The sequence below is a fragment of the Leptodactylus fuscus genome, chromosome 7 (genome assembly GCF_031893055.1).
Source record: "Leptodactylus fuscus isolate aLepFus1 chromosome 7, aLepFus1.hap2, whole genome shotgun sequence".
Lineage (NCBI taxonomy): Eukaryota > Metazoa > Chordata > Amphibia > Anura > Leptodactylidae > Leptodactylus > Leptodactylus fuscus.
This window is the reverse complement of record NC_134271.1, coordinates 96,787,427-96,931,605: the sequence shown is the minus strand read 5'-3', so window position 1 is coordinate 96,931,605 and position 144,179 is coordinate 96,787,427. Positions and strand designations below refer to the sequence as shown.

Genomic DNA, 144,179 nt, shown 5'->3' with positions numbered 1-144,179 from the left:
GTTTACAGTAGCCTTTTAACACTAGAAGTCCCAGAGAGGGGTCATTTAACATTTCTACCATTGCTTCAAATGGGAGCTCGAAATGTCTGGGACTTCTAGTTTAAAGAGGACCTTTCATGGATTTGGGCACAGGCAGTTCTATATACTACTGGAAAGCTCACACAGCACAACGCTATAGGCGCTGCTGTGAAGAAGGACGTACCTGACAGAGTGTCAGAAACGCCCTTCTGACGATGAAGAGCTACGGTACCAGGACCGCTAGCTCTTCACCCAGGGCACAGATCGGGAAAGCCGACAGTGCGCTGAACTCAGCGCACTGTCGGCTTTCCAGCAGTATATAAAACTGCCTGTGCCCAAATCCATGAAAGGTCCTCTTTAAGGACCTAACAAGGATCTATGGGTACAGGGCTGTTTTTTTTAAGAAAACGTTGTTTGAAAGTGAGATATAAATCCCATCCACACACTGCAGAAAAACCTGTAGCACAAAAGCTGAGTTCACATGGTTTTTTTTGGACTGGATTCTGAAGTGGAGGCCGCCTCAGAATCCAGTCCAAAAAGCGGTTAGCTATGACTGGATGCCGATGCAGTGCACCAGCATCCAGCCGCAGCATTCCACTCCGGATTGGGCCCAAATGAAATGACCGGCTCCCATTGATTTCAATGGAAGGCGTTTTTTTGGTCAGGATTTTGACGTGGAATCCGTGTCAAAATTCTGACCAAAAACCCCGCCTGAACTCAGCCTTACAACCCTTACGACCCAATCCACGTAGCTAATAGCAGCTGAAAAACACTAATAATGTAGTGGAAATAGCAGAGAAATACGACAAAAATATTTTCTTTTTTTTACTGCTTTTCTGCTACGATTTTAATTTTTTTCTCATCACCCCATATTAGTCTATAAGAAAAATGCTGCATTTCCATGCGGATTTTCAAAAAAAGCATGAATTTTGAAAATCCAGTTTTTACACAATATTTTTTTCAAGCAATATGTGGATTAGATGAAATTAATTCTCATTCACTTTTCTAGGACTGTACAGCACTGTGTTGTTTTCTGCTACGTACCCACAGCCAAAAATACTCGTATAGGCCGGAGCCCCATGGGACGTAAACGTCCCGATTTGCCCACAGCGGAGACGCTGCGGGAAAAATAGCAGCATTGTACAGTGCAGGCAAAATGGATGGGATTCATGCGAATCCCATCCCCACTTTGCGGAAGAAATCGCAGCGCGGACACGCTGCAATTTGCAAAGCCGTTGTGGCTTTGCAAATCGCTGCATGTCAATTATATCGACTGAAATGCCGGTGGCTTTTCCGCAGATATAATGTTAAGAGAAAGTCCACAGAGGAAAACTACGTGAACTTTCTCTTAAAAGTGCTGCGGAAAGAACTGCAATGCGCTCACACCGCAGTTCTTTCCACAGCTCTTTAGCGCTGCGATTACGGCCTAAGGCTAAGGCCCCACGGGCTAGAAATGAAGTGCTAAAGCGGGAACAGCCACGGCGTGAACGCATTGCAGTTCTTCCCGCAGTGCTTTGAACAGAAAGTTTACGGAGTTTTCCTCTGCGGACTTTCTGTTACCATTATATCTACAGGACAGCCGCTGGCGTTTCCGTAGATATAATTGACATGCTGCGATTTTCAAAACCGCAACCGTTTTCGAAAATCGCTGCATGTCCGTGTTGCGATTTTTCCGCAAAGTGGGCATGGGAGTCGTATGAATCACATCCACTTTGCAAGTACTGTAAAATGCTGCGATTTTTCCAAATTGCAGCGTTTCCGGCCTGTGGAGCATCGGCCTAAGGCTAAGGCCCCATAGCAGAAAACACTGCAGGAAAAAATGCAGCAGCAACACATTGCAGTTCTTCCTGCAGCTCTTTAGACAGAAAGTTTGCAGAGTTTTCCTCTGTGGACTTTTTGTTTCAATTATATCTATGGGGAAACCATTGTCATTTCCATAGGTATACAGTAATTGACATGCTGCAATTTCCAAAACCACGCTAGTTTTGGAAATTGGTGCTTGTCTGCACTACAGTTTTACTGCAAAGTGCGTATGGGATCCACTAGAATCCCATCCACTTTGCTCTGACTGAAAATCGCCGCAATTTTTTCCATGACATTTCCGCTGCGGGCAAATTGCAGTGTTTACACCACATGGGCCCTGCAGCATTTCACAGTACCTGCAAAGTGGATAGGATTCTGGCTAATTCCATCCACACATTGCAAAAAAGATTTGCAGCGGAAATGCTATTTCAATGCAAAACTTTTTGAAAATCGCAGCATGTCAATTGTAGTTATGGAAGTGCTGACATTTTACGCATAGATATATAGATCTATAGATAGATATAGTATTTTTACATATAATAGAAGCAGAAAGTCCTCAGATGAAAACTCTGCAGACTTTCTGTGAAAAATGCGATGTGTTTCAGCCACGGTCTTTTCAGCTCCAAACAATATCTCAATTGAATTTATAAATAATACCACCAAGTAATACTGGAAGGTTTTAGTTTTCCCCTAGAGTTCCTGTCCCTGGCCCATGGCAGCTATACACTACACATACTGTAGCTCAGTAGCCATGGGGCCTTCTTTCCACTCACTTTCTGAAGTAGATGTCCATGGTGAACTATAATTCACATGGAGTAACGACGGGCGTGTATCACAGCCGTACCTGCCAAGTGTTACGGCAGACTGCCGAACACTTCCCATTCACTTCAATGGGAGCGCTCGTAAACGCCGCTGTTACGAGCTCTCCCATTGAAGTGAATGGGAAGTGTTCGGCAGTCTGCCGTAAAGCCGGCGTGTACGGCTGTGATACACGCCCGGCGTTACTCCGTGTGAATGCCATTATGAAGTCCCATTGCTACTTGGTACACCCCTATATGGAATGGTTATTCTTATAGTTATCACTTATCACATGTGTTTTTTCCCCTTTTTTGGTGTCTTGATACTATAACACCACCCATTGATTCTTTATGGGCAATAACTATTTATAAACGGCCTTTTAAGATAGACGAGTGGATTTTTTTTTAACAACCTGACAGCTAAGGACGACTCAATGACTTCCAATATTTATTGTGGATGATAATAGCTGGTATCTACCTGTACTGGCATTGAACAGTTTAAGAGATTGATGCACCCTCCATATACTGCCTGTACGTAAGTCAGTACTGTTGCAAACTCTCTATGGAAGCCGTTACGTTTTGCTTTTATTTATGTGCTGAATATTGATTTAATTCCAGTAAAGTTTGCCACATAATAAATGTGAGGCCGATAGCGCATGGATTCCCAATTACTGCTGCACCTTTAACCCTTTATGCTCTGCAAAGCCCTGTGGGGCACACTTCTACTGCAAGGCTAATTGTGGATCCCTTTAATGTGTCTAGCTAACATCTGGACATCACATAAAAGGAGCATTTATTTAAACACACAAGCCAGCCGGCGAGTATCGAGCCCGAGAATGTAAGCTTTAATAGTTCCCTTCTGTGCTATTTAAAGTGGCTCCAGAATTACAGTAAATGGGCCGGCCTCATCAGACTGGGGGTGGGGGGGCCTCCCTGTCATTTGCTGTAAGGTAAGCTATTTCTTTGTTACCTCTAGGCAGTGCTGCCATCATATCACATGATTGATTGAAATCTTACAAATATTGTTTGGTGATGATATTTTGAATTCTTTTTATAATTTTTTAGGTAAATTTGAAATGGAATCAAAATTCTGAGTTTGGACTTGACCGGTAACAGAAGCCTTGGTATGGAGGTAGTCACTGATGTAACCAGGGTTGTTGCTATAGGTAGCATTGGTATCTGAGGTGGTGCAAAGGCCCCTCTTCCACATAAGATACCAGAGTTATAATAGTCACATGGTAAATTGGGGGTCCTGTTACAGATTTTGCATTGGGCTTCAGAAGCTATATGTTACACCTCTTGTAGTAACCACGGCCATACATCAGGTGATCAAATGGCCACGATGTGAGATTGATCAGAAGAGGATACGATAATTTACCTCAGTAGCAGCGTGTTCTTCCATCTCTCTTATGTTCTTCCCTTCTCCCCACTTCAGAACATCTTACTTTATGTCTAAGGGTAGTATAGAGACATTGCATTATGATCTATAGTCGCATTTTATGCAAGGTGGATGGGCACGAGTAAAATGGGTACAGAACCTCGATCAGTTACACAACAACCCCCCGTCCCATCCTGTCCCGTCCTTCTTTCTATTTGAATACTTGGCTGTTTGCCCAAAAACACAGCTGCCATTTCAACGGCATCATGCCCCCTGAGATCTATAGCACCGCTGGAGCTCTGTTACAGAAGTCCAACAGACCTTCCTATGTAAGAACACTAGCAATATTGGGGCTCACCAACCATTTGCCAAATCGCTTTGCCAATTAATCCTGGTCCTGACTATGTCTGCATTCTTAGTGCATTGGCAATTTACTCTTATTTTTCCGACCTGATCAGAAACTTGACCACTTGGTATCTTAGGTTTGAATTCTGGACAATTCCCAATGTATAGATCTACAGTATATATAATATAAATATTCAATAGGGAACTGTGCATGATTTTTGGAGTCAGGTGTAAGGATGAGGACCAGGGAAAACATAGACTCTACTCCCCAAGAGATTATGGTTTCCCCAAACCTTTATCACTACTATGTGTAATATGTGATCTCTCTAGCCATTAAAATGAGAATGTGACCAATGTAAAATGGGTCTCATTTCTCCAGGAGCCCTTTGGAGATACAGTCCTATGAAAAAGTTTGGGCACCCCTATTAATCTTAATCATTTTTAGTTCTAAATATTTTGGTGTTTGCAGCAGCCATTTCAGTTTGATATATCTAATACCTGATGGACACAGTAATATTTCAGGATTGAAATGAGGTTTATTGTACTAACAGAAAATGTGCAATATGCATTAAACCAAAATTTGACCGGTGCAAAAGTATGGGCACCTCAACAGAAAAGTGACATTAATATTTAGTAGATACTCCTTTTGTAAAGATAACAGCCTCTAGTCGCTTCCTGTAGCTTTTAATCAGTTCCTGGATCCTGGATAAAGGTATTTTGGACAAACAATTCAAGTTCAGTTAAGTTAGATGGTCGCCGAGCATGGACAGCCCGCTTCAAATCATCCCACAGATGTTCAATGATATTCAGGTCTGGGGACTGGGATGGCCATTCCAGAACATTGTAATTGTTCCTCTGCATGAATGCCTGAGTTGATTTGGAGCAGTGTTTTGGATCATTGTCTTGCTGAAATATCCATCCCCGGCGTAACTTCAACTTCGTCACTGATTCTTGAACATTATTCTCAAGAATCTGCTGATACTGAGTGGAATCCATGCGACCCTCAACTTTAACAAGATTCCCGGTGCCGGCATTGGCCACACAGCCCCAAAGCATGATGGAACCTCCACCAAATTTTACAGTGGGTAGCAAGTGTTTTTCTTGGAATGCTGTTTCTTTTTGGACGCCATGCATAACGCCTTTTTTTTTATAACCAAACAAATCAATCTTTGTTTCCAAAATGAAGTTGGCTTCTCCAAATGTGCTTTTGCATACCTCAGGCAACTCTATTTGTGGCGTACGTGCAGAAACGGCTTCTTTCTCATCACTCTCCCATACAGCTTCTATTTGTGCAAAGTGCGCTGTATTGCTGACTGATGCACAGTGACACCATCTGCAGCAAGATGATGCTGCAGCTCTTTGGAGGTGGTCTGTGGGTTGTCCTTGACTGTACTCACCATTCTTCTTCTCTGCCTTTCTGATATTTTTCTTGGCCTGCCACTTCTGGGCTTAACAAGAACTGTCCCTGTGGTCTTCCATTTCCTTACTATGTTCCTCACAGTGGAAACTGACAGGTTAAATCTCTGAGACAACATTTTGTATCCTTCCCCTGAACAACTATGTTGAACAATCTTTGTTTTCAGATCATTTGAGAGCGGGCTGTCCATGTTCGGCGACCATCTAACTTAACTGAACTTGAATTGTTTTGTAGAAAGAAATGGTCCAAAATACCTTCATCCAGGATCCAGGAACTGATTAAAAGCTACAGGAAGCAACTAGAGGCTGTTATCTTTGCAAAAGGAGGATGTACTAAATATTAATGTCACTTTTCTTTTGAGGTGCCCATATTTTTGCACCGGTCAAATTTTGGTTTAATGCATATTGCGCATTTTCTGTTACTACAATAAACCTCATTTCAATCCTGAAATATTACTGTGTCCATCAGTTATTAGATATATCAAACTGAAATGGCTGTTGCAAACACCAAAATATTTAGAACTAAAAATGATTAAGATTAATAGGGGTGCCCAAACTTTTTCATAGGACTGTATGTTCAAAGCATGTACTCCCCATTATAAAGATCATCAATATGGTCGATCCCTTTATTGTATATCTCTTTGTAGGGTGATGTTACGATAACAGACGCAGTTCAGAGTCAAATTGAGAACCAGCACTAGATACACTGATTTAAATGGTCAACACACGTGTTTAACACTTCCTGGGCTGCACCAAATCCAACCCCACAATGGTGTTCACCAGAGCCCCATATGGTGTGGATGGATGTGGCTGCACTGCTGGGCGAAGCAACACAAGCCGGGAAACACTAAACACACAGCACACCACAAATCACAGTAAACCAGATACTGAGATCTCTTACCAGCAGACGTTACTGATTGCTGTGTAGGTCCAAAGGTCCAGAAGTCTGAAATGGGTGGTCAGCAAGTGGCAGCAGAGAGTAAATCATAGTCGTAAGGTCTGGTTGTCAACAAGAAGGCAGAGTGGTACAGTGGGAAATCCAAAGGGAACGTCAGGCAGGCCAAATCAGTAACAGGAGCGGTAGCAAAGTACAAAATGGTGTTCAGAAAGAGTAGGTCTAGAGGCAAACTGGGGATATAAACAAGAACAGTGCACAAATCAGGAGGCAAAGTAAACGGTCAAGGCAAAGGGTCAGATACACAGGGAATTGGTGCAACACGGTGGCTCAGTGGTTAGGACTGCAACCTTGCAGCGCCAGATTCCTGGGTTCAAATCCCACCAGGAACAACATCTGCAAGGAATTTGTACGTTCTCCCCGTGTTTGTGTGGATTTCCTCCCATTCTACAAAGACATACTGAATAGTCAGCACTGGAGTGGTGCCAGAACCCAGCTTAAATAGCACATCAGACGGTGGGGTAAAACCACAGAATCCAGACATACAGAGATAAACCCATGCCACCCCTGACCAACCCAATAACAGGTAATATAAGAGGAGGTTATCTCAAGAATCTGTTCTTTACATTAACATTTTTACAGGCCTCAATTAGTAATGAAAAATATGCAAGTATCATAGGGCTGTAATATAATGCAGATGGAGCGGGAAGTAGCCTAGGGCGGCATTGAGGTGGTGAGGGAGTAATATACAGTTTTAAAAAATGAATGCTCTACTTTACATTTTTTCTCTCACTATAATGTTTATTTGTGTAAATAATAATGGTAGAAATTGATGGGAAGGGGGCAACTTTGGGAAAATAAAAGATTCTCTATATAACAACATTTAGGCTTTCAGATGGAGTTTTTTTTTGGTCAAGAACTTGAGGCGGAGGCCGCCTCAGATTCCGGACCAAAAAACCGGTAGCTGCAAGTACTGTAGATGCCGATGCAGTGCACTGGCATCCAGTAGCAGCACTCCGGTTTGGATTAGGCCCAAATGAATGTGTCTAGTCGGGAGGGAGTGTCTTCAAGCGGACGTCCAAGGCTGAACCGGCTGCGGCATCCGCCTGAAGAATGAGCATGCCGCTTCTTCTTTCTGGAATCCGGAACAAATGTTTAGTGGAAAAAAGAAATGACTGTCTCTCATTGATTTCAATGGGAGCGGGGGTTTTTGTCAGGATTTTGAGGCAGATTCCGCTTCAAAATCCTGACCAAAATACCCCGTGTGAACCCAGTCTTATGCTTGACAGGGACTAGGGGTGTTGGAGTGCATTTTGAAATCATCAAGTTGGGAACCGAGAAAACTTGTTCCCCTTGAAATACCACTGCACCCACTAAGCAACCTTTTAAAATCTCCCCCAGGCTTTGCATTTATTCCCTTATTATTTGCGAGCCACCAGGGCCATACATCAGAGTCAAGAATGATCACATTCTTACTAAATGGAAAATCTGCACGTTTTCTTTTTGCCCACTGATACTTGATGGATTGACTTGTGCCCATCTTTGTATCCAAATCTTATAGATTCTTCTTCTGGTGGCACGTTCACTTTAATACACATATCTCGTTGTCTAAAACTTTGTTGAAAAAAAAAGATATGAAGATTTACATAAAGATTTCTCTAAGAAAAACACAGAGACACCTGGGATTTTTAAGTGTTTGAGGAATGTGGTTCATTTTGAAATGATGATTCTGAGCTCTCATCATTACAACAAGCCATTGGTTTTAATTAAATATTATTGCAGCAGAATCCGCGCACGAGACCGGCAAAGAGAGAAATAATTATTATTCCTCATTTTCCTGCCGCCGTTTACCAGCGTTGGAACTAATTAAAATAAATTAAATTTGGATGACTTTAGAAAGGTAGATCAATATGTGCGGCATTACCAGAGGAAGGCACAACACGAAAGGTAATATTTGTAAAGCATCTTTATTCTTTTTTTTTTTCTTCCTTGAAAATTACCGCCATTTGTCTTCTCATCAAGCCAGACTGCTGCGTCTCGTATGTCCACATTGCATTTTTATTTTTGTTTTGGAGTTTGCCGGAGTTCTGCTTTTAGCTCAAAATTAAATTTATACCGTAAAAACAGAGGGCAATAGGTAGAAAAGTTTGGATGGAGAGTGGATTAGTTCTTCTGTCTTGTAAAATATTTACTCTGGGAATTAATGAAATTGCTGCAAAGTTTTGGCAGTTTACAAGCAGCGCGTTAGTTCTGTGGCTCATCCTGATCATGCCTATGCAGTATTCTTCAACTGTGATTGATCGTAGTTTCATGAAAACTGCAAAATGAAGATCCTGCCCATCTTGCTATGTGGGACTGATTTAGAAATGTAAGTCTTAAGGTGCATGCACACTACGTAACGCCGGGCGTGTATGAGAGCCGTACACGCCGGCATTACAGCAGACTGCCGAACACTTCCCATTCACTTCAATGGGAGCGCTCGTAACAGCGGCGTTTACGAGTGCTCCCATTGAAGTGAATGGGAAGTGTTCGGCAGCCCTGCTGTAACGCCGGCGTGTACGGCTCTCATACACGCCCGGCGTTACGTAGTGTGCATGCACCCTTATAGTGCTTCAGATCACAGATGGAAGCAGGAGCTTCAGCTGATAAAGAACTATCTTAAGCTAATTTTGTCCCAACCTTGATCATGGGATATTTACGCCTAAATAAGGCTCCGTAACTTCCCAAGCAAAGGTAGTTTACGAAGATCACAACATCCTAGTGAAAATCTAAACAAATCTCACCTGTTTACTCCCCTGCTGGAGGACTGCCAGATGTGGCACGGATGTTAAGGAGAGGTGGAGTCCTGGGTCTGAGGATACTCCAAAGTACACAAATAGCACCAAAACGTACTAGAGCTCTAAACCTCATGAATATTCGTCAACACGAATTTCATGGGATTCACTTGAAAGCATAATGTATTGTGTGGGGCCACTTTGAGCATCATATTATACTGTGTGGGACAACTGTGGAGCATTATACTGTGGGGGTCACTATGGGGAGCATATTAAACTGTGTGGAGCATTATACTGGGGAAACTCTGAACAATTATACTAGTGGTTGGGGGGCTCTGGGGAGCATTATACTGAGGGTTCTACAGACTGTAATTACATTGCACAGTCACTATAAAACATATACTATGCAATGTAAATTGTGGAGGAGTAAGAGTAGCGTAAAAGCACCAGGTTCCCTTCTAACAGCTGATCAGCAGGAGTCCTGAGTGTTGGACCACACTAATTTCACAGATCTCTAAATGATAGGACCCCCACAGATCAGTTGTTTCCCAGAGAACTCAGTTCCCATTGCTTACATGCTGGATGCTTCGCTGCTCAGTCACCAAATTTTTTTATAAAAATACAAAAGATAAATGCTACATCCAACTCCATTGTAGATCCGATATGGTTGCATCGGACAAAACCCGACTGCACGACTATGCTATGACTAAGGGATGCAACAACATGTCCCGAAACGCATAAGCTGATATATTTTCTTCTGTCTTGTTCCTGGAGCATGTAAGATGTTTCCTTTTTATTTTTTGATAAAGTAAAAGTTATATTTTATTCAATGGTTGCTGGACATACTTTTTTTGTGAATGTTTGAATATTTTTTATAACCTCAGTTGTAGGTGCTATAGTTGTTTCCCTTGGAAGTATCTGCGATATTTCTGCAGCACCTGTTATCAAGAATACTCTGTAGGGAGTGTGTGGGAGGCACTAATCAAAGTTTGAACTGGGGCCCACAAAACTTGGGTTATGGCACTGGGCAGCTGTATGTCACTAACTTTACAAATTAGAAGGGTTTTCCAGACTTTTGATAATGAATGACTAACTAAAATGGGACTATGTTTGCAGTAACTGCGCTGTCTCCTGCATAATGAATGTATAGAGCTTTGCTAGTTTTCGTATGTTGGTTGCACTACAAACAGGTAATCGTTGCTGGTTCCATGAATTGGATCCTCACAGATCTGCTATCTGTATTGATTTATCCTAAGGGTATATCATTAATAGCATATAATAGACAATTCCTTAAAGCATATCTGTTGTCAAGTTTACGCTCATTTTTATCTATTGTGTGCACATGAGGAGTATCTCTGGTCTGGTCATTACATGACTTGTATATGGCATTTTCTCCTCTGCAGACCCTTCCTGTAATTGTCTGTCCGTCCTGAGTCTGTGAGTGCCATGTTGTCTCCCATACATAGCACACAGAGAAGCCGGCATCCCGATCCTCTAATGATATCTTTCACACACAAAAAGAAGCAAGAGGAGTATGGAAGATGAATCCAGCATCGGGGAAAGACAGGAATTTACTACTGTGTTTCTGTCTCTTTATCTCTCACTATCCAGCTAAATTTTCCTCTCCTCTCCATAAACTTCTATGGGCACCATCTTACCTGACTCCTCAGTGAGCTGATAATTCCTCTGATCTCTCAAAATGGAATTAAAGGAGTTTTCCAAGCAAAAAATAAATAAATACATTTTTAAAGTCTGTTAGTGCTATCAATGGGTTAATAAGTGCACCCAAATACCTTTAGTAGTGTTTTGAGTGATTTTTGCATTTCTCTGGGAGCTCATGGCATTCTCTGCATTTGTTTACATGGTATAGCGTCCTGTGCTTTTATCGTACAACTACCATGATGCATTGCATGAGCTGACTCACACTACCTCCCTCTCACTCCCTCACACCCTCTCCCTGTCTCTCTAGCTACCCTGCCTACTCCTAGCCTTTTCCAACTAACTCAGCTTATCATATTTACTCCTCCGGGCCTCCCACTTCTGTGCAACAGAGTTGGAGTGCCGCTACAGCACAATGCTGGGACTCCAGCTCTATTATGCAAGCACCAGCAGACGTTAAAGTAGAGGAGGAGCTGTCTCCACAGAAGGAAATCATCTCCCATGCCCAGAAGATCTGGACAGGAAGACAGGTAATTATGATGGGATGAGTGGGGTAGTATTGGTGACGTTCCGTTTCCGGAAACAGGGAAACAGAACGTGACCACATGATGTCTGGGACATTACCATACGAGGCCGAAGCCTGCTAGGAGTAACTTCGGATCCCGGAGAGGTAAGTATCACTGTTTATTATCTTTCTTCACCTCCCTGGGTCTCTGATTATTATACTCCAGTGTCTGAAAAGACACCCAAGTATAACAATAGTTTAGGGGTATGCCACTATGGAGCATAATAGAGTTGGGTCGGCAACTGTGACGCATAATAGTTGGGTGGGCTTAATAGAGGTTGAAAGCCCCCTGAAACCTCTATTATGCCCCACTGCGGCCTCCTGCAACCTCTATTATGCCCCACAGTCTGTTGTGCCGCTGTGGGGCATAATAGAGGTTGCAGAGGGCCGCTATGGGGCATAATAGAGGTTGCAGGAGCCGCTGTGGGGCATAATAAATATATATATGGGATTGGGTGCGTGGAGAAGTGAGGAGTCAAAAATGTCTGTGTTGCAAACTTTACAAAGTCAAATCACAGCTGGAAGAATGGTAGTCCAAAGGGAAGAGATTGGAAATATGGGAAGACGTCTCCTGTAGGTAACAAAATATTACTGCACTGTATTCACATTGTAATGTTAACACTAGCACCTCCCCCCGATCAGAGGATGACAACCTGGCCCCCTTCCCCCCTTTATTTAGTCTGGGAGGAGGGGGCCCTTTTGATGGGCCACCTCAGGCAGCAGAGAGGCTAGGTTCACCACTTCCTGCTTATTCTCCATTGGATGACTTGAGCTCAGAATAAGCTTAGCCTTGTAAGTACTAATAAATTTTATGGACACTAATACATCATTATGTTCCCTCCAGCTCTGCTATAACACAGTGGCACTGTTTCATATATACAGGTATTATGTATAACAATAGAATATGAATTGCAGAATGGCATACAACCTTGGTGCTCTGCCTAGACATGGATAATGTACCTGGGTAAGACCAGCACTATATTCATGCCATAATAGTGTCTTATAATGTTACCTTATAATGACAATGCTATTGATTCATTATATTTAATATTTAATTTTTTATGCTGGAATCAAGGTTAAATGTTGATTTTAATTATGTTTTATTACTAAAGCATGGTATTCTTTTGCAGCTGGTCAAGTTGCAAAAATGCATTGCTTACATACATAGCTCATTCACCTTTAAATTATCATGGCACAAGTCAGAACTCATAACCATTGACCCGGCACTGTGAAAAGAGTCATTAACATCATTTCTGTCCTGCTAGAAACCCACCCACATCTCCTGTCTCAATTTCCTGAAAAAAACGTGCATTCACCATTATGTATATTGGTATGAGATTTAGGGAAATTGCACAGGAAAAACACAAAGATGCCTCAATTTCTACAGTGTGGATATGGTTGGCACTTGGCACCAACAAACAATCATTCCAAAAATAGTCCAATAACATTTCAGCACTATGAATCATAGGTTGGAAAATTAGTAAAAAAAAACCCCATGGTTTCTTTTTTCAATAAATAGTACCTGACATGCCTATGGGATGAGCTGCAATAGCACATACAACCTGAGATGAGGTGCAAGTAGCTCATATAGTACAATCTGTGCACAGGTGAAGTTTATGGAAATAAGCAGCCATATTTTCTCCCTCCATGACTTCTGAGTTAGTGGGCTTATTCTCATGCAAAGCTACAGATATATTCATCAGTCTGAGCCTCTCACTTCTGCTCCCACTCCCTTCTCGTAGAAGGAGGATGAAACGGCAGCCTCTAATACCCCTAAATCACGTGCCCACAAAGGTAAGCTCGCTCCATATCTACAAGGAGCGCAGTAGCGCCCTACAATAAAGATCTTATATATCAGGAAAGGATCAGAATTTTCAGGTTTCAAATGGAATTAGGTTTGCCTGAGAAAACAGTTTCAGGCTTAGGCCCCACATTGTAGGCTGCGACAAAAAAGTGAATTGGGAAAAATGGTGGCGGAAACACATCTCAATTTTTGCCACAGTGCTCTTCACAGAAAGTCTGTAGAGGTTTCCGCTGGCATTTCTCTTTTTTAAATGTAGATTGTGAGCCTCATATAGGGATCACAATGTACATTTTTTTCTCCTATCAGTATGTTTTTGTGGAACAATGCATATGTGCAGCCACCTCTCCACTTATAGTGGCCATAGTACCTGTCAGGATGGAAGTTAGGGGATTTCCACATGCCATACATAGGTTGGAGTCCCTTAGGTGGGACCAGAATCAATTAGACATTTGTGGCATATCCTGTGCACATGCCATAAATTTCTAAGATGAGAATGCCACTGTCTCCAAGCAACTCCCAATTAGGGTTGTGACATCTGCTGTGGCGCCTTTAAGTTAAGACTGCCGGGTTCACAGAGACAAATTCCCTTTTAAGAAATTATGCTTTAATTAGTGTTCTGGTCGTGTCTTTATAATCCCCTCCATTTCTCTCCTCTATGCCAGCTATTGGTTTCACCCTGGTTTTGGCTCCTGTCTCTGTTGCTACCTGTTCCTGTTTGTGTTTTTCTGGCTCTGTCCTTCAAGACCGAGTACTCGGACTTCTCTTTTGATTATGACTCTGCTGTACTTATGGCATTAGAATCTGGCTACATACCTCGACCTTTCCTTCTGTCACTCGCTCCTGTACTTTGCTGCTATCTCCACTGCTGACCCTGCTATGTTGTTTAGTCTTTGTCTAGAGAGTTCCTTGCGATTGTGCTCTCTGGATTCTGCTTGTGGTTAATCAATTTGTGGCACATTCCTCTGTGTTGTCAGCTTTGGTCTGGGATTCTGCCAAGTCCATCACCACCACTAGGAGTTTTGGTGAAAACATCCTGAGATTGGCTTTGGCTCACACTGGATGTGTAGCAATTTGGTTACGGGTTTTTTTTCCACTAGCAGTCGTTCAGTTCAGTTCTGTTGATTCTCTCTATTCTGACTATTCTGACCCTGAACCTACATATGAGCTCCTAACAATCCCATTATGCCACAGACAATGGTCAAGCTAGCTGCACAATCCTTACTAGAGCAAGACTGACCATTAGGACTGTAATTGAGGGCCCATGATAAGGGAGAGCTCACAGCCTCTTAGTTTTAATACTCCTTATAGTTTCCAATACTCTGTACCTTTACAGTTCAGCTGCTTGAAGTGTCAGCGGTGTTGTGGTGAGCACCTCTTCCATTTCACACGCCATTGACATCACACTCATTCACCACATTAATGCCTGCTGGCCCCTGACCCCTACATTGATCAATATGATTTTAATAGTTGGCTCACCCACTTCAAAGTGATGCTATTCCTAGTTTTCAGTTCTTGGAAATCTTTTTTAGCATAGTTCCCCAGCTTTAGAAGATAATTTCTGAATTATTTAAAATTTTTGCCTTTCTCTATTCACACAACAAATAAGACAAATATATTTAGCTAAAAAAAAAAAAGGCGCTGCGACTTTTACCATTGCTATAATTAAAATGATATTTTCATTATCTGGGAAGCGTTTGAAAGTCGGGATGGCGCTCTCCGTTAATAGATAGCAGGGAGACAGCTCTGTCTCTTCAATTAGACACTTACCGCATTTTGACAGATCACAAGTTTTCTCCTGCCATTGCGCATAAAACAATTTAGGATAATTGAAATTGTGCTTTGTAGATAGAGGCTAACTTGGGGGTTGCTGTGAATTCTGCAAGACAAAAGGAAGAGCCACTTTTATGTTGCTCATATTTAAAGTCAATGTTAATTTGGATCTTAATTTTTTTTTTTTTTAACATAATTAAAACAATGTTATTACTCTAGCCAATATGCTAATTGCTTCTATTGTAAAAGCAATAACCAGATTAACTCCCAAGTTTTAGGTTCTGCATACACACTGCGGTTAGATTGCTGCAGGCATTTGGTAAAATGGTTGTTTCTGGAACTTTGGTAACACAGCTTGGGCTCTATTCACTTTCTTGACATATAACGGTACCTCTGATAGAAGCTTCAGAGATATGGCGCTGTACAGGCATACATTGGAATACTGTGTGCAGTAGAATTTTTATAAAGCTGTGCTGATACATGCACATGCTGCAGACACTGTATGAACAGAGGTTTAAAGGAGAATTATTTTATTGTCTGTCTGGTTGGGGGCCAAAAGCCAACCCAGACAGAGATCAACAGTTGGGTGCTGTGTCCGATTCGTGCACTATGCAGTACACAGAGCCAGAAGTAGATGGCTCCGTACACTGCATAGTATTGCTTCCAGTTCCTTGTACAGTATAGTATGGGGATTGGACAAAGCCCCAAACATGTGATCCATCTGTCCCCAACCCTCCCCACTGCAGAAATATTTATTGTCTAACCTAAAGATAATCCAATAAAAAATCCAGGACACTCCCTTTATAGTAATTGGTTTGAATGAAAGAAGGCCTTTGGTGGCTTGGGAGCTACTCTTCAAGCCCATAGGTAAATGCTACAAAACAAATTACCAATATTTTTGAAGAAAAATTGGAAAGATTTAAAGTAATAGTATATCACTAAAATATGGCATCACTTTATGATTGGAGGGATCCTTAAAATGAAGGTGCACTTTGTAATTCTTTCTAGTAATTCCCTACATAGTGACACAAACAGCTGTGTGTTGTGCAGTATATAGGCCGATTTCGTCCCTTTGGTGCCATCATTGCATTCCCAGTATTTGTTGCTGTGTAGGCAATGTTGCCAGGGCCATTGTTGAATTTTTGAAGGTGGCTGGTTTCCAGCCAATTTTCCACAGTATAGAGTATCCTAAAAAGTTATCTTTTCACCTGACATCTCCTTACTATAGAAGTTTCTGAAGAGTCTGTTACAGATAGATTTTTTGGCCATCCAGACAATATGGTGGTAAGGGCCCTAGGGAATTCAAAACAGAAGTGTCGCCATCTTACTTATGTGGAGTTCTGTGAAACGTCTCCTGTAAGATCAGGTAGTGGGAAATGACTGGTCAGCACATGATTTCAGTAAGAGCTGTGGATTCTACCTCAGGGTCTCTGAATAACTTGGCTTGTAATTTTCCTTACTATTCACAAAGCTTTTCTCCTAAAGAGGTCATCGGCTTTGCTGTCACATACTACTGGTGTATACATGTTCATTTGACAGACTGATGGAGCATAAACTATTCAGAGCACAGTACACTGCAATAGATTAAAGCATTCTCTTCATCTTCCAAATTATTAAAAATGAGTTGTCTCTATATACTAAGTGATATCTCATCACTATCTGGTAGATTGATGTTCAACTGGTAGGACCACCCTGACCCCTAAGACTAAGGGGCTGAAGTCAGTTTAGCTCCAGCATTGTAGTATTTGTGCAGTCATGGGTTGGGAGAACAACTAACCCAAAGCTGCCACTGTGCTTTTTAGTGATCAAAAACATATAGCCCAAGTAAAATTTCTAACAGTGTCCATCCTATAGTACCATTTATAACACTGGTGTTTTTTTATGCAGCAGCAGGGCCTTGGGACTCACTCCCTAAAGCACCAGGGCCCATGTGTGACTGCTATTATTGCACCCCATAGGTATGCTGTGACTTATTATGGTGGAAACACTGGATCACTATGTCTGTAAACTGATCAACAGTCCTGATTTTTGAAATGGCCCCCTTTACAAATGTAACAGGGGCAGATATATAATGGGCAGACTTTATGTTATTTTGCATTACAGGGGGTAACTCCAGTTGAAATTGAGATTCTTATTGTCCATAATTGGATGAAAGTTGTCACATTCTTGGGTACATACAGCGTAATAACCGCTAGTATAATGCTCCACATGATATAAAATGCTCTATAGGGTCTCCACACAGTATAATGCTTCATAGTGGCTTCACATATTATAAAATGTTACACAGTGACCCCATACAGTATAATGCTTCAGAGTGGCCTCATATAGTATAAAATGTTACACAGTGACCCCATACAGTATAATGCTTCAGAGTGGCCTCATATAGTATAAAATGTTACACAGTGACCCCATACTGTATAATGCATCCAAGAGCCTGTTGCAGTAAAATGCTTCACAGTGCCCCTCACACTATAATACTCTACAGTAGCCCCCCACAGTATGATATGCTCTACGGTGGCCCCCCACAGAGTAATGCTCCAGAGTGGTCCACACGGTGTAATGCTCCACAGTAGCCCCATATAGTATAATGGTCCACAGTAGCCCCAAATAGTATAATGCTCCAGAGTAGCCCCACACAGTATAATGGTCCAAAGTGGCCCCACACAGTATAATGGTCCACAGGAGCCTCACACACTGTAATGGTCAGAGGGGAAGAGTGCTCTGAAATGCACACTGTGTTTCAGCCATAATGTGATTATTAGCAGCAGAAAAACTGGTAGGAAACCATGTATGAAAGCTTCTACTACACATATTTCAATTTTTCATGAAGTCGGTGACCAGGAATCCCCATTCTGGATAGGTTTGTATTGTTATCTGCATTATACTTCTGTGCACGATAGTAATAATGTTTTTCTGTATATATTGTATAGGTAGGTAATGATGACTCATTATAATGCGGCATAGTTGTGTTATGTCAATGTCACTTTAGTAGCAGTAGTCATTGCATCTCTCCTCTTTCTAGCAGGTTCTGGAGAACAGTCAATGTGATGATTCCCTTAGAAGGGGGATTCTGTTGCGCCTATACAAATTTAAGGCTCCTTTGATGTCTTCATCATGACGTCTGCTAGGAATGCAAATAACAATATAGTGTCAGCTCCATCCGATGGCAGACACCACCTTTACCCTACAGAACCCACTGCATTACAACAGGTCCACTGAGTTTTATCATTTCATGCTTTTACACCAGATATTTGTTGTAAAGATTCCTCATTACAACTACAGAGATAAATACTCACTTAGGGCCCATTCACACGGAGTAACATGCCGCATGACCTGGCACGTATACGCCGTGTGAGATTTTGCGGGCCGTATACACTCCAATTGATTTCAATGGGAGCGTGGATCATAAACGCCGCGTTATTTTGTGGCCGCAAAATCACGGCCGCAAAATAACATAGCATTTAGGATCCACGCTCCCATTGAAATCAATGGGAGCGTATACGGCCCGCAAAATCTCACACAGCGTATACGTGCCAGGTCACGCGGCACGTTACTCCGTGTGAATGGGCCCTGAGAGTAACAAAGGTGAAGTAATACAGGTCCCAGGGCAGAAAAAATGCACAATGGCCCCCTTTTTCTTTTTGGACTTCACACAGTATATGTCCCCCCTTTAGCCCCCACACAGTATTTAGCCCCCTTTTTTGGCCCCATACAATATACAGTGGGTATGGAAAGTATTCCGATCCCTTTACATTTTTCACTCTTTGTTTCATTGCAGCCATTTGCTAAAATCCAAAAAGTTAATTTTATTTCTCATTAATGTACATTTTAGTACCCCATCTTGACAGAAAAAAACCTGAAATGTAGATATTTTTCAAATTTATTAAAAAATAAAAACTGAAATAGCACATAGTCATTAGAGATGAGCGAACAGTGTTCTATCGAACACATGTTCGATCGGATATCAGGGTGTTCGCCATGTTCGAATCGAATCGAACACCACGTGGTAAAGTGCGCCAAAATTCGATTCCCCTCCCACCTTCCCTGGCGCCTTTTTTGCACCAATAACAGCGCAGGGGAGGTGGGACAGGAACTACGACACTGGGGGCATTGAAAAAAATTGGAAAAAGTCATTGGCTGCCGAAATCAGGTGACCTCCATTTTAGACGAATAGTGGATTTCAAATCCGGGTCATATGAGAATGTGAACTTTGTGACTATGAGACAGGGATAGCTGTACAGGCAGGGATAGCTAGGGATAACCTTTATTTAGGGGGGAATGTTATTAAAAATAACTTTTTGGGGCTCTATCGGGTGTGTAATTGTGATTTTTGTGAGATAAACTTTTTCCCATAGGGATGCATTGGCCAGCGCTGATTGGCCGAATTCCGTACTCTGGCCAATCAGCGCTGGCCAATGCATTCTATTAGCTTGATGAAGCAGAGTGTGCACAAGGGTTCAAGCGCACCCTCGGCTCTGATGTAGCAGAGCCGAGGCTGCACAAGGGTTCAAGCGCACCCTCGGCTCTGATGTAGGAGAGCCGAGGGTGCACTTGAACCCTTGTGCACCCTCAGCTCTGCTACATCAGAGCCGAGGGTGCGCTTGAACCCTTGTGCACACTCTGCTTCATCAAGCTAATAGAATGCATTGGCCAGCGCTGATTGGCCAATGTATTCTATTAGCCTGATGAAGTAGAGCTGAATGTGTGTGCTAAGCACACACATTCAGCTCTACTTCATCGGGCTAATAGAATGCATTGGCCAGCGCTGATTGGCCAGAGTACGGAACTCGACCAATCAGCGCTGGCTCTGCTGGAGGAGGCGGAGTCTAAGATCGCTCCACACCAGTCTCCATTCAGGTCCGACCTTAGACTCCGCCTCCTCCGGCAGAGCCAGCGCTGATTGGCCGAAGGCTGGCCAATGCATTCCTATGCGAATGCAGAGACTTAGCAGTGCTGAGTCAGTTTTGCTCAACTACACATCTGATGCACACTCGGCACTGCTACATCAGATGTAGCAATCTGATGTAGCAGAGCCGAGGGTGCACTAGAACCCCTGTGCAAACTCAGTTCACGCTAATAGAATGCATTGGCCAGCGCTGATTGGCCAATGCATTCTATTAGCCCGATGAAGTAGAGCTGAATGTGTGTGCTAAGCACACACATTCAGCACTGCTTCATCACGCCAATACAATGCATTAGCCAGTGCTGATTGGCCAGAGTACGGAATTCGGCCAATCAGCGCTGGCTCTGCTGGAGGAGGCGGAGTCTAAGGTCGGACCTGAATGGAGACTGGTGTGGAGCGATCTTAGACTCCGCCTCCTCCAGCAGAGCCAGCGCTGATTGGTCGAGTTCCGCACTCTGGCCAATCAGCGCTGGCCAATGCATTCTATTAGCCCGATGAAGTAGAGCTGAATGTGTGTGCTTAGCACACACATTCAGCTCTACTTCATCAGGCTAATAGAATACATTGGCCAATCAGCGCTGGCCAATGCATTCTATTAGCTTGATGAAGCAGAGTGTGCACAAGGGTTCAAGCGCACCCTCGGCTCTGATGTAGCAGAGCCGAGGCTGCACAAGGGTTCAAGTGCACCCTCGGCTCTCCTACATCAGAGCCGAGGGTGCGCTTGAACCCTTGTGCAGCCTCGGCTCTGCTACATCAGAGCCGAGGGTGCGCTTGAACCCTTGTGCACACTCTGCTTCATCAAGCTAATAGAATGCATTGGCCAGCACTGATTGGCCAGAGTACGGAATTCGGCCAATCAGCGCTGGCCAATGCATTCTATTAGCTTGATGAAGCAGAGTGTGCACAAGGGTTCAAGCGCACCCTCGGCTCTGATGTAGCAGAGCCGAGGCTGCACAAGGGTTCAAGTGCACCCTCGGCTCTCCTACATCAGAGCCGAGGGTGCGCTTGAACCCTTGTGCAGCCTCGGCTCTGCTACATCAGAGCCGAGGGTGCGCTTGAACCCTTGTGCACACTCTGCTTCATCAAGCTAATAGAATGCATTGGCCAGCACTGATTGGCCAGAGTACGGAATTCGGCCAATCAGCGCTGGCCAATGCATTCTATTAGCCCGATGAAGTAGAGCTGAATGTGTGTGCTAAGCACACACATTCAGCACTGCTTCATCACGCCAATACAATGCATTAGCCAGTGCTGATTGGCCAGAGTACGGAATTCGGCCAATCAGCGCTGGCTCTGCTGGAGGAGGCGGAGTCTAAGATCGCTCCACACCAGTCTCCATTCAGGTCCGACCTTAGACTCCGCCTCCTCCAGCAGAGCCAGCGCTGATTGGCCGAATTCCGTACTCTGGCCAATCAGCACTGGCTAATGCATTGTATTGGCTTGATGAAGCAGTGCTGAATGTGTGTGCTTAGCACACACATTCAGCTCTACTTCATCGGGCTAATAGAATGCATTGGCCAATCAGCGCTGGCCAATGCATTCTATTAGCGTGAACTGAGTTTGCACAGGGGTTCTAGTGCACCCTCGGCTCTGCTACATCAGATTGCTACATCTGATGTAGCAGTGCCGAGTGTGCATCAGATGTGTAGTTGAGCAAAACTGACTCAGCACTGCTAAGTCTGCATTCGCATAGGAATGCATTGGCCAGCCTTCGGCCAATCAGCGCTGGCTCTGCCGGAGGAGGCGGAGTCTAAGGTCGGACCTGAATGGAGACTGGTGTGGAGCTATCTTAGACTCCGCCTCCTCCAGCAGAGCCAGCGCTGATTGGTCGAGTTCCGTACTCTGGCCAATCAGCACTGGCTAATGCATTGTATTGGCTTGATGAAGCAGTGCTGAATGTGTGTGCTTAGCACACACATTCAGCTCTACTTCATCGGGCTAATAGAATGCATTGGCCAATCAGCGCTGGCCAATGCATTCTATTAGCGTGAACTGAGTTTGCACAGGGGTTCTAGTGCACCCTCGGCTCTGCTACATCAGATTGCTACATCTGATGTAGCAGTGCCGAGTGTGCATCAGATGTGTAGTTGAGCAAAACTGACTCAGCACTGCTAAGTCTGCATTCGCATAGGAATGCATTGGCCAGCCTTCGGCCAATCAGCGCTGGCTCTGCCGGAGGAGGCGGAGTCTAAGGTCGGACCTGAATGGAGACTGGTGTGGAGCGATCTTAGACTCCGCCTCCTCCAGCAGAGCCAGCGCTGATTGGCCGAATTCCGTACTCTGGCCAATCAGCACTGGCTAATGCATTGTATTGGCTTGATGAAGCAGTGCTGAATGTGTGTGCTTAGCACACACATTCAGCTCTACTTCATCGGGCTAATAGAATGCATTGGCCAGCGCTGATTGGCCGAATTCCGTACTCTGGCCAATCAGCACTGGCTAATGCATTGTATTGGCTTGATGAAGCAGTGCTGAATGTGTGTGCTTAGCACACACATTCAGCTCTACTTCATCGGGCTAATAGAATGCATTGGCCAATCAGCGCTGGCCAATGCATTCTATTAGCGTGAACTGAGTTTGCACAGGGGTTCTAGTGCACCCTCGGGTCTGCTACATCAGATTGCTACATCTGATGTAGCAGTGCCGAGTGTGCATCAGATGTGTAGTTGAGCAAAACTGACTCAGCACTGCTAAGTCTGCATTCGCATAGGAATGCATTGGCCAGCCTTCGGCCAATCAGCGCTGGCTCTGCCGGAGGAGGCGGAGTCTAAGGTCGGACCTGAATGGAGACTGGTGTGGAGCTATCTTAGACTCCGCCTCCTCCAGCAGAGCCAGCGCTGATTGGTCGAGTTCCGTACTCTGGCCAATCAGCACTGGCCAATGCATTTCTATGGGGAAAAGTTAGCTTGCGAAAATCGCAAACTGACAGGGATTTCCATGAAATAAAGTGACTTTTATGCCCCCAGACATGCTTCCCCTGCTGTCCCAGTGTCATTCCAGGGTGTTGGTATCATTTCCTGGGGTGTCATAGTGGACTTGGTGACCCTCCAGACACGAATTTGGGTTTCCCCCTTAACGAGTTTATGTTCCCCATAGACTATAATGGGGTTCGAAACCCATTCGAACACTCGAACAGTGAGCGGCTGTTCGAATCGAATTTCGAACCTCGAACATTTTAGTGTTCGCTCATCTCTAATAGTCATAAGTATTGAGTAGAATAGCCCCTTTGAGCTAGCATGCCATGAGTCGTCTTGGGAATGATGCAACAAGTTTTTCACATCTGGATTTGGGGATCCTCTGCCATTCTTCCTTGCAGCCTCTCATGTTCTGTCAGGTTGGATGGTGAACATTGGTGGACAGCCATTTTCAGGTCTTTCCAGAGATGTTCAATTGGGTTTAGGTCAGGGCTCTGGGCAGGCCAGTCAAGAATGGTCACAGAGTTGTTCCGATGCCACTCCTTTGTTATTTTAGCTGTGTGCTTAGGGTCATTGTCTTGTTGGAAGGTGAACCTTCGGCCCAGTCTGAGGTCCAGAGCACTCTGGAAGAGGTTTTCTTCTGAGATATCTCTGTACTTGGCCACTTTCATCTTTTCTTCAATTTCAACCTGTCGTCCTGTCCCTGCAACTGAAAAAACACCCGCATAGCATGATGCTGCCACCACCATGTTTCACTGTTGGGATTGTATTGGGCAGATGATGAGCAGTGCCTGGTTTTCTCCAAACATACTGCTTAAAATTAACGCCAAAAAATAAAATCTTCGTCTCATCAGACCAGAGAATCTTATTTCTCATAGTATGGGAGTCCTTCATGTGTTTTTTGGCAAACTCTATGCGGGATTCCATATGTCACTGAGGAGAGGCTTCCTTTGGGCCACTCTGCCATAAAGCCCCGACTGATGGAGGGCTGCAGTGATAGTTGACTTTTTTTTTTTTTTTTTTATTAATCTAGATTGTGAGCCCCATACATTGTACTTTTTTTTTTTCTTTTTTTCCTATTAGTATGTCTTTGTAGAGAGGGAGGAAATCCACACAAACACAGGGAGAACATACAAACTTCTTGCAGATGTTGTTCCTGGCAGGATTTGAACCCAGGACTCCAGCGCTGCAAGGCTGCAGTGCTAACCACTGAGCCACTGTTTTGCCCCAGTAATAGTTGACTTTGTGGAACTTTCTCCCATCTCCCTAATGCATCTCTGGAGCTCAGCCACAGTGATCTTTGGGTTCTTCCTTACCTCTCTCACCAAGGCTCTTTTCCAACAATTTTTTTTCCCCATTGTATGTTAGGCTGCAGTGGCGTAACTAGGAATGGTTGGGCCCCGTGGCAAACTTTTGACATGTCCCCCCCCCCGACCGACGCCGAAGACCTCGACCGACCATCCCCCCTCCCCCTGCATTCCTGCGCACTCTATTATGCCCCATAGTGGCCCCTGCACACAGTATTATGCCCCATAGTGGCTTCTGCACACAGTATTATGCCCCATAGTGGCCCTGCACACAGTATTATGCCTCATTGTGGCCCCTGCACACAGTATTATGCCCCATAGCGGCCCCAGTACACAGTATTATGCTCCATAGTGGCCCCTGCACATACTATTATGCCCCATAGTGGCCCCTGCACACAGTATTATGCCCCATAGTGGCCCTGCAGATACTATTATGCCCCATAGTGGCCCCTACACACACTATTATGCCCCATAATGAACACCCATGAACAATTATTATACTCTGGGGTCTTTTCAGAAAATATTGGGAAGAGACACTTTTTGAGACCTGGGTGCAACCACGTCATCTACAACCCCTAAAGTTATGCCTCAATGACAATCAACATGGCCATTGTCACAGCATTCAAGGGGATTTTCACCAACCTTTCCTAAACTCCTGAGTGACAAATCTGTCTCTTTATCCAGGGTGAAATTAGGAAATTTCATCATTCCTTCATCACTGTCAAACCAGTTCGGGAAGGCTGAATAACCCTTATGTGAAATGTAATGGCAATACTGATGACTACCCAGCTTTCTGAGAAACAGAAGATGACTCACGTTCTTATTATTACTTCTTTTTATTATTAGAAATTTTCTTTTTAGGATCTATTCTGAAGATACCTACAGCTTTACAAACACTGAGTATGAGAAACACCATTGTATTAATGCTATAGTAACAGACTGATTATATATATTGAAACGTCCTTCACCGTCTAATGGCTTGAATCAATATCATACCTCCCAGTTTTAATGAAAAAATAACAGAATGCTCATAAAGCACAGACTTTGCCCCCAGTGTGTACATCCTTGAAAGTGTTTAAATGAACATAGTGCAGAGGATGAACAAAGAGCCCATGTACATGCAGAAAATAGCTGCAACTTCTAGTGCTATTGATAAGATCTGAAGATGTACTATTGAGAAGGCTGTGATGGTCCTTTCCACTACAGGAGATGTAACCACAGTCATGTGATTCAGAGCAGATCTTTCTGCCCACATCTTGCCCTCAACATTGATGGTCAAAATGCTCCCAATAAAGTGTATAGTGCCCAAATAACACTTTTATTGCCTTTCCATGCATTCACAGATCAAGTGTGGGATTGAAGTGCAAGCTCCCTGTGTCAAGATCATCATAACCTGTCCAGGGTTATTACTACAGGGGTTGCACCTGGGCCAAAAAAGTTCCTTTGCCCCATAAATGGAGACAAGTACTGTAAATGGTAGTGTTGTGTATCCTCGTGTCCAGAAGTGCAAAAACTCTGCCAAAGTGATCCCTGTGTTTCAGTTTTGTGGACCTTGTGAATCTTACAATAGGGATATAGGTGATAAGTTTAACTTAGTCATTTCTAAACTTTTAGGTTGGTGTGGGTTGTCCTACCAATAAATATCATATTGTATTGTACAGTATAAATTGCGAAAACTGAACAATAATTGCCACTGCATGTTGTTAAAATGTATCCAGTAAAGGGTTATGACCTTTACTTACATATAATATGGAACCAGTTCAAGGTGTATAGCAATTTGCAATTCAATGTAATATGCAACCTCTACTCTCTGCACACTCTGTTCCACTGTTCACTGCAGAGAAGTAAATAGAAATAGATTCCTCCCCTGCTTACAAGGAAAGGAGCAAAACCTCTGGAGCGTCCAGTGGTGTAACTAAAGTCTTGTGGGCCGCAGTGCAATCTTTGTCTGGAACCCCTACCTCATCCCTACAGCATATTCTTAGTGATGGGTACGGGAGCTAAGGAGTTTCATCAACCTTAGTATGATTAGGGTAATCTGTGGGTCTCCTTGGTTTAAAGGGGCTCTATCATTGGGGAAAAAAAAATCATTTTTAACTAAGCACATACTTGTATAGCTTTTAGAAAGGCTATTCCACACATACCTTTTGTATGTAAATCGCCTCAGTAGTTTTTGAATGAGCCCATTTTTTTTTTCCATATGCTAATTAGCCTCCACCGTGCACTCCAGGAGTCTCATCATGCACCCTCTACTATTCTCTCCTATGTGTGTGTAGAGCACAGGCTGCTACAGCTGATGATGAATCATCTCCCTGCTCGCACACACACATAGGAGAGAATAGCAGAGAGGAGTGCTGGTGAGAACTTCTTGTGCTGGCTGGAAGCTCATTAGCATATGAATAAAAAAATATGGGCTCTTCAAAAACTACTGAGGTGATTTACATACAAAACGTATGTGTGTAATAGCCTTTCTAAAGGCTATGCAAGTATGTGCTTAGTTAAAAATTACTTTTCTCAATGATAGAGCCCCTTTAAGGGCCAGATGAAAGCTGCAATCTGAATACTGATGGCAGTGCTTATGGGCCCCCTAAGGCTCCTGGGCCCCGCTGTGACTTTAACTTATGCACCCCCTCAATTTACGCCACTGGTAGTAGCACTGCATGATGGCTGAAAAAATTCCTGTAAGCAGTGCCGCATCTCCCATGAGGCGACCTGAAGCGAGCGCTTCAGGCGGCACTATGCCAGGGCCTCAGGGAGGGTGGCATTTTTGCTAACCTAAGCCAGTCCAGGACAAGCGGTGGTTTGGGGAGGCCACTGGAGCAGCGCTGCTCCAGCAGCCTCCCCTCACGCTCAGGCAGAACGCAGGCAGTCTCCGGGCCTGCTCTCTGCCAGCGAACGGTGCTAAGCCCCGCCCACTTTCGATGCACCACGCCCCCTCCGCTAAGCCACGCCCCCACACCGCCCCCTCCTCCAGCAGGGGGGGGGGCGGCTTTCTGTACTTCGCTCGGGCGGCGAAAGGAGCAGGTTCACCCCTGCCTGTAAGTCATCAGTATGTGACCTGTGGGAATCAAATACCTGGACCATGCACAGAATATCAGCTGCGTCAGAATAGGGCCAAAATGCACCTGCCACGACTGTCGCTTCTGACAGTCACAGCTTCCTGCTCTGGAGTAGGCCCAAATGAATGGGCCTAGTCGTGAAGGTGCTGCCGTGAGGCGGACACCGGGGCTGAATCAGCTGCGGAATCCGCCTGAAGAAAGGCCAGATTGCTTCTTTTTTCCATGAGCGGCAACATGCCGTTCACGGAAAAAATTAAGGTTGCGGTCTACATAGACCACTATTGTGAGGGAGCAGATTATGACATGGATTCAGCGCCAAAATCTGCCCCCTCTTGCTCTGTGTGAACGAGCCCTAATAGGAGCAGAGCTGCATCCCTATCTACTCTATAGCAGTGGCGCTCAGGAACTGCAGCTAATCCTATTTCTCGTATAGGATCTGAGCTGTTTCCAATCTCTGCAGCAGCTTCCAGCACTTGCATGCTATTGGTGCAGCTGATCTGTGTGTGGTCTCTGTTGGACCCCCATAGATCAGATAATGATGAACTATCCTATAGGTCATCAGTTTTACACATGCATTAGGGGCCAGAAAACCCTATTAACAGCAGCACCAAAGGGGGCACAGCAGCAATTCCATGATAAGGTACATTTATTTAAATGTTAAAAGTACTATAAATTACTTAAAACGTCAATTTTTGTGGTCTTTTGGGATAACCCTTTATACTGCCCATAGGTAGAGGGCTGAGGTTATTATGTGTTATATCTGCTATTGTATCCAGCAGCTGACTAATATGATTGACCAGCTTTACCTTTTTTGTTGGTTCTCAGCTTTTTAAAGAGACACTATATCTTCAGCCTATCTTTTCGCCATTTGTATTGTAGGTGAATGTGCTCTAATCTTCTCTGTTATCAGCCACATCAGGCAATGAATCGTATGGCTGTAGGCTTTTTCAGTATGAGGACTGCTCCACGATCACTATTTTATTTCTGAGAACAAATAGAAAGCCTTACTTCTATATGTGGCTGGTAGAATATAAATCCGCACTTTTCTACTTTGGACTCTAGGTTTACTGGCTCTTTATAATGTACACATTTCTCACTGTGCGGAGTCCGGCATGTCATTAAAATTGTCTTTCATCTCACTGATGATTGATTCTTGTTGACGTTTCAGAGTTAGAACGCACGCCGGTGTTTTCGTCAGTACTAGAGGGCAAGAGCAAAAGCCACTCTGTGTCAGGTCACTTTCTGCCTTGTCACAAGGAAATGCCAACATGAAATATTTGCATTTACATAGATTCATTTACTTATTCTGCACCTTACAAAATGCATAGGAAGTACATTAGCTCAGTGTTTTGCAACCTAGGGTTCTTCAACTGTTATGGCCCTCCAGTACGTCCTTGCAGCACGGTCAGGTTTTAGAAGAGAAAGGGCCTTGGAGATTCTGTTTGTAGGATCTCCAGTTTCCTAGTCTGTGAACAGGTCCAGCCACAACAGAGCCCATCGTTACTAAATTGATGCCCGTTCTCTGGTATCTAAAGATCTTCAGTTGTTATGAAACTACAACTCCCAGCCTGGTGAAATCACATCCCCAGGAATTTGCAAAGGCGGTTCAAACACAGCCATATTTACAAATATATGTGTTTGTATACATTGTTTATAGATTGTGTTATCCTTTACCTTGATATGGTGACAATGTTGCTTTGCTACTATCTATTCTATTATGTTCTGCTGTATTATTGATGTTATGTGTAATGTTGTACATAACTATACTGAATTGCCTGCCTATATAATGAATATAAATGTATGCATACAGTGAGCTATGATGTCACAAGAGAATTATACAGTATAGGTAGAATGTGTAGTGGAATCATGTACCCTTTTCAGGATGCTGGTAGCCCAAACAGATGAGTATAACAAAAAAAAAAATGCATGGTATATATTAAATTGTGTACAGAATTAGTATACGCTATAAGCCATAATGCTGGGTTGCACCTGTAGGATTTTGGGGGGCAGCCTACCATGACTGCAAGCATACTGGACTTGGGGTGTGCCAAGTCAGAGATAAATATAGTGGACTTTGAGAGGTGCTAAAGTATAGACAGTATAGTTGTAGCGGCCTGTGACAATAAAACCTCTGTGCCTCCTTTAGTGCTGCTACTTAGGGGGAGACCTCAGTAAAGGCATTTAGGGTTTAAGGAGCAGAACCAAGAGTCTGACAAGGCATAACTGGATGGAGTAAGGATGTCTCAGATACTGAGCCTGCATATTTCATGAGTGGCACTGATTTCTTTAGTGCTCGAGTCCCAGGATCAAATCCAGCCAAGGACAACATCTGCAAGGAGTTTGTGTGGATTTCTTCCCATACTCCAAAGACATATTGATAAGGAATTTAGATTGTGAACCCTACTTAAGACAGTGTTGACTTGACTCTATGGGTCCATTCACATGGAGTAAACGCACGCTCATTTTAGCAAAATACACGTGTAAAAAATACACATGTAAAAATAAGACTCCCATTGACTTCAATTACATTCATTTACACGTGTATTCAAAATACATGTCAAAATGCACTTCAAAATACACGTGTAAAATGTCATTGAAGTCAATGAGAGTCTTATTTTTACACGTGTATTTTGCCAAAATGAGCGCATGTTTACTCCGTGTGAATGGAAATGCTAAATATGATGGTGCTAAATAAATAATATGAGTTGGCATCCACACCTGGACCTTAGTGTCTGAATGAATCTAAAGTAGCCTCTGTTGCATAAAGTACACCAGTATTATAACTGGCACATGGTTAGGCTGGGCTGACACCAGTGTTCAAACTCCGTTTAGGATTTCATTCCCCAAAATCTGCTTGAAAAATGCAAACACGACTTTTCTCTCTGCATTTTTCAGACAAAAACCAGGTGGATCCCATTATACTCTATGGGGTTAGTTGGTTTCCATGGGAAACCACTTTTTGGCCGGGGCCCCACGATCGGAAACGCAGTGTTTTACAGTAATTGCAAAGTGGATGGGATTCATGTGAATCCCATGCCTACTTTGCGGTAAAAACCACAGCGTGGACATGCTGCGATTTCCAAAACCGGCACGGTTTTGGAAATCACAGCATGTCAATTATGTCTATGGAGACGCCAGCAGCTTCTGTGTAGATATAATGGCAACAGAAAGCCCACGGAGGAAAACTCTGAAAACTTTCTGTTTAAAATGCTGCGGGAAGAACCATGATGCATTCCCGCCACGGTTTTTCCCGTAGCACTTTAGCGCTGTGTCTCGTCCCATGGGGCCTTAGCCTTTCAGTTGAATGGGTTTCAGTTTTTCGAGTCCCAAGTGGACCTGAAGAACTGAAAGCCGAACACGAGCATAAACCTAGCGTGAGTTACAGATTATCATTTCCTAATATCAAGGAATTGATACGCCAAATTGAATAGGTTTTCTTCATACAGTAACCCCTGCCCATATGTTCTGTTAGGGCATATAGACAGCATGAATGGTTTTACCCTTTCTATGAGCAAGAATGGAGAGACATTTCTACTATAGTTATACATCACTTGAAAACCCCCAGAAGCATATGCGGCTGCCCACTCACTCTTTTGCCCATAGACCACCCTGCACCTGCAGGTACCTGCCGGCTTTAGACCCCTGCATTAATATAACAGCTGGGTTACATTCTTGCAGTTCCAGGGAATGCCTTATGAAGAGTGCATAGTCAACAGTCCAGTTATATTATGTTATGGGTTTCCAGGGAAACATAACAACTGATTGTCCATCGTAAATGATCACTTATCTTCTCATTCAATGACCAGATGGTGATTTCTGAGGTCTCAGGGACACAGGAGTAAAGAAATAAACTTGAGTAACTTAATGCCCAGCCTTTATTTGTTCTGTGTTGTGAAAGGTTAAAGATTACTCAGATAATTGGCAATAAATGTGTGTTATTCCGTGACTTTTGACCGTCATAAGCAGGCTGTGGTATATATGAATGTACATGATGTGGAGCCACAGGACACGACATGGCTTTTTTAATGTATAGTGATGACATTACTAGTTAACACTGGAAGAGCCAGGACCAGTTATGTTCTGACTTTTGTCCCCAATACTAATGTCTCAGTATTATTGGCTGGATGAGCAGAGATGTTCATTGAAACTCCTGGACAAAAAATTGTAACATGACCCCCTGCCTTTCATGTGCTATTTATAATGCTTATGTGTTCTTACGTGTATATAGTAGTTACCTCTGTATTCCCTATAGCTATATCTTGGACTGGACGTATAGCACTTGCTACATTTCGGTTATAGAAGAACCACTTGTGGAGAAATGTTCAACCTCAGACCTGATGATAAAGTAACAGACCCTCTGGGAGTATGGATGAATATTTCCATCTTCCCTGCAATGTACTTAGGAAAATACCCCTCCACCCTACATAGAACCCCTAATAAAGAAGACCTGAAGAAGCACCTAAAGGAAGATGTCCAACTTGTTGACCATTTGTTGAAGAAGGGGTAACTTTTAATGGCCCAGACTTCTTTAGATATATGAATGTTAAAAATGCCTGGTCACTGGAGGACTTTTATGCTGACACCGAATGACTACCTAAAAGAGGGCAAAACACATCATATCTAGTAAGGATCATAGGTTTCATCCTACACAGCCCATTTTACAGCAGGTACTTATTCTGCTCGTAGGTTTTTATAGAGCTCATAATTAGGTAAACAAATTGGATGGAAGGAAGGAATGGAAAGGTAAGAGGACTGGTGGCATTGTGGTAGCCAATTATATTCTCATGTAAAGGAATCTAGCTTGGTCACACCATTAGCATGTTCTCATCATAAATGAATCTGTCTTGGTCACACCATTAGCATGTTCTCGTCATAAATTAATCTGTCTTGGTCACACCATTAGCATGTTCTCGTCATAAATTAATCTGTCTTGGTCACACCATGAGTGTCATATGCAGTAGGGCTTGACCACTTATGACCAATCTAGGACCTGTTCTGACTAGAGTAGCAGATGATTTTACTGGTGTCCCTATATCATTGTACAGCACAAACTGATACCACTCAGTCCTTGAAGAGGACTAGACACTGGACTGAACAGAATTAGTAAGATGCGCTTGTTGTCTCAGGGCATTAACCAGATTGCTTTAACTAGAAAGACATTTATGGTACAGATCATCACAGGATCAGAATGCTGTAGTGCAGTAACTTGTGGCAGAAGTTGAATACTTAATGCACTATGGCTGTTACTGGGTAAGAGCTGGTCTTATACAAAATGGGTCTATGGTCAACTAGCAAAATAATCCCCTGACCCTGTACCATTCTATATGCTGTGTTCACACGGAGATTTTTGGTCAGGAATTTGGTCAGGAAACTGACTCAAATTCCTCCTCCTGAAAACGCCTCACCATAGGACTGTATGGTGAGGTGTTTTTTGGAGGAGAAATTTGAGTCAGTTTCCTGACCGAATTCCTGACCAAAAATCTCCGTGTGAACGAGGTGATTTCTAATGATTGCAGGTCACATAAAATCACTTTACCACTATATAGTACCAAGTTAATACTGCCATATAATACTGAAATTTGGCTTTCAAATGATACAACCAATGACTTGTAAAAATACTGGGTGATTTCAGCTTATTCATGGATGATACCCCATTTTTGGGGAACCCCTACTAAAGAGAGTGTCCAGTTTGATACCCCTAATGTTGGCAATGTTATGGGTGAGTAAAGTGGTAAACCAAGTCCCCTTATATTTCCCATAAAGGGATTGTCAAGTTTCAGATCAATATTAAGAGGCAAGTGTTATTGCTCATATAATGAAAAGTTGTACAATTTTCCAATATATTTTCTGTATCAATTCCTCACAGTTTTCTAGATCTCTGCTTGCTGTTATTCATTCTATTTACTCTCAGGGGATAAAAATCAGTCCATAGTCATGTGATCTACAGTCCATGGTCATGTGATGAGCATAGGTGCACAGCCCATTACCAGGCAGATGTTCATTACTGTGACAAGACAATAATGAGCCGTGCACCTGTGTGTCCACCACGTCACCTTTCCTGATATCCACCCTGATGCTGGAGATATCGGTGCCATTAGTTTCTGTACCAATATCTGTCCACTGTCAGAAGAGCAGGCCTTGCAGACTAGCATAACCGCTGGGCTGTAAGGAATATTCCCCTGACAGTATTTTTCCATAGCCTTGTACTGTCAGGGAGGGCATCCTCACTGCCCAGAACTGACGCTAAGCTGTATGGCCCACTTTTCTGACAGGAGAGAGATATTTGTGTCGAAACTAATGGCACTGATATCTTCAACATCGTGGCACATACTGGCGTTGACAGTGTGCTGAATTCACTCTGCTTACTTCCAGTGGGAAAAAATCCATTCATGGTCTACTTTCTATGGAAAGCTTTTTAGCGGTGTATAATACCCCCATCTCTGAGGACATTTTTATTGGAGACTTTGCCTTTAGTTAAAGGGACACTCAATTAATAATGTTACATCAGAAATATAAATATATAAGTATATATATATATATATATATGCCGTATATACTCGAGTATAAGCCGAGTTTTTCAGCACAGTTTTTGTGCTCAAAAAGTCTGCCTCGGCTTATACTCGGGTCATTACGGTAATTCAGCAATATCATAGTTACAGACCCAGCATCCGGACCTGGCATACAGACACCGGGACGGGTGCCGGGCTGCAGCAGGAGCGATGCTGCTCATTTCAAACTGTAGAAGTACTTACGGTACTTCTGCTAGCAGGACCGGAATACAGACCCCTCCCCCCCCACTCCATCACACACCGGGTGATGTGGCCACGTAAGCTCAGGCCCACACCCTGCATGTATCTGCATACCGGTGTCTGGATGCTGGGTCCAGATGCCGGGTTTGTAACTATAATGGCGCCGCTCTGCTTCAGAGCGGTCACCATACCAACCGGCACCTCCGCTGTAACTTTTACAGCGGTAATGTCGGAGCTCCCTTCAATAATGCCTGCAATCAGAGATCGCAGACATGGGGAGCTAGGACATCTCCGCTGTAAGTGTTACAGCGGAGATACTCTACGATGTCCCGGTACGAGGGGTCCGGGCAGGTGCCGCCATGCTGCTGGAGGGAGTAGGGAGCGGGCGCGACCGCTCTCTCAAGTGCGATCCTTTAGATAGGTACTACGGCCGGCTGCCGGTAGAAGCGCTGCAGTTCTCCTTCAGGTCTGGGGATTACCCTCAGAGCTCTTTCTGGGGATTCCCTTCAGAGCTCCTGTAAAGGCTCCCCGGCCGGCAGTGCTTCTCTTTTGCAGACGGCTCTATGCAGCATGCCGCTCACGCAAAAAACAAGCTTGGCGGTCTAAATAGACCTCCATTGTGAGGGGGCGGATTTTGCGCCATAATCTGCCCCTCTGTGTCCATATGAACGGCCTTAATTTTGCTACAGTTATGATTCGGAATGTAAATACCTGATATGCATTATGTATTCTCATTGCTACAAATCAAGCATAATTTAAACATAGTGACTAATCACAAAAGCTCTCTTCCACAAAATCTGCTGACCCCCCCCCCCTGCTCACACACAGCCTGAACCCCCCATCAGCCTGAAACCCCCTATCATGCTGACACACAGCCTGAACCCCCTATCATGCTGACACACAGCCTGAACCCCCATCAGCCTGAACCCTCCTATCATACACACAGCCTGAACCCCCTATCATGCTGACACACAGCCTGAACCTCCATCAGCCTGAACTCTCCTATCATACTCACACACAGCCTGAACTCCCCTATCATGCTCACACACAGCCTGTACCCCTCTATCATACTCACACACAGCCTGTACCCCACTATCATACTCACACACAGCCTGTACCCCTCTATCATACTCACACACAGCCTGAACCCCTCTATCATACTCACACACAGCCTGAACCCCTCTATCATACTCACACACAGCCTGTACCCCACTATCATACTCACACACAGCCTGCACCCCACTATCATACTCACACACAGCCTGAACCCCCCCTATCATACTCACACACAGCCTGTACCCCTCTATCATGCTCACACACAGCCTTAACCCCTCTATCATACTCACACACAGCCTGTACCCCACTATCATACTCACACACAGCCTGTACCCCACTATCATACTCACACACAGCCTGAACACCACTATCATACTCACACACAGCCTGTACCCCTCTATCATACACACACACACAGCCTGTACCCCACTATCATACTCACACACAGCTTTTTACCCCACTATCATACTCACACACAGCCTGTACCCCACTATCATACTCACACACAGCCTGTACCCCTCTATCATACTCACACACAGCCTGAACTCCCCTATCATGCTCACACACAGCCTGAACCCCTCTATCATACTCACACACAGCCTGTACCCCACTATCATACTCACACACAGCCTGAACCCCTCTATCTTGCTCACACACAGCCTGTACCCCACTATCATACTCACACACAGCCTGCACCCCACTATCATACTCACACACAGCCTGAACCCCCCCTATCATACTCACACACAGCCTGTACCCCACTATCATACTCACACACAGCCTGTACCCCTCTATCATACTCACACACAGCCTGAACCCCTCTATCTTGCTCACACACAGCCTGTACCCCACTATCATACTCACACACAGCCTGAACACCACTATCATACTCACACACAGCCTGTACCCCTCTATCATACACACACACACAGCCTGTACCCCACTATCATACTCACACACAGCTTTTTACCCCACTATCATACTCACACACAGCCTGTACCCCACTATCATACTCACACACAGCCTGTACCCCTCTATCATACTCACACACAGCCTGAACTCCCCTATCATGCTCACACACAGCCTGAACCCCTCTATCATACTCACACACAGCCTGTACCCCACTATCATACTCACACACAGCCTGTACCCCTCTATCATGCTCACACACAGCCTGAACCCCTCTATCATACTCACACACAGCCTGTACCCCACTATTATACTCACACACAGCCTGTACCCCACTATCATACTCACACACAGCCTGAACCCCACTATCATACTCACACACAGCCTGTACCCCACTATCATACTCACACACAGCCTGTACTCCACTATCATACTCACACATAGCCTGTACCCCACTATCATACTCACACACAGCCTGTACCTCTCTATCATACTCACACACAGCCTGAACCCCTCTATCTTGCTCACACACAGCCTGAACCCCTCTATCATACTCACACACAGCCTGAACCCCCCATCATACTCACACACAGCCTGCATCCCCTCCCCCCTCTTGCTTACACATGCTGTCTCTTCTCTCCATCTTACCTTCCAGCCTCCATTCACTGCAGCCTTCTCTTCCTGTGTAACTCGGCACTGTCCTGAATGGCTTCGCCCACACCAAAGCCTGATCACATGGTCCCGACGTCATCAAAGGTCCTTCAGCCCACTAGGATCTACCCTGCTGCTAAAGGTAGCGTGGCTTCTCAGCGGCTAAGGCCATAGGAAATATGTATTTTCCGATGGCTTTAGGCGACCCCTGTGTTTTGGTCGTTCGACCCCCGCCGGGGTCGCGACCCACAGGTTGAGAACCGCTGCCCTAGAGGGTCTAATAAAGGCTGAATTCCAAGTGGGGGGGAAAAAAAAACTGTAAAAAAAACACAGTCCTCAAGATCAGGGAAGGGGCAGACAGACAACCAAAACACTCCCTCCCTTTCCTCAGCGTCTACTGCACCCAAAAACTCCGGCCATTTTAATTTTTGAAATTTTCCAGTAGCTGCTGCATTTCCCCCCTAGGCTTATACTCGAGTCAATAAGTTTTTTTTTTAATTTAGATTGTGAGCCCCACATAGAGCTCACAATGTACATTATTCCCTATCAGCATGTCTTTGGAATATGGGATGGAACATATAAACTCCATGCAGATGGTTTTTTGCCCTTGGTGGGATTTGAACACCAGGACTCCAGCGCTGCAAGGCTGCAGTGCTAGCTGCAGTGCTAACCACTGAGCCACCGTGTGGCCCTGATTCAATAAGTTTTCCCAGTTTTTTGTGGTAAAATTAGGGGGGTCGGCTTATACTCGGGTCGGCTTATACTCAAGTATATACGGTATATATACAGTATATATATATATATATATATATATATATATATATATATATTATGTATATACATATTACGTCTGGTCATGTGAAGGGACATTGACTCATAGTATTGCTGAATTGGGTATGAGTAAAATACTGATTTCTTATAAGTAAGTAAGTGTATTCTTCAGCTTGCACTAAACTCTGCTATATCATGGTTTTGCCAAGGGCCACAACTACATGGCGAGGTAGTGATTTGAGGTCTCAAAATGGCACTGCACAACCATGTCGGATGGTGAGGGTCACATGTTGCCATGGTTTCTTGCAAGAACTTGGTATAGTGTACGTAAGGTACTGATAGGCCTTACAGAAGGGTCAATGATTCTGATTCTTTGCTGCTTGCAAACATTTCATTGTACTGCTGGTATGTGAATGAGCCCTTGATGTCTCTTTCCTGGCATACAAGTTGTTAAGCGAATGTTAATGACAACGATTGGACTCCAGTCTCTGCCGAGGACAAACCGTCATCTTTTTCCCAGTGAAAGGTGGAAGTACTTGAGAGCAGAGAGATGACACAATTTAATAAAAACCTACAATAAAAAATCCATTGTCTGCAGCGCTTCTTTTTTCTCTCCTTGCTTTAACTCAATTTATTTTTCATTTTGTGGACAAGAGATTTACCCCTTGGTATTAGTTTATGATTTTGCTGAGAGAATTATCCAACATTCACACTCAAAATAGGAAATATTATTTTTATTATTTATTTTGGGCCGTGGCTTACCTAGAAACAAAACTGAGTCAAATCACTTCAATACCACTGTGTTTTTCATTACAAAGTTATTACATGGAGAAATTACTGCAAATTATCTGAAATGAATGGAAATTATGAGGTTTAAATTCCCCAGGTTACAGCAGGCACGATGCTGGAAATTTCGTTTGTCATCTTGCTGAACATAATTGCTACAACAAAATGTCTCCCATTTTACAACTGCAGCATAACTTATTTATACCGGCGCTGTTGTAATTTTACATCAATAAGTTGCATGGGAAGAGTGCACAGGTGGTCACAGAAAACAAGCATTCGCACTGGGGTTCAGGTGGAACATTTGTCTAGATAGAATGAGATACTGTATCAGCTCTCATCTGGAGTGGAAAGGGGCTGCAAAGATAGGGGCCTGATGCATGGAGGCTTGTGGTGGTCTTAATGTCCAGTAGTATAGTGGTTAAAGGCCCCAATGCAAAATCTGCAATGAGGTCCCTACCTACCTTATGCCATTTAGACTGGTGGTATATTTTATGTGACATAGGGACCTTTGGGGCTACATACCAGTCCAGGGCCCGGTAGTGACTGCTACTGCTGCACCCCCTATACCTATACCCCTGGTAGTAGTGACCTAACTTAGAGGTGTGTCTTGAAAGTCTTGGCCCCAACTGCAGAGCCCCAAGCAGGTATGTATCATTTATAGTAATGGTGTCTTGTATGTGACTTGAATCTAGGATGCTAACTCTGCATCTCCAATAGCTATGTCCCAGCCTTCAATGCTTAATGTTCCAAACTATATGATAACTCCATTATCATGCAATCTTAAGGTCTATCTAGGTTAGGGCTACAGAGTAACATGTCATGAAACAAAATGTTTCATATAATGTTGCATGTAATGATTTTCTATAATGTTGTGCACAAACTGTGACTCCATGCAACTATGACTCAACATGCAGAAAAAGTCAAACTCTGTTGAATGTTGATTGCAGGTTACATGTGAGGTTTTTTTTTTTCACTATACAATTCAAAGTAAGTTGCATGCAACTGTGAATCACATGCAATATGTCCATGACTTGTATATATTATTCAGAAAATCACAGCTCTGAAATAGCTGAGTTACAGTAAGGGTATGTTCACATTGCAGAATGGTATTTGATAACTCTGCCCTATAGGTTTTGCTTGACTGAGACTCTGTCTTCCTAATTACATCATGGAAGACAGACTTGCACATTCTCATTCAGTGCCCTCTATTGGTGTGCATACTTGAGGCACTGGCATCCTAATTACATCATGGAAGTCAGATTTGCATATTCTTCCCATGTTCCTTTGCAGTGGAGCGCTCATGGTTTAATAAGACTCCACACACCTATATGGTGGCCTCTCCCTATGGAGTGACGATATCCCCTCAACCACGCTCACACCAGCATTGTGAACAGACTAGTATTAGGGCTTGTGATCACGACCGTATTTCATTGTCTTTAGAAATCTCTGGGGTTCCACAATACCTCCAATATGTCTCAGAATACTGTAAATTTAACAGTAAAAAATGGTCTATCAGATGTTGTATTGTCCATTCTCCTGAAGAAGCACCCTATTTAATCGAGAATATCTTCCTAACAGAGAATGGAGATTAGGACTTCTATATCCTTGGAGGAAATATTTGTATTATTGTGTATAGATAGCCTCATAAACATAACATAAATAAATTTCAAGATAAAATTTGGCTACTTGCAACTTATTACATGCTTTGGTAAAAACTGTACTCTGTTTTGATTTTGTTTTTGAGGCATCTTCTTAATTGTACAGGTGAAACATATTTACTTAACATGTTTTACCTTTAAAATCCAAAACTGCACCAATGATAACATTACACCTCCATCTATACTGTGTGGATGCACCCTAAAGGGGTTGTCCAGTAGTGTAATGTTGATAACACTATGAACAGTAGATTGGTGGGGGTCCAATCCCGTCACCCCTGCCAATCAGCTGTTTTCAGATGCCCATAGTGTTCCAGAACTAGCATAGACCTGTAACTGTGTATCAGCCAGGAAAGGTCCGGTAACACTCTAACAAGCACCACAGGCTTTTGATATTGATAACCTATCCTTGGGTTGACTTGAATGTGACTACACTTATAGTAACTTCTACACAGCGTATGAAGCTGTGCTAGTTCCGGTACACTATCGCTGCTGCAAACTGGTGGCTGGATGGGGTGACAACAGCCAATCTGCATCTCATCTTTCCTAAGGCCCCATGCTCATGACCCAGTATACTTCCAATATGGGTCTGATTTTGCAGCAGAATGACATTAGAGTAACATCAGAGTGCATTCCGATATGCATTCATGTCAGTGGGGGCTTCCAATCCATTCTTTTCTGATGACAGGCTAGGACCGGCTCTATAATTATCTGTGTCATCAGAACGGAATCCCCATACACGTGAATACATAACCGAATGAACTTGGATGATACATGGATGTCACGCCTAGTGTTATCCAAGTGCATTCCGCTATAAACTCGGCCCTACATCAGAAGCACACTCGGTCGTATGCATGGGGCCAAGGATCTGTCATTGGTAGTATAACTGTTTGCAAACTTCTTGCAAGCTCCCTCCAGTGGTGAGTGCCATCGTACACAAATTTATCATTGAAATGGGTTTTCCAGGCTAGAGTGATTTTTCAGTCTGATGACCTAGATCATCACCTTCTGATCAATGGGGGAACAACACCAAGACCCCATAACAATCAGCTGATTCAACTGCCTCCAGTCTCTGGAGGCTACTGTGCTGGACAGGGCTGGAAGCAGCTCTGTGCCTATTCATCTAATAGGACCATTTACTTCAATAAAATCAGGGCTGCTACTAGCTATATCCATCTCTGTAACATCAGGAGTCCAGAGTTAGCCAGATAGGTCTTCAGTATAAAAGTCACCGGGGGGGCTAAAACATTTTGGGCAGATAAAATGTGTTTTTACTCTCTGTAAAGATTATGTAATGAGTCAGTATACCCATACTACTGTACTGTATCAGGTTATTTTAGGTTTGGGGGACAGTTCTTAGTGCCATAGCCACAATCCTAGGTAACATTCCTTGTACCCTTATGCACCACTCTGAAAGGTTGAGGTTGGCCCCTTTAGTACTGGAACCTAGGAAGCTCTGGTCACGCCACTCTTAAGTACTATGTAAAATATTTATCCTGAGCATTAGAATAAAGCGTTGGTCCGTTTCCTTTGCTTATGCATTTCTTCCACTGGTCTTTGGTGAAGTTGAGTGTTTATTTTTATCAGATGTGGAATGCAGCGAGCCGGCTTCAGTCCTTGCTTTCATTTGTAGCTGCCTTTTCTTCCCGTGCTGTAAATCTCTGAAACAGTCACATAAATCATACAAATTGTAGAAAAATATTGACTGTACGGTTATGAATTCGTGAATGCTTTTAAAATACTTGAATGTCGACCATGACCCTGATCTATACGTTGTGCCGCAGGAGAAGAGTAAGAATGGTCGCTGTGACCTGTGATCTTCTGATGAATTTACCAGTGTCTGTACAGATATCAAGGAAGGATAAAGATGAACCATAAATCTGACTTTGGGCAAAAGTTCCGCACGAGAAGCAGAAAGACAAATGAACCAGGATTTTACAGTGTCCACGGCCAGCATGCTGTTGCCAGACGGCCCGAAATGCCTTTTTGCACCCACTTTACTACGTTCCTCACATATCAGCAATTTTGAATGTTTTCTCAGCAATAATCTCAAGTAACTGTCACATTATACTTGGCAAGAGTTAGCGTCTGTGCTATATAATCAATTAGAAACAGATACCCCTGCCTCTAATGTCATAGATGAATAGCATTAGTTCCTCTTGTACTCTTTTTAAGTTACAGAATTTTCTCTTCTCTGTTCACAGCTAAAGTTAATTTCAGGATTCTTTAGGTTTCCACAGCTACCTAGTTATATGAGTGTTTACTCCAGAAAATAGAGAACCATATATTGGCCATACACTTGAGATGGCTGTTGACTGGGTGCCTGTTTGGCTGACAGCTATTCCTTACAACAGCCCATACACATACATACTAGCTTTGGCCAAGCATGCATTTGTTATGAATGCAGAGAAGATTAAATTGCTGAAAATGAAAGGATCAATCATGCTGAAACTTTTTTTTTCTAAATTTGATATTTGAGGAAAGCTGGGACACTTCCATATGAACTAGATGAGCAGCCATATCCACCAAAGTCAACAGGTCGACGTTATTTGTATGGCCACCTTTAGGATTGTCCCAAGATTGACACATCACTTCAAGCAATACTCCAACAGTTTCTTATTTTTAGCTATGCAATGTAGTTATTCAAAATATGCTAATACTGACGCTGCCACCCTATGTCTAGTACCTGTACCCATATCTAGTACCTGTACTGTGTAAAACACTACACAGCTAATACTAAAGTAGTCCCTTTCTGAGTGGACGTTTAGACTCTGACAATGATGTCACCAAAGATCCTGGAAGCTACACCAACTACTGCTGATAACAGTGATGAATGTAATGGGGTCATGATGAACCTGACTGTGACAGAGGAGGAAACTATGGGCAGTGTGTCAGTATGGTATTATGACAGAGGAGGTAGGGCACAAAAAGATGGATGAATCTGAGGTCATATGGCAGTTCACTAGTATCTGTGGGCAGCAGAAAGACCTCTTGTTTGCACAGAAATTCATGCTAGAAAAGAACAGGTCACACTGTGATCATGTGACTTATTGAAGGAGGTGAAAAGCAGAATAAGAACACACTGAGGAAAGACCACTATTACTATTAAGGGGGTGGTGTTTCAGATTCTATGATTAGTAAGGGTGTTCCTTTAAGAAACATTGATGGCCTATCATTAGGTCTAGCCATCAATGTTCGATCAGTGCAGTTCTGACTGCTGGCATCAATGTTTAGGATGTGCTGCTCCCCTTACTGCCATACATACAGTTGTGGCTGTGTCCAGAATTACATCTCAGTTTCATTCATACAAAGCAGAGTTTCAGGAACAGCCACAGCTGTATGTACAACATTATGCAACATCAACTAATCACTACGGGTAAAATATTGATGGTGCTTTACCTGTGGGACAAGTGGGGAGCCCTGACTCCATGAGTTAAAGCCTTTAATGCTGATTGAGCAGAGCTTAAACTTCCTGCAAAATCTCATACTGTGACAGTGAACAAAACTCTGCTAATATGTGAACATGTCAACTGTCCTTTTCCAGAATATGACTTTACATATCCACATTTTAACCAATGCTTAGTCTTGGAGTGGATTAGGTCATGGTGTACATTACTATCTCCATTTCTTTTGATCTGTGGGTTTATATTTTTGCTGTTTTGTGTGCACACACTGGCGCTTAGATACAATCACATCTAAATACTGTATGTTCCCTATCACATTATAAGTATCTGTAATTGCCGTCTTTTGTCTCCAGTAATGGGTAGGGTATAATTTGCGGTGCAGATGTGTACGTAATCTACCTCTGTTAGTTTAATATCTCATACACATCACATACGCGGATCACCTACAGAACAGCAGGGAAAGTGGAGGAAAAGTGATTCTGTCGAATCTCTGCAAATGGTTTAGAGAGAGTCAGAACGGTAGAAAATGAAGATTTGCCAGCCGCTATTTGAATATAAACACTCTTCACTTACATGCAGAAAAGTTTAAAGGAAGCAGATCAAGGAGGGGGGGAAGAAAAGCCGGAGATAGACAGTGATGCCTCACATCTTCATGGGAATGTAAGAAGACAAAAGAGAGTAAAATGATGGCAATTTTATGTATTGCACATAAGGGCTGTCTGAGTTAATGCATATGACAGGGTAATATAGACATGATTACAAAGAAGGTTCTGCTCTGCCCCTTCCTGTGTGATGAACAAAAAAAATATATGTATGTGTGTATTAACCCATTGCTGCCAACAGATTTCATCAGTTATGTGTAAGCAGATTTTCATCTGTATGTATCAGTGATGGAATTGGGCGTGTATGAGTAGGTCAATAATCAATGATGGATGAAGAACACCACAGCAAGATCAAAATGGTTTACTTTGCATAGAACACGCATTCTGTTGCATTCAATTAAACCTTTTCCCCTCTTGAGTGCACTTGGCAGGATGTAAAACCATTCCACTATTCTCATCACACTCATGTTTTCAGTGCCTGTGTCTGGTAACCAAACCATGCCACCATCCCCATTCACTTCCTAAGTCCATGTGACTGGCCATCAAATTAACCACCCACTTACCGCCCTAAAACACTTTATGAATGCCCATGGCTGGCCATCCAGCTATCCCATCATCAAACCACCCTCTCTGTGAGTGCCCTTCACTTGCCATCATCAATTCACCCCACCATCCGGGATTTACTGTGTTACAGATGTTAAGAGCGAGGGGACAGCCACAGATGGATTTAGGGAGTGGCAAAATGGCAGCCAAAGATCACCATATTCTAGAGTCAGTGTCAGCAACTCCCAACATCAGTGCTGAAGTTTGCACCTCAGGTATATGTACAAGGCACAGGCTCTCCTTGGAAACACAGTCACATGAGTTATACAATTGCAAAAATATAATATGGTAGCTAAACACACTAGACTGGGTATCCATTTATTTCAGCAAGGCTTGACAGATTTGTATAGATGTGGGCAACACGGTGGCTCAGTGGTTAGCATTGCAGCGCTGGAGTCCTGGGTTTGAATCCTGCCAGGAACAACATCTACAAGGCGTTTGTATGTTCTCCCCGTGTTTGTGTGGATTTCCTTCCATTCTACAAAGACATACTGAAAAAAGTACATTGTGATCCCTATATGGGGCACACAATCTACATTTTAAAAAAAAGATTTGTATAGATGTATTCACCAAAAACCGCGGTTGTATGAGGGTTGCCCCCCTGTCCCCGAGATAGCAGACTTAGGCCGGGTTCACACGGAGTATTGTGGCTCGTCATTTGGTACGTACACGCCACGGGATCTTGCAAAATAGCGCCGCGTGTACGGTACCAGCTCCCATTGAAAACAATGGGAGCGTATACGGCCCGCAAAAGATCCTGCGGCGTGTACGTACCAAATGACGAGCCACAATACTCCGTGTGAACCCGGCCTTACTGTGACTACTGTGAGTCCTGTATTTCAGCTGAAAGTCATATTCACCAGACAAGGATCTTCTCAAAAAAAGTGATGGGTAAAGATGTCATTGAAATGTATAGTAAGTGTAATCTACCTACCAATTGGTTGTGGTTATTATTTGCCTTATATGACTTTCAAGTAGTGGCCTACATCCTTACAATTAATACAAGGCACATTTACTACTTCAACGAAAAATCAACATGACATACAAAAAGGTTTCCAACCCCTGTGCTAGAGCATTAAAAGATGAGAATATCTGGAGCAACCTGAAAGTAGAGAAGAATATTCTTCTCTGTCATCTCCAATACTAGGGAAGAGAATTTGGTCATTGTTGAATCACATCCATTTGCTACTTAATGGACAGCAGGGGAAGATGCTATGCAACTTTCTGACCACTATCAAAGGTTCTATAACAAACCAGAGAAATGGTTTGGGCATAGCAATGTTAGTTTTATGATGAACAAATAAACTGGGATCAGGATTTGTATGTGTATCTTTAAGGCCGGGGACCCCATGGGCATGAGCATTGATAATCTGTGCAGTGTATTGCTTATGTGTGGACAGGCTGTCAACAAAGACTGGAGACCCGAATGGAGAGTCTCTGCTGGAACTCTGGTGGAATGGCCTGTGCAGGAGTTAAAGGGAGTCTACCACCTCTTCCACACATATTCAACTATCAGAGCATATTACAGTGATAAATGACATGCCACTTCTTTCCTGTGTGTTGACTTCCTGCAAACTATAAGATTTCTGGCACCTCCCCATCCCACCTATGCTATCTGTATGTCCTGTGTGCAGAATCTTCAGTGTATTTCTGTTAGAATCTGCTTCATACAGCTCTCTCTCTTCCCTTCCTCCTGAGTGTAAGAGCTGACTGGGAGAAACCCAGAGAATCACAAGCAGAGAAGGAAGAGGCTGAAGCTGCAACACATAGAATACACTAAGACTCTACAGAGCTAGGGGACAGACGTGCTATGTCCCTGATCTTTCACTTGGTGTCCTTAGATGACTAGGGCATAGCAAGTATAATGTGCTGAACTTCCCTGCACCCTCTGATCTTCAAAGTCAAAGGCATTATCAGGCAGTATTTAGAAAACCATATCAGTGGTATAGAAGAAACCAAGATGAAATAAACCTAAATGGTACATCAACTAAAACAGATATACTCAAGGAATACACAAGAGCTTCAATACTGTTCTTTAATAATAGCCTATGCTAGACCAGTCTAAAGTTTTACAAAGAAAAGCAGACCTTTTTCACTAATTCTGGACAAAGCCTCAATTACTTTTACCATTTTTATCCCAATGTTAATTGAGGACAGTCAAAATGTATTTACATATGTTTGTGGCTTCTCATTAATCGCTATATACAGTATTCACTATATTGTACTATAAAAGGTAAATAGGAAAGTGAATTAAGCTGGTGCGCAATACTGAGCAAAAGAAATTGCATCGGTGCATGTTAATGGTTGAGGAAAATTAAACTGGTGAATTATACTTCCCGGGGTGAAGTGATGTGTTTTTCTGGATACACCTGATTTAATCCGGGCAATATACTGGGCAGAGTAGATTGAATCAGTGCATTATACTGGTTTAGGATGATCGACCTAGTGATTAAACTGGGAGCACGAATCAATGTATGATAAGCTATAGGAGATTGAATCTGTAGTTTCATTGGACTTTGGAGACTGGGGTGATGATTATATTGGCAAAGGACATACGGTAGTATCAGTCTCTGATTCCATTTAAAGGGACACTAAACCTAACGTCTATCTTATAATCCATTTACTTTGTGTCATTGTATGCAGTCTATTGTTCCCTGTAGTCAACCATTTGAGTATAGGGGGAGGATGTAGTGTAGTGTTAAGTTGCGTAGTGTTGGAACCCATAGATAAGAACTGAGCTGTAGGTCATTTTCATGGTTCATGTTTCTGATCAGTCACCAGTAGATATTGCTCACTAACATTTATGGATTCCAATTGAATAGCACTACTACTAGAAAAGAACAAAAGTTCCACCATGCAACTTGAACAACGTGTACTATGAATGATGTACTGGTTGTCTGCAGCCAACAATAGGGGGAGCTAAGCTGCTTAAGAGAATGATGCTCTGCCTCAAATTCCTCTCCAAAAACTGGCCCTGTGGAACCTACGGTAGAAAGCTGAACCTAAGTTTCTGCCACAGGCTTGCATGTCCATTAGCCTTATATACAATGAGGTTAAACATGTGTGAGCCTTGTTTTGTGATGTCTGTCGAGATTTACTCACCAAAATCATGGCAGAATCAAGCAGTACGCTTCAATGCCTCCCGTTGAAAACAATTGGAGGCAGACTTCAGGTGGAGATGATTTCAAGGTGGAATCTACATAAACTCAGTTCCAGATTCCTCTGTGTGAAAGCCCCCCCCCCCAGTGTATACTGTTACTTATTCAGTATGGATCTCAGTAAGCATGCAGTTTGTTCATAAACCCCCTGTAATGGGAGAATCTTCTCTTTCAACTACAATGACTGATAGTTTTTTGGAAGGGACAATTTTATTTGTTTTATTTTCTGTTTTATTTGAACTTTTTATGCTTTTTTTTAATCATTAAATTAACATGGCCTTAGACATGGCAGCCGTGAGGGCCTTTATTATGACCCCAGCTGTCCGGGAAACCCATTAACCCCATTATTATTTGCAGTATTTAAGGGGGTACACAGCAAATATCTGATTTATTTGATGGATGGTGCAAATCCCTTCACCTTTCATATGTGATGCTTGGTGTCAAGTACAGTACACTGCAGTTGGATGCTGCCAAGGAGTTGAATATATGTCTATATATTGAATTTGGAGCTCTGTAAGGGCCCTTCACATGGCGTAAGTGCTCGGCTCATTCCGAGCCATACACGCGAGCGCTTCTAAACACTTCCCATTCACTTCAATGGGAGCGCTCGTAAAGCCGGCTTTACGCGTGCTCTCATTGAAGTGAAAGGGAAGTGTTTAGAAGCGCTCGCGTGTACGGCTCGGAATGAGCCGAGCGCTTATGCTGTGTGAAGGGGCCCTAACACAAACATGGAGCTTGGATCACTACAAAAATATATTGACATGTGAACCAGTACAAGATCTATCTTATTTATGAGCCCAAAGGCATTATTTTTATAAATGCAATATGGTAGGGGTATTGAGAGCTTCAGTTTGCCCCTCTGTGAATGTCTGACACAATGGTTGTTATGCAATGAATTTCAGCTACTTCCTTTTAAATGGGGTTGTCCGGCACTGACTTCCCAGCAGCAAGTCTGGCCTGAATTGATAGGGTGCATTCACACAGAGGAAAATGGCGCAGAATTTGGCGTGGAATCCGCCTCAGATTCCAAGGAACCCATTGAAGTCAATGGGAGGCTTTATTTTCAGCGCTGAATCTGAGGCGGATTCCACACCAAATTCAGCGCCATTTTCCTCCGTGTGAATGCACCCATAAGGAGACTTTGCAGTACTCAGGCACTAGACAAAGAATCTCCGTGAACAACATTTTCTTCTAAATGAAAAGCTGGATGACAACTTCAGTAGGACCTACATTAGTGAACATAATGGTTGTCACCTAGCTTTCAAAGCAAAATAAAATTTATAAAATGTTGATTTTTATTTACTTTTACAGATGATTTATTTTATACACCTAAGTTGTCCTCTGTTATTCATGTAATAAAATTGTCTGTTATTTCCATTGTGCCTTCCCATAATGGGTTAACAACATCATGGCAAGAAGGCAAGAAATAAATGGGTGGTTTTGCCCTAGAACTGCTGCTAACATCATTTCAAACGTTGAGAAATGACATTTGTGGACCAGGTAATTTGGGTAATTTACACCAGTCACATTCGTAGAGCCCTAACTTAGTATTTATTTTTTCTCGGGTTGTTTCATGTGGTTCCAGTTTGCAGACGTAGGAATACTGGGCTGTGTTTATTTATAAAGGACCAACGCGATCCACGCTTTACTGCAGCCATACAGGACGTATAAATAACATGGGAACGTAAAGACTTGGGTACAATGCCGGGGAATACCAGTCAAGTTCTATTACTCTGCTATGGAAGGAGGGGGATGTCATCTAGGAACTGGCGGATCTTTCATGGTCCCACACAACTCACCAGGACAAGAAGGATGCTTAAGACATTAGAGCCTATTCAGTTCACTATATCATTACTTATTTTGTCTTGAATACATACTCTGTATAAGGAGCATGGAACCAAAGCTGTAGTCGGTAGGTTCCACGTAAACATGATCATGATCTCATTGTCCCCACACAATGGAGAATGCCATATTATTGCCTCTATAGTGCCCCAAAAATGTATAATCCCCCATAGTGCTCCTATTCAGTATAAAGCCTCCCTAGTATCTTTATACAGTATAATTTCTCCATAGTGCCCTCACATAGTATGATGTTGACTTACTGGCCTTCCTACCCAGTATAATACCACCATCTTGGCCTTCCTACAAAGTTGAATACCCTTGAATACAAAACCACCCCACAAAAACAACTAATATTCATCTCCATTTCCCTGGAGAAATTCTCCTCCATGGCTTCAAATGTCAAGTGTGTCTCTGAGTTACGGTTCTCTGCTTCTTCATTGTATCTATCTGCCCACTGCCTGGGAGAGAACCCAAAATCCAAGGCAGTCCTGTTGAATCTCGGATGGTTGGAACTAGGTATAGTCTCTGGAATGATGGTTCATTGCAGACGGTGTTTTGTACAGCCGGTAACCAACAAAATAGTAATGACAACATTACCTTTCACTTTTAATGGAGCAGACAGCTTTTAATAGAGGCAGAGGGGCTGATTTATTATTGTCTTTGTGCCAAACTTCTGGTACTTCTCCCCTATTTTACGCCTTTTTTGGTTTGTACCTAACTTATAATACGGCATGATCCATCTTCTATTGATTACTTAATGTGCCTTTTTTCAAAGTTGACTTGTAATATGAGGGTTGTTTTCGACTAGTTGTTTGCCTAATATGAACTCTAACTTCCCCCCTTGAGAATTGCAACACATTTATGAAAAAGCGTGAGCCTTTTTGGGTAAATTTGTTCCAAAAAAGCAGCAATGAGGGTGGGCGATGGGGGCGTCCCCACTGCTGCTTGACAACCCACTCCAGCAACGCCTTCTTCTTCAGCTGCATCCTCCCCTTCTCTGTCGTCTTCCTTCTTCGTCAACTCTGATGCCTGTGCAATCTTACCTTGCAGCCTCGAAAATATGGCCACCGGCCGGCATGCGCAGTCGGCTCTATCAGTGTCTCGCTGGCAGAGCAGGCGTCAGAGCTGACGAAGAAGGAAGACAACAGAGAAGGGGAGGATGCAGCTGAAGAAGAAGGCGTCGCGGGAGTGAGCTCTCGGGCAGCAGCGGAGATGCCCCCATCGCCGTTTGAGTGCTGGGGCCCGCCCTCATTGCTGCGGAGAACTCATTAGCATACCGGTAAAAACCTGTATTTCTAAGGAATGGCGTGGCGGAGACCACGTCTAAAGGTAAGAGACGAATAGTCTTTGTAAAGGCCATTCTGATGTCTAAAGCACACAAAACAGCATTTTAGTGGTAGAATCCCTTTAATACACATGAATATGGAATCTCTGCAGCAATGATATAACTGACCGTTGCAGTCGATCACTGAAGCCAATGATGGTCTGCAACACGAGGGGCTATTGACGTAATTCCTGTTGTACTGAAATCGAAACGAACAAAGAAGACCGAAGTAAGTAACACTATCCTAAAAAAAAAAATATTTTATACCTCTCCTTGCCTGCTTGTGTCTTTTCTGCTTCCATTATACCTATACAGAACACACCAGCGTTTCTGTAGGTATAACTGACATGATGCGATTCACAAAAATGCGGTGGTTTTTGAAATAGTAGCATTTCCGCTGCAGAGATTTTTCTGCAATGTGTGGATGGGATGAGCCAGAATTCCATCCATTTTGTACGCAAAACACCGTTTTTTGCCGCAGCATTTACGGGAAGTAGGGCCCCATCTTAAGAGGGAACTCCAAGTAGTTAAGACAATCCTCAGTGTCTCCCCAGTACCTGCTACTTTCTACTGTCTTATTCTACTCTGCTGTTTCATAAACCTCCTAGTACAAAAGAATATATATATAGAAGACACAAAACTGGGACACAAAGCAGTGTTTATTTACAATTCTCTTTGTATTTTTAATTGTTGCAACTTCCAAATATTCTGAACATACTCACATCTCTCGAACACCCACACATACAGCGCTAGGATCTATGCCAGCACACCAATGCTCACCAAAGCCTGGTCCATTGCTCAAGAATCTCCACAGAAAAGTGCTCTTTTGTAACATCTGTTTCAAAGAAAAGCTGGTTGGTAACTGTGATGGATTTAAAGAGGACCTTTCATTGTCTCCGACAAGTCTAGTTATTTGTATTTTTTTGTATTTGTATTATTTAATGGGCACTGCTCCTCTGATTAAGGCACAGTTGGATTTTTTTTCTCTAGCCCCCACCATTCCGGAGCAATCAGTGCTGTTAGTTATGGTGCCTGTATGTGATTTAGACTCTGTATTGTCAGATGGGTGGTATCAAGCAGCAGCAGGCAAGGGGTGCGATTCTGAGCTCTGACACTGGCTACCTCTAATTTGTTACCTTAATCACATCCCTCTGCTTGACCTGCCCTCCTGACATTACAGATTCTGTATTGCAGATCAGAGATCATAACTAACAGCATTGATTGCTTGGGCACAAAAACAAACTGCACTTGTTGCTTGGGAAGGCTGGAGCCTAGAGAAAAAAGGGGGAGTCATAAATAGCAGGGGGTCATACTGTGGGGAGCAAAAAAAGGGGTCACATATCATGTTGTAGGGCTAAAAAAGGAAGTCATATACAATGTGATGGGACAGAAAAAGGGGGTTATATGCTGTGTGTGAACCCAGAAAAAGGAGGTAACATCCCTTGTGGAAACCAGAAAAAGGCGGTCATATACAAGAAGGATGGGGGGATGGTTAAAAAAAAACCCGCCTCATATACTGAGAAAAAGGAGGTCACATGTCACATACCATGTGTGTGTATGGAGGGAAGCAGAAAAAGGATGTTATATACCATTTGGGGAGCCAGAAAAAGGAGGTCACATACTGGGGGTGGGGGGCAGAAAAAGGGGTTATATACCGTGTGGGGAGACAGAAAAAGGAGATCACATGTGGGGGGGCCTGAAAAACCGGGTCATATACTTTGTGGGTGGGCTGAAAAAGGGGGTCATATACCAAGTGGGGGCAAAACAAAAGGGGGTCATATATTGTGAGGTGGGCCAGAAAAAGGGGGTCATATACCAAGTAGGGACCAGAAAAAGGGGGTCTCATGTATTGTGTTATGGGGCAAAAAAAAAGGTAGGGGTGGTCATGTACTGTGTTTGATATGTGGGCCAAATAAAGGAATTTTTTATCTGCCAAAGGCGCGTGTGCTCTAATTGGGGCAGCCACATTATGCAAAGATAGCCGGGTGTTTTGTTTTTTTTTGTGGGGGAAGAGAGGTTATAAAGTGATATGGCAACCCCTGTAGGAGTGCTAAAGCCTAAATACACACATATTGGTTGTCAACTAAACAACTGTATAGACTGATTGATGAAAGAGGATGATTTGGAAGGAAAATGATGTTTCTGTTTCTAGGGAAAGTATGGATCAGATTTACTATAGTGGAAATTGCTATGAATTGGCTTAAATGCAACACATATTTACATGTCTAAGATGCACCTTGTCTAATTTACTAGACATGTGGGTGTGTCTTCTCAGAAAAATGGGCATGGTTTAAATACACCAAAAATATGTCAAAGTTGTGTTGTAAAATTCTGGCTCTAAGTAAGCCACTGTGATAAACCTGGCGTATTTTCAGACTGCCTATATACGTTTACACTAAGCATTAGTAAGCCTGGGCGATTGTGACAGCCAACATAGTTAAAGTTATAGCTTACCATAGAGGTTGCCTCCGAGCTTTCCTAAAGATCCAAATGTCAATTCTGCTAATTCATACAGTAGTACATACCCTGTCCCATTATTCTGGCATAAGGCCCTGTTCGCATGGTGGAAAATGAAGAGGAAGTTGAGAGATTCCGCCATGGCATTCTGCTGCTGATTAGGCCTAGATGAATCTAGCAGATCTGTAGCAAGAACCATTATTATTTAGGGCCCTGCTGTGATATCGGCCTCTTATTGAAAACCAAGTAGAATCAGGTTAGAATCTGCGGCTGGTTTGGGGGTGAAATCAGTTTCCTACAAGCTCTATAGAGCTGCAAACCCTGGTCTGACCCAAAGCGAGGCTAAGGCCCCACTAGCAAAACATAGCTAAAAACGCAGCGAAAACACATTGCGTTTTTACCACAACGTCTATCATTGATGACTTGCGGCAAAGGGAAAGCACTTGAGATTCCACATGTAAAAGTAACATCCTGCATTTTTCAAAACGGGTGCATTGTTTTGAATAAGCAGCTTTTCTTTGGCTATTTTTTTCTGCAATGTGTGGATGAGACCAAACCAAAATCTCATGCTACTATGCTGGTACTGTATAACGCAGATTTTTTTTTCCACTGCATTTCTGCAGCAGCCAAAAAATGCTGCGTTCCATAGCATGGCGCCGAAGTGATACCCTAAAAATTAATGATGTTGGCAGTAATGTTTTAAATATGATTTCCTGGTCATACTCTGTCTTTAAGGCTAAGGCTCCACGTAGCATCCCGCAGCTGTGGGAAAAACCGCGGTGGCAACACATTGCGGTTTTTCCTGCAGAACTTTTGACAGAAAGTCCTGAAATTTCTGTCTCAGTTATACATATTGGAAAACCGCCAGCATTTCCGTAGGTATAATTGACATGCTGCGATTTTCATAACCGCGACAGTGTCCGCTGCGCATGTTTCCTCAAAATGGCGCGTGGTATTTGCTAGACACCCATCTACTTTGCTGTGACTGCAAAACACCAGGTTTTTTTCTTCGGTGTTTCTGCCATGTGAGGCCCCGGCCTATAGCCTATCACTAATGTTAGAATGCCACTTTCTATGATAAGGGGAAAAAAATCTCTGTTTGACAATTGCCACACTCTCTGCTAGGCCAGGACACGTCCAGAAACAGATGATCACAGGTAGAAGCCTCGCTTTGCCTTTTGAAGCGTCTTGAGTATTTGACCGTAAATGATGGATTCAGTATATAATGTAACAGAGGTTTTATGTGTATGGTGCCACAGAAATACATTAGCACTAAGTATCTGTGAGGTCATCCAGTATAAATTGATGTTGGCTGGGTTCATTAACCCCCATAAGATGGACTTTTTCCATACCTATCTGAGATAATATCAAGCTATCAAACCCCATTATTTTGGACAGGTAGGGTTATTTATTATGACTGTCCGTGAGTCCGGGGATTGGCATTATATTTATCCTAAGGGTAGCCATAGATATAGGATTATTGGTCCTCAGTTTACTTTTTTTTTTATTCTCAACTTTTTATTTATTTTTATGATTGTATGAATTTTTTTTTTTAATTTTTAACCTTTAAATTGTTAATGAATTATATTTTTATTGATTTTGGAGATTTTTTTTATAATTTCTGGAAAGATCACTTTGTAACATTGATTTTTGTTTTCATTGCTGTTTTATATGATATTCACATTGATATATTATCGAGGCAATTTGACCATAAATTGAGACTGAATGTGAAGATATCTATTCATTATACTATTTATTGTATCTTTTCCTGTTTCTCTTTTTTTTTTATTGCAGAAGTGGCAAGAGACATGTCGGGAAAGATTTGTATCATGCATACATTTGTTTGTCCTCATATTTCTGAGTTTTTATTTTTTAAATCTTTAACTTTTTTATTTAGATTTTTTTTGCATTTATTGCTTATTTTTTGTTTATTCCTTTTATACTGTTTATCTGGATTTTTTAAATGGATGTTTTTTATGTGATGAACATATGAAGATTTAAATACAATTTGGTCATAAACTGATGCTGTATTTCAGTGGTTTTACTCATTATGTCATTATCATTTTTTTCCTTTTTTCTTTCATGTGTACAAGAGGTGCCAAGAAAGACTTTAATCCTATGTGTAAATATTTTTCCTCATACTCCTGAGTATAACCCTTTTATTATGCAAATAATAATGACAAATTAAAATATATTACTTTTAATAAAAATAATACTAATTATTATTCCTATTATGACTACATATGCCCACTAGGTGGCACTGCTTTATTGATTTACATTGCTGTTTTTTTGGTTTTTTTAATCCTGACAGGACAAGTAGTCCATGCTAGATTTGCAGATATACAAAGGAATAAGATTATTTATTGAGAATAAACTATGCCTCTGCAGGTCTGTACATTCAAATAAACATAAGATGGAAAATATGCATGGTGTATGTTTCCCTTTTAAATCAGTCTTGCTAGTGACTATGACCAGGTAGAGCAGACATCATAGGCAAAAGAGCATTCAAATGTGTATTAAAGTGGTATCTGCATTCATAGCAGGACTGGTCTTAATATGATTATTATAGTCACATGATTTAATTGATACTATAATGCCACAGGCACTATGTGTGCCGCCATATGGTGCTCTGTACAGTCGTGTGATATGGAGCGCTGTTTCTGGGAGAAAATATTGCTGTAATTCTGCTTCCAATGGAAAAGGAAAAACTCTATATGATATTGGAGGTGTATAGAGGTACAGTAGGGCCCCATATTAGGACCATGCACAATGTAGAAGTAGTATGGGACTATAGTACATTGTAGTATATGGATGAGGCCGAAGTCTGTCTGCTAAATTATACAATGGCTACGTCTTCATTAAAGCTGGGATTCTTGCATAGTGTTCACGCTGTGTTTTTTACATGGGGGTATTTATTTTTCATTCATTTTTTTCATCAAATATTAATGAATCCTAAAGAGAAAAGTATGAACAGGCAAACAGTAAACTTCTTATCTGTATGAGGACACTTTTTTTTTTAGCAAAGTGATAGCGGTAGATTCAGAGGGCCACAGAAGACACTTACGTTGGCTCGCTGGCTCAGTGGTTAGCACTGTCGCCTTGCTATGCCAAGGACAACATCTGCATGGATTTTGTATGTTTGGATTGTGAACCCTATTTGGGACAGTGTTGACAATATCCATAAAACACAGCAGAATATGATGGTGCTGTATAAGTAAGAAAGTAAATAAAATATTAAATCTCTGTCATTGTCAAAATTCAGTATAAGCCAATGGATATGTTATGTTTAGGCCTTATTCACTTTTGATTTTTTTTTTATGATTTATCCCTTCCTCTATTATAAAAGTTCCAGAAGAAGAAGAAAACAATTGTTTTTTCCTTCTCAAGCACTGTACTGCCCCCTATGACGGCCGCAGATCTAATTCCGCAGCCCCAGCCAGATTGCTCCTATGAAGTGCCCAACGGGTGGCTGCTTGTGTTCCAGAGACGAGGTGCATTAACATTGAAAATTGTCCTTTTAATCCTTAAATTAGGATGGAAGCTTTGAAGGATAATTATGTTCTATATGTAACAATGGTGTAATCTGTAAACAGTTTGACTGTATGCGGGGGGGCGCCTCGGAATGTATTCTACATAATTGTTTTCAAGATGCACTTTGTTATTTGGACTTGGAGGAATAGGGGGAAAAAACAGGGTAACATCTCCTAGTGATATACTGATAATCTACCAAAGCTGGCAATTAAATTCAATAGAACCATGGTAAGGTATAAATCAGATGCATAGATTAACCCTTTAACCCTTTCCGCGTTATGTTAATATATATAGGTTTTTGTTCTGTTATTAGAATTAGGCGCTATTCACATAAAGGGCAATAGTGGTATAGCTGAATACAGTATACAGTAGAAAACACATTGTTTGTATTTTCTACCATTGTAGAGATTAAAGAAAAAAATCTAACTATAACTATTTATTTTATTGATTTTTTTTATTTTATTTTTATTTTAATGGGGCTACAAATGAAAATGCCACAAAAAAGTAACATCTTAGTGCAGTCCGAAAATATTAAAACGTGCGCATGGACTTTTTGGTCATTTAAAAATTATAAAATGGCTCCAAGATATAATAAATTCTTAATTTATATGATATATTTTTAATAATAATTATCTCTATTCACAGAACTCCTGCCCAGAGGACTGAGTTTACAATCTGACAAAGCAGCAAACAAGTGAATATAAACCTCTACTAGCAATGAGACATAAGGTGAAAGTACTCTATCCTCAGGAGCTTGAAGTCTAAGGGTTATGCATGTGGTCACATAGCAGTCCAGTAGTAGTGATATCAATATCTTCAGTCCTTCGTGTCATACTGTATATATTAAAGCAGAGGATCTACATCGCCCTCTAGATAAATGTTGGGAAATGCATTCTATACATATCGAATTTCTTTTTGTATTACTATGTTAATTTTTGTTATATTTACATAATTTCTTAAAAGGTTTTAGGCATTATTGCAATCCCATGTCTTTCTTATTTTACCAGCACTTTACATTATTTTAGTCCTTGTTTAACTACATAATAACACCTGTAAGCTATGCCGACCTGATACATATCTATACATGGCTAATGCAGGTGTAAAGTACAACATAAAAAGACATATCATAAATACATCTGCAAAAGAATTTATTAATAAAATATGCACAATTTTACGGCTTTTAGGGAAAGGTCCACAATGCCAATAATGGGACCAATTTACCATGACTTGTACGCTAGTGTTTTATTGTACAAGTTCGTATGCAGCCTCTCTGCCGTGAAACCATTTTTTTGGCAAGGACACAAAGTCCTGCTGTCCGACTTTATGTCCGTGCAAAACCCCCCCCAAAAAAACGGTTTCATGGCGGAGAGGCTGCTTACGGACACCGGCAGTTTGCTTTAAAAACCCATTGGAATGAACGGGTTTTTAAACTGAACGCCAGGAAGCCGTCCTACAGCAATTTTGCCTGGCCTTTCAACGGACTTACAAAGGGCGGACAGCGACACTAGTGTGAACGCCCTCTTACCAAAGCAAAAAGCGCAAGTCTTCATAAATCAGCCCTAATGATCAATATGGAAAATAATTTGCATTTTGCCTATTATTTAATATACATTGCCCAGATTATATAGTTAATATTAAAGAAAGAGATAAGAAACTATTTTAGGCTAAGGCCCCACATAGCGAAATACCACTAAAAAACATTGCAGAAAATTGCGCTTTCTATGCTGCCTTTTTATTTCCTTCCCCTATTAAATTTGTAGAGAAAATACTTCAGGTTCCGCAGCTAAATTTAACATGCTACACCTTTCAAAAGAAAATTTGCTGCAGCCCTGTTTTTCTGTAGCGTTTTCCTCTGTATTTCCACAGCAGGCACAAATACTGTGTTTCTGCAATGTAGGATCTTAGCCTTAAAGTGGGTTCAATTCATGTTCTGACCACTTTTAAGGCCCCAAACAGACCATCAGAACATTTGAGTCACCCAAATGAATTATTTTATCTATTATTTTTGTTATATCTATAGTTGGCTATTGTGTAAGAACACTAGCCTCGGTGATATCACTGCGTGTCACCAGCCACATAACTATAAAGGGTTAAGAAGTTAGACCCAAGCCCAACTACTGGGAGGTTCCCAAAAGGACCCTCTGTCCTATATGAGTTATGCCGCTACTAAAATTCGTAGCAATAAAATAGTTGATTCCATTTTTTTTTAAATTCATTTTTGAATTTTTAGAAAATTTAAATAAATAAATAATAAAAAAATTAAAAAAAATGTTTGGCCTAAATACATATATATAATATATATCCCAGCTGATAGCCTTACATTAATGTAATATATTCTTTACCTCCACAGCGATCAATGGCAGATCGAAATGTGGTTGTCTAATCTAACTCTTGGCCGTAGTTTGTGGTTGAATACTGCTCCTCTCAGACCTGGCGGGATGTTTATTGAGCCCCTGTAAAAAAAAAAAAAAATTCAGCGAGCCAGTGTGATTGGCTATATAGACGATACATGGTGAGAAAGCCTAAGACCCAGGCCCAGCTGTAGACACAGGGCTGTGAGGGCAGAGGCACAGGTCAAGGTTGTTAGGAAACTGCTATTGATCTGCCTTTGAACATGAGACAGAGATAGCAAATAGACTAAAGGGGGAGCTGTGAGACAAGGCATTAGAGCTAATGATCACCAGTGCCAGACAACTGAAAGCAAAGGAGGAGACGACGGAAAATGCAAAAGGACTCGAATGTTTTGGTGTTTTTTTGAAATCATTTATAAAATCTAAAAGATTTAATTTTTGTAGAAATCTTTCATTCTTTCTTTGGAGACTGTACGCATGTTCTTTACATTATTATATTTGTTGTGACAGAGGACATAATGAAAAGTAGTTCTAGGAGGTTATAGGAAAAATGTAGCAGAGCTGAGTTTGTCATCAGATACAACACAGTGGCATATCATACATTTTATTTAGATTTTACACTATCTTAGTGTTATAGAGTTATCATGATGCATAAAAAACCCATCAAAACTCTTAAGGAGTTGGTCCTAGAAAATACTGTCTATAGAAGCATGTGTAGTATGGTAGTCTCTGGCGATGTATGGGTTTTACAGAAAACAACCACTATAGCACAGGTGGTACAGGGCTAAGGTCAGTGTATAGATGTATGGCTTCTGTACTTTCATATAGGTCAGCGTATATATGTATGGCTTCTGTACTTTCATATACATATTCATAGGACTCATAATTTTGTCTGTCACTCTATAGTTTATGCATTGCTCTGGGCATGGAATTTATTTCTTGCCATTTTCTTCTACCAAATTCATGATACTTTTTCTTATTCATTGGCTGAACCTGGCTTGTGTTTGCCCATAGGAAGCTACTTAGATTGTAAGCTCCATGGTCAGAGTGTAGCACCGGATAGTAGCGATGTAGCAGGTTTGATATTCCTAATAAATGCTCAGGGAACTACATGAACATATTGTGATATCAGGATGATTCCACCCTGGTTTATCTGACAAGCTCAGCTCTGCTACATCTATATATGTATTTGTCCTGGAATTGTGCAGCTAAGGAGTTTATAAAACATGAATCCTATTCTGTTGCCTGTGTCCTCATATACTCATATTCTAAACTTTGTGCATTCCTGACAAGGCCTGCGTGACCCCCTGACATCCATCATTATGACAGCAGGTGGGGCCTGAGGGGGGGGGGATGCAGACTTTAGGTGAGAAAGAGGAGGATAAATCCACTGCGGAGGAGAATTGGTTTACAAAAAGTGTAGGAATGGAATATGAAAAGAGGTGTTGCATGTCTTCTCCTCCCCTCATCCACCACTGAGGACATCCCCATTCATAACCACCACACCAGTAATTATATCATTAACTCCTCCAATGCTGCATTCGAGGGGAAAACCATTCAACGGTGAAAAGAATTTAATTCAACTTCGCTGCACCCGGAAAAATAATGACGCAGATTTATAAACTATTGCACGCTGTCAGGGGGGAATTTTTTAACCTTTTGTTCACCGTCGGCTTCTGTACTATCCCTTAAGGCATAGAACAGGTTAAAAAAAAAGACATTCCTTGACCAGCTGAGCAGTAACAGCACCATGCTGGTTTCTGTAAAAGGATAGATCAGGAATAAGTTTGAATGTGCTGGACTTTGTTAGATTTCTGCCTGGGGGACAGAAGGGTGATGAGATAAACCATCTCTATTCCCTTTCCCCTCCCCCACATAGCCCAGCAGCCTGGACCCTGCTGGGCCCTGGACAGACAGAGCCTCTGCTTATCATATGGTTTTAAGGGGGCCGATGAGATATTGATGGCAGTGGACGACTAGAAAAGAGGGGAGGGAGAGTCAGTGTGAATGCAGTGTCATTCATCTTTTCTACAGCAAAGTGAAAATTATGCTGTAATAATATACCGTAGGGCACATGCAGCATTGCCAATAATGTATTATAATATAATAAATATAATATGGTATACAATAAAATATAATACAATGTAATAGTATAGGGATTAGTATAGCAATGCACAATATGACACAGTAGAATATAGTTTAGTATTGTAGTTGAATATAACATATTATACAACAAAACCATACAATACAAAACACTATTATAAATATAATAAGATACGGTATAACTGTTTAGGGTTTGGAAAGGTAGTATCTCAATGGATATGATAAGATATAGTATAGGTTAGTATTGTAAAGATATATATAATACAATATAATATAGCATATACACATAATTAAATATAATGTGATATGGTATAAGTATAGTTGAGTATGTTATAAACCGCTATAATACACAAAAATACATTATTGTATAGGAATCTATAGTCTGGTATGGTTTGATATGATATACAATACGGTATTACATAGGGTTTGATATGGCATGGTATGGTCATTTGATATAATCTTGTATGGTGTCATATGATATAATATAGCATGCCATGGATGATGTGGTGGAATATGGTAAGGCATACAATATGGTACAGCATAGTATAGTATATCACAATGTAATACATAATTTGTTATGACAGCACATAATGTAATATAATATACCACAATATAAGCCAAGAAAGAGGCAAAGATGAAAGTAACAATTAACCCACCCCCCACAATTCTGCTTTAGACATACATACATCTTAGCAATACCGACCCAAAAAGTGACCCTTACATTATAATACCCCAAAATACAGCAAAGTAACACAACAAGCGATGACAATCTGCACCAGCAGGGACTGAAACTACAGATGTCTCTATAGACCAAGGTACTGAAGTAATGAAGACACCTGCAAAGCACGACTTGCCCTTCTTTTTTTCCCCTCTTAATCGGCGCAGTCACACATGCGGAAACATTTCACGTTTGTCTGTAACAAATTGTGAAATAAAAAAAAATACAAAAACATAATATGAAATATGGAATAAAAATAAGGTGTTGAATATAAAACATATCAAGGGTCGGGTGCGGACAATATTTTGTATGTATTTAAGATGAAGTGAAGCGATGCAGGCGACAGAATCACAGGTTCCTAGTTCCACTTTCTACTTCATCATGTGTGACTGCTCGGGTAATGGGCAGGCTTGGATGTAATAATTAAAAAAAATGAATGTTTCGATGCAGACGACAATATTGCAAGTGGTTCCGAGCGTCTCTAATGTATCTGAATGCGCCATCTACAATTAAACAGTTTAACCTCTTGCAGGATGAGGATGAAGATAGAAGGATGTCCTTCAAGGAAGCGAATGGCAGCGCCTCATTGTCTATGTGCTATTTCATGATTACAGATCTTGTCCATGATGTATATGATGCCGCTGCCGCCATATATGAGCATTATCATTGTATACATATTCATAGCCCCATCTGAACACTTGGATGGCAGCGCTCACAGTAGCTGTAGGCTCGGGGCGCACCATTAATTGTTATTTTACATGTATTTTGAATGGTTAAGCCTTGCCGGTTACTCAGATGGCAAGAACAGATGTTACCGGGGCTGGCGCCATCCTTTTGGTTTCATGTCATAAATTAGGTAAAGCAAATATTAATATAAAGTGAATTTAAAGAGTGAGGTTTGCTGCTACTGTATGGGGAACACGATCATGTGGAACCTGCCTAGTGGATGGGAGGATGAAGCAGAGCATCTTACTACTTTAGAGATGGGCAAAGAATTTAGGAATGGAGGAGGTTAACCCCTTCACTGCAGATAACATATACACGCATACACACGACTCTACCTCTTGCATCACTCCCACTCATCTCTTTTAGATTGTAAGCTCTCAGGGGCAGGACTCTTTAGGTGGATGGAGACTGAAGCACTGAAGAATATGGGGCCACTTTTGTAAAGGAATGTATGCATAGAAAAGATAGGTGTTAGGATTTGCTCTCATGTGATTAACTAAATGAATAATAATGGAAAGAATGGATTTAACAAGTAACATGCTTTTCAAATCAAATTAATAGAGAGGGATGAGTGAGAGAGATAGATAGATAGATAGATAGATAGATAGATAGATAGATAGGGATGGATGGATAGATAGATAGATAGATAGATAGATAGATAGATAGATAGATAGATAGATAGATAGGGATGTATGGATAGATAGATAGATAGATAGATAGATAGATAGATAGATAGATAGATAGATAGATATGGGTAGATAGATGATAGATAGAAGAAAGACATAAGGTAGAGACTGTATAGACTGAAGGATAGCTAAATAGAAGATGGAGAGACAGATGATAGAAATAAAGATAGATAGATAGATAGATAGATCGATCGATAGATAGCTATGATAAGGTAGATACGTGATAGATTAAAGGATAGCAAAATGGACAGAAGTTAGATATATAGTAGATAGATAGAGAGACAGATACATAGATATATATTACATACATAGATATGAGATAGATTGACAGATACATAGAGCATAGATATTACAAGCTTAGATATGTGATAGATTCAAAGATAGAAAGATAGATAGATGATAGATAGATAGATAGATAGATAGATAGATAGATAGATAGATAGATAAGAGCTAGATCTATACTCTAAATAATTCTATATTTCATATGTATGGTAAAATATGAGATAAAAAATAGACAGATTTGATAGATATAGATAGATAGAAATAGAATATCTTTCTTTATGTGAGTTACTATACACAGTAATTAACTCTTCACCTGCTGCCATCAGTGGTGTATACTCTTTGGGGTACAGTGTATGTATATAATACAGTATAATATACACTATATAGACTGTACAGTATATGGACTAATAGACAGACAGCCACACTCATCCTTTTTCTTGAAGTGACAGCTCCTCTTTTGCAGGTGTTAACCCTTCCCTAGCTGCAGTGTGGCTTACAACGGGTTAAGTCATGTGTTAAATAAATAATATCTCTCCTTCTCTGCTATCTTTCCTGTGCACAATGATTAACTCTTTCTTTGCCCTAGTCTTTCCACTGCCTTTTATTTCCTTTGCACTATAAAGTAGTAAGTGTTCTTAGCAGGTTAAGTGTTTGGCCCTGACGGCCTGCGGTGTGAGTGCAGGGAGGGCAGTAGTGACCTTTGGCCGGGGCATGAGAGGGTGCAGGCGGTGCGGGGCATACATAGGCAGTGCACGGAGCAGCAGGCATGTGCTTCCTCTCCTCCTGTGTTGTGTATATACACAGCAGCGTATATTCCAGGCAGGGTACAATGTTAAAGAGCCACCACTAGTCGCCCCCAGTGCTCCTCAGTCTCTGGGTCTTTTTGTCTCTGGTGCAGATTAAACGTCACGTCCGTACTTGAACTTGAATTTTATCCCATTGTACAGAGGCAGCCCCAGCCATAGAGAGACAGAGAGCTCCCAGAGAACCAGGACTCCGCCATCTTCACCATGAAATAGTCCTCCCCCCAGTGCCAGCCAAGTGGAGCAGTGCAAAGTGCTGGCCAGTCAATTGCAGGGCAGTGCCAGGCTGACTGCTAGCAGCAGACATTCACTCACTCTCTGGTGGCAGCAGGGTCAGCTCCCCCTCTGGCATTCTTTTTTTTTCTTTTGGGCAGTGATTATTATTTTATATTTTTTTATTTTATATTTTTGCATTCATCCATTTTTTTGCATTTCTATATTTTTTGCATTGATGGGAGAAGTGCCATTGGAGTGGGCACAGGCATTTGGTAACTTGGAGGAGAAGTGTTGCTGCTTCTTATCACAGAGGGGGCACCCAGGTCTCCTGCTCTGCTGAATTTTATTTTATTATTTTTTTTTTTTTAAAAAGAAGAAGAAGCTCCAGGAGGAGGAAGAAGGAGATCAGAGAGCAAAGGAGGAGGAGGAAGAAGAAGGAGAAGGTGCTGGGAGAGGAGGAAGGAGTCCCCCGGTTGTCTTGCAGATCTCCGGGCGATGCCACTGTAAATGCCACTGCAATGTCCCGTCGCAAGCAAGGGAACCCGCAGCACTTATTACAAAGGGAGATCATTACACGTAAGTGTCTGCATGGTCAGGGGGCGCAGCTCGGTGCTGACTACTGGCAGGCTGCAGGGGATCTTGGAGGAAAAGTTTTGCACAGGGGGGAGAGAGCTCGAAGTTGGGAAAGTTGCAGGAGGACGCATGTGATTCCTTGCTTCTGTTTGACACATTCCAGGAGCTCTCTCCATTCATTTTAGTCTCATTCCCTATCCCTTTCGCTTGTGATAGAAGAAGCTCCAGGGTATGCAGATCTGATACAACTTATTGGCCTTTGTCCCGATCAGGTTGCAAGGATCACTCTCTACAGTGCGATCACATGCGATGTAGCCTGCTTGCAGGGCATGGTGTGGCTTGTTGTGACCTGCACATCGTGTAGTCATTGCAGTCAGTAGTCAATAATTTTTATTGTATAGGATAGTAGTAGTATTATCTAGTAACTGGATTGCACAGATCTCATCATACAATGCACTCCAATACAATTTATGGCCAGTAGCTTGCAATGAATGACGTACTTAGCTCCAAAGGGTTTATTGTGACTTTTACTGTCACAACTGCATTGCATGTACCACTTTATACAATGCAATCCAAATGCTTATTATTATCATCAGTAGTGATCTAATATAGCACAGTACCAAGTGCAATATTGTGGGATATTTTCAGTGCCGCCTATGTTAGGACATGACATTGGCACAACGTGGTTTACTGTGGCATATATTATAATAACCACATTGCATATTATTATTTAGTATAGGGTATAGGGGTGCAGGATTGGAATAGGAGGCAATTTATATTGCTCTAGATCAAATTGCCAGACCATGCCATACTATATGCTCTCGTGCAATAGTTATTACTATAATCAGCAGTTATGAGAATATTAATATTATTCTTCATGTGCAAAAAGTTATAAGGCTCACCTTTCTAGACCACACTATACAGTGTCCACTGATGCAATTGCTATTATCTTAATAAGAAGTTATGAGAATATTAATATTATTCTTCCTATGCAAAAAGTTGTCAGGATCAGATTGCACAGATCACTTCATACAATGCAGTTGCTCAATATTATTATTATCCGTGCAATGAGTATTAGAACATTGCACGGCACTGAGAGGCTGTAGACATGAATGTGCAGTAAAAAGTTGGAGGGGTAAAGGGGGGGATCATGGGGAGGTAGGACCTGGGCAGGACAGGCTGGGGGGAAAGCTAATGACAAACACATGGTTATAACAGAATTACAACTGCCTGGTTGTAAAATGGAAATGCAACCAAACTGGCAGCAGAGTCTGGGGAGGGAGAGGGGGGAGAGAAAGGAGGGGGTACTGGATCAATTTATTAGGAGGGGAGGGAGACTGCATGCTGGAGATGGGACAGAGATCTCTCTCCCGTGGAACTGGCACCCACATGTCCTGGGTTGCCTCCATGTGGGTGCTGCAGACATGGCAAAATAATGTCCCTGGGCAGGAGAGGGTAATGGGCCCATGTCAGGAATGCAGGTAAAGGAGTGTCAGCTCTTGTGTTTCCTTTAAGCTCTTAAAAGTTTAGTCCGTGTATTAAAGGCCTCATACAACTCATGTGTGTGGTAACTCTTCTACAAAGGGCGTAAGACACATGTAATAGTCAAAATTGGCGCACTTGTAAATATACGTGATGTCGCTTTGTCAGCTATGAATCGCATGAGCTATTGCAAGCCTAGCTGTAGTAAGAATATACATTCTTTAAGAAAATATTCATGTCCACCATAGGTGTGCCTGTCACCTGTAACAATATCATGACAGAAAAATGCAGGGTGACGTATAGCCAAGTCAGTCTTGGCACCAGGGAGCTTGCAATCTAATTGTCACAGGAGGTAAAATACCTAGTGTAATATATGTCAATAACACGGAGCCTGTCAGGGATACTGACAGCACCTATGGCCCATTATAACTTTATATGGCACTGTACAGGTTTATTGTTATTTCTGTGGTGTATTTGGTCATTTTTCATAGAAAGATAGAATAATATACGCCACCTGAGATGTATTTACCTCATGAAATTGTCATATGCCAGTGTAGGGCAGTATATGTATGTGACACAATAGTTACATACATTTAGCTTGGCTTTTTGCTATATAGCCAGGCGTTGAGATTTCATATTTCTATGTACATGCTGCGTCCATTAACACATCAGAAATGGCTGTTTGTAGTGAATAAAGTAAGTGGGAGGCTGGTTATTGGGTCATGTTCATATATGGATGACGGTCATACATAGGAATGTGTTCATACATGGGGTACATGGGGACACGACTATGTTCACTGATAGGACTCTTGGAGACATCATTTTTTATTGTGGTCATACATGTTGTGAGGATCACGTTCATACGTAGGGTCAGGACAGTGTTCATATAGAGGGACATCACTGTGTTCATACATGGGGCACACGGGGACAGGGTAGGTTCATATAGGGGGATAACACTTTGTTTATACATGATGAACTTGCGCGTATTCATACATGTGCCAATACACAGGAGTTTATCTTTATACATGTGGATGGTTACACATGTGCTAATACGCAGGAGTGTTTCCATATAAGTGGATAGAACTGTATTTATACCTGAGATATTTGAAGTCAGGACTGTGTTCATACCTGGGGTACATGGAGACAAAATTGTGTTCCTACATGTGCACAGGAATGCATTTGTATGTGGACACGTGGTTGTCCCTATATTGTCATACATAGGGATAAGATTGTCTTCATACATGAGGTACATGGGTTCAGGAGTGTTTTCATATACAGGGTTAGGTTTATGTCCATACATGGTGTACATACTGACAGGACTGTGTTCTTACATGGGGTCAGGGTTGTGTTCATACATGGGCAACATGGGGACAGGGATCTCAAGGCTCTGAAGACAAGGAGGTGACTGGTGATGGTGAAGGGAGACAGGAGCCCAGGGCTCAGCTCATTTTCCCGCCCCCTGCTTAGGCTTCACAAGCGGCTGCATCGTCTCCCTTTTATCCCGGTCCTTCTACCCTTTAAAAAATAAAAGTATGAAGACTCCCATGGCCCCTACCCTCTCTTACACCCAGCCCTGAGGTGCCTGCTAAACGCCTGTGTCCAGGGGAACGAAGAGAGGGGAGAGCCGAATATTTATGGTAGATTTTAACAAATTTAAATAAATAAATATATATAGGGATATATAAGGGACTCTCTCCCCTCCCCTGGCTTGCAGGGGAGAGCTGCCTGCTCTGCTACCATCCTTTCCTTCTCTCTCTGTACCATAATTCTTCCCGTCGTATTTGGATTATTTTTTTATATTGCAATCTTTTATATATTTTTAGGGGAGAAAAAGCCGAGAGATGGGATTGTTGCTGTCAGAGGAGAAATTTCTGCTCTGTGGTGTATTTTGCACCTCGTGCACATGGTGTAGAGATCTGCTCAATTATTTTTGGGTGCAATATTTAGCGTTGCAGAGCAGGTGGTCCTTAAACTGTCAATTTGGTAATTTTTTTGTTTTTGCCAGTTTTTTTTTTGTAGCACCATATGCGATTTAAATTTGGGATCTCTGGATTATATCATAGATGGAACCTTTGAATACAGAGGCCTGTCTTTTTTATTACTATTATGGTTTTTGGGGTGAGGTAGGCATCAGTGGACCCCAAATTATATCTTGGATGCAGAAGGACATGAAGCAGGTAGGTATATTTTTGCTGTTTACACCCCCCTGATCTTAGGACTATTGATCAGTGATCCAGAAATGACATCATTGGAGGCATTTGAATATTCATGAAGTGCATTGGCAGCCGGTGTAACCCCTTCTTTGCCACAGTCATTCATGGTGCACCCTGTCACACTCTAGTGCATAAAGGTTAATGATTTCTGATCTCAGTTAAAGACAATGAATAATGCAAAATATTTTGAAAACCAGTAAAAATATTTGTTTCTGGATGTTCTTGAAATTCTCTTGTAGTGGTCTTGCAGTATCTGTTTGATGGACGTTATGATACTTGGCATATGAATCTCTTCCTAAGTTGATCTGCAAGCAAAGTGTAGTTTGCAATGCTGTGATGTAGAAGCATCAGTCTCTCACTGGCACTGTAGTTTAGTATAGACATGTGTGTTGATTTTTACAATGCTGCAATGCAAATTTGGAAATGGGAAAGTACAGTAGTTAACTAGGGTTAGGGTATCCCCCCTCCTCCCCCTCCAGGGATTAGCAAATTATGCAAATAAAATTTTTTTTACAATGGGAGTTGCATACCCTACGTGGAGTTGTAATTGAAAAGCGAACGTGTTAGGGTTTGTGATAGATTTGCAAGTTCCTGAGACACTTAAAGGGCCCTGCTACGATGGGTATAATGAGTTGTAGTATATTGATTATATACAGCGTACACTGCTGCCTGGCTTCCTTATTGTATTCTGCTGTGGATTAGCTTGACATCTCCTGAATAAACAAGACAGCATTACTTACTGGCTTGAGACCTGAAAACAAGTGATCCCAAGCAGCATGCGGCCCTACTGCTGCAGACCTAACTGGTTGAGCTACAAGTAATATATAACAGCCTGATATGCTGTAAGAAAAAAAAACTCTAGGGTTGAGCGAGGGAAAGCGTCCATGTTGGAGCATGAAAATACCTGCAGATGTGGTGGAGAGAGAGTAGTCAAACCAGTTTTTATTGTTTATTGTGTAAAAGCCCTCTGGTTTGTGTTATATAGGAATCTGGTGACTGGGACGAGCGAGCGTTCTGCATCAGATAGCTATCACCTTATAGGCTTGCAGTGAATTTGCACACAGAAAAAAAATAAAAAGATCTTCTACCTGCGTGCAGTGGGGATTGTGATTGTCGTTCTATTTAGTGGCAAACCACAGGGTGAATGGTGACCTATCTGTAATAATCGCTGAGGAGGGATTTTACTGATACTCAGGCCTACCGTCCTTGTCACTGCACTGGCTACAGATCGGCTGCTTTGAGAATATTACAATAATGAGAAAACTTTCGTACTTTACTTTACACACATGACATCGGAATAGTGCTGTTTATGTTTATGTGTATGGTGTATGTGTGTGTATCTGTATTCATTTATAAGTGCATACAGGTGCATATATTTGTGTATCATCCGCTTATATATTTATGTGCCTGTTTATATACATTCATTTCTATCCCTGTATACGTATGTATATGTTTATACGTGTGTGTTTATTTTAGTATCTATCATCTGTCCATCTATCTTTTTAGTCAACTACTTACTATATATCTGTCTATCATCTATCTATCTATCTATCTATCTATCTATCTATCTATCTATCATCTGTTTAGCTATCTACTATCTATCTATCTATCTATCTATCTATCTATCTATCTATCTATCTGTCTATCTAGCATCTGTTTAGATATCTACTATCTATCTATCTATCTATCTATCATCTATCTATCTATCTATCTATCTTTCTTTCTGTCTTTCTCTTTCTTTCTTTCTTTCTTTCTTTCTTTCTTTCTTTCTTTCTTTCTTATCTATCTCTGTAAATATATACCTATCTATGTATCATCTATCTATCTATCTATCTATCTATCTATCTATCTATCTATCTATCTATCTATCTATCTACCTGTCTATCCACCTCATATATATCTTCTGTCTATCTATGTATCTATGTGCATACTATTATATCTGATATCATTCTATTAAATCTGATTATTTCATCTGCACGTCGGATACAGCAGGCACATTAATGACTAGTGCCCGCTACCTGTGGATTACCTCTCGACAGCAATTAAAGTGCATCTTCCTCCTTTCATTTCTTCCCTCTTTATTTAATATATAAGCACACTTCAAGTGTTCTAGTGTATAAATTACATAATCTCAACCTTAAGATTTCATCAGTCGATGTCTGAAAAGACGGCAGATTTTCCCATGAGATGACAGGCGGCAGGCGTTTCACTATATGGTCTGCATCATGTCAAACTTGACTCATTTTATGTATTCATCATATATCCTTATAGTGAAGTCGTTTTGGGTAGCAAACAAACAAACAAACAAAAAAATAGCCTTGTGAAGTGGATTATAAAGGCCGCTAACCCCTTCATTGCCAACAGGTAGCGTAGCACAGGAAAATGATTGTGGTTGGGCGTCTCTTGCAGTGCAGGAAGGAACCTCACTTGTACGCACTAAATATCTATACACAGATTAAAATTTTACATGCGAGCGCTCTGGTCGCTTATACTTTGCAGATTCACTTTATGAGGCCTTCTGCAATTTTTTAGGCCGTACAAAAACATCCTGTGAAAGCCCAGATGTTGTTCTTTTTTTTTAATAGCTAATTTCTCTGTTTTCAACGTTTTTTTTAAATCAAATTACCCGTTTGCAAACAATTTATTCTTCTAAAAGGGTCACCACAAGGTTTGGCGCTATAGTGCATTTCTTACACTAGTCTTAGGTTTTGGTACAGTTTTTGAGACCTAACAAATCTGCCCTCATTTGCAGAACTTGTGTAAGCGGGCATTTGTGCGCAAGGTGTCGTCTTATTGTGTGATATAGATAGACTGAGGTCTTGAGGATAGCGATTAGGTTTCAATAGAGCCCAGGATATGTATAGTTTTAAAGGGCCAGCACTCGCATATGGGGTCCAGGTGCGCTGCATTACCAGTAACAATGTGCAGACTATAGTGTTGTTTTTGCAAATAGTTTTTAATTTTATTTTTTGCTAAATAAACTTTGCTTGACTACTTGCATTTATTTTGAAGCTACACATTTCAGCAGTGCCCTAAAGGCAGATAAGTGACAGACTCTGGCTACTAGGGGGAGCTCCGAGCCTGCAGGATTGTGAGCTGCTGGTTGCAATTCCTCCGTAGTATTTTAACTGTGAAATGTTGAAATCAACATACAAGTCTGTTTACTGCTGCAACATCTGAGGCACAAAGAGAACATTTATTTATGCAAATCCGACCTGTTCTTCTGATGCTTTTGTCCCTACCTTTAATAACTGCGTCCAGTCCACTCACTTCGCATGTCACAGACCTGCGGTGGGGGGGAAGGGGGGGTTGAAGTTTACAACTACATCTTAATTAGCCTATGGAAGATATTGTGTAAAGATTTCCAAAGTGATACATTTGAAGACAGAATTACATTTTTTGACATTTCAAATTTGTATTATTTTTGATTTTTGTTGGTTTTTGATTTTTTTTAACATTTCAAATTTTTTTTTTTAAATTAAGTTCACACCATTATAAAAGGTTGGGTGATATTTAAATGCATCTATTCTTTGTTTCCTTGAAGAAAATTTATGATAACCCATGGAAAACTTGTTGTCTAGTACCAGGCAACAAGATTCTATAGCCTACTCCTCCGAAACGTAGAAGCCGATGTCTTGTGCACTATTTCCTATAGGCAGATAACACTGTGCAACACTGTCCCATGCATGTAGGTTTCGTCTCAGCTTACATCTTTCAAGTCGTTGATTCACGTATTAGTTTTTAGGGTACATGGCATAAAAGGGAGACCTGGGGTGTTAAGTTTTTCAAGTGATGCAAGCTTTCTGCTAATCTGCAAACAAATAAATTAGGTCAGACAAAAGACCACTGCTGTCAGAGGAACCTTCAGTCTTAAATATGGGGTAGCAGCAACATATCTGATGTCTTGTACTTTACTGCTTATTTCAGTAGTGCACTCAAGAGATCTACAGACTGTCTTTTCACAATCCCTTAAAATTTCAGGGCTGGGGGGGACGGGGGTTTCCTTTTCGACACACAGTGAGAATATTGCATGTGGTAATTTAACTCATCACACTTAATTCCGTAGTGTATAGGATATATGGAGTAATTGCATAAAAAAATTAACTCCATCTTTCCACTGTGTTTTTGAAAAGCCTACCAGACCCTGAGCATGCTGCCCAGCCATGAAATAGTTAAATGAAAAAAGTTGCTCACTATTGCATCTTACTTTGTGTATTTCACATCAGCAGTCAGCAACGTGAAATGCTTCGAATTACATTTGGTGTATTAAAAAATAAATTTTTTTTTTCTTAAATTCCATTGAAAATTTGGATTTTCTACCGCTGTTTTAAGATAAAACAATAGAAAGAGATCACAGCTTTTTTTCCTAGTATTATTTTTTTTTCTTTTTTTTTTTTGTATTACAAGCGGAATCCAAGTGTCTTTCACAATTTGCATTATTCCCCCCCCTTCACTCCTGCATATTTATAGGTTCAATAAACGCTTTTCAATAAAGTATATTTATATTTTCAATAAACCGTAGATGTGTGTTACAGCAACTGGTCACAAACTGTGAAAGAGACAGAACCTTTTACAATATATCACACTAAATTACAGGCTCTCAACAACGGCTACTTATGCAGATGTTTTTTTCCCTGAAAAAATGCAAAAAAAAAAAAAAAAAAAAGAGAGAAATTGTAAAAGATATATTGATATAAAATAAAGGAATAAAAAAAGAAAAAAAATGCAAGAGCAGAAATTAAGACCGACAGATATAAAATTTAATGCCAGAATTATGACGCTGATTATTTCCTTCCATGCCCCGCTTATCTTGTCTATAGGAGTATAGTTTTGGGCCGATGCTAAAGTAGTGGAGATTAGGAGATAAAATTTAGTAAATGCAGAGGAATAAATAAATCTTTATATCGGCTGTGTTTAGACTTCAAATTTGACGCTATATGCTTCCGTTATCATTGTGAACAATTGTAAAAAAAAATATATATATATAACTATGTATATATAGTATTTTTGTGTTTTTTTTGGGTGCTCCATATTACAGTAAACCCTACCGTTACATGATAATATACATTGATAGTATTTACCCCATACTACTTTAAACAAAGCGTCTAATATTTCAACTATTCCGCTCTGGACTTGGATATCAGCTTGGCTCATATGACATTTTTGTTCTCAGGTATTTTAATTTGCATTTGTTATTTGGCTACTTCATGTTGTAACAGCTTGTACTGATTTTATTTTTTATATATATATATTTTTTAGGATTTGATTGTTGAATATTTTTAAAATTGTCATTTTCATCCAAACAGAATTCCTACAATTGTAGAAGAGAGTAAGAATAGTTATACTTGTGTGACTTAATATTACAGATTTATTCTATTTTTTAGACACTAATTGGTTAAGTGGCATACAGTCTTTTGCTCTGTGTAATCTGTGACAAGTCCTTCAAAGACTGAAGTGGTCAAGAATCTCATTTTTCAGGCAAAGCAGTGTAAAATGACGTCTTTTAACTATGTCGACTGGCTTCGTGATGTAGATTCTTGATTTTCTCAATATATTCTTAAGGATTCTTATGTATTGGTTAACTGTTTATGAGCATCTTGAGCATATAAAACCGCTTTACCTCAATGCACTTGGATTCTGCAGCATGTACAGTATCTTGGGAATATGATTGATCTATTATTAGAATACGTACAGGTGTAGGAGAGCTGAGTTTACCAGGTAGAGGAAAATTGAGGTTGTTATTTAACGCAGAGTTCTATCTATCTATCTATCTATCTATCTATCTATCTATCTATCTATCTATCTCCTATCTATCTATCTATCTATCTATCTATCTATCTATCTATCTATCTATCATCTATCTGTCTATCTATCTATCTATCTATCTATCTATCTATCTATCTATTTATCATCTATCTGTCTATCTATCTATCTATCTATCTATCTATCATCTATCTATCTCCTATCTATCTATCTATCTATCTATCTATCTATCTATCTATCTATGTTTCTATCTATCTATCTCTGTCTATATTACATAAGTCCAGATCTGTAGATGTTAAAGCACCTCAGTTAGACTTTTTCTTTGACATCCAGGTAGTAAGAATACATATCATTGAAAAGCAACCGAAACGTGAGACACCAGTAGAACATTTCTAGATACATTGCCTACCAGGCCCTGAGAACCTGTGCTATTATTTTAACACAGAGATAGGTAATAGGTTAACAGAGCAGTCCTAAGGATTTAAGTGACAAATTCAGCTCTGTATCTTTACAGATCCAGGAGGGGTCAAAGGAAATCTTTGTGGGTATGAAATAGAAAAATAAAATTGACTAATTCGAGCCATAATCTGTCAATTCAGCTACTAGGTTGTCCCAGAAATGCAATCTATCAGTAAGGTAACTAGTCTAGGTAAAGGGGTTGTATCCGTGCATTGGTTTAAGTCCATGACCGGACCGGCCGGCATGGTTAGTAGGGCTTGGCCAACTGTAACCGTAACCACGTGGATCAAACTACCTGGTTTGTAACTATTCAGATGATGAAAAACATGACAAATTAAGACTAAAGTGACTTTACAAGAGTCTTGGGCTTGAATATAAAAATAATTTGGGTTTCATGAGTACCCTACAATCTCGATATAAGTCATTGCTTCTCCGGCCTGCATCTGATAAATTACCCGTGTGGCTACTCATAGACATATAATGCAAGTTACTTCTTATAAACAGCTTTGTCGAATATGACGACGACATATCAAGATGTAGCAGAGCTGAGTGTACCGTTGTACTCATTAAGACTACATTGTTCGTGTAGTGCCTAGGTTTGAGTTATGATCATGCCGTAGGTTTGTACCCACGGTCCTATGTAAAAGGAACAAGCTGTGCCAAACATCAAACTCAGCCCTACTGTGATTCATTTAATAGGACTACACCTCTCCTCTAGCTCAGCCTGTTAGCAAAGTTTTTACATTGCCGTTAGACAATCAAAGCCATCATCTGATTGGTTGCCGAGATAACCGCTAGACATTTTGCCTGAACTTTTTCTCATTTTAAAAAGTTGCAGTTATGTCAGGATGGTGACATGACACTATGTTATCATCATAGATGTTTCCCGTATCTGTTTTTTGTTTTTGTATATGACCCCAAAAGGCATTTACCCTTGACTTTTTATTTAAGCAACTTCCAACTTGTTTTCCTTCAGTTCAGCTGCCTGCTAACCAATATGGCTGCCGTTACGGCCCTCCAAGATTTATTAGACTCCAATGCAGTTATTGTAGTCGCTGTCTTAGGCTGTACTAGGCTTCATGAGCCTGGAAATACTGAGTGACCAGATAATACCAAGGTGCAGGCGATGCCTTTGTGTGATGCTAATGAGCCCATAAAGTCATGTTATATGATATGATATATGATGATATATTAAAGACATGTTATATGATGTTCACTGTATCCGCCATGATCCAAATATTCAAACACCATGGTAACCAGACTTGTGAAGCGCCTTGTCTGCCTTGTGTAAAAATGTGACATATATTAGGAACACGGGAGACACCAGGAATCCGTATTTTACATTTTTTGACAGTTTTGTGAAGAACATGCTCGGTAAAAGTAACCTACAGAACAGGGTAAACAAAACCTTATTTCCGGGATTTTTTTTTTTTTTTTTTGTGGTGTAGCTCCGTCCTGCCGATTATCACTAGCAGCTGGTTAGGCATCCTGTCAAAAAAATTCATTTAATTTTCCTAATATAAGCCTCCTCAGCCTTCGCGGTAATATTTGTTTAGACTAAAAGAGTGAGGACATTTCATGCAAACGTCGTGTTCTCACTTGAATTGCCTAAAAATTAAAGAAAAAAAATCATCTGCCACAGTTTCGACTTTCCCTTGCAATTAATTACAACCCTGAGTAATCTCGCAAGTGATAAACAGGCTGTTTGTTGTCTGGTACAATACAAGTTACATTTTGGAGAGGATGCGTCTTTGCTTGACATCATAACGGCCGACGCAGTGGAATTGCAAAATATTTTTGGCATATTTTAAAATTAAAATTCTATACTTTTATTTTCCTTTTATTTCTTTCTTCTTGAATACAGTGAGGCATGTTTAATGTAAATAATCCATCCTAAAAATGAGGGGATACAGGATCTCAAGTGATATGTACTACCAAGGACATCTTGTGTGTCTTATAACGGTGAGAATGGCTGGGTGGGGGGGACGTTACAGGAATCACCTGCTATTAGGAGGCATCTATCTGTTTTTAGGCTTGTTTATGCCGTAGATAGCTCTAACACAAATGTCCTCAGGCACTCTTTATGGGGAAAAAAGGTTGTCTGTAAGAATGGATCAGTATATGGACAAGTTCAATTATCCCCTGGTAGGTTAACACTCAGGTATCTGAGACGCTGAGGCTCGACGTGGCTCCTCAAAGGTTGACTGAAGCCATCAAGAATCTGCAAATATAAGGTGTCTCCATTTAAGAATATATACTTGGCTGCTATTAGGGTTGTCATCCAGCTTTCCCAAACTCCTAAATGGCAAATTTTCCTAGGATTGTAGGGGTAGATAGCTGTGTCTCTGTTGGCATACTGCTTGACACCAAGCTTTCCCAGAAATAGCTAAGGCTCTGTTCACATCTGTGTTGTGGCTTCCTATTATGATGAAAGTGGCACGGTGCTTTCGTCTAATATATATATATATATATATATATATATATATATATATATATATATATATATATATATATAAAAGGAAATTCCTGAGGCCCTATTGAGGTGTCCATCATTTTAGGGGAATATTAGTGACACTATTATTCCTGCTAAATATGAAGGAATCTGTCATATAGTTTTCTGACATCACATCTTAACGGATTTATATTTTATTATACATTTGATAAAATTTTAAAAAATGTTATTGCTACCTAATTTTAGTTTAATCTTAGATTTTCCTGATTTCTTGTGTGCTTTATTACAGCTGAAGAGCACCATGTTGAACCGGTAATCACAGATGAAGACGACGGTCTCCCCATCGCAGAGTCGGGGACCATCAGCCTGTCCGGCAGCGGGACTGACCCAGACTTGTTAACATGTGGACAGTGTCAAATGAACTTCCCGCTGGGAGACATCTTGGTTTTTATAGAGCACAAGAAAAAACAGTGCGGAGGTCCGAGCGGAGGCTGCTATGAAAAAAGTCTGGATAAAAGTAGTCCTCCGCCCCCATCTCGCTCCGAGCTCAGGAAAGTGGCAGAGCCGGTGGAAATCGGTATCCAAGTCACGCCCGATGAGGAAGACCGTCTTCTCACACCTACAAAAGGAATTTGCCCGAAGCAGGAGAATATTGCAGGTACAGTACCATTTTTCCTTTTGTTGCTCTGTAGATGGTGATGTCCACAAGAAAGGGTCAGTGAGTACACGGCAAAAGCTAGCAAGAACCTCCAATAAAAGAAAAATAAAAAAAAATTAGGCAGTACTCCAAAATAGCTAAAAAGTTCATGGGGTTTAATGTCCCCTAATACCACCCAACGCTTACAGATTTGGTCAAATATTTTAGAATGTTTGCCAAATCTTAAGACTTTACCTAATTTGTTACAATTTTTTTTTTAGATCTAAAGAGCAGAAATCATCATAATTGTCGATGCCTCATGTACATCCCAATACTTAGGACAATTCATTTATTATGATATTTGGTATCATATGTAGCAATGGCCTCCAAGTTGAGAGTTCTGCTTCTTTGTACATAAAAACTTGTAGATTAAAATACACATGAAACTTAGTGTTCTGTAGGACCTTTCACCTCTCCTGTGATGTCTTTTTTATTAAATACTTGTGCGCCCCATAAACTAGTAATTCTTTTGAGCTCTGTATTGTGATGTTCCTCTGTTATTCCTCCTGCAAATCTTTGAATAAACTAATAATTGGGTGTTACCATTGTAACATCACTCTAGTCAGTGCACACTGGGTCACTATCTAGTTGGTACTGATGGTGCTCAGTACACTCTTGACAAAGGGAATGGTAATGCTCAGTTATCATTTTATTCATAAATTTCCAGTGGGAATAGCAGAGGAACAATACAATGTAGAATTCTAAGAACAGACACTCCAGAAATGTTATTACATGGGAAATGCAATGCATTGTCAGGATGGTAGACATGTCCTCTTTACAGTACCACATAGGAAACCTGACAGGCCCTCTGCATAGTAATACCCTAAAAAGTGTCCTCATAGTAACCCTCTAAAGATTGTTAAACTGTGCCCTAAAACCTAGAAGTAAAGGAGATGATGCATGCCTATAGGTGAGTATATCTGTGTAGGTGCCCTTTTATATGGGTAGGTCATATGTAAACAAGTTACAGCGCCCCTTATGTCTCTGAGTAGCCCCCAGATCATCACTTCAGGGACGGATTAGCAAGCTTGTTATTGAATCCATATTTAAGCTGATGCCCACTGAGAAAACAGGGGCAGTGTAGAGCACAGGGTCTCGGTGCTGTGGTGTAGCCGATGGCACTGACCTCTCCTCTTCACGGTAGTTATATGTAATAAGCAGTCGTTTAATCATCAGATGAAAGCGTCAGTATCTCGGCTCCTATCATGTGAAGTCACAGCTTTCATCTGCCTGGCACGGAGACTCTCACTACCTTATGAGTCTGAAGTTGCATTGATTTGCATGTTAGAAGTCGGAGGATTAGCGCTAATCCTAAACCTATTTATACTGAAGCCTGTGTGAAGGAGAGTTCCTTTTTACGTTTTCCTAGAATGCAAAACTTGTCATCTTCTCCTCCTCGATATAGCAATCGATTAACCAAAGGTAATTGGATAACCCTAGCCCTAAATATAGACGATGTATAGCCATGTATGCAACTTGTCATGGAACTACAACTCCAAGCATGTCCTGAGAGCCTTTGGCACTGACCTCTCCTCCTCTTGGGCAACAACTGGTTGCAGACCACTGCCTTCCAGGCCTGCTGCACAACAAATAGCTAATGGCTGTAAACCATTGATAGACTGTCCATTTTTCACTTTGCAAGCCATTCTTGGTGTTGTAGTTCCACATATTGCATACCACTGATGACCTCTCCTCTCTTTAGACTGCAGAGCATGTTCTATTAACACTGGAAAGCCACAGGTTGCAGACTACAGACTGTAGCATGTTGAGAGTTGTAGCTCTAAAACAGCTGAAGAGCCATAGGTTGCAGAACATTGATACTGTTGTGGCATGTTGGGAGTTGTATTATGATATATGGAAAGATAAAGTCTGCAGATCATTGACAAGCTCCTATTTTTAGTCTGCATGGTATGCTAGGAGTTGGACAGCTATAAACTGCTGACCACTGATGTCCCTTCCTGACCTCAGCTTGCAGGATGAGTTACAGGTCGCCGACCACTGATGGACTCTACTCACACCATCCTGCTACTGTCAGGCAACGCTGGGAGTTGTAGTTGTACTCCATTACTATAAAGACCAATCGAGCACAGTTATTAGAGACTGAAGCACTTGCAGCGCTGGGGCTTGTTCACGTCCTCGCTGGTGCTGTTGTAGAGGGAGACTGGAGACGGAGGTCGTCGCAGCGCTTGTCTATCAGGCCATATAACTCCTGTAACAGCAGAGCAGAGGGGACTGTTTCTCCCAGCATGCTTTTTGCAGATTACTATTGTTAAGAAGCCGCCAAAACACAGTGTCAGATAATAGAAACGTGTATTATTTGTATTCTCATATGACAGATATTCTTATTTCCTCACGTTACTGTCTGCGAGTCTTGGCTTCTCCCTCCCTCCTTGAGCTTCTTGGAAGCAGAACCTGCGATGTGCTCACAACACTTTATTTTTTTTTCCGAGAGACTTTTTCTTTGTCAGGACTTTTCTGGCAATGATTTGCTCACCAACTTTTAAAGCAATTATAGGTTAATCCCTAAAATAGTAGCAGAGACTTGCTGCGTCAGCGATAGGAAAAGTTTCTCTAAATTTTTTATTGAAACTGCATAAAAATTCCAGTTTTATTATGTTTAAAACTAAACGTTACTATGAGGGAAGTATTAAATCCGTAGCAGAGCTGAATTTGGGTGCTTGTACTACATACTTCAAAACATCCAGCAGTTTACATAATTACAAAGTCAGCTCTGCTACATTTGTGTGGATGGGATTTCTGAACAAGAATTTAAGAAACAGCTGTATATAGATGCAGCAGAACTTACTTTGTGAATATTGCATTGTGTGAGTGCTACAAACTTAGAAAATAGCCATGAGTTTACTAGACTACAAACCCAGCACTGCTACATGTCTGGTTAAAAGAATAGGTGTATATACTGTAGATGTAGCAGGGCTTCATTTAAGAATATTGCATTGTTGCAGCACATACACATTAGACACTCATCACTACTACATCACTATAGTTTAGGCTGAGTGTGTAGAGATCAGGTATATATAGATGTAGCAGAGCTTAATAGGTTATTTAGGTCCTGAGGTTACATCATTTAGCTGGATTTACCTGCAGTTGTATGTAAAATAGTGAGATAACATAACAAATGACAAACTCCGTTTTACATATTTGTATAGTTTAGACAGGGGTTTATAGAGGGGGATGTAGAGAACAGGTAGATGTAGATGTAGTAGGGCTTAGTCTTATATTTAGATTCTGGTGATATGTCATTTGTGTATAGTGGTAACACATAGATACAGTTCTCTGTGGAATATTGACATATTATAAGATACCAAATTACAAATTCATCTCTGCTGCATGTGTATACACAGAGTTTATAGAAGAGCATGCAGAGAACACCCATAGCTGTAGGAGAGCTGCATCCTTGTGGCCACTTAGTGATAATATTAATCTTACCTATAGTACAATTGGCAAACTCTTCCCTGCTACATCTGAATAACTATTTCTTGGAATGTTGTCATTGTTTTTATTCTATTGGAATCAAGATCTCAGAAATATCTGAGCCTCAGGCTGAGAATTTGTTCGCCATGTACGGCAGCTACTTGATTTACATTATTAAAATATGTGCGCCATTTTTTTCCTTTGGATCAGATGGGTTGATGCTGGTTCCTGTGTTATAGGAATACAGTAAAATTCCTCTGATCTGGCATATTATTATCCAGCAGTTCTGATAATCCAGCTGTGAATTTGAACATAGAATTGTATGATAACCTTGTATTTCACAAGAACAGAATCAGACATATAGTGCATAATAATGCAGATTATTTGGTGCCAGATTAAAGGAATTTGATGGTTAGTCAGTACAGGAATATGACACGAATTATAATCCAGTCTGTGTTCCTTTGACAATTGACAGAGAAATGGGGAACTCTTCTTATCTGACCCCTGATTGTGTCAGGATGGCAGTGCAGAAGGGGCAGCGATTTCTGGGCATGGGAGATAAACATTGCCACTGGCACATAGAAAGCCATTTGATTCCATTTTAATTATTTTGTTACAAATGGAGATTAGTTAAAGCTGTGTATGGCCGCGATTGATTGTTGAATGGGATGGCCGGGATTATCCCTTTTTTTAAGTCATGACAGCTAATTATCAGCGCTGTCGTTAGCTAAATATGTCCCTCTTATTGCTCTATGCCATGATGGGCTTTAGCCGTAACAAGGCAGCTCCCTGACACTCATCATATCTGCTTAGGATTCTTAATAGACAAAATTCCAGTCATTTCCTTGGTTCAAAGAAGCCAGGCGGCCGCTTGCGTGTGTGTCAAACTGGATGCTGTGAAGCTTGGCATGTGTAAGGTTTGCACGGGCATCCGAAGAAGAAGGCCTGCGGTGACACCTGATGTCGCTGCCTCTTAAGGGAAGCCGCAGTGTAATTACAGGAAGGGCAGATCACCAAACACACAGACGTCAACAACGAAAAAAGAGGCCAGTTAAAATAAGAGGAAAAAGTCAAAAAGACTGCACCCCTGACGTCCCGCCAGGACAAAAGCTAACCCAAAAAGTCTTATGTCTAATGGCTGTGCAATCTTATGCAATCGTTTGCCTCCTTTTATCAGGCATTTCAGACGGGAGAGAGGATGACTGCAACGTTCTGCAAAGAGATGACTGACAAATGACAAATGTCTACTTTACAATCATTATGTCTTGTATGTCGAAAATGGAAAGCCTCCTGAAATACTGAATTATATAGTTGTAAATGATATTCGCACCTTCTAAGTTGATGACATTAGAATTACCGCCCCTTCAAAGTGGTCATCTGCTTTTCTAAAATTGTATGCATAAGCTATAACCTTCATGGGACTCTTACATCAGCTGTTTCCCCTATGAACATGCATGCAAAAATTTTATTAGTGGTAATTGTGAGGACTTCAGCCTGTGTCTGATAGACTTCCATGGGAGACCACCGCGGTATACAGCAGCCTATGTGCTCATGGCCCACAGCTGATCTGTGGTGGTCCCAACAGACCAAAACTTTCCAATCTAAAATTGATGCTCTTACATATAAGACATTGATTTTGAAAAAGCAGATAACCTATTAAAGTCTAGGACTATACTGTGATTTGGGCCACAAATCCTGTCATGTGCCTAACATAAGGGAATGAGGTTGTGTGACGACCCTGATGATGCTGCGACCATGACTTCCGGGTCTTTTTGCTACTATAAGTTGCAGTTGCAGCGTCCATTCACTTACATTGGTGAAAAAGTCCTGGACAAAATCACTGGCTAAATTTTACTAAGGAGATTGTAGTAACAAGATACCGATTTGTAATGTGACGATGGGCCGCCATGACTGATAATTTGTACTGAGATCCATTATTAGAAACTATTTAGCTTTAAAGGGCCAGTCACCTACAGTCAGTCAACAACTTAGAGGTGCACATCATTAGGGGGAATTAACATGTGACGCTAGGTTCACACTAGCGTTCGGGTCTCCGTTCTGAGCTTTCCGTCTTCTGCATGCAAAAGACGGAAAGCTGGCAGAGCGGGTCCGGCCGTGAGCAGCGGTGAGCGTTTTATGCTCTCCGCCGCGAAACCGGTTTTTTAAAACTGGACACCGAGTACTGCATGTCCGACTCTGTGTCCGATTAAAAAAAAAAACGGTTTCGCGTCGGAGAGCATAAAATGCTCACCGCCGCTCACGGCTGGACATCTTTCAAACCCATTCAAATGAATGGGTATGAAAGAGTCCTGCAGGTTTCCATCTCCTGCCTTTGTTTTGTGCAGGAAATGGAAACCTGCAGAACGGAGACCGGGCGCAGATGTGAACGAGCCCTGACAGATTTGTTGTAGAAATTGACTTTTCCATTCGTGCGTCAAGTACAGTATGCAGAAACCCATGTGCCCCCCAAAGAACTCTATTGATATAAGTGGGAGCGATGTACGGCTGAGGGATTTAGATAAGGTTTTGACTATAGGGCACACATGGTCAGATCTTACTGGCCACCACCTACAATCCTGTAGTCACCCACACAGATATGTTTTCCCCGCAGTGCTAAAGACTTGACATTCATGGTATATTTAGAGCAAGGTATGCGGCAGAGGCTGAAGGTGTGTCTGTGGCCGTCTGTCACACTTTTACAGTTCGGTTGCATAGAAGAGATTAGATAAGAGCCCCGGGTCATCACAAGACTGCATTCTTCACAAGGAAATAACACGGGCTGGATGGTCACTTCCATTCCCGGTACACTCACCAGGAAACATCTCACAAAATAAATGCAGTTTATACGCTCAGCTGCTCATGCTGGTATTTTTGTAGCCGGGTAATATAGTTATCGTCCAGAGCTCAAGGACAACACTAAAGTTCATTCTATCTTTTTTTTTTTCTATATTGATAACTGCAGATATTTCTATGCCCTTTTTTGGGCATCAACTCCCTGTAATATGTTATATGACATATGCAATAATTTCTTTTGAAAATTTTTGTAAGAAAAATTAGAATTCAATTAGAAGTTCTGTGAGTAAAGGCCATGACCAAGATCACTATAGGTAGAAATAAGTAGAATTTGCAAAGTGTGGATTTAGGTCAGACTTTACTTGCAGTTTTAACTCTTGGGGTAAGTTCACACGGGGTTTTTTGGACCGGAACCTGAGGCGGAGGCCGCCTCAGGTTCCCGTCCGAAATATGGGTAGCCGTGACTGAATGCACCGGCATCCAGTCACGCACTCCGCTCTGGATTAGGCCCAATGAATGGGCCTAGACCGGAGAAGGGAGTGTCTTCAGGCCGAATCGCAAGGCAAATTGGCTTGAAGAATGAGCATATTGCTTCTTTTTTCCCGGGAGCTGGAAGAAACGCCTCCTGGAAAATAGAACTGACCGGCTCCCATTGATTTCAATAGGAACCGTCTTTTTGGTCAGGATTGTGAGGCTAATACGGCCTCAAAATCCTGACCAAAAAACCCTGTGAGGCCTCATGTTCATGACAGTAGCGTTTTTTTACTGTACTCAAATACTGATATCCAATCCACAAAAACACATCAGTATGTCATTCACAAACACAGAGCCACAAAAAGATGATACCCTACATTTGTTTATGCTGCAAATGTGGACAAAAATAAGACATACTTCAGAATTTGCGCTGCTTGGACACAGCACATGCTTGGCCCATAGAAATGCATGTTTCCGTACTTTCATGGAAGCTATGGTGATGTGTACAAGGTCTTAGGGTATGTTCACACAGCAGAAATGATAGAGGAATTTGAGGCAGAGTTTCTTGTCATATTCTTATCTTATTTCTGCCCCTCTGGAATCCATAGTAAGATCTCTGTCTCCCATTGAAAACAATGGGAGGTTGAATTTGGTGCTGATTTCTGCCTTAGAATCAGCATGATATTACACCATGTGAATGGGCTCTGAAATAGGTGGAGAATGGTAATTTCCCAGATTGGGCATCCAAAAATGTTCACTGTGGGCAGAAACGTTTGAGGATTGCACATTTTGGATTGTATTCCAGGTCCTGTGTTACAGGTTTGGGAATAGGTATTAGTTAGTAGAGGTCTTAGGCCTGCTTGCAGTACTTTTCTCTCCGCATGATTCGTGCGGACACCGCGCAGAAAACACAGGAACCCCATTATAGTCTATGGCGTCCGTGTGGTTTCTTAGCTAATCGCTTTTAATGTTTTGGACTGTTTGCCGGCCTTCTGTACCACTCATCTCAACTCTTTATATCTACTAAAGGAGTTTCAATGGACCTGAAATTGATTTTTCATACTGATGAGCTATCCAACACCCAGACCCTATACAGATCAGCCTTCAGGCGTAAGAAACTACCGCAGTGCACGAAGACCATGTGCAGTCTACTCTTGTTCATCTAATAGTAGTGGCACTACAGTTCCCTGGAATCACCACTATACAATGGATGGAGCTGTAGAGTCGTGTCTGTTACTTGAGTAGGAACAGCCTGAATGTACAGGTGCTTATGGCGCTTTGAACTTGCCGAAACTACTGACCTCTACAAGGTGTCAGACCCTCACAAGGTGTCGGACCCTATCCTGTGAATTGATCTTCAGCATGAAAAATACATTTGGGACCAGGAAACCCCTTTTTAGATTAGATAAATATGTCTTGTGATATACTTTTATACTATAAACATAATCCTGCAATACTTTGGTAATTTTATAATCTCCCCCTATTTAAGCAGCTGAGAGGGGTCCTCATTTTTATTATTGCTATAAGTCCTTTGTCCTGGTATTCCTCATTACATTGGATGATATATCACATAAGAATTTGTTCTTTTGATTTAGTGACTTCTCTAGTCACAAAATACACAAAGAGTGTGACACATGGAGCGTTTAGAGCTGCTTTGCTCTATATAATTGAATGAACAAAAACATGGGAGGCAGTCCATAGGTGAATTGGGGTTATAATCATCCCCAGGGATGGATAGATATCACAGCAGCTCTGCTTGTCTATGGTTTCCCTATTTTATCTGTCCATATCTTAAACTGCAGACAAACACTGGTGTATGCTTTTTGCCTTGGTGTAGTGCGTGACTACACCTCCACTGGGTTGTAAGGGAAAGAGGTTCTGAAGGGGCCAGCGTGGAAAAGAATGTAGCACATGACAGGTTATTACTGATACAAACCACCTGCACATTACCTATATTATCTGCGTCCAGTCCCTTTTTACAAATCATCTTCAGAAACTATGCAAAAAATGTACTTTGTTATTGTAAAAATAGATTTCATGTGCATACTGAGAATACATTGTTTACAGCAAGGTCAGAGCCGGGCAGACCTCGAAACTGTGCGGGTTAGGTAAATTCCTCCGGCCAGCTTAACCTGCTGAATATACTGTACCATTTGCAGGTGTTATATATTTTATTATAAAAGTATATATAGTATTGATTGAGGTTCATGACCCCGGACCTGAACCATGTGCTGCCAACTTTCGAGCACTTAAAGGGGTTTGCCAGGCTTATCAATTCATGATGACCTATCCTTTCTCCAAAATCTTTCCTGCTACCTTTAGGCTAAGGCCTCACATAGCAGGCCGCAGCTGAAAAACGCTGCAGAAAAGACCGCGGTGGAAAGGCATTGCGTTTTTTTCCACTGCGCTTTTCTTAGAAAGTCTGCAGAGGAGAACCATGTCCCGTACGTTCTTTGCTAATATTGCAGCAACACATAGCATGTAGGATCTCAACAGCATTTAACATTTAGACAAGACTAAACTGGAATGGGCCTACTTTCTCCAGAGGCCCCAATAGCAGCTATGTGAGGTGCCTGTCTGTATGTTAGGGATGGCCTTAGGGGCCGTGATCCGATATTATGAATACTCTCCTTTACTAGAGAGATCATCAAGTCTCACTGATAATACTGCAATGTGGCAAGTGGCTCAGTGCCTACAGTAAATGTTTTGTAAGGCTAAGGTCATGGTTCCTTTCTCATTAGAGAAACATCTGCATGAACTTTGTGTTTACATGTGTTTTCTATGGTTGCGTTAGTTTACTTTCACACCCTCCAAAACTGGTAGGGTAATTGGCATCCTATGAAATTGTCCTTGTTGTGCAAGTAAATTGTAAGCTTTTCTGACTATAGGGATTGACTGATGTTAGAACATACACATATTTCATGCTTCCCTCAGGGTACAGTATTGGTTTCATGTCCCTCAACACTCCACCTTATGTTATTATCAAACTTCATCTGGACCTCTGTTTGTGCGATCATACAACATGCTGAAAGATTATCGCACCTTCTGCCATCTCCTACGACACCAGCATCACTCCTCCTACAACACACCAGATTCACGCCTACTACATGCCACAGTGTGCCAGCATCACACCTCCTGTTACCCAGAACTATGAGCCAAAAGATGGCACTGCACTACTGCAACACCCCCTACAACAGACCTTGGACAGTTACTTTCACACTTCCTACAATGCACAATGACAGCTTCAGCATTTCATTTTGAAGACTAGGGTTTCCTATCTATCTATCTATCTATCTATCTATCTATCTATCTATCTATCTATCTATCTATCTATCATCTCTTATCTATTCACCCATCCGTTTCTCTCTTACCTATCTATATGTTCAGCTCCCTATTATCTATTAGTTTCACTTATATGTCTGTGTATTCATCCATCTCTTTTGTTATGTTTATGTCTATCTCTCTCATCTACCTATCTCTCTGTCTATCTATCTATCTATCTATCTATCTATCTATCTATCTATCTATCCATCCATCCATCCATCCATCCATCTGTCTATCTGGGACACAGCTTCCAATATTTTGAGCCTACTTACTTAGTAGGTATCATTTTATAACTTCCCAATCCCATGGTTTTTCCTATGAAAAAATCCATAATTTTACAATGATATACAGACATATAACCTCGTATATCACCAACTTTTTTATTCTCTTTTCTTGAACTAATTACAGCTCCATCACACAGGGGTGAAAGCTAAAATACTGGGTGGAGTATCTGGGGATTTGGAATCCGGAAATCCCAGAGATGTAATGAAAACAGAACGGACTTTTCACTCGCACTGTGTCTTGCTGGCAGCGAGTTCGCTTTCACGAGCCAATGTTTTTATTGTTGGTGTGCTCTAGACAAGTAGTGGGAACAACTCGTTAACCCTTCTCGCTGACTTTAAAAAAATGTTCAAACTCATCTAATTTTCCATGCTTTTTCAAAAACGATCATTTAACCCTTGATTTGGAGGCAAAAATCTGCAGTGCATTATGGATCTTTTCTATCATACAAAAGGTCAGCCATATGCACAGCAGATGTTAAAGCCTGTGCGGCCACGCTTTTTTTTTTTTTTTTAGCCATTAAAACACTGGCCGTGAGTACTGTCACCATATATCACTGCTTTGCAAGCATAATTGGTATATGAATATATTAGCATATTTTACTGAGACGCTGCTAAAAATAAAGTTCCCACGGTGTCGTTTTCACGTATTTATTAATTTGTTCCAATTGCTGGATGTCCATTCCTTTCGCTTTTTTGTGGCCTGAACCCTATTGTTAGGTTTCTGCATTCAGAATTTCACACCAGTTCCTCTCATTACAGACTTGGCTGTCTGCAATTGCATCATCAGATCCATTCACTGCCTGAGACCATCTTGGGCTGGGTTCACACTGCTATTTTTCATCATGTTGTTTTGACATGTATTTTCTAGGATGAGGATAAAAGCTTAGGTACATGACCCCGAGCACCTTATGGGCATGAACTGAAATCCAACAGTTCAGTTGGTTTGAAAAGCTGCGTCTATGGGAGTTTCTGTTTTTAAATCTGTCCAGAGTTTTTTTTTCTTACATTTAGGTCAATGGACGACAGATTGGGCAACGGATGCATGAATGACATCGGTTTTGTAATCAGTCTTCCAATCTGTTCCAATTGGGAAAATATTCCCACAATGGATGTTTTTGTTTTTTTCGTATTCACTTTAAGCGGACGTAATATTTTTTTTGGGTAAAACTAATACGGTATGTTTTTTTGGAAAAGCTCAAGTGTGATTGAACCCAGGCTAATCTTGTCTTTGGAAGCTGAAGCTGCTATTAAAATCATGACACCTTCCTGCAGATCCCATACCAAGCCGGCATCCCGGCCGCCGGATTCCTGGAATGTTGGAGTCTGTGCATAATTTGGGGATAATTGCACAGCTGCTCTTGGGGTCTGCATCTCTGCGCTGACCTTGGTCAGTGCGTCTGCCCCTGAATACATGTTTGCCTTCTCTTCCCCTTGTCTTTTTGTTTCACTTTGACAACCCCCCCCCCCCCCCCCCGCCTCCTCCTCAACTCCTTGTCTGTTCTCATTCCATAAACACTGGGATCATTACAAATCAGCTCCCATAGTAGAGCAGGCAGCTCCTTTGTGATCTCCCCCTTCCTCTGTCTCAGAGCTAAGAGTATGGTTTGTATTAAGGTCGCTAACAAAAAAGATCCAAAAAACAAAAATGTCAGCATTGGTCCAAGTATCTACAAACCCCAAATAAAGAATTATTAAGTGTAGGGTGGGGTATAAAGTACGACATAATATTACAGTGTCTCCACAGATGGATTATGGGAACAGCTCCTCCCCCACACTAAAACCTACTAAGTTAATTACTGTGTCATTTCCATGTCTGAGAGCATCAGTGAGACACGACTTCCTAGGAGACACAATGCCATTTTCTTTTACACTCCTACAAAGACGGCATACTACATACACATGGACAGGTTTATGTATTAACACCAGAGAGATGGCAACACAAAGTCACCCAATAATACTGGATGTCTTTACACGTATGGAGCAGACATGTATTTATATCTATACTGACAGTATACATATAAAACAATGTGTGTGTATACAGAGTAAATGAATTAAAGGGGATGCCCGGGATTTACAGAAAACTCAGCAGCAGTGTGGGTATAAAACAACAAAAAAGGGGGCATTCTCGCCATTCCCATACTGAAACACACTATACAAGAGGCTGACATGACCGCTAAGACCAATCTCACTTGCATATGTCACTGAGGCCATAGATTAGTTACAACAGTCATGTCAGGCTCTCTCAGAGTTCGGCATGGGAGGTGACAACTTGGACAACAGAGCTTCAGGGATAGGTGAATATGTCTTTCTTTTGTTTGTTTATTTTGCACACACCTTGGTCGCCCTTGACTTTGCCATAAATCCTAGACTGTGGACAACCCCTTTAAATCATATGAAGTATAGAAATTGTATCTGTCTGTCTATTTAGCTGTCAACTACTTATTATCAACTGTGAATCTGTCTATCTATCTATCTATCTATCTATCTATCTATCTATCTATCTAATCATACCATTTATCTATCTATCTATCATCTATCTAATCATACTATCTATCTATCTAATCGTACCATCTATCTATCTATCTATCTATCTATCTATCTATCTATCTATCTATCTAATCATACTATCTATCTAATCATACTATCTATCTATCTATCTATCTATCTATCTATCTATCTAATCGTACCATCTATCTATCTATCTATCTATCTATCTATCTATCTATCTATCTAGCCATACTCTATCTATCTATTTATCTAATCATACTCTATCTATCTATCTATCTATCTATCTATCTATCTATCTATCTATCTAATCATACCATCTATCTTTCTTTCTTTCTTTCTTTCTTTCTTTCTTTCTTTCTTTCTTTCTTTCTTTCTTTCTTTCTTTCTTTCTTTCTTTCTTTCTTTCTTCTATCTCTTTCTCTCTTTCCTTTGATACTATGTAGTACAGTTGTTTTCTGTAATTTCCTTATAGTAGACATACAATAACATTTGTCTCCGATGTCTGTTTCAGGTGCATGATTCCTAGAGACTATGGTAAAATCCTTGAAAAACTTCTTGAAAATACCCACATGTTAGTAACACTGGGGTGTGATAGAGGAACACTTTATTATATCTTTCCTCTTTCTTGCATGGGGCAGGACTGTGAAGTGTCAGCCTGAGACTTCTATGGCCCAGGCCTCCTCTTACTTTCTCGGGTGGGCTGTTACCAGCTCGTAAAGAAGGGAGATTGAAGGGAAGTTTCCGAAGCAGGAAGTTTTATTTATTCTTTTCTTTTTTTTCTTTCCCAGTTTCACGGGTGGCAGCCAGACTTGGCACCCGGCCATGGTATCTTTTGAAGGAGCAGAGAACCAAGTTGAAATTTATAGAGCACAGTGTAGTAGGTTCAAGGGCTGGAAACTGCCAACAACTTCAGTCTCTTTTGTTACTAATCAGTCCTGCGAGCGGTTAAGCCGGTTTGCTCACTTGTACCTCATTTTACCCAGCAGACACATTTTGTTCCTTTAACTATTTTAGTTCTGGTATTTTAACTCGAGTGAAGGAATTCCTGGGTTTGGACTTGTTGGCCATAAATGCAATCGGAATCAGGTATATTAAGATTTCCGTAAAGGACATTTGTCCCATGTCAAAATTAAAGAATAGACTTGTATCATGCTTAAACCTTTATACAACTTTTGTTTAAGTTGAGAATGATATGAAAGAGTCCTGGTCCAACACCACTGCCATATCTACATGTACATATCTCACCAGTGTTACATATATAACACCTTCTCTGTTTCATTTCTAATTTTGAACGTACCCATATTTAGCATAGTATAGTAAGTACAGTTGCCTACCACCCACTCCACTTCCTGTTTCAGTGACTACCTGTTTAGTGGATACAGCTAGTCGTACTGTAGTCACCACCAAGGGTTTGTCTGCTGGATACAGTCTTTCAATGCTACTTGTTCAGGTTCCTTGCAGGAAGTATGAGAAGATACAACATAAAGTTATGCTCTTTCATTGCGTCCGTTGATTGTAGAGGATTGCAGGACCTGAATTGCCTTGGGGTAGACAATGGGGCAAATCTATAAAGACCAGCATATCTTATGCCACTCCTTAAAAAGGCCCTAATGGGTGCAGGGAACGGGAGGTTTATATCCAGACTGTGCCCTCCTCATAAATCTGTTATGGCTAGTTCACATGGGGGCAGGTGGGGCAGATTTTGGCAGCGAGAGTGACGGGGAGCCGCATCACTCTCGGGTCAAAACCTGCTTGCCATGACCATCGCGGTCGCGGCTTCCCCCTCTGGAGTCGGCTCAAATGAATGGGCCGACGCCGGACGTTGCTGCCGCCAGGCGGAATGCACGGCGCAGCTCCCGCCTGAAGAAAGGGCAGCTCGATTCTTTTTTCCGCTATCGGCAACATGCTGATAGCGGAAAAAAGAACGCTAGTGGTCTCAATAGGCCACCATTGTATGGAGGCGGATTTTGAGGCGAAATCTGCTGTCAAAATCCACCTCCTTGCCCCTGTGTGAACTATCCCTTAGATATCCATGCGCCGAAATTGAAATCTACATCAGTTAGGAGCTGGTGTACATTTACATTCAGCTTACACCTGAAAATTAGTGCTGAGTTATATCTCAGGGCCAATAAATCTATATGGCCAATGCACTGACTTACTTGACCTTTGGTCCATTCTGAGTTTCATCTGTCCTGGGTGCAAAGGATTACATTCTAGACAGGAACCTGGATTTCTACAATTTTCCTTAGATCTATCCTGCCCATTACCCATTAATGAGTACACTTATGTTATGTCTACTCAGTGGACATAGAATAGATCTAAAGTACACTGGACTTAGCAGAGAGTCTATGGCTGAAATATGTGACTGTATCTCTGATTTCTGTTTTGGATGTTCGTTTGCAGATTGGACTCAATAGAGTTAACCTGAATTAATAGCACTGATAAACATGCTAAAACCCGCAGCACATTCATTATACTGAATAGTTTATTGGGAGCATATGAAAGCAGTATAAAATACCTCCTCCACGCTCTTTACTTGCAGAATGTCACTGGATTTTGTTGTAATTGTGCCCTCTTGAACATATGAACAAGGCCTTAAACGATCTCAGTAACACTAGTAAGTAGGTTGGTGTTAGTGGATCCCACATTTATTATCTGGAATGGCCCATCTCCAAGTTACACATTACCAGATAATCTATCTATCTATCTATCTATCTATCTATCTATCTATCTATCTATCTATCTATCTATCTATCTATCTATCCATCCCTCTATCCATCTATCTATCATCTATCCATCCATCCATCCCTCTATCTATCTATCTATCCATCCATCCATCTATCTATCTGATTGGTCTTTGAATATGTATAAGAAAAAGGCATCACCACCAAAATCCAGTGGAAAAAAATGGACTCGTTCAGGCTTGAGAAAGGTCTCTGAACTGAAACGTTACACATAGAACAATCAGGTCAATTTTTTTCACTGGATTTTGGTGGTAATATCTATCTATCTATCTATCTATCTATCTATCTATCTATCTATCTATCTATCCATCTCCTGCCTTCTTTTTCATTACAACTCCTTGCTTCCTACCTTTCTCCTTTCTCCCCCTTCTTTATATCAATCTGTCATCTAAATTTCTTTCTTCCTTCTATTTATCTGCTGCCTTACTCTATCTATCTATCTATCTATCTATCTATCTATCTATCTATCTATCTATCTATTTATCTATCTATCTATCTATCTATCTATCTATCTATCTCTATTTCCTTTCTGGGGTCTTTTGCCTATAGTGTGACAGATAAGACACTTGTCGCATTTTAGTCCTGCGTGTGATCTTGGCTGGCCATGGTGATTGGACATTTGGTAGAAATACACAGATACTGTAATCATTTGGTAGTATAATGGACATATGAGCATAGCTTAAAACCATAGATCATAAATCCTACCGGTTTTAAATTGTAGATGTTTTCTCAAGCTTAAGAAAGGTCCATTTGGGCTGGACAGAAACATGGCTACACATCGAATAAAGAGTCTCTGTCTTTGATTTGATAGAAGATCCTGGTGTGGAGATGTTTTTTTTTCCATCCAGTAAAGAATTTTTGACCAAGATCCCATGTTGGCATGTACCCATTTGTTTTGTGTTAACATTGTGCCGCTTTGTATTATCTATCTATCTATCTATCTATCTATCTATCTATCTGTCACTTGTTTAGTTCCCTCTTGCTTTTCTCTCCCATCATTCTTCCCTTATTCTCTTCAATCCATCCATCTACATTTCATTCTTTCCTCCTCCCTTACTTCTGTTCCATTTATCTAAGTATCACCTCCCTCTTATTCCTTCTCTTTATTTAATTTCCTTCTTGTTTCTCTCTTTCTGTTCTCCCTTCTTTATATAGCTATCTATGTTTTTCCATTGCTCATACCCATCGTGTTCATTTCATTTCTGCGGTCCTTTGTTCATCAGGTGACCGATAAAGTCACTTGTCGTGTGCCTGGTCCTGCATGTGAACTTGGCCAGCCATAGTAATTGGACATTTGGGAGAAACACACAGATACTGTAATCATTTGGCAGCAAAATGGAAGAGTGTGATATTAGCAGTTTTTTACTTTTTCTAATTTGAGCGTTAAGAACGGCGGTGCGTCTCTCCAAGAGTTTCACATCTGCCGGAGCTGTGCATCATTCCCTGGGGTCCCATTTATAACAATCTAACAAGATAGGATTTGCCTTTGAATATCTGTAAATATGGCTTAAGATCACAAAACGAAACTCATCATTGTTGAAGACTAAAAGGCAGAAAAGCGTTGTTTGATGAATGTGCATATTGTCGCTTCCTTCACACACACACAGGAGATAAAACACTTAGGAAAGTTGCTCTTTCCCTCAAACATCTGCATTTGCACACATTTAATTGCCGCTTTTCTCCGTCCTGAGAGTTAAGATTTGTCGTCAGGCAGCTGCTTTTATTAGGGTTTATCATTTGCTAAAACTACAAGGAGAAGGTAACCCTTTGTGTGCTGAGACAAGGCAGGCAGTCATTGAATATTTGTATTGTCTCAGATGGAAAATTCTTGCCTAAACATTTTGATAGTATTAACTAATAGAACTATTATTTGGATATTCCTGAAGCTATTTAAGCACAATATGACATTATTATTTTTATGTTATATAATACTAAAAATATGGCACCCCATGGGCGTATTATTTAAGTACTGCCCGGTGTTATTATTTGGGTGCTGTGTAGAACTACTAGGGTAGGTCCCCTATAGGACTATGGCGCAGCAAAATTTCCATGTATCTGAAAAATGGAAGAGATTTAGGAATATGTGTGGGAAGTTATCTGCAGCATTCCCGCAATGGAATCATTTGCGGCATGCATTTCTGCTGCGGATTTTCACCAATTACACTATGATATGATACTTTATGATACAGTTTATGGCCTTAAAATTATTATTCAGGCACTGTTTGGCCACTATTTGGGCATTGTGTGGCGCTATTCATTGGGTGATACATGTCACTATTATTTGACCACGTCATGGTTTGTCCAGTCTCTAGTAATATGATTTGAGTGGTGTGTAGTCCTATTGTGGTAGTATTATATGATCACTATATGGTAATTTTACTTGTCAGTAAGGTACTTGCAATGATCACATTGATTTTTAACATCTTTATTCCAAATCACAAATTCAAGTCAATGTTGAAACATTCATCTTTGGCGCAACTTGCAAACTCAGCCCTGCTATATCTGTACCTACGTGTATTAATATGGAGGTATTCTGTGTACCTACATAGGTGACTATTGATCCCATTGTTGATGACTACTTGGCTTCTGATTGGTTGGCTATTTACTTTCAATAATTTTGTGCTCGCATCAGCCTTTCGCCCATGTGGTAGCAAGATCCATGTGCGTGTGTGGTATTGTAACGCTGGAACCACATAAGTGTTGTTTTTATTAGCCAGACCCTTCATCTTTTGTTTGCTGCGGTATATAATTCACAGCAGATTATTTGTATATGGATAATATTATTGGATAGAAAATCCCTAAAATGATAGTATAAATGTCCTGCAATGAATTGACTGTGTTATTATTTTTCATTAAATAGTGTTCTTTTTGTCTAATTGCTTTCCTCTTTCTGTAGTTTTGCTGGTGATCTATTAGACGTAGGTAAATAAATCATATTTACATTTGGCATTCCTGGTAGTGGAAAGAAAAAAAAAAATCACTTGGCTGTTTTTATTTCCTCGTTTCTAAGCATTTGCTTCCTACCTGTTTTTGAGCGAGTGCCCAGAAATAGTAGTTTTTTTTTCTGTGAAAAGAGAGAATAATGCCAGGCTGCCTCGCTCCTGCCAAATAAACTGCTGGATTGCAAAACTCTGTGACGTTCTTCAGCTCAGTTCGGATTTCCTGAGAAGTTTTTGCACATAGTTAAGGTTGGTGAGCTTGGGAGAATGGTGGATCCCTTGTTCTGATGGATATCACTCCTGGATTTGATACCTTCTTTTGCTGGGACGTGTTCTTTTATTCTGCTTATTTTGACTAGTTCCTAGTTTCATGAATATTTACTTTTATTTATAGTGTGTTGTGTAATTTCCTTTGCGTGTTCAGAGATTCCATAAATCTGCATTTTAGGGCATTTATGTGGCCCCTCTCCAAGTAGCTCTCCTTGTCCACACCAGTCGCTTGTTCATAACGTTCCTCTGTCTACTTTTATTTAGCGAATGAAAGCAAGTTTTATGTGTGTTATGTTTTTATTTAACTTTTTGGAAGCAGGGCACATGTCTCCATTTACTTCAGCAGGGAAAAGAACAAACACAAAATATCTTTTTTTGTGTTGTTTGTGACCTTTTAGATTTTTCAACAGAAAGCACTTATTAATTTACTTTTTATTTTTATAAAAAGTATTTTTTTTATACCTTGCAACTATTGCGCCTTTTTTCCAAACTGCATGGCAATGTGGTGTGGTTTTCATTGCATGTAGGATTAAGGCTGAGGCTCCACGTTGCGGAAACGCAGCTTTTTTGTTGTAGATTTTTAGCCAAAGCCAGGAATGGATTACACAGAAGGTTGCAAGTACTTGCTATATATTTCCCATTCATTTTGTAGCCATTCTTTCACTCAAAAAAATGCAGCAAAATCTGCAACAAAAAAAGCTGCATTTCTGCAACATGGGGCCTAAGCCACTTCTAAAAAAGCACCAAAAGTCCTTAGTGAGATTTTGAACAAAATCATAAAACAAATCCTGGCCTGCTTTCAACCCTAAGTCTGAGGCCCCACGTTGTGGAAACGCAGCTTATTTGGTTGCAGATTTTGCTGCGTTTTTTTGAGGCAAACCTAGGAGTGGCTACAAAAGGAATGGGAAACATAGGAAGCTCTCATACTTCTCCCATCTGCTCAACCCAATTTCTGACTTTGGCTCAAAAAACGGCAACAAAATCTGCAACAAAAAAAGCTGCGTTTCTGCAACTTGGGGCCGCAGCCTTAAGTAGTGTCACCTTAATTTTAGGCTGTTGCTAGTGTTTTTTAAGGCGGCCACCCACAGATTATCGACTGCATCCATAGCAGAGTTGATGCAGAAGCACCTGTGACTGTTCCTAATCTGAAAGGGGCTTGTAGAGAACCATGTGTGTCCCGCCAAAAATATCCCCGCTCAGATAAATGGAACTGATTTTCATTCACAGAGTTTTTGTTTCCAGTCTTCTGTATGTGAATTCATACGGGGACCTGTTGATATTCACAGCCATTTTTATCTCATGTACAAAAACCAGAAGGGACAGAAAGAGGGGATGCAGCGACCAATCACATCACATGACCAATCACGTGACTCCGCTTTGGTGTTTAATTTACAAAATGTTGGGTTCTGATTGGCTGTAGATATACTTCCCTATAGATCCTATCTACTTCATAGTGGGGCAAAAAGCAGTTCTTGATACTGAGTTGTATTGCTTGCTGCAAGGTCTTGCTTTTTGGTTGTGTCCTCAAAGTACTTTTTCTTATAATATTTCTTTTTTAATGATTTATCAGTTTTGGCAATTTTTCAAAGCCCTCCAGAAGCAAACCATAGGCAAAACATAAGAGCATATTTTCTTTGAAATATTAATTATTAATCTTACTTTTTCACTAACTTGTCTACTCCATAACCATGAATTTTACATTTTGACTTAAGAAGAAAGTACATGTAAAATAAGGAGTATTTCAAGTCATTCCTTCCATAAAGTCGCCATAGGCCTCATGTATGACACCTGGTACAGACACCTGAAGTTTTGTCAGTGACAACCAAACCGGATGACGGTTTCATTTTTTTCTAGTCTGTTTTGGATTGGTTACCATAGAATTATTAGAAACTGTGCCATCTATTAAAATGAATGGAGTGGAAAAAAGTGTTCCAATTGACAATCTCAGCACTGCTACATCTGTATGAAGCAGTAAGCTTGGTATTCTCGTATTTTGAGCCATTGCATTATGATTTAAAGCGATAAGTGTTAAACATTTTTGGTTTTAATAGTGTACGATGGAAGTCGCCGTATTGAAAAGTCCCACTGTCCAGACAGTTTACTGTGGCTCGGCCTTTATGGTGACTTGATCCATCCAGACAGTCCCCATTTAATGTGAATATTGCCTTAAGCTTGCTGTATGTCGCCTTATTTTCTCCATTAAAATCTGACTCCCGATCTTATGAATCCTGCCCGGCGTTTATAACACCCCCCCTCATTTCCTTAGCGGAATATGTTTATTATCATCATTTTCTTATTTGCAGTTAATAATATATACTGGGAGACACGAGTCTTCACGTCTGGGAAGCCGCCCCCCCCTCCCCTCCACACATGTGATGATGATTTTCAGCAAGAATAATGCCAACAAGGTTTTTGTTTTAATAGATTTTTGTCAGGGGGTAAAATGGAGCAGATGTGGCGGAAAAAAGGCTGATCTGTTATATATTGTAACTACATCTCGTGGTTCATAGGAGATGAAAATGTTTCATTGAGTCATTTACGGGCTCGTTGTAATATGGCTCTAGATCTTGATTAGGATTAGAGTCAAATTTAACTACTGCTGAGCCAATTATAAACAAGGACGGCGGTCGGTTTTTACATGGGGGAGGGGTAGCTTATGAAACTTTATGAAAAATATAAAATACAGGACTGCAGCAGAGCTGAGTTTGCTATTTGGTATACCTTGCAATCCGACATAGGACTGCAGGTAAACCTGCATTTTCCAAAGGACTGCATCTAAATCTATACAAGTCTATTCAATAGATTGCAAGCTCTTTGGGGAAACAGTGTCCCTGCGGCATTGAAATAATGTCATTTTCATTACATTCACATAATAAATAACCCAAAAATAAGAATGTCATCAGCTCCCTGTCAGCTCCTTATTCACAGATCGCTGTATACTTCATTAGCATTTACACAATGCCTTGGATGTAATTATAAACAAGGGCAACAACGCATCTAAAATTAGACGTGAACCAATAATTATTTAACAGTCGTTGGAACGGTTCACCGTCTTATTCCTAGAAACAAAAGGGTCGGATACGGCGGTGATTTACTGCGGCCTTTTAGAAAATCCCATACTTTTTACTGATTAGGATATATTATTGTTAGACTGTTTGCCCCCGCCCTCCCCCATCACACAAGGTAGACTATTTTGCAGGCGGATCGGGCGATCTAGTGGAAAAAGCTGGCTCCTTGAGTGACTCCCAAACCTTTGCGGCGTCTATTTCCACTGCTGCATGCTTGTTCTCTGTTAATCACTTGGCAAGCGCTTATTTGAATATTAAAAATTTCTTTAATCATCAAAGGCAGGAGCGCTGCTTCATGAATATTCATATTTCTCTTCTCAGACTAGATTCTAGTTCATTACCCTGCAGTAAAGCCAAACAGTCATCAATCGCGCTCATTACAGCCTCTGGCGTTTTGATTGGCTGCCTGCTGGTAGGAGCTTGTTTTTTTTTTTCTCCCCCTCGTTTTTACCCCTTCCTTCTTTAGTGCAAGTTTCCTTGTACCTGCCAAAACAACCAGAAAAACCCCCGGCAGCCCCGACATAGGTTTCTGTGGCTAATATGACTTAAAAAAAAACCAAATAAGTAAATAAAAAAAACTTTACAAACTTGTGCAAGTGTAAAAAAAAACATATAAGGGAAAACGAGCTTTGTAGAAGAATATTTGTCAAGAGAGTTGACGTAAGTTTCATTTGCATAATGACTTTGTACTTCTGCATTAATAAAATTTGCATATGAAGCCATGTTAATTACTCCTGATCATGCTTTTTGCATTCATGCATAGTAATTTTCTCCGACTTGTGAGAATTAATGTCTTGGCTTTGGGGGGGGGGGGGGGGGGAGAGGGGGTGTTGGAGGGACACAGTACAGTCTGTAATATCTTTAGCAACGATCCCTGGTTAACCCCCGCAATGCTAGATCGGGCAGAATGGGTCAGGGTTGCTAATAATCAATAATAGTGAATAATAATAAAAAAAATTCCGTACTAATTATGGGCAAGTTTGAAAATCTTTTAAAACTTTTAATAAGGCGGTAATTGGGTGGGTCAATTAAGCAGCTGTGTATGCATGTATTTATTTATTTAAATTATCAAGGGATACATCTCTTCAGTTTTTTATGTTGAAATAGAGCTGTTCAAAGTGGGCAAACCATTTGTGTTTCATCCACTGGCCACTAGGGGGCCTCTGGGATTTCAGTGCATAATATAACAACCCACCCCCCACCCAATTTATTTTAATTTCATTTCATTTTAGAACACGTCTAGTGAGGAGCATTTAATGCTAGGCTTGTATTCTGTAGCAGCAAAGCCTTCACATTTTTTTTTCTTTTTTTTTTTCTTTTTTTTTAGTTATTTTTGCAGCTGTATATGTTATATTTTCATTCTTATTTTTTTCTAAAACAATGGAAGTTTATAAAAAATGTTAATGTCCCTGTGACTAATATGGGCAGTCTAGTAGATGATTCGATACAGCTAGGGCTACACAGCAACATGTGTCATGTGACAAAAAGTTGCACCGAAGTTGTGCAACTAAAACAGTCGTTCACCTTACTGTCATGCAACTTTTTTTGGAGATGAGACTTGGCTATAAAAACACTGTCAAGTTGCAGATATGTTGCATGTCACAATGCAGCATCACTGACTATTTTGTTGAGCAACTTTTTGTCTCGCGACATGTCTCCATTTAGCTGTACCTGTGTGCCCATTTAAGAAGAAGAAGAAGATACCAACTGATGGAAAACTATTTTTTGCTTCTATGGCCATTTCTTGTCGACCCAATTCCACTGAACACCATTGCAGTCCTCAAAATAATGCTAAATAGCTGATAACAGAGAACAATAGATTGCACGGAGATTGATACAGATTTTAGATTTCGCAACAATGAAAAAGTGAGCTAATTTAATCCAGACATGCGACTATTGTGCATATAAATAGTGCGGACAATATTTTGTCACAGGTAATGTTTGCTATATGGCCGACATATTGGGTTGTCTGAATAAGCCATTAAGTGTATATCGCGACTTACAAAGTGACAGCTTATGGATGTAGCAGTGCTGGGATTGTCTCTTAACTCCTAGGAGTCGCATTGTGATAGTTTAGTTGATGCTGTATCATGGTGGGCTTGGTTATGCTGTATATACAGATGTAGCTGAGTTTAATTTATGTCAACTGTTTTCTTTCTGCGCTGTGATAATCGGATATAAACAGCTTGGTCGACTTTCCAGAATAGTATAAAAGATCACAATGAACACCTAGTGATATAGCAATGAGTTGTACCAGATGACAGACTCAGGTAGTCTCAGCTCTGCTTCATCTGTACTTAGCCCACTAACAGGAGAGAGGAGGAAGCTGTATTCAGGTTACAGTAGCTTCTGTACAATAAAACCACTGGGCCTGCACCCATCGTGCTGCACTTTTAAAGCTGAATACCTTTTTTGTGCTGAGAACTTTGCATTACTGCTGTGTTCCTCAAGTCCCATTTTTCTTCCTGACCTCTTTATTTCACAACTGGAAAATCCAGGCAGTGCTTTGCTGTGAGCTGTGTCACCTCTGACGCTCCGCAGCTTTAAGTCCCTTCTCTCAGTGTTTGACAGGGACTCGTTCTGTCTCATAAAAGTTGCACAGAAGGTACCTTCACCCAGAAAACTCCTGCAGGGGCCCCAGCGCTCTCTTTCCAAGTTATTATTACATGAAATGACGGGCTGGGGGCAATGTTTTTTTTTTCTCCAACTTTTGCAAAAGCAATTTATAAGGGTCATTTGCTATAGTGACTGTATCACACAGTTACCTGGGTTATTTCTCCTCTCTGATGTGTAATTGTGTTATATAGAGATGTAGCAGAGCTGTTCGTGTCATTTAACTCCTTGGGCTTCACGTAATTCTGTAAAGTGAAAAAGTGTGGTAGGTTTACAGTATGGAGAATCGCATGTACTGAAGAACAATATCACGATGGGGTGAGGGAAGTAATGAACTCATTTCTGATAATGTCAATGTATAAACATTCAGAATTCAGTTTTAAAAGGGACAATTTGGCTTACTGAACCACCCACAAGTCTACAGGGGTTTACAGGTCTATATGAGACACCAAACTCCCAGTCCATAAGTATCTGTGGTTGGTTTAGTGTTCCATATTGACTTGACAATGTCCCTTTAATCCAATGTAGTTGACTGGCTCCCAAATTCTTCCATCGCTTGTGAAAATTTGCAACACGTGTCAATGTCAACTCTGCTACATCTATAGTTGGATAAGTAACTGTCCACAAACCGTGGTCTCCAACCTATTGTGAACTATCAGGTTAGCCTTGTCAAGTGACTGTATCAGCTCTGCTACATCAGGAAATGTATAGCTACACTAAACCATAGACATAGTTGTTGCCAAATCACCAACTGAGAATCTCGGCCCTGCTGCGTATTTAGGCGTGTAGATGAAATAAATTATACTCATATGTCAGTGGTCTCCAACCTGTGACTCCCTTCGTCTTACAGAACGGCCAAAGCATGCTGGGAGCTGTAGTTTAGCAACAGCTGGAGATCTACAGGTTGAAGATGAGTGTCGAAATTGCTCCCTAATAAAGAAGGACAGTCCGGGCCGGTTGTTTGTTGTGTTCCGTAGACTCTAATGTGTTAGATTAGGAAGCAGATCAAAAATGTTGATGACAGGAAATGAGCTTGTGCATAAACTTCCCTTGAAGATCAGACCTCACAAAAGAGCACTTAGTGTCGACTTTTTCTCCTTCTGCGCAGAGCCCGAGTATTTACATAGGGAATTTAGACTCCTTTACTTGTGGTTTTGGCAGCGTCTTCACACAAATGTTTTGCACTGGTGGTCTCGTAGCCATTTAAGATAAACGACAAAATCAAACGCAGCCCTTCCGAGATGAGGAGTGGGTCCTGTGCCAAGGATGAAGTAGTATTCCTTGTTGGTTCACAAGTGGAGACGGCAAGCCAGTACGTCATTAAATAACTTCTGTGTGTGTATATGTGCAAAACTATATATTATATCTCTATTATATGATTAAAAAGGATTAGATCATTTATTTTTATTACTTTTTATAGTTAAATGAAGTGAGGTGTCGATCTGTGGCGGAGACATCTGGTTCCGTCAAAAGGCCCGGACAAAAAAATTCAGTGTGGACGGGCCATAAAGGATATGGAATGAATGATACTGATATGAACCCGGCCATAAGTGTACTTGACCTCGCAGCAAAGACATATCATATACTTCAAGGCCTTAGGTTCTTTACATGTTACATGTCTTAGTTGTTTCTTTCCAATGTTCTGCTCTACCATAAGAGCAAAACAACATGACGGTAGTGTCAGATCCGTGACAGACAGCAACAGCACCGATGGACCCTATATTGGGTGTCTATGGGGTCTCTACTTGCTGCCTTGAACCCATCATTTCTAAATTTGTCCTGATTTGTGGGGAAGGGGACAGCAGCAAGTATATGATACCTCAGAATGCCATAACAGGATATTTAGAAATTGATGTCTAAGCAAGACAACCCCCTATAACCTGTCATTTAATGGGGGGGGGGGGTCATACTTTTTGAATTTAAAGGGGTTCTGTGGGTCCTCCTTAAGATCAACTGCTGGAGGGGACAAAGTCTTTCCATTGTACATTTCCTCATTTTAACCTTATTTTCTTAATCCTAGTGATCTCCTATAGACTAAGGCTGGGTTCACAGAGGAGTTTTTTGGACCAGATATAGACTTGGAGGCCGCCTCAGAATCCGGTCCAAAAACATCTAGCCGCAATTGGATGCCGATGCAGTGCATCGGCATCCAGTCGCAGCCTTCCGCTCCGGATTAGGTTCAAATGAATGGGCCTAGTCGGGAGGGAGTGTTGCGAGGCAGATGTCTGTGGCTGAATCAGCCGTGGATCCGCCTGGAGAAAGGATAAAAGGAAATGACCGGTTCCCATTGAAGTGAAAGGGAAGGCGGTTTTTTTGAGCCAGATTTTGACACAGAATCCGTATCAAAATCAGGACCAAAATACTCCTGTGTGAACCCAGCCTAAGGCCCCACGTTGCAGAAATGCAGCTTTTTTTGTTGCAGATTTTGTTGCGGTTTGTTGAGCCAAAGCCAGGAGTGGATTGAACAGAAGGCAAAATAAATATATAAGAACATTTTATATGTTTCCCATTCCTTTTGTAGCCTTTCTTGGTTTTGGCTACAAAAACTGCAACAAAAAGAGCAGCATTTCCACAATGTGGGGCCTCAGCCTTAGGGCTTGTTTGGACAGTACAGTTTTCTTGTACATATTACATGTAATTTGTGCTATTTAGCATACAAGAAAGTTGTCTATACTTTTTTTTTTTTAAAGCAGTAGACTGTATATTATGTGTAGAGGACCTGAGTGTCTTTGCGTTTTTTGATTTTCTTAGGGATTACCATTGCATGCTTCTTTAATAACATCCCTGTCCAGGAATGGCTAGCTTTTGCTGTGTCTAAGCAGACAGATCAGTGGTTGCGTTGTGCAGTGTTTTGGGTAAGGGGCCCTAGACTTGTGAGTGACACACAAAGACATCTGTTTGGGTGTTTTTGTCTTAGAAAGCTAAGCCGGGCGGCACCCCCTCATGTCCTGTCTTGTTCTTGAAATACCAATAGAATCCCACCACTTATCTTCCTTCTTCTTGGCAATTATTGATTCAGCCGAGTCCAGTTTACTTCCTGATTCATGACAAAGGAGCCGGCTGGGAGCGCACACCTGCATTTTTCACCTTCATTTTTCTCACACAGGTGACACAAATATGTGATAAAAGTCTCATCTTTTAGATCATAATAAAGTATTTTCTTTAAATTTTTTGCATGTTTTTGGTGCTTGAGTTAGGTGTGGTAGCTGGACTTTGTCCTATAAATCTTTAGCAGTTTATATCTGAGAGTTTTCCATCCCATAAATCCAGGTGTATCACCATGAATTGAACTCCAGCCACCACCATTTTTTATTTAAAGGGGTTATGGAGGATTAGAAAACATGGCTGCTTTCTTTCAGAAAGAGCTCCACTTCCTCTTTTCAGGAAATGACATCATGTCCATTGGCCAAGCTACACCTCATTACCATTTAGGTTAATTAAACCAGACTGCACCATGGCCATGTGACCAAACAGATGTGATGTCATTTCCTAACATGAGGAAATGGAGTTCTTTCGGATACAAAGACATTTTTTTTCAACCCTAGTCCTTTAAATGTTTTTTTGTTTCTGGAAACCGTTCAATTTTTGTCTACTGCAGCATTTACTTATGGATGAACTGCAATACCAGACACGGCCACATGGACAAGAGTGGCGCTGCATCTGGGAAAATAATTACCTTCTATCCAGGACAACCACTTTAGAATTTAGTTAAAAAATGAAAACTGTGTACAGTAATGATTTCTGGCAAGATACAAATTTATCAGAACAAGGAAAACAAGGTCAGAGTCCCGCATTCAAGCCTGAGTCTTGTTTTGCTGAGAGTGTTCTCCCATAAGGACGCCTTTTTCACCTCTGTTCACTTTTATCCATTGCCTACAGTGCGAACGGGAGCGGTTTCATTGAAAAAAAATAAGTAACAAGGAGAAAATATTTTTTTAATTTTCTTTGGTCTGGTAATTTTTTTCTCTAGTTTTCTCCAGCTAGTTCTCAAGTGGTCTGTTCCCTGGAAAGTGATGCCAGCTTTGCGGAGAAATCGACTTGTTATCATGGCTTTCCCATAATTACTGCTGCAGTCTACAGCACTTAGAGAATAGGGTATATCAAAGAGCATGTTAAGTGTTTATGGCAGTGTTTGGCCAAGTCCTGCCTGAAAGAAACATTATCTTCTCTTAGAAAGTAAATGAAAACGCGCTTAACCCTTGCTGCTCCAAATTTGGAATAATCACTGTGACATATTATTCTGTGCAGCATCATAATGTCAAAGAGCTATTAAAACCGGTGGGAGGAAAAGGAAGACCAGTTCTCCGTAGCGTCCGATGACATCACTACTTACAATTAAAACTGTAATCTGATTGGCTGTCACCTGCAAATGTTCAATTTTATCCTCTACACTAGTGGCTTTAAAAAATGGCACCACAACTTTTTATGGGCTGTGTGTGGTATTGTAACGTTGTCCTTGCCTTTTTAATGAAGCTGAGCTACCGTGCCAGACACAACTCATGGACAGAAGTGGTGCTGTATCTGGGGGAGAGCATCCTTGTTTTTCCAATCCTGCACCCCCATTTACCCCACTACATATAGGGAAATCCACTAATTGAGATCCTGAGGATTTTTTTGATGATTTAATATGAACGGACATAATCGGACAGTAACTGTTGGCTATCAGTTACCGTCCGTTATATGCAGACCTTAATAGACCTCAATGTTAAAAAAAATTGAACACTTACTGCCCGTTTTTTCAAAAGGACAGGAAAGTCCTGCATGTAGGATTTTTTTGTCCGCTTGAAAAAACGGACATGTTGTAAACGGACACTAAACGGCACAAGATAAAATCCCATTGATATGAATGGAAATTGCAAACGGACCAGCAAGTGTCCGTTGCTAAAATCTTGTATGGACACTGCTGTTGGACACCAACGGTAGTGTGAACAGCCCCTTAATGAAATTGGTGAGCTGGACTTTCCATCACACTTTGGCTTGTGTCAGTTTGGTAGGGTATCCCCTATAAGGTGCTGATCTCAACCACATATATATGTTTCTAGAAATTCTCACCCCCCTTCCAAACTGACCTGGCCAATACCAGGAAACAAAAGACACAAATGGATATTTTTCTTTGGTAAGACCACTGACCCATATTTATCTTCATTTCTCATAGGTTTTATTATGCTAGTAGAAAGTGATTCCTATCCCATCCTGTTTTTGGAAGTTGTGGGCTTTGATGATATTCTCTGTATATAAACATTCTTAAGTTTTGGGCAGGTAGAAAGTTCAGCTTTTGTTGTGAGTTTAGATGCTCAGATAAGAGCACGCACCTCCAGGCTGCGCTTCAGTGGTCACTGAGTACAAAGATATCAGGTAGCACATATGTGTGTGTTTAAAAAACCCAGAATGATGAATAATCTCATAGAAAAGCTTCAGGTTTAGTCTATGGGGCTATTGTTACTGATGCGGGATATACCGCCATATACAGCTTCATGGCATAACATCGTGGTGCGGTAAAGAAAATTGGCATCAACAAATGGTCCATCTCTTCTTGAAGGCAACGCATTTCATGTTTTACATGGAGGAATTCCAGAGTACCAGTTGATGTATAAAGAAGGCCTAAACATTTATTAGACATGGCTACTAAAAAGGTGTTCTCTGAACTGTTATGGCCCTTACAGTGAAAGCGTCAGATGACACAAGGTCCATATATTTTAATAGAGGTGGACTTTGTACGACTTGTCTATTCAACATGCCCGGATCACCTTGCCCCTGAATTCAGATGACGTTCTGGAAGCCCACAATATCTATGAAGAGACAGCTTTTCATATATGGTCATCCAGTCCTGACACCAGTTCAGTGAAGGTCCCACCTATCAGGGCCCACCATTTGTCTCTTACAATAGATCCCATTGACCCTTGTAGTTTAGAGGGTGACTGATTCAGGTTCCTTGATGTTGCTTTTTGGTTCTTCTTGTATGAAACATAAAATGGACTCAATAATGAACAGACATGACAATCCAAGTAGTCCTTGGTGTCGTTTGATGAGATAGCTCCACATGGGGTTAACCGGACTCCACTTTTGTAGTCAAGAGACCTTATGTGAGGAAAATCAAAGGCTCTTTATTCATATTTTCTATAAAATGTTCCTCTTTTCCATTGACATTAGAGCATTAAGACAGGCTTTCTCTTCCTGCGCGCCTCTTCTTTTATGGCCGTCTTATAAAGGAGTTTGGATATTTAGCACAGCTGGTGCTCATTACATTATGCACTATCAATAAAATAACATGTGTAATTAATTTTTAATGCAATGCTGTATGCATCTCTTTAAAGTAGTGGATGAGGGGATCTGACACTGGTCATTACTCTAAGAAAACCTGTAAACAGGATCCTTTGATAATGGGTTTTTTATCCAGTCCTGGCAGATTTGTCAGCGCATGAGGGGGGTGCCTAATAAAGTTCTGTGTCATTATGATACCATGTTAACAGACTATAAAACAACCCATTCACCAATATCATTGCTATTCTTTTAAAGGGGTGCAACATCTGTCCATAGGTGCATGGTGTGGCTCTGTTATATATGTTTTTCTAATCTTGAATAACCTTTTTGTAGGTCTCTTGTATTTGTCGGTGTGATGTTGGTTCTGCCTTTGACCTCTACCATTATGTAGTGTCAGGTATGACTATGGTGGTCACAAGAAATGAGAAACATTTCATTGCTATTTTTGGAGTTAGTTATTTTTAATGTGGTAATCTATATCAATAACTATGCTTGTAGTCCCCGCTGTAGAGATAAGTGGTGGTGCAGGGCAGTCGGCCTTAAAGTACAGCCAAATCAGAGTTAACATTCGTCATGTGACCGGAAATTGTTCTGCGTAGACGTTAGATGGTCGAAGCTTGGGCTCAGTCTAGTCAACATAGTAAGGGTAGAACAACAGTCTTCAGCAGACCCCCATGTGATCAGTTGGTTCGCTCAAGATGATGTGGTTTGTAACATGAATAGATTTCCCCTTCCAGCCTGCATAGACTGACCATAGACTTTGTGTACTCTCTATACTTTGCCAGTGGGGTCATTTGTTTCTTTTGCTACCTGTATCCCAATGAATATTGAATATCTTTGTTGCTGTTGGTGGTCATATCAACCATAAGATGGTGAGATCAATAATAAATATATTAGATATAGTATTGGTGGAGGTATGTTTGTGTTTTCTTATCTAGGATTAGGATTTAACATTATATATATATATATATATATATATATATATATATATATATATATATATATATGAATATATATATATATCCGCTGTAGCACTGGATTCCATTTTGTTATTTTGATAAATAATTTTCAGATCTCCGTGACTGGAGAAGTGATGAATACAATGTTTTCATGGGTATTTCGCCTCTGCTGTGCTGCGCTCCATCTGTTCTAAACCAGGAAATACATATTGTTCCCTGACTCTTCCTCGAAGACTTGTTGCAGGCATGTGTCATTGGCAGCGGCTTGTCTTTATATAGCTTCCGAGGGCAGCAAGTAACTACTTTTAATTCTATTAAAGCAAAATGAATCACAGCTCAGAAAACTTTTAACACGGGGTGGGGGAGTGCATGTTATGTAGAGGTAACATTAGTGTGCTGGCTGCATGGCATAGTACATGTGTATATGTATGTGTCTACATAGTACATTGTGTAAGTACAGTTATGTACATATCTATTGACTAGGAATGTATGCAGAGTATATCTGTTCATGAGTCTGCATTATATGTGACTGCACAGTGTGTGTATGAGTATTTATAGTGTCTTTTGTATTTTTGAAAAATATTTACTGAAAATATATATTCTATTAGTATCTTTGTTCTGAGGTGGGACTTTCTTGAAAACACCCTGATATTGATCCTCTAATAACTACAGGATTTGTGTGAATATGCTTTTATTTCTGGAACAGCTGTAAAATAAAAGAACAATTCAATAATTTAGATTATATGTTCATCCTTCAGTGATGTATACACAAAACACCAGGAACTCATAATGTCACCAGAGTGTTCAGAACTAGAAATCAGTGATGTCATCAGAGTGCATATAACTAGGCATCTATGATGTCATCAGAGTGCATAGAACTAGGCGTCTATGATGTCAGCCATTAGAATGTTCACAACTAGGCATTTATGATGTCATCAGAATGCACATAACTACGGATGATAACATCAGCTATCTCTGAAACATAAGCACATAAGCTGCAGCAGCATGAATAACATTATATAACAGAAATGGGCAGTATAGTTGTACATCTTGCACTGCAGTTAGATAGTAGAACACTTTCGAGATACAGCAGCAGCGAGAGTGAATGATCATTACACAAGTCAAAGGGGAAGGATGATTAAGGTGGAGAAAAAAAGCATTTCTAACATTGACAAGATATTTATTTTCACATTTACTATTGATTTATGGAAAGCTTGAATTGAGACTGTGTCCTTCTATGTCTGGACTAAACCTCATGTATGTTGTCTTTTTGCACGCCAATATCTTGTCATCTCCTCACAGAACTTCAAAACGGGTCCATTATCACTACCTTTGTTTTGCATGGTTGTTGTGATACTTATGCATTATCCAGACCCTGGAGAAATCACAGAAACCCCGTGAGACTGCAGCGTCACTTTTTAATTTCATGTTGAAGCAAAGCCACGAGTAATTTTCTCCTTGTCTATCCCATTGCATCCGCCACAATGATTTTCCAGGCTTCGGAGATCAGGATAAAAGGCTATTTTTATTGCATTGCAAGATATAAAAGCAGACACATGAACTGTCAGTGATGCCCCCAGCCCCCGCCCCTCTAAGAATGCTTATTTTGTGGCACTAAGCTTAAAGTTTTCAAAGAAAGCTTGTTGTATGACATGACTGGAAATAGGATTGTAACCATTTCTAGGCTGTATGGGCCCGTTATAACAGCACTCATAGTTAGGCTCCATGCACACAAATGTATGCTTTGTGCTGGTAATGTTTGTAATAACTAGCACATTGACTAACTATTTTCTGTGGCCCCATACACACTGTCCGAATAGGTGGCTGTGGGCCTAGGGCAAAATTCAGGACAAGTTTATTTTGCGGCCTGTGCACACTACATAAAATGAATGGGTCTGTGCAGTTTCCCATGGACCCGTATGTGCGTGTTTACACTGGGGTCCACATTTCATTGTCATTTATGGTCGTCAAATTTACTATTTGAGAGTGTTGGAAAGCTAGGTGATAGGGATCTATAATGGCGGCCATATTGATTGGCATTGAGAACAGATATAGCTAACATTTTAACAAATATTCAAGCCAAGTTAGGGTAAGCTCACACAGGGTTTCTTGGTCAGGATTTTGAGGCCGTATCCGCTTCAAAATCTTGACCGAAAAGACAGCTCCCATTGAAATCTATGGAAGTCGGTCAGTGGCATGCTCATTCTTTCAGGCAGATTCGCCTCACGACATCCGCCTGAAGACACTCCCTCCCAATTAGGCCCATTCATTTGGGCCTAATCCGGAGTGGAGTGCACGACTGGATGCTGGTGCACTGCAGCGGCATCTAGTCGCAGCTACCCATATTTTGGACTGGAATCTGAGGCGGCCTCAGGTTCCGGTCCAAAAAACCCTGTGCGAACTTACCCTTAGGCTCTGTTCTGACTATTATCATGGCTCACTTCATAAAGGGGTATTCCTGGTTGCTTGTTTGGATCTCTCTATAATCCCCCATAGACCTCATCTTTTAAAGTGTGTGGAAAAATGCAGAAGCTCACAATTGACAGATGGGGAGTCACCAAACAGAAGTGGGTACTATAGGTGGAACACACACACCTCCTAGACTTCTGTATAGCAGGAGGCTGATACTATTTCTAGTTTATTTTATTGTTATAGAGCTAGTATTGTGTCTCTGTGTAAAGTAGTTTGTTAGGTATTCAGATCCCTGAAATGCCCGTCTTGCTGCCACCCTATCAGATCCATTCCAGTTTTGCAGCAGATGTTTTTGTTTGAAGGGGGCTCCAATACTGGAGAGAGAAAAAGGCTACAGAAATAAAGAGCGCTGTTCCTTTAACGGACAGTTTACTGGCAATTTTTACTGCGCCTGGTTTCATTTACAGTGGAGCCAGTCGTACTGTGTAAGAGCTGCTTGCATGCTGAAATTAGTCCCGAGCTTGCTTCTGTGGCCATGCCAAATTTTATGTTTGTGTTTTATTCAGAATTCTTTTCACGGCCAGTCAGCTCTGTCCAGGCGCACATACGCGCTGTTGTACCCCACGATGAAAATAAGCAAGGCTTGGGCTTTCTTTGGCAAATATAATAGCCACAAAAAAAAAAGCGGTTTATAAAAAAAAATAGTTTTTCTTATTAAAAAAACAAGGGTATTTTAACCAATAACAGATGTACAGAGCAGGCCCGCGCATGTCAGCATCCCAAATTTTTAATTAAAAAATAATTACTGCTTAATGGGTTGCTCGCTACAAATGTGGATGAATGGTGGGTGACATTATCTTAGCATTACTTCATTTTTTTTTAAATGAGAGCATTTTTTCTTCTTTTCTTGGCTGACTGAACAGTTAAAATTAAAAGAAGATGCAGATCAATTGGGAGGGATGTGGTGGCTTTAGCAAGACTCAACAGCTATTTTTATTTATTTCATTCTACGACTGGCAAATATAGAAGCACCAGACCTTTTTATGTAAATGCAACAGATAGTCTAACCTGATTTTGGATATAAATGTATCATGCTGTCATAAATGCAGATACCTACATAATATATAAGAATATGTGTTAAAAATAATCAAATGCAATTTTTTTTAAAAAATAATTCTATTGTTTTACATCAGTGTAGAAAAAAATAGCTCTAAAATTTAAACAACAGTAAACCCCCCCTGATAGATATATAATCACTTTTACTGTGGCTACAATATAATATCTGAGGCAAAATGACATTGCAAGTGCCATATTTGAAACTGGCAACACAGTTTTGGAATTTTTGGATCTATTAACTCAGGATCTGCAGAGTTAAATCAAGTCTCATTTAACCGTGGCGCCGAACCACGCAGCCATACGCCCTTTTCTGAAGGATATTTGGGAGAGATTCAGATTTGGGCATCAGAGAGGAATGTTTGGCTGAGGATATATTTGCCGTTGGCACGCTCGCCTTTGCCTCCCTCTGGATCAATCTGCTTGATAACAATATATTATATTCTAGATTTAGTCAACAGATTGAACCTTATTGATAGAGAGTCTTCTGCTCATGAACTAAGCTCTAGAGGGGGCTGATGCCAAATTTGAAGCACATACCAAATTCTGTATTATAGAATTTTCTCTGTTGAATAGCAGAGCCCTGGTATCGGTCCTCAATGTGATTTTAACATGAGCAAGGAAGAACAAAACTATTGATACCTATGTCTATCTTCATGTCACCTTCATGATGTGTGTCTGACCATTAATGGCCACCATTAAAATGCCCATTATAAAACCCTTCACTGTAGTTCATTTCATCGTGAACCAGGAAGTACAGGATGAACAGAATTGTTAGTCCAAACTAAATTCTTATTCACCCTAAAGATTTTTTGTATTTTACCTTTAGTATTGAATCAGCTAGGGTATTTTTTGATACACTTTCCTTAAATGCTGTGGCTAAAGGTTAGTTATATTAAAATGCCATTGAAGATATTTTTTGTTTGATCATCCAGAGCTGCCTGCTACATATAAAGCATAGGCTTTGTTCACATCTGCATCATGGGATACCACAATGCAGTATCAGATTTGTCACATGATAGACACCACTGGCACCTGACAGACCCCATTGATTTACAGTGGGGTCCTTTGGGTTTCACCAGGGTGACTTTTAGTTTTCAAAGAGGCTCCAGATGAGATGTGAATATAGACACATTGTACAATGCAGTCACCTGCGTGTTATTTCCCCGTCTTGTAAGACAGTGGATTACATCCTGCGACTCTCCAGCTGTTGTAAAACTACGACTCCCAGCATGTACTGTCAGTTGTAGTTGTAGTTTCGCCACAGGTTGAGAGGTGTAGTTTGCAGGCTACTGTTCTAACAGAAACAAGAGGCTGATTTTAGCAGTTCCATGTGGGGATATAATACCGTCTGCAGGATAAATCCACGCGGCTGATTGTGTGTGTGTGTTATTGCAATATGTTATGCTCGGAACAGTACAGCTGGAATTGTGCAGCTAGCCAGATATCAAAAGGGCTCTTGTATTCCCTTGTTGTATCTGCCAAAACCGATAGCAGTTACTGTGTATCTGTTGCCTATTTTTAATGTAGCAAATCATGTTTCTCACTTGGCACACACAATCTCCCGCTTACTCCCTCCCTCTTCTCTCTCTATTTCTCTCTTTTTTTATTCCCTCTTTCCCTGTTTCCAGCAAGCTCGGGATATAATCTCACCAAAATGTTTGCATGTGACTAGATCTACAAAAATAAATGACTTGTTGCAATCCCATGGTTCTTTGTAATATAAAAATGCAAGCATCAGCCATCAAGGTAGCTGCTAGTAGTCTGTTTCTTACCGTTCTGTGTTGGTATCGGCCACAGCACTGAATGCTGTGCAAAGAGATACTCTAGGACATAGAAAGGAGGAGGAGAGCAGGGGCTATGCATTTCTATTATGCTTGGGTGACCCTGTGACTAAACAGTAGCTTAGTAGCTGCTTAAAATGGCTGCTGTAGCTGAGCAGAGCACTTTGACATAGAGGAATTCTTAGTATAACTCAGTTTTAATTTTCGGGCATAGATGTGCTTAATCATTTACGCCATCTCTGTTTACTGTAATGTAATATGTGGTACAAGCAGTAGCCCTAAGCTGGGATTAAATGTCATTATATACTCAAATGAATTTTACCTATATTCAATTATAGAGCCATTCATTAAATTAGACCTAACACCCACTAGTTCATTAGTCTGCATACACTGTGGTAAATTCTGTGGTGTGGCTCACTATTTTCTGACTTTTTGTCTGGTTGCTTGGTCTCCAACTGAATCAATTTACTAATTGAGAAATAAGATGAGAAATTAAAAGTGAGGTGTCATTGGGGGTTTACAGGCATCTGAAATGATTAGATAAAATGCATTCTCTATTGTCTAAAGACAGTGGGTCATTATGATGGCCAGCTGAGATTGACTTACGGCACTGGTCCTTGGGATCTTATTGAATAGCTTTATTCCTAAATGATTATTTTTGACTTTCTAATCCAAGAATATGCTCTTATGCTACTAGAGAAAGGAGTGAGTAGTTGCTAGAGACTTTGAATGAGTCTTCCAGGCTAAAAAATACTGATGACTTATAATATGGATGGGTTATTAATATGAGAGCAGTGGGGGTCTGACACGGAGCACCCCCACAGATCAGCTGTTCTCAGCAGTTGATGTACAGAGAATGGAGCAAGAAGTAGACCACTCCTTCCAAGTGAATGGAAGTTGATCTGTAATACCCTGATCTGGCCACTAAGTAGAGAATGGAGCTGTTTGCTTCCTGCTGTATTCACTATCAGTTGCTCAGAACAGACCTGCAAACAGCTGCAAACAACATGACATATCCTTAGAATACATCATCAATATTTCTAACAAGGAAAATCTCTTCAACTTTACCCTCTACTTACTTTAAGATCTGTATAGATTGGCTGTCCATGTATGTAAACAACAAACAGATGTCCGTGTAGTGTGGGTGCCAGGACCAAATTTTAAACAAAATTCAAAGAATTCTGCCTCCACCAAAATCACTTCTGAACCACTTTTATGCTCTTGTGGGGTTAGTGACAAAGTGAACTTATCTTTTTGTGTCAGAGTGCAATTTCACTGCTGCGAAATTCAGCTTTTATTCCATATTTAAGTGAGCTGTTCAGTGCACTTGGGTCGAGGCCATACTTTGAAGCAAAAAAAAAAGCCTGTCCACTATATCACTAACAGGTCCCACAGCAGCATATAAGCGGTTTGAGAGCAGTTTTGGTGGTTGTAGACTCCCTTTAAAAATGTACCACTCTGTATTGCAAGTCAAATGTCGGCCATTTTTTCCTGGACAGCTCCTTTAAGATACATTGGAAAGAGCGTACATTTGCTGAGCTTTATGGAAATTCCCCTCATATTGTTTTGTTCTTATGCTAATAGCCCTTTGCCTAGGCCATTTGGACTAATTACATTTTGATTAGCAAAACTCTCCGACTTTCAGAGTAAATGGCTCTGCAAATGCACAAATGTATGCTGGTAATATGATGAAATTGGGTTGCCGCTGACATTTGAAGTGGACTCTTATATCATATTTTCTGGGTTGCATTCAGAGATTAAGCACAGATTCCCCTATCCACGGAGGTTTATTGAGGTTTACAAATGATCATTTATCGGCCTGTGGCCGCCGCGTTCTGTCGCTCTTGAGCTCTGTCAGGAGCAGATATTTTCTTCTTCAGTCTTGAATGTTTCCTGTGAATGTTCTGACATTTATTGTCTCGACACAACATTTTTATTTATACAGCGCAAGATTATTTTATGCAGCGAGGAAGCAATATTGCGTGCAATGTCACTGTTTGCAAAGGCTTACACAAACTACAGTGGCGTTCTATTTAAGGGGACATGATATGACTGTGAAGGTGGCCATTTTTTATGAACCAGTGGTGTCAATCAATTAAACATTTCTAGATATGAAGAATTTCTCCTGATGATAGTGTATCTAAGCCTGTAGGCATGACACTGCGTCAGAAAGTCATTTTGTTGAGTTTATTTCTCCTTTATTCTTTTGTATGACATCAATTTTAAGTGATTGGGGAATTATAGCCAATGATAGACACCTGATAACTATTGTCCAAACATGACGTATAGTCGTGAACACCAAAGAAATTTCACATTCGTGATAGTCATATAATGGCCAAGGGTGCACCATCTATGAGGTGAGATGAGATCTTCCCTTCATTCTTTCCTTACTTCCGGAGGGGAATCTTTGGATAGATATACTGTGCAGTCCCTCCATACAAATGTTGTGTGTGTAGGGGGGGGGGGGGGCATTATACTTTTTACCTCAGAGAGTGTGGTTTATTACAATTGTGTAATACTGAGAAGACGTTGGGCTTTTTTAGCATTGTTTTATCAAAAATAAAGATGTTATGTATTAGAAATTAATATGAAACTGTAGTAACTAGACCACAGTCACAAGCAGGAAGCCAGCAGCCATTTTACTTTGGTGTCCTTTCAGGCTAAGTGAGTGCGTGCCTTATAAGATGGTTTTCTAGTCATGGGTGTGTTGTTTCCTTTAGTGACGTAGATTGAGGTTACTTTCATATATGTACTCAGGTGAATTTCTCTCTAAAATGTCTGTATAACAACATGTACACTATATGATGGCAATAAACAGTATTTTATTAGACTCCTAGAAAGAGTCACTCTAAATGGTTGGAATACGCAGCTGTCTCATATGTGAAATTGTATTTAGACCTTTTAAACTATAGCTAGGCCTCATGGTTGCCTATAGCAACAAATCATATTCCAGCTTTCATTTTCACTGCTAAATGCAAAATAAAAGAAAAGATCTGATTGATTGCATACACCAGCCTATCAGATTTCATCTAACATTTAGTGCATATGGGGAATGAAAGGAGTGATCTGATTGGTTGCTTTGGGCAGCTCCTCTCTTTTCTAACATACAAAATGGCATTAAAGCTTTGTTTATAACATGGGGTTCAGCAAATATAAGTCAGTGGGGCTGAGATGTATTATTCAGTTTACACCAGATATATCTGGTGTAAAAAAGTCACAAACCTTAGGTTTGTGACTTTGTAAATGCCAGTTGTGATAATAATGGCGAACTGAATCCCTGAGCGGATATCAGGTGCAGGTGTGAACCTAGCCTAACATGCAATTGGCCCAACCTCAAGCAATCACTAAGGCTGAGTTCACACAGGTATTTTGGTCAGGATTTTGAGGCGGAATCGGCCTCAAAAACCTTAACTAAAAAGACGTCTCCCATTGGAATCAATGAGAGCCGGTCAGTTCTTTTTTCCAGGGGCAGTTTGTCCCATAAAAAAGAAGCAAGATGCTCATTCTTCAGGCAGATTCGCCTCACAACATCCACCTGAAGACACTCCCTCCTCATGACTAGGCCCATTCATTTGGGCCTAATCTGGAGCGGAGTGCCGTAACTGGATGCCGGTACACTGCAGTCGCAGCTACCGTTTTTTTTTGTCCGGAATCTGAGGCAGCCTCCACCTCAAATTCCGGACCGAAAAACCCTGTGTGAACCCTTAGCTGTTGGTGTATCTAAAGCTAAGGCCCATGTAATGAAACGCATTACAAGAGTTTGTCTTTGCAAATTTTCTTCCCTTTCATATCCTATAGGGAAAATGCGAGGTATAATTGACATGCTGCGATTTTCGAATATGCGAGCACTTTTGAAAAGGCAGCTTTTCCATAGCATTTTTTTTTTTCATGCAATGTGTGGATATCATTATCCAGAATCTCACTCACTTTTCTGGCCCTGTAAAACATAGCGGTTTTTTTCCAAAGAGTTTCCGCATTGGGAAAAATGCTGTTTCTGTAACATGAGGCTTTAGCCTAAAACTATAGTATTTGTGATTCTATCTCAGCCATTTACTATGGCACAATAAGTAATGTTGTTATCCTTCAATAGCAAAAATTTTCCATTTTCTTGTGTTTGAGGGAACCCCATCTACAAGTATGTTTACAAACAGCAGAGTTGTTGCAGAGATTTCTGCGGCTTTCTCTTTTATCTGAATGAGTTTTAAAGAAATCCATGTACATATGCTGTGAAACTAACCCCATTCAGACGTATGTAGCATATTTTTTAGATATTTTGCCACATGTGAATTAACCCTTTTACCTACACATATTAGAAACAGACACTTCTGAAGCGATTGGCAGAAGTGGTCAAAACTTTTGACCTGTCCACCAGATAAATATTAGATTTGGCAGTTGGCCCCTCACTATCACTGCAACTGGAAAATTTGGTCTTCCTTGCAGCGAGGGTTCCCTCTCCAATTGGAAACACCATGAGGGAAACTAATCTACCACTGTAATCCGGTAGAGCTGCAGGACCCCCCCTTGACTGTGTCTGGCCCTGGAGTCGGACTGGAGTGTTTGTTGGAGTGTGCTCGGCCTAGCAGCTGGCACAGCATCCACCACTACAACTACCATCCTCCGTATCCTCCATCTCGGTTGTGGCATCCTTACTATTCTGCTGTTTCCATTACTCCAAGGAGTTGTCTTGTCATGACAAGTTACCCCATATTAACAAGATGGGGGTTACTTGCTGATTGGTGGGAGTCTGAGTCCTGGGACCCTGACTCATGAGAACTGGGGTGTTGTGCACCACAGTTTTAGTGGAGCAACTGATGTGAGGTAGCTGAAGTACAACTTTGAAATTCCATCTTTCCTCAGTCATGTGGGTGGGTAACTGATGCACCTTCTCAAGCAATCACTAAGGACACATGCAGATGGACTTTGGTTGTTCTAACATGTTTGCAATATCCCTTTACAACAGCAATAATGAAATTCAATGAAAAGGTTACTATTCTGATAAATTACTAGTGAGTTTTTCTCTTCTGTCTAAACATATATGACGCCAAGTGACTTCCGATAATATGGGCTAGTTGATGTCAGTTGCCCCCAGACCCAAACTGTGGAGCCAGATCACTTTGTGACCTCCATTTAATAGGTAAGGTGCAGCGTATGAGTGAGGTGAGATAGGATTTCATTTGAAGTAACGAGTTGACCCGTCGTCATTGCCCCTCTAAGTACGTGTAAGCAGATAGTGCCCGGCCCGAGCCATTCATTTTATTGACAGCAATCATGATCCGAAGGCTGTTGAAACTTCCCCTCTAATTGAACTGGGAAAGGTAAACCAGTTTCAGGGCTCTGCACACTGTAATTGCAATAATTTAATTTAGCTATTTAACCTGTAATTCAGTGGTATTTATTAAAGTGCATGGGAGAAAATGAGGCCATTAGGAGCCAGAGATGAATACATTGAATTGAAAATGAACACTTCTCGCTGCTAGTTGACCTTCGTTTTGTCGCGGTTTTTATTAGGCTGGTCATGGTAATTACTAGGATGTGAATCATAGGGAAAAGTGAATAATTCTGTAATGAATGATTTTTATTATTTAGCTCCGGTTTCCTAAAGACTCTGGTGAGAGTACGGGCAGCAGGTTTGTGTTTATTTTTGGAGCAAGAGAAATTGGTTGTGGGTATATATCGCGTGTGTGTAGCAGCGTTGTAGATCTGTTGAATATAATACTAATATTGGTACTCTGAGATAGATGGATGAATTGATATATAGCTAAAACATAGCAAAAGAAAGAATACTAAATATTCAGACAGATAGATGTTAGGTAGGTAGTTATATACATTTAGGATGTTGGATAGATAGAAACATAGATAGATAGATAGATAGATAGATAGATAGATAGATAGATAGATAGATGTAGATGGATGGATGGATGGATGGATAGATAGATAGATAGATAGATAGATAGATAGATAGATAGATGTAGGTAGATAGATGGATGGATGTATAGATAGATAGATAGATAGATAGATAGATAGATAGATAGATGTAGATTTAGATAGATGTAGATTGATAACTATAAATAGTTGTAGATAGATTTGGATAGATAGATGTAGATTGATAACTATAGATAGATTTGGATAGATAGATGTAGATTGATAACTATAGATAGATAGATGGACAGGAGAGATATGGACAAATAGATAATTGGTTATATAAGATGTATAGATAGACAGACATGCAATAAGTCCATCAATTTTGGTACATGGTACATAGATATGAAGTAAGCACTACACAGAGACAGTCGTGATTGGAATACCAAACAATAAGACATTTAATACATGATGCTGACTACTAAGCAAGGTCTGTAGGCTGTCAGTGACAAAATTGTACTCCCCCCGTGCACAGACGTCCTGTTAATTTTATTAATGAGCACAACCCGGAACCCTGGTCCTTTGCATTGTCCCTGAATGATCTAGAGGTAGAGACATTGCCTTGTGCTGGAACTTTAAATCCCCTCATCTGCTCCGTTGCTTAGAAACAGGATCATTTGTCATGTATTTTATAAAAAGGGGGGAAAAATTGCATGTTCTGTGGAGAATTACGCCGAGCACATTCGATCATATCTAATTCCCATTTATATTGCTGTGGACATCCTTACTGCCCAGCTGCCCTCTAAAAGACTCCGAGCTGTGGGATTTTGTCATGGATGAATGAATACTGGGAAGCGGGCCAGGACTCTGCTTATAAGCCTCTTCATCATTTATTACCTTCCAGTTTTAATTGTTTTCCTAGGGTTTTTTTCTTCGATATTTATCTAGCAGAAATAGGCCTTCCTCGCGGTGCCCACACACTTTCTACAGCGAAAGATGAAACGTGAGGATTACGTCGAGCAACGAAAGAAGAAAAAAAAGCTTATCCAGTCATTAAATAAACATAAAACGGGGATATTTACCATTGCATCTGCATTGTCAAGTAACTTGGCTTACAGGCCTGTATTTGAGGTTTGCATGTCGACATGAAAAGGACAGTAAATGACGGATTTATTTCTTCTGTCATCTTGTTCATTTGTATTAAAAAAAATAGCAATAACCCAGGTGAACTGCATTGGAACACTTACAGTAAATAGCGGCTTTATGGCTCTGACCTTCCCTGATCGACACATAAAACTCAAACGGCTTTCGTAAAAGACGTCCTGCGATCAATGCGATGCTAGGAAGTACATCAAGGCCTGTCTTAGGTATAAGTAGAAAAAAGAAATCTAACGGCTTCAAACACAACATCTTTTTTTTTTAACTTGTTTCAAACTGCGGGCCTAGTTGCCCATTGCTGTAAATGGTGATCCCACCACATAGGTTCATATATTAATTTTTACTTTTGCCCTCTTTTTAGCAGTAACATCTTGTATACAATTGTAAGACTTGCATTATAATTTCCCTAAATCCAGGAACATATACACAGTCTAGGTGCCATTACATTGGGTGACAGTTGATCAAAGCTTAAGCCACTGTGGGGTTTTTAGCTGGGTGTCGCTACATGAGGCCTAAGCCTTAAACTGAGTATTGGAAATTGGAACACCATAGACCTCATACAAAATGGAAGTCGATTGCTTGCTATGGTCAACATAGACACTTTTTGTTGTATGTATGAAAACCATTATTTAAAAAGTAGAGAACCTCTTTAAAGTCCTTCAAAATCATTGAGACATCTGTTCACTATGAGCATGCTCAATGACTGGCAGACTCAGGACTGCCAACGTGATGTTTTAAAATTCACCCTTGTATGGCACACAACCAAAAGGGACATATGATTTCCACTGTTAGCCGAAACATAGAAATAGCATCCTGTCCTCATTTATTTCCATACAGGGTATACCAGTTGGTTCCTGTACATTGCATAGCCACTTGAAGCATGAGGAAGCGTAATAGGCTTTATTCAGGCAACCAAGTTACTTGGCCTTGTGGTGTTGGGATGGTGAAAAAATAAGACAGACATTCTCTGTTTTCACGGATTGGACAACTGATGCATTTTCATGGATCTGACTTGCCCATTTCATGACAATAGGTCTGTAAAAAAGCAGATCCCACATAGGATGCAAATCAACCGTGAAAAACACTAATGAGAATTGGTTCAGTCGTCAGAACACGACCTAAAGAGTAAAAACAAAAACAAAGAGCGATCCGGATAAGATAAATCACTTCACACAACATTTCCGCAAACCACAAATAAAAAGTTTAAGACAGAATTTGAGACTGGAAATGCATTCTGGGATATTTCTTCCTTTTAGCTTGTTGTTTCCTTTTGTTCCTCCTAAACGAGCTATTTTTTCAAATAGGAAAGTTTTCAGGGGCATCGTCTATCTCGAAGATAAATCCATATAAATATTGTATGGCACAGATTGTACAAACCACCAGCTGTGATCCTCTATGAACTGCAGAAATCCAGAGATTCACAGGATTGTCAGAATATTTTATGTTTTGGCCAGAAGGCACACGATTCGCTTCATAACTGTGGCGGAAAACCCCCAGCAAATAAAAAAAAAAAAATTGAGACAGGAATGTTTGCCAAGAAACGCGCTGTTACATTATAAGGGCAGAATAGTATGGATTCCGCTGCTTCCTTATAGCTTCGCAGCCATTGACTTTCCATAGGATCTGTGTGTTTCTTTCCTCTCCGGCGAGCTGCAGTCAGGAGGATTTTGCCGTTCTCGCTGTGTTATTAGAGAACGCGTGGCTGGGACGGTTGAAATGAGAGTGCTACTGTATTGCAAGAGAGATATTCACCGTGTGTTATCCAAGGAAAGCCTGCCAAGGCAGTGTATGAACGAGAGCCAAACAAAACACAGGCGGCTTTCCAGTGAAAACCGGCGCACTTCTGCAAATAGAGGAAAAATTGACTCTCATTCCAGTGTTTCTATTGCAGCACTGATTGTTTTAAAAATAGCTTTTAGGCAACGCGCTCTCCTAGGAGTTTAGATTCTTTGCATTCCTTTATTCTGTCTCTTATGTAATGAATTTGGATCCAAACAAGGAAAGCATTCGCTTTTTTTTTTTTTTTTTTTAACTGGATGCTTTTTCCAATGTGTTTTACAGTCCAAAAAAAGAGAACTATGTACTTTAAGCGCATTGTACTGCTACGTCTCATTGATGAAGATGAATGAATATCTACTGTTCCAGATACAGAAATACTGTAGATAGGTGGAACACTCTATCTATCTATCTATCTATCTATCTATCTATCTATCTATCTATCTATCTATCTATTTCCTATCTACCTACATACAGAACCACTAAATAACATATATATATATATATATATATATATATATATATATATATATATACAAACATTTAAATTATATGCACATATACATACATATATGGACATATATGCATGCGTATACATGTATATGTATACACGCATGGACCCAAACGCAATATTCCCTCCTTTTATTGCAAGTTCTATGATGAGTTTCAAAATGTGTGAAATGTTTTCTCAGAGCTCTCCAGTAACGCATCCTCCATTGCCAAGCAGAAATTATATAAAAGTTCAATACTTGTTTTATGGGTATGTAAATCAATTGCCCTTTAAAGAACATACCTAGAATGAACATGTACGTAGACCATGGAGGATAATGGAAAAAAAAGGGAATCAAGAAAAAAATGGCGGACGTTTATGAGATATAGCAGTGCCAGTGCTGACTTTGATATTTTGCACAAATCCTTGATATTATTAGTTCTTGTACATAGGACTTTAGGTAAATCTATTAGCCCCACTGAAACCCGAAAACTTAAGTGATACATTCAGCTGTGCAACATAGTCATGGGCGGCATAACATGCATTACATTACTATTAGGTGGGTATTTCGGCCTGGATCAATGGCGATACTCTACCATTGATAGATGTATTTGCAGTTAAGTGAGCCCATGTTGTGGGATAACTACAGATGAATCCTTTCCAAGTCACTCCAGTGATTCAGTTGATCCCTGCAGGAGTCATCTTGCACGCAGGGACTTGTAGAGGAGAGGGAGGCATGCCGGCATTCCTGTAGGATCTTTATTCATTCCATCAGCCAGCTAGCTTTAAATTCAGGCAAGGGTGAAAACGGCAATAACATTCAGCCTGGCGAGATTGACCAGCGCTCCTTTCTATTTCTCAGTCAGTCAGATGAGGGAAGTTGGCATTGTCAGCGACTGAAAGCTCTGCAGAAGTGCCGCAGGTTTTTCATATGGAAATGTGAAATAATGGGGTGATTAAATAGAGCTGTATATTAAAGTACATCTGACATTAGAATTAGCATAATGTGCTCTAGCCTTAGGCAGAGTACTTTATTTGCCATCTGCGTTGGACCAAAATCCCCCAGGGAAGCTCTAAAATATTCTGAATAAACTCAGCCCGAGTTCTTATTGAGAATAAAATACCATTTGTGGCACGTCGTATTGATTCGTCTTAATTGCGGTGCAGGAAAGAACATTCAGTCGCTGATGACTTTTGTGCTCGGTGACAAGTCTACAGGAGTTATGCTTATGCTGTGGTTGGTTAACCTGAACAGACTGTCGTAATTCAGACAAGGTGAAAACCTTACCTCTACAAACCTGTGCTACCTTGCCACCTTCCTGTTTTTCTTTTTTTTTTTTCCGTGGTCGTGATATATATATATGTTTTTTTCTCTTTTGAGACATGACTCGTTCTTTGTTCCGCATCATTCCAAAAGTCCTAGTGTGCATAAGGTTTTTTCTGCGTGTTGAGAGCTGTAATACCGCATCCCCTGAAGTGGTGGAATTAACTACCTCTCTGTTGTGAAATAGATACGTGGAATTTTTTAAAAAAATGTTTTGTCCATAGACTTTACTCAATAATCGAAAATTGTTCTTTGTTGTGCATCATTCCTAAAGTACCAGTGTGCATAAGACTGTTAGTACATGTTGGTAGCTGTAATACCACATCTGATGGAGAGGAGGGATCAGTTAGGCCGCATGCACACAATGGTGAACAACAGATGTAACGGACAATTTTACACGTTACACTTCTATGGTAGTCAATGGGTACAAACATAGTGAATAATGTCAGTTAAAAAAAAATAGGGTGTCCTGTTTTTTGTCCTTTTTTCCAGCCTGACGGACCCAATACAAGTCTATGGGGCCCGTTTCTAGGTGATATATCAGTTTTACTGAGTGGTTTCGATCTAAAATAAAGACCCATGAAATCCATTTTTTTCCACTGCCCATCAAAAACTGATGCAAAACAGACATAAAATTTGTCTGGAAAATGAAAAATAAGTCACACACTAATAAAAAAAAAGGACATTAAAAGCTGACAATTTGATCCTTTTTAATGTGCGCATGTAGTCTTATCCTTCTGTGCTGAAATTATTTTTGGATTTTATTTCATACATAGACATGACTTGCTTCCTTGGTATATATGATTCGTAAAGCTCTATTATGGGGCACATGCTGCTGGGGATTGTAGTACCACGTCCTCTTGAGAGATGGGATTAGCTACAAAATGGCTGTTTTGGGATAGACGATGAAGATCATTTTGTTGCTATATTTCAATGGTTTTGTGCATAGATTTGATTCAGAAATAGATTGTTCTTTTCTACACGTTGCTCACATGTATAAGACTGTCAGCACTAGATGCTGTAGTTCTATATTCATTGGAGATAAGGAATAAGTTATATGGCTTACAGCATATCCTGGACCGACAAGGCCGATAAGAATTGTAGTTTGCTATCTAGATTAGAGACCTTGCTGGATAAGGAAAGACAAGGCCAATGTGATTTAAATATGTTTGGTGCAGGCTGGGCTGGAACTTGTAGTAAATCGCTTCCCACTTCTCCTAGGTATAATAAGAGCAGGTGTGCTGAAAAGAAACGCGCTGGGACAGCAGGAAAGCTATAGCCGTACTACATAGAGCTGTACTGCGGCATGACAGGGACATGTCTGCGTTGCCACCAGCAATTAGCGGGTCCAGTTTTTACCCTGCAATTTTCTGTTATTATACGCAATTTAAATATTCAAACTTTCTCCGACGACCTCGGCCTATTATGTTTTATTATAGATTCAGATCAAGGGAATAACCTTTAACTTCAGAGACAAGTGAGGCAAATTTACAAGTATATGTCTGCTGTTTCCCGGTGTTATATAAATCCCCGTGGAGCCGATCACTTTTCTATAATGCCACTCCGAAACAATATATGTATATTACTTCTTGTTTGTACTGTGTGGCTAATGAGTCCCCTTTGTATTAGATAACCTATATAATACAGCCTCATGTCAATTATCTCCACACAGCTAAATGTACATTGCATTTAAAGAAGATTTACAGCTCTCGGAACATGCCATGACTTTAAGGAGCTCAGGAACAGACCTGAGAATGTCCACCAAGAAGATATTTCATATGGAGTCTGAAATATTACTGATAATCAATTCACTGGATTGTAGCTTGTTTTGATGACATTTTATAACACATAGGTTGTAATAGCAAGGCTGGGTATATTTCTTGGCACTTAAAATTCCAGTGTACAGTGAGCCATGATGTCATCATTTATAATGGGTGAGATGTGATGTCGTAGGACTAGGAAACATTCGCTGGATTGTGTATTATAATGTACACCTTCAAGATTGTCAACACAGAACCCCATGATATTAGGATCTGAAAAACCTTGTGTCATATATAGCTATTGTAGAACCTCATAATACACATCCTGCATATTGCAGAATCTCGCAATACACATGTGCCAACTGCAGAACTTTGTATTGTACACTCACATACTGGTAATACACATGCTACAGTACTTACTGAGGAACTTCATATCACACATCATATCTAGTGCAGGACTTCATATTATACATCCTGTCTATTGCAGAGCCTCATAGCACATAACTACTTCAGAGCCTAATGATACACATCCAGCCTACTGTAGAACCTCATAATACACATTCTAACTGTTACAGAACCTTATAATATAATATTATCTGCTACTGAGCCACATACTATAGATCCTGCCTATGGCAGAACGTCATTATACATCTCCTGCCTACTAGAGAGCTTTATAATGCATATATCGCTAAACCACATAATACACATCCTGTCTACTACATTTTGTTAAAATGCACTTCGTACCTACTACTGAACATCATATAACATATTCCACCTACTGTAGGTCTGCAGAATTGTCCTACTGAAGAAAATCGTAATACATAACCTGCTTAGTGCAGATCTTCCTAATACACACTCTAACTGCTGCAGAACCTCATAGTGGTATTCATTGATCACAATTTACTTACCTCTGGTTCACAATAGCATATGTACTCCGTCTGGTTAGAGTCGCATGGAGATCCCCCGGACGGAATACAATCGCAATTGCAAGCGCTGGGCTGTCAAAGCGCACGGACCCCATAGACTATAATGGGGTCCGTGTGCTTGCCGTGCACTGCTCGCACAAATCATCTGCATCTAGCAGCAGTCTTAATATTTTGTGCACTGGCAGCAGAGGCACAAGTATTATTAAGAGTCTCCGGCCTCATAATGTTTCTTGTGTACCACAGAATGTCCTTTGCGCCAGAAATAAAATTTACATCGGTCAAGAAAAGGCTAAGATGTCTGGTATAACTCCAGTTTTTTTGTGCTAGATCTATGCATATTTTCTAGTGTAGATGGAATAGTAAATTCCCCCTATTGTCCTTTTTTAAAGGCGGTTGTTAACTATGTAGAGGTTTACGTTATGAGGTCCTGCAGAGGAAGGCCATGTAGCACTTATTGTAAAATAAGTATTTTGAAGTTCTGCACTAGGGTGTGAATTTTCAGGCATAATGTATGGCTTAATTTACATTATAGGATATAAGTCGCTACCTCAGTGTTTCATGAAAAACCATGAAGCGTCTCGTGGATTAGAGTAAAGGGTCCATTATCCCATATACTTCAGAGAAAAGGCGGCTGGTGTTGCCACTTTTAATTTAAGAGATTACAAAATAGAAGCATTGGTCATTTACTGCAATGGTCCATCCTTGCATAGAAAATCGGATTTGTCTTGGTTTCTTATACCCTGCCAAGGTCCTGTTTGCTTATTATGTTAGAAAGAAAACGTCACATATCTGCCACAGAACGCTACCCTTGTTATTAGCCTTGAAATTACTTTTATTGAACCTACGGCATCTTACTTCGTTGTACCTGATGTCCTTTAACAACACGAACCATACACATCAAGGCTGTAGACCTGTTCTGCATGTGTTCAGAGAAAAGAGACAAAAGATCTGTGCATAGATACATCCATTCAGGAGGGTGACAGGGCTCAGCCATTGAAAGGACGGAGACATGCTCTCACACAATCATTGTTTTAGAGACAGCGAGATTTTGCGACCTCTTTGCAGCTGTCATCCTCCCTCCCCCACATCTTTTTTTTTATAATTATTCAAACAAGATTTGTCTTTCTCCTCAAGTCTCTATTAGGAGAACCACAAACCATAATGGACTTGGGATGTTACACCAGTTTCCTTTTCATATTGTGATCCAATGTTCTTCCCATCCTCATCCAAACTCAGAGTATCTTTCAATACCCTCCAGATCACTCGCAGTCTTTATAGGCCTATCAACAGTCATAAGTGGTCTCCTTGTACAATATGGTCTTTAGCTTCATTTTTAGCCGGTAGTTTTACAGGTTGGGTTTGGATGAGAAGACCATGAAAGGTTTTTATCATCACAAACATTCTTTAAACATGCAAAGACGACCAAACCAGTGGTGGATAAACCACAGGCCTGTCTAAAATAGCTTCAAAATAGGTTACAGTCTATAATTTACAATTGCATAGAAATTCAGCCACAGTTTCTCATAGCTGTTACTATTAAGAGCCTTAAACCAAAAGACCATGAACACATGTGGTTAGATCATTCCACCAATACTTGCACTGCAGGCTTCTAGTGAAAGACATCTTTACAATGCTGTGCATGTTTTCCTACAGGTAGTTACTCATTGAGTATACCTGCAACCTGTTTTCTAGATAACCGTAACCTATATTCTGACCACAGCATTTTGCTTATATAGTGGTACTTGATGACTCATAAAAGCAAAAATGGCCACACATTTTCAAATTTTCTAAAGTGATTTTAGGATGACCTCAATTTTTCAGATAGATATTTGATGGCTTTAAGATGATGACCAATTTTACTTAAAGAGGACCTTTCATCAGATCGGGCACAGGCAGTTTTATATACTGCTGGAAAGCTGACAGTGCGCTGAATTCAATTGAGTACCAGAGTCAAAGTTGGAGGTTTGCTATATAGCAGAAGCTGTAATGGTATTGTATTGTACACATAGACAATATAAATACTATACAATGGCAGGACAATGAAAATACAATGTAAAGAAAACATCCCATGATAATAGAAACAGCTATAAAATATATTACAAAAGATCTCAACCATAAAACGCTTAAAAAACTTAAAGAGGACCTTTCATCAGATCGGGCACATGCAGTTTTATATACTGCTGGAAAGCTGACAGTGTGCTGAATTCAGCGCACTGTCGGCTTTCCCGATCTGTGCCCGGTGTAAAGCGCTATCGATCCCGGGACCGTAGCACTTTAGTGTCAGAAGGGCGTTTCTGACACTTAGCCAGGGACGCCCTTCTGCCCAGCAGCGCCTATCGCGCTGTACAGTGTGAGCGGGGAGGAACGCCCCCTCCCTCTGCTCACACAGCTCATCCATAGACGAGTATTATCAGGAGCGGGAGGGGGGAGTTCCTCCCTGCTCACACAGTACAGCGCGATAGGCGCTGCTGGGCAGAAGGACGTTCCTGGCTAAGTGTCAGAAACGCCCTTCTGACTGTAAAGCCCTATGGTACCGGGACCGATAGCGCTTTACACCGGGCACAGATTGGGAAAGCCGACAGTGCGCTGAATTCAGCACACTGTCAGCTTTCCAGCAGTATATAAAACTGCATGTGCCCGATCTGATGAAAGGTCCTCTTTAAGTTTTTTAAACGTTTTATGGTTGAGATCTTTTGTAATATATTTTGTAGCTGTTTCTATTATCATGGGATGTTTTCTTTACATTGTATTTTCATTGTCCTGCCATTGTATAGTATTTATATTGTCTATGTGTACAATACAATACCATTACAGCTTCTGCTATATAGCAAACCTCCAACTTTGACTCTGGTCCTCAAGATCTGCCTTTGGGGCCCACATTTCAATTGAATACTTAGATGGAAAGGTATCACAAAAGTGATGTGAAATGCCTACATGTATAAGAATACTTTTACTAGACATGATATTGAGGGCACGTCTACTGAAACTACGCTTCACCGTAGTAGGATCTATAAATTCTTTTATTTTATCTCCTGGACACCATTCAGCTATAGTATAAGACCTTTTGAGCATGAACGTGTAAACTAGTGTCTTGGCACCTTGTTCTACACATTCAGATATCAGTACTCAGTCAGGACTTCTGTGACAGCTTATTAGCAATTCTGAGATATATTTAATTTATTAATATAAAAATTAACAAAAAATAATTTTCCTTTCTTTTGGATTTGTTTTTCTGTAACGTTCTACATTGTAACAGTAGCTTACCTTATGAGTTATATGATGGAAGACATCAGGTAAAAGAGGTCAAATTCTTGTCAGCATGTCCCAGCAAGCGATTGTGTGCAAGCCTGCCATTTAAAACGACCAGTTCACTTGAATTAAATAGCCTCAGTAATCCAGGTTTACCTGAATAGAACTTTTCATGTATATACAAGTTTGCTGTCTACTGAATGTTCAGTGTGCTATATAAAAATGTAGATTCTCGTAGCAATGACCTCACCATAAAGCCTAATAAAAACGTAAACGCATATGTTCACAGAAGATGTAACTGGGGATTCAAAAAAATCCATTTTTTTCTGTCTCGTCTTACATAAAGGCATTTTACAGTGTTCCTACAAGTCCTTGGGCGTCCAACAAGATCATGCAGGATGAGAAGTTATGAATGACCTATCACCTATAAATGACGGAAGCTGCCATTTTGTGGGCTGATCAAATAAAAAGTTCAACCTCCTAACTTACTAGGAAAGAGATATATCGCTAAAGAGACACAGACTTTCCATTGCCTGTTAGTGTCATTGGTTATTAGAAGAGTAGGCCCGAAGGACGACCCTACCTGTTAATGGATTTAGTCGGGGATGGGTAATAACTGTAGTTTCCCTTAAGCACTCCAGAAACCAAATGGACTTGTTTAGTGGTCTAAAAATAAGGCCTCCTTTAGCCATGAGTAGGATATGATCCAAAAAGCTATGTGGCTCGAGATATTAGTTGATTGCTATGGAGGCTCTTGCACAGAGTGGTCAACCCATGGTCCGACTAGCATTTATTTAAGATATATAGTCCACGAGGCAAATTGACTAAAAATTTGTGTCAGTATTATAGTAGTCCTAAGTGGCAACAGAAATCTATGCCAGATTTCTGTGGAGGTGCACGGTCTCGAAAAAAATCGCCTAATTCATGATTAGGCCTGCACCGCTCATGAATCTGGTGAATCCTGCACCACAAACAACTTATAATATACCAGTCTTGAATTTGCCTCATGGTCTTTTTGACTTTTGTTCCTCCCAATTGCATATTGGTAATTTGTAACTAGACCATTTATGAAGAGAACCAAAGCCCTCATATATCTTTATCTGATATAAAACAAGTGATAAGTATAGACATTTAGTAACTGATAAGCCTTAATATTATACTCAGCACAGCAAGTAATAGTTGCCCAAGTGTAGTGTATTAAAAAATCAATATCAACGTGTTTTGGTGAAGTATTTTATAGAACTTATTGATTACTTACTGTTTTCCTTGCTCATATTCATTACCCTGCCAGGCTGATAAGAATGTTATACAAGTTTATTAGCAAATATTCATTATTGTGTTGTATATTGAGCCGCAGTTTGTAAATTTGTACAGAAGTGATAATAAGCAGAGTATTACAGGACATTCATTACAGCCTTGTTTGTAGTTCACAAAGCAGCAGTCATCTTCGAGAAATTGCTTAAAGGCTTGTCTGAAAATAAAAATAGTGAAATGTTTGTATTTTTGTAAATTTTAGTCATTTGAATGTTCTTCTCTTTTCTTTTTAGGTAAAGATGAGCCTTCAAGCTATATTTGCACAACATGTAAGCAGCCTTTCAACAGCGCCTGGTTTCTGCTTCAACATGCTCAAAACACACATGGATTTCGCATCTACCTGGAGACCAGCCCAACTAGCAGTTCCCTCACTCCCCGAATCACTATCCCTCCACCTCTGGGACCGGAGACTGTTGCACCATCCCCCCTGATGAACTTTCTTGGAGACAGCAATCCCTTTAATCTTTTGCGAATGACTGGACCCATCTTACGTGATCATCCAGGCTTTGCTGAGGCTCGGCTCCCAAACACGCCACCACTCTTCAGCCCACCCCCTCGCCATCATCTGGACCCGCACCGCCTTAGTGCCGAAGAAATGGGGTTAGTTGCCCAGCATCCCAGTGCCTTTGACAGAGTTATGCGTTTAAATCCAATGGCAATTGAATCTCCAGCAATGGATTTTTCTCGAAGGCTACGAGAACTGGCAGGAAATAACTCCACTCCTCCTCCGGTGTCTCCGAATCGTGGCAATCCTATGCATCGCCTGCTAAATCCCTTCCAGCCAAGCCCTAAATCCCCTTTTATGAGTACACCACCATTGCCACCAATGCCCCCAAGCAGTACGACCCCACCACAAACCCAGGCCAAGAGTAAATCCTGCGAGTTCTGTGGGAAGACTTTCAAGTTCCAGAGCAATCTTATAGTTCACCGTCGTAGTCACACAGGGGAAAAACCTTATAAATGTCAATTGTGTGATCATGCTTGTTCGCAGGCAAGCAAATTAAAACGCCACATGAAAACGCATATGCACAAAGCTGGTTCAATGACTGGCAGGTCTGATGATGGACTATCAGCTACAAGTTCACCAGAGCCAGGCACTAGCGAGTTAACGGGAGAAGGCGTGAAATCCAACGAGACAGATTTTAGAAATGAAAGTGACCCTTCCTTAGGCCATGACAATGAAGAAGAAGAGGAGGAGGAAGAAGAAGAGGAGGAGGAACTGGAGAATGAGAGCAGACCAGAATCAAGTTTCAGCATGGACTCAGAAATGAGTCGTAATCGTGAAAATGGTGCAAAGCCAATCCATGATGAGAAGTCCCTTGTTCTTGGGAAAGTGATGGATAATGTAAACATGGCAGGCATGCAGCAATATAATGACATGCTCAATGACAAACAAAAAAGAAGTCACTTCATGAAACGCTCTTCTGATCCACGAGACCTTTGTCGGAGAATTCCAGGTGAAGAAGACGGGGTAGAGAGAGAAATAATTAGAAACGAAGAAGGGACAGTCAATGGTAGAAATTTTGGCTCAGGTGAACCCTTTCCAGGCTTGCTCCCTCGAAAACCAATGCCCATTTCTGGCAGTGGTCTAAATAATTCATCGAAAAGGATAAAAATTGAAAAAGACTTGGACTTACCACCAGCAACGATAATCCCTTCAGAAAACGTTTACTCACAGTGGCTGGTTGGATATGCAGCATCACGGCACTTCATGAAGGATCCATTTCTTGGATTCACAGACTCTCGACAATCCCCTTTTGCAACGTCTTCTGAACACTCTTCAGAAAACGGAAGCCTGCGGTTCTCCACTCCACCAGGTGATATGCTGGACGGGGGTCTCTCAGGGCGGAGTGGGACAGCAAGCGGGGGCAGTACTCCCCACATCAGTGGACCAGGCCCTGGCCGACCCAGCTCGAAGGAAGGGAGAAGGAGTGATACGTGCGAGTTCTGTGGCAAAGTATTTAAGAACTGCAGCAACCTCACAGTCCACCGTCGGAGCCACACTGGGGAACGGCCTTACAAATGTGAGCTCTGCAACTATGCATGTGCACAGAGCAGCAAGCTGACGCGCCACATGAAAACACATGGCCAGATAGGTAAGGAGGTGTACCGCTGTGACATTTGCCAGATGCCCTTCAGCGTTTACAGCACCCTGGAAAAACACATGAAAAAGTGGCACGGAGAACACTTGCTGACAAATGACGTGAAAATTGAGCAGGCAGAAAGAAGCTAAGGCCCCTATATGGGTTAATTCAATTTAATTTGTACAGATTTAACTATTGCCAACTGAGAAAGCTGACCTTACTTGCCTCCTTAAACATAATTTAGCGTAAACATGTTAGGTGTCGCAAAGTGGCACTTAAAATATATCCTGTGTCTGCAGTTCTTTTAAACCTGAGGGTTGAATAAGGCAGTAACAATTGTGGAGCCTTTTAACTGTGCAATAATTTCTGTATTTATTTGGGTTTAATTTGTCATTTTGGCATGTGCAGGTACTTTTTTTTTTGGCTGTTTTTTTATTCCTTTCTATATTTTTTATATTGTTTTTTTGTTATTGCGCATCCTTGTTTAAAAAAAAAAAACTAAATAAAAAAAACCACTTGTGCTGCGGGGACTGATAACTTGTTATAGGCAACAATGATTTTTCAGCCCCCTTCAGGACAAAATCGGTTTAATCCCACCTCTCCCAGTAGTAGCCCCCTGCCCTCCCCATTGTCTTAGTAGTGGAGAATTGTATTTTAAATTATCATTTTTGGGCTGCTACATTTCTGGAATTTAAGCTAAAATTTTTGTAATTTCTTGCAAAGAAGCCATCAGCTATTTGATTTCATTTGTTACCGATTTTATGTTATATATGACCATTCCTAAAAGATGAGGTCAGGATTATTTACACAGCGGATTACAATCTTTAATATTTTTAGCACTTAATTTTAATTGCATGGTAGGATCTCATACGCAACAGTTAAAATGCAACCTAAAACTCAAGAGTCTGTACTTTAGAATCTTGGGGGTACACCTCAAAAACAAAAGGGAATTTTTTCAAAAATAGTTTAAACTTTCCACATATATGGGAACATTGTCAGAGGCATAACCCGAAGAAGTGTCCCAGTTTGAAAGCAATTTGCTTCATGTACAAATAATTTTTTGCTGCTTAAGTGGTCTGCAACCCCAGCTTTGTGGGCTTTGCGTTGCGAGCCACTCTAGCAAGCAAATGATAGAGAGATGCACTGTTATTCTTGAAACTCTGAACCCACCTGCAGTGTTTTGCAGTTCACTCAGTGCTGAAAGGCTGAAGGGTCATCATTGCAGTTCATTACCGTTATGTCTTTGTAATATTGTGGACTATGAATTTGAACATGTTATTTATTCTAAATAATTGCAAGTTCCGATAATGACACCTGCTTTTAAGATCCTTTTTCCATTTTTGTTTTCTTTTTTTCTTTTGCGTGCATCAGGAGGACAGCAGAGATCAAAAGGTTACCCATTTTAATTTTGTTGACCGCACTTTAAAAAAAAAACAAAAAAACAAAAACTTGAGTTTTCCATGGCTTCTGAACAAGAAATTACAGCCTATTCTCCTACGCAACCCGATGGCGGGTTGAACTCTATAAGGGAACACCTGAGATTAAGTGCCAGTGTTGCTAAGCATGGCATTCACAATGCTGGCACTATAAAAAGAATATATATATAATTTATTGGACGGTTTGTCTACTGCCATTCGAATTTTTTGTGAGTGCCTTGAAAACTGATCTTCCTATGTGAGTCTCTTGAGACAAAATGCAAAACATTTTTTGTGAAACAAAAAAAAAAAGGACTTTTAACATAGTAATACAAGAAAAGTACATTTCTTTAAAAAAAAACAAAAAAAAATCAAAAGCCACATTTACTTATTAAACAAAAAATCTGGTTGACGATAGTGTGGACTCGATAATGCCATAAGACCCAATCTAATGAAGATGTTTACTCAGCACAAGTTTGAACCTTCTCTTGCTGATTTATTATCAGCTATGTTTCTTTTCAGGACAACGCTGCTTAGAAAAAAACGGAATGAAAATTATTTACTGCTGAATTGAAAATGAAATGACACAACTTACCAGTTATCGTTGAATGGGGAAAAAAACAATTCAGGAACAACTGCTATTTTTTTTTTAACGTTAAATTTAGTGCACTCTGTCTTAAAATACGTTTACAGTATTCAATACGTACAAGGGTAAAAGAAAAAAATAATTGTGTGTATGTGTGTTTGGACGATCATTTCTTTTCAAGGTTTGCTTAATAGGTTTTAAAAAAAATGCCATAATGGCCATGTGTATATTGTTTATTTTTTAATTTTTTTTTTTTTTTTTTGGTGACGGGGTTTTAGTATATATTATATATATTAAAATTTCTTGATTACTGTAAAAGTGGACCAGTATTTGTAATAATGGAGAATGCCTGGGCATTTAACAAAACCAGAAAAAAAAAATTTTCCTTGAAAAAAATGTTGCAGTAAAAAAAAAAAAACTTAAATGGTGGGTCTATAACATTGTTCTTGTCACTGTAATTGTAAAGTCTGAGTTTTAGTACTTATTTTCCTGCCTTGGGTGTTATTTTTTTTTTATTTCAAACTGTATAGAAACTTGTATTTGGGGATTAAAGGTGATTGCTACACCATGTAGAAAAAGTAAGTAGAAAAAAAGTGCTTAATATTGTTATTGCTTTGCAGAAAAAAAAAATCACGTTTCTGAACTGTGCTTAATTTTATTCCCTCTCCTCTTTCCCTCCCCTTCCCCTGGAATGGATATTGATATTGATTGGTTCACATGATGTAGGCACTTGCTGTATTTTTACCGGAGCTTGTAATTTTTTAACTGTACGCTTGTCCTTTTAAAAGGATTAAATGTACCTTTTTGTTAGTGAATTTGAAAAAAAAATAAAATAAACATGCTGCCATAATATATTTTTTTAATTTGGCAGGATAAAATATTGAAAAAAAAATACAAAAAAAAATACAAAATAAATAAAGCATTTGTAATTTAAGTCCTACTGTACAGAAAAAAAAAATAAAAAAAATAGGAAGTTGTTTAACAGCTTTCGGGGTAATCAAATGGAAAGCAACTGAAATATTTTGTTCACCGGTAAATATTAGTTGTACATTTTTTCATTATTAGCCTACAAATTAAGTACTGTTCCTACAGGGATGTAACAATCTATAGGGTGCCTGGACCTTGTATCAAGGCCTTAGCAGGTATTGAATGATTGGTACAGATTACCAGTGTAATATAATTTTTTTTGTATAAAAATTACAGGAACATTCCACAAACTGTAACCTGTGACATTTCCAGAAAACCTCTTATAGAGAGTTATGCTCCTTCCTACATCCTATCCTTTCTCCCTATATGTTGTACTAAAAATAACTCAAACCAGTTAAAGGAGAACACAAAACCTACTGTATTATTATGCTATATGGTCCAGGCACAACCACGCCATCCCCTGTCAGAACAGGACGTTACATGAACCCAGGTCTTGCCAGTCCATTAGCATCTGCTTTGCTTTTCAATCCTTTTTGTACATTCCATAACAATTCCTGAATGTTTGATGGGCTGAGATGAAATTCTGATTTATTTTCCCTTACAATTCCCCATTTTTGGGAACACTAAAATTGGCAGCACGTTGGATCAATTTAATCAATTTTAAATGCCCCACCCAAAAATTGGATTTCCAGCTAAGTCAGTGGATGAAACTGTAATGTCACCAGCAAACGTGGAACCCCCTTTTTTTACCAACACTGTATGTGCCACACTTCTATTAATGGATAATCATTCATAGGTCAAACCAACAAGCACAAAGGTGATTTTTTTGGGGTAATCGAACTCCCTCCTCCCTCTTCTTTCAAGCACAATTAGCAAACTCTTGCTCTTGTAGTTTTCTCTTGCGTCCCTTTTAGCGGTCAATAGCATTTCATCACAGCCCATGGTAAAAGACAGTCCGCCATTTTGTGTATTGCAGGCAGCCTCATCATAATGGTGCTCTTTGTAATTTCAGAACTGCAAAGCAAAATTAAATGTTGGTTAAGTTGTTTGCATTTGTACGGCAAGGCAAAATATTTTTATTACCTTTTTCTATTATTGTATGAGCTTTTGTTGTTTTGGAGGTTTTTGTCTTTTACTACAAGTTTGAAACTATTTATTATTGCTTGGTATTTGCGCTCTGTTTGAAAAACGAGCACTTTTTTTTTATTATGGATAAAATGTTGGGACGGCTAGAGGTCTTCCCAACATGGCTAGGTGAAATATTTATTGTTTCTTTATCTATCTGTACAAGAATATGGTCTTTCTTTAACCGTACTGTCTCATTGTTGAGTTCAGCATGTGTCAGCCATTTCATTTGTACGCTCGTTTGAAACAAAGCTTGTTCCAGTTTTCAAGTTATAAAAAAGAAAAATAAATTGGACATTAAACTTGATGAAATGACGCTTCTTCCTCTTCTGTTTTCTTTACTTAGACATGGGAAAAATGTATATCCGGTTTATCATCGCAACTTCATCAATAATACAAAATGTAGAAAACTTAAAAAAAAATATTGAGAACAATGTAGGTACAGTAAAAAATTGTTGATGCTGGAAACACTCGTGGTGTTTTTAGGATAGTTTTTGAGACAAAGCCAGGAGTGTGTTCCAAGGAAGGACTGATATGTCTCCTTCTTGTTGGATGCATTTTTAGCTTTGCCTTTAAAAAAAAAAAAAAAAAAAAAATTCTCAAAAACAGCATGTGTGTTTCCAGCCTTGATCCAGTAATCCAGGTCTACGGATCTTATTCTGATTTCACAATACCGGGTCTGATTTGGCAGCTGCTCTTTTGATGCCGTTCTTAGTGCATTCCTGTCAAAAATGACATTACAATGCACAAAAAGTTGCATCAAAAAGCGCATATGTCAATAATACTAAAAGTCTCAGAAACTTAGTGAGATGTAGTTGATTTAGAAACACAAGGCCAGATTCACAGACGTGTTTTTGATGATGATTTTATACAACATTTGGTGCAGTTATTGATGCAGTTTTCTTCTAGCCAACGTCAGGAGTGGATCCAAAACAAAGAAAAACTATAAGATGTATATTTGCTCTATTTTTAAATCCACTCAAGGCTGCACCAAAAAATCCCGCCAAGGGCAAAAAAAAACATCTGCAAGAAGTTTGTATGTTCTCCCCGTGTTTGCGTGGATTTCCATCCATACTCCAAAGACATACTGATAGGGGAAAATGTACATTGTGAACCCTATATGAGGCTCACAATCTACATTTAAGAAAAAAAAATGCACGTGTAAGCAATCCAGAAAGTCTTATAATGTAGATTAGACATCTCTGATTTAAAAATATGAGGACAGGTACACAAATGGGGTTTTGATGATGTTTTTTTTTTGTATTTTATGAAATCTATTTTTTCATAAATCAATAGTGTAGGTGAAGAGAAAAAACGTTGCAATATAGTTCATTAAAGCAAAATGCCTGTGCCTTTAACTATTACTTATGTCTTTACCTCTTCTGATCTTATATGATAAGTACACTCAGTATCAGTATACATTGAAGTCTATGGAGAAGGGAGGAGGAGGAGATAGACAGAGGCTGTCTGCAGCTTACTGTATTGTATTCATGATAACCCAGCTGTGCTGTAAAAGGAAACTGTCTCACTATAGTACAGATGTTCCACTGCTTTGAGGAGTATTCCTCTTCCTTCCCCTCCCCTCTCGGTAGATGTCTGTTTTAAAGATTTTATCAGTGGCAGTAAACGTCAAAGAAGTGAAGAAGTAGGCACTTATTTAATAAAATGTATTAGGCTAAGGTCACGTAGTGAGGGGCAGGAAAAACTGTGGCAGAAACGCATTGTGGTTTTTCCTACAGTGCTTTTCACTGAAGTCCGCAGAGTTTTCCTCTGTAGACTCACTGCTTCACTTATACTTATATGGCCTATATGGAAAAGGCCAGTGTTTCCGTAGGTATAAGTTGAAATTGCAGCAGTCCGCTGAGGATATTTTTCTGCAATGTGTGGATGAGATTAGCCAGAATCTAATCCACTTTGCAAGTACTGTAAAACGCAGCGGTTTTACGCTAAATTGGGCCGTGGCCTTAGGCTAAGGCCCCATGTAGCGAAAAGCAGCAAAAAAAAAAAAGTGTTCTTTCCCGAAGCATTTTCACTGAGTTTTCTTCTGCGGATTTTCTGCTCCTAATAAAATGCTAGCTGTGGCAAAACATTACATTTTTGCAATTTGGGATTTATTCACTATGGATTTATGAAAAAATAGATAGATAAAGGTATTCTTGCTCTTTAATGTCTGAATGAATGTACCCCATAGTTTTGCTAAAGTTTTTTAATACATTTTTGAAATAGCTTTTGATGAGATGTTTTTTAGTGGAAGCCAGTAGAGATGAGCGAACAGTGTTCTATCGAACACATGTTCGATCGGATATCAGGGTGTTCGCCATGTTCGAATCGAATCGAACACCGCGTGGTAAAGTGCGCCAAAATTCGATTCCCCTCCCACCTTCCCTGGCGCCTTTTTTGCACCAATAACAGCGCAGGGGAGGTGGGACAGGAACTACGACACCGGGGGCATTGAAAAAAATTGGAAAAAGTCATTGGCTGCCGAAATCAGGTGACCTCCATTTTAGACGAATAGTGGATTTCAAATCCGGGTCATATGAGAATGTGAACTTTGTGACTATGAGACAGGGATAGCTGTACAGGCAGGGATAGCTAGGGATAACCTTTATTTAGGGGGGAATGTTATTAAAAATAACTTTTTGGGGCTCTATCGAGTGTGTAATTGTGATTTTTGTGAGATAAACTTTTTCCCATAGGGATGCATTGGCCAGCGCTGATTGGCCGAATTCCGTACTCTGGCCAATCAGTGCTGGCCAATGCATTCTGTTGGCGTGATGAAGCAGTGCTGAATGTGTGTGTTTAGCTCAACTACACCTTGTGCACCCTCGGCTCTGCTACATCAGAGCCGAGGGTGCGCTTGAACCCTTGTGCACACTCTGCTTCATCAAGCTAATAGAATGCATTGGTCAGCGCTGATTGGCCAATGCATTCTATTAGCCCGATGAAGTAGAGCTGAATGTGTGTTCTAAGCACACACATTCAGCACTGCTTCATCACGCCAATACAATGCATTAGCCAGTGCTGATTGGCCAGAGTACGGAATTCGGCCAATCAGCGCTGGCTCTGCCGGAGGAGGCGGAGTCTAAGGTCGGACCTGAATGGAGACTGGTGTGGAGCGATCTTAGACTCCGCCTCCTCCAGCAGAGCCAGCGCTGATTGGTCGAGTTCCGTACTCTGGCCAATCAGCACTGGCCAATGCATTGTATTGGCGTGATGAAGCAGTGCTGAATGTGTATGCTTAGCACACACATTCAGCTCTACTTCATCGGGCTAATAGAATGCATTGGCCAGCGCTGATTGGCCGAATTCCGTACTCTGGCCAATCAGCACTGGCTAATGCATTGTATTGGCGTGGTGAAGCAGTGCTGAATGTGTGTGCTTAGCACACACATTCAGCTCTACTTCATCGGGCTAATAGATAATGGACTTTCTGGCAAGTTGGTGGAATTTCTGGCATGGCTTCATGAAACTGCATCAAAAACTGGTGTGGCTTTTTTCGAAGAAATGCTGTGTATGTGAAACTACCCTTAGGCTAAGGCCCTACGGACCATAAACACAGCGCTGAAGAACTGCTGCGTGAACACATTGCGGTTCTTCATGCAGCACTTTGAAGAGGAATTTCACTGAGTTTGCCTCTGCGGATCTTCTCTTACCAATACCATCTACAGGGAAGCTGACGGCATTTCCGTACGTATAATTGACATGCTGCGATTTTCAAAACCTCAACAGTTTTGGAAATCGCAGCGGGTCTGTGCTGCGATTTCTTCCGCAAAGTGGGGATGGGATTCACTTGAATGCCATCCAGTTTGCAAGTACTGTATAACGCTGCGATTTTTCCTGCAGCGTTTCCGCCACAGGCAAATCGCGGCGTTTCCGGCTCGTGGGACCCTGGCCTTAGGCTGAGCTCCCACGTTGTGGAAACGCAGCTTCTTTTGTTGCAGATTTTATTACGTTTTTTGATCCAAACTCAGGAGTGGACTGAGCAGAAGTATAAGGGTAAGTTCAGACAGGGTTTTTTGGACCGGAACCTGAGGCGGAGGCCATCTTAAGTTCCGGTCCAAAAAATGGGCAGCCGCGACTGAGTTTCACGCTCTGCTCCGGATTAGGCCCAATGAATGGGCCTAGTCCGGGGAAGGGAGTTTCTTCAGGCCGAATCGCAAGGCAAAACGGCCTGAAGAATGAGCATCTCGCTTCTTTTTCCGGGAGCCAGAACAAGCCAGCTCCCAAGAAAAACACCTGAACGGCTGCCATTTCAATGGGAACCATCTTTTTGGTCAGGATTTTGAGGTGAATACGGCCTCAAAATACTGACCAAAAAACCCCATATGAACTTACCCTAAGAGCTTCCTATGTATTTCCCTCCCCCTCTGTAGCCATTTATGGCTTTGGCTCAAAAAATTGCAGCAATATGTGCAACAAAAAAAGCAGCGTTTCCGCAATGTGGGGCCTCAGCCTTAAGCTTCATGCACATGAACACGTAGAGTTTTTGGGTCAGTAAAAATGGCAACACACAGATTGTTATCTGAGTCCCCTGTGATTTTCACTAACCCATACATTTAAATGAATAGACTGAGTCACAAGTACGGCTAGTTATAGAACCTGCTTCATATTTTACGGTGCTTGACTATGGCCCCTACCAACAGCCTCAAAATCAACGGCAATTGCAAAATCAGCAACAACAAAAACAATTTTTTTTTCACGTGTTCTCAGCCTCAATGATATTTGTCCGTGTGTGTGTATGTGTGTGTGTGTGTGTGTAAATACCGGTAAAGATATTT

General features: G+C 40.8%; 1 protein-coding gene across 3 annotated transcripts; it reads left to right on the top strand.

Moving 5' to 3' along the window:
- Positions 1 to 64,744: 64,744 nt before the first annotated feature.
- BCL11B (BCL11 transcription factor B) lies at positions 64,745 to 138,907 on the top strand. 3 transcript variants are annotated; one of them, XM_075282576.1, is made up of 4 exons: positions 64,745 to 65,367; positions 78,023 to 78,391; positions 133,498 to 135,360; positions 136,720 to 138,907. In XM_075282576.1, exons 1-4 carry the CDS (start codon positions 65,310 to 65,312, stop codon positions 136,752 to 136,754), a joined length of 2,325 nt encoding a protein of 774 aa, XP_075138677.1. In that variant the 5' UTR covers positions 64,745 to 65,309; the 3' UTR covers positions 136,755 to 138,907. The 3 variants fall into 3 exon arrangements, with proteins under 3 accessions (XP_075138677.1, XP_075138676.1, XP_075138678.1); XM_075282575.1 differs by lacking the exon at positions 136,720 to 138,907 and having other exon boundaries at positions 133,498 to 135,774; XM_075282577.1 differs by lacking the exons at positions 64,745 to 65,367; positions 136,720 to 138,907 and adding an exon at positions 68,975 to 69,023 and having other exon boundaries at positions 133,498 to 135,774.
- Positions 138,908 to 144,179: the final 5,272 nt, after the last annotated feature.

Bases quoted from the DNA above. Each gene is read 5' to 3' on its own strand.
- BCL11B (XM_075282575.1), top strand. From the start codon at position 65,310: ATGTCCCGTCGCAAGCAAGGGAACCCGCAGCACTTATTACAAAGGGAG. The intron at 65,368-78,022 runs GTAAGTGTCTGC...GCTTTATTACAG, and splicing joins ACAAAGGGAGATCATTACAC to CTGAAGAGCACCATGTTGAA. The intron at 78,392-133,497 runs GTACAGTACCAT...TTTTCTTTTTAG, and splicing joins GAAGCAGGAGAATATTGCAG to GTAAAGATGAGCCTTCAAGC.